At 47.1% G+C, this 144,179-nt stretch overlaps 1 protein-coding gene across 1 annotated transcript; it reads left to right on the top strand.

Moving 5' to 3' along the window:
• Nucleotides 1-76,152: 76,152 nt before the first annotated feature.
• Nucleotides 76,153-143,428, top strand: LOC119401269 (nose resistant to fluoxetine protein 6-like). The gene is made up of 13 exons (XM_037667963.2): nt 76,153-76,969; nt 113,556-113,767; nt 115,296-115,498; nt 128,926-129,023; nt 132,417-132,599; nt 133,891-133,984; nt 134,192-134,290; nt 134,984-135,149; nt 137,423-137,502; nt 138,967-139,089; nt 140,718-140,838; nt 141,655-141,984; nt 142,793-143,428. The coding sequence occupies exons 1-13, from the start codon at nt 76,438-76,440 to the stop codon at nt 143,060-143,062; spliced, it is 2,511 nt and encodes an 836-aa protein (XP_037523891.1). The 5' UTR covers nt 76,153-76,437; the 3' UTR covers nt 143,063-143,428.
• Nucleotides 143,429-144,179: the final 751 nt, after the last annotated feature.

Below are 144,179 nucleotides of genomic sequence, written 5' to 3'. Positions count from 1 at the left end.
GCGCTGGTACGACCTAACGCGAGCCTTTTATCTAAACGAGGAGGGGGAGCGGAGAGGGGGAGAGGGGATTGGAGAGAGGAGAGGGAGTGGAGAGGAGGTGTATGGAGAGGGTTTGCGCATGCGCAGTAAGGGTGTCACGCCGCACATCGGATTGAACTCCGCCATAAGCTGTTTCGCATCTAATAAATGAGGGGGCGAAATACGCAAAGATTATCGTTCGTGCGGGCTCTTCGGCATTGGCCGGATGCCTTGCACTAGCAATATCTCCATGACAGGATTGGCTCAAATATTGCCTTGCAAACATTTTTATCGCAGGTTTTTTTTTTTTTTTTTCAATACAGATTCAGATGCGTCCCAACAAAAGCGGAACCTCTCTTTCGTATTATGCGTGCTACCCAAATCTCACGGGCTCCGTTTCCCCGGTATTTGCAAATGGCGCAGGCCCTATCAAAACGTGGTTAACACCCGTACGTGCAACCACTGTCGTCCAAATTGGTTCTTGTTTTTCCTTTTCGCCATTTAGGACGTTCACACAGCCTGTCATTTAGAAAGCAGTTTGCTCTACATACGTTTTTCTACAAATTAAAGATATCTCACAGATACGACATTTGTCTTGCAGATTCCAAAGAAGTTTCTGTGTTTCTTCTTTCTCGTTTTTTTGGGGGAAGCTGGTCTCTCTTCATCATCCATATTCACACATCTGCATAAGGCTGCCAGTTTGCTGAGCTCTAAGAACACAACTTTAATGCCGACACGACCTGCTGATTTCTTTACGTTGAACAACGCAGTCATCTCGTGAGTTGTCCGCACTGTTGGATCAGTACGTCGAGCTTCATCCAATTAGCCCACATTAGCCCTCTCGAACGATTGGATATTTGCGACTCTTTGACTAAATCACACGTGAACTCAGTGGCTGGATTTACTGAATGACAGATTACAAAAAGGTTTGTGTTACTCAATGCTAAGCGCAGAAAGACTAGCCTAGTTTAGCGAGACTTAAACCACAAATGGGAAGTGGTCATCGAGTGCCTCGAGTCATGCTTCCCGCACTGCCGAGCGTGTAACCATAGTTGTCCACGGAAAGCTACCCAGATCGTCCCGTGGCGTGCACCGTCGCATCCTTGCGCAGCTAGTCAGATCACGTTAGCTCGCGTGCTGCTGTCGACTCCCTCGGTGGCCTAGAATATGCAGACGAGTGTGTATATTATTTCGTGACAAGAGCTACTTTTAGATGTACGATTACGCTGTTTTATGCATGGTAAAAACAAATAAGAGAGATGAACCAGAATTAGCTCTAATTTGGACTTCAGCTACTAAGAGACACAAATGATAAATGAGCCCTCCATAAGCGAATAAAGAACTAAACATACGCAAACAGAAAATACTAACATCTTTTAATCAGGTCGTTAGAAAACCATTGCAGCGGACAGGAAATACAACTTCACGCAGAGCTCTTAACTCGCATCATTCTATTAGAGCATGTGTGTGTGTGTGTGTGTGTGTGTGTGTGTGTGTGTGTGTGTGTGTGTGTGTGTGTGTGTGTGTGTGTGTGTGTGTGTGTGTGTGTGTGTGTGTGTGTGTGTGTGTGTGTGTGTGTGTGTGTGTGTGTGTGTGTTGTGATCATTCGCGTCTATAGGTACCATGTTTACTCGAATGCGATATGGAAGAGCTTTGTTTGTTCTCGCTCCATTAGCAAGACACGCGGAAGTGACATTTTAGTGTGACCTAAAGAGGCGGGGAACGTTTTTCCGCCTCACACCTGAATTAATCTTGAGAGCACAGTTCATTTGTGATATATAGGTTTGATTATATCCTTTATAAACAAAAGAATAGCTGATCTGTTGGGAGGGCCGATGCTGTTTGATCCGGCTGCCTTGACCGCATCGTGGCTCTATTCTGGGGGTGGTGGGAAGCGATTTCAGCCTAGCGTTGCGGGCGTCTTCGTTGAGCGGAAAGTTGTTTTGACGGGTGTGTTACAGGGGTGAGTGTGGTGCAACCACATCAAGAGTTGAAAGTCCGTCGCGAATCGGTAAATATAAAACCACGCTCCAGTTGGTGGCTCAATGGTACATCAAAAAAAAAAGCCTAATAGATCTGCTGTTATGGCACAGGTGTGATGATTGATGACGGATGTAATAACTAGTGCGGCATCGATAAAACCCGGATTCCTTTTGAAGACGTTGTGAGAATGTTCCTGTTGGCGATGTTGACGATGTTGATGATGTTGACGACGTTGCGATAGAGGTTATATAGAATTTGAAGGTGCCCTGTGGAGGAGAGAAACGCCACTACATCCTACTTTATTTTAGCTGACCTTATTAGAAGAACTGCTTCTAATCCCAGCGTGGGGATAGGCAATCGTCAAGGTGGCAAAGCTCAGACACAACGCTGGAGTTCAACGCCAGTTAACAGTCTTTCCTTACGCGCGAAATGCGCATGAATAAAAACAGTCGGTCATTTGATTGCTGCCCACCAATGATAACATTTTTTTTAGCCAAGTTTTCGAGAAAAAATCACAGGATATCCACGGAGTGAATGATGATGAGTGGGCGAAGCTGCGCAGGTTCATCGGTAAACCGTGAATCTTCCGTGAATTCTGCCCAGTACATCATCACCGACGTCAGATCGGGCGCGTTTATACTAAAGGTTCGATGAGTTATGACGACTTGCAGCCCACTTTAATTTTACATGTACGCTGTGAATTTTCATTGTTTAGAAAACCATTGCTTTAGAAACATCTGGCGTCTTTCGTTAAGCAGCTGGCGTCTTTTCGTTTTGCTTTAGAAACATCTGGCGTTCTTTCGTTTTGCTTTTACAAAACATCTGGCGTCTTTCGTTGGTTTATTTCATCAATCAACGGCGTTTTGAACAAAATTTTTATTGTTTAATCACGCACAGGAGAAATCTCACCAGGCACTACCTTGGAGGTAAACAATGGCTGCTAATGGGAATGAGAGACAGAAGAAGTCGGCTTTTAGCTAACACTTACACTTCTACTTCTACTAACGTTTCCTACTGGAACATGCCAATGGCTGCTAATGGGGAATGAGAGACAGAATAATTCGGCTTTTAGTTAACGCGCACGCTGCGAATTTTTTATTGTTCAACAACGCACAGGAAAAATCTCCCACCGGCACCACCTTGGAGGTCAAAGCGTAAGACTTGTTACGGACTACGACTACTACTACGACTACGAGGGACGAACGGGTGCCGCCTTAAGGAGCTTCGCCCCTAAAAACCGAGAAAAGCTGTATAGACTGCTACACTTTCGTTTATGTAGTAGTAGCACTTGTGACAGGCCTTGCTGAGGGCAGACACTGGTGCAAGGCATATAAATCACAAACTGAAAAAAAGGAAATGCAAGAAGTGCATTGTAGAACATTTAGAACATTTCATAAATTTAGCAAAAAACTCAGAGATACCTTGTTTAGTCAAGCTGTATTCCCTTCATGGGGTGTTAGGTAGAGGAATGGACCATGAACGCATGGGCGAATACGACATAAGGCCGAGGACATGATTCCTGCTTGTTACTGCGCAGAGTCGACTGGTTGACGGTCTACCGCATAAGATGTTCAACGCAGATTCGTGCGTTTTGCTCATTATTTTTCTGAAGGTACAGCAGAAGTTACGCAACATAAAATAATCTCTCCTTTCTGCAATGAAACTCTCTGCGCGAAAACTTCTAAAACCACGAATCATAACTATAGGCTTCCATAATTTGATATATACCTCGTTCTTCTCGGTAAAGGCAGAACTCCATTTGATGCGGACCAAAACGCAATGTGTTGCACACTGAAAATGTATATGCGGAAATAGCCTTGTGCTCTCCGTTCTGGGCCAACACCAATTGTAGTGTGCGTGTTCTTACACAGCTTATTTTACGTAACAGAGTAAACTTGAAGAATACGCAATACAAGGATGACCTTTCTATGAAAACATTACGCCACTCCAAGTAAGAGTTAATAAGAATACCAACACCAGTGCTGTTGTAATGCTTGAGACGATAAACTTGAAAGTGAGGTAATGTCCCACCATACAAAAGTATTCGATACAAACCAGCGTGTTCGTATGAATGCACGTGCCGTTGTGCTCTCGGATATTCCTTAATTAGCACTTGTCAGCCCTACAGAACCACAACTTAAAGGCGACGTGGCGTATTCACTTATTTTTCCGCTCACGAAGCAGAGTGGCCTCCATTCGGAGCTTTCGGACTCGGCGCCAGCATTTGTACCCGAACTGCGAAGGGAAAGGAAACACCCTAATTGAGCGCTGTTATACATAGACCTCGTGAGACTGCAGGCGAAATGCAGCGAGAGAGCCTTGCAGGCGGCGGCGGCCCACCGCTCCGCGCGTGAATCCAGCACACCCCGCTCAACCCCCGGATGGCCGCTTCGCGTTCTGCGTGCACAAGACAAAGCACACGCTGCGAAGCCAGCTCGCCGCTGACGCTGTAGGACCAACAGGAAAACGATTAGGCCGGCCCTGGCGCACCAGCGAGTTCGATTTCGTTCGGGGCTGCCGCCGGGCGCGTGTGCGAGCGAGTCGAACACTCAGCTTCGGTCCTGGTGCAGTAGAGCAAGGCCGCGGCTGCGGTAGCCGCTTGGACGCTGGTCCGGCCGAGAACAGGACGCCCCGCGACTGGTTGAGCGCTCTCTACTCCGCTACCTGCCGGCCACTGTAAGGTGGTCCCGTCTCCGCGCGGTTATTTCGGGGACGCTGATTGATTCGCGCCGGCTGCCGGCGCGAAACATTCCCGCTTCGCTTGTTCCGTCGCTGTACACATTTCTGTATGAAGCTTAGTGCGAGTGAGCAGCTCTCCAGTTGTCCTTGTCCTCGGGCAAGGACCTGCTCTTGTTTCGTCGATAATACCAACTGAACAGAAACGACCAATTCGCGGAATTCGTGGGCGTCCCCCCGCACGGGGGTTGGAAATCGAATACTTGTGTTGCGAAAGTGTGGTTTAGTTTCTTATATTTTTATAGGTCAGACCGGGCCTTGCCATGCGATTAATGTTATCGGAGCACGCCTAATGATAGTCAACAACAAATGGTTTATTCTTTTCACCATCATTATTTGCCTTTCTGTCTTTATACGTTCTAAGCCAAGCTTAAGAGCGACATATTTGTGTAAAGAGATTCCTCTCAAGATGGCTGAAGTCTGTGTAACATTCGCACCTTCGGTGGTATATTACGTCTGTGCGTTAGTCTGTGTGTTACGAAGCACCTTCGGTGGTGCGTCGTAACTTTCGTCTGATCCGATATGGCTCCCAGACTGCAGCTTCTCGTCTAGAAGCCACGCTTGTGTTTCGTTGACACGTCTGTTTTGAAGTCATCGTTGTATGAGACACAGTTCTTGAATGCTCTAATTACATGGGGGGTGTTGTTGCGTTTTACGTCCCAAAACCACGATATGATTATGAGAGAAGCCGTAGTGGAGAGCTCCGAAAATTTCGACCACCTTAACGAGCATCTAAATCTAGGCACACGGGTCTCTAGCATTTTGCCTTCATTGAAATGCGGCCGCCGCGGCCGGGACACGATCCCACGACCTTCGGATCAGCATACAAGCACCATAACTACTACACCACCGCGATGGGTCTGCTCTAAGTACAAAGAAAAAAGAACTATAGTGAGAAAACTAGCAAGCTTGGACAAGCGTCACGTTTACTAAACGAAAGTTACTTGGACTGTTGCCTGCAAATTAACTTCAGCAGAAGACAAACACCTTCGTAAAATACTTCTTGGTGGACTCAGAATTAGACGAGAGTTTCGGATAAGAAGCCGTGAGCGGTTATGAAGTGACATGTGATGTGACAATTGGAACTGTGGACGCAAATTAAATCGAAGTGTTAAATAACAGTGAACTCTCGTCATTGAAAGTTCTAATGCCCTGTTGTTTTCTTTATTAGTCTGCTTTTCCTACTTGTTTAGTTCGTTATTTTTATTATTTTACTTCTTCCCGCTCAACATAGAGGAATGAAGTAGCCGAGGTTCTCTTTGCCTCAACTTCTCGTACAGCAACCCATTTGTAACAGAACAAAGCAGGGGCGTGTTTCCGTGGCTGGCAGTAACTGCGGAAGAGCTTTACGAACCTGCTAACGTCTTCTGTACCAGCGAGGCGTGAACGCCACACTGGCCCAGAAGACGTTAGCCGTAACAGGATCGAATTATGTCTCATGAGACAAAATTAGACCCTGTTCTCTCGAACTTCGCTCTAGATCCGCTCCTGTGCTGTAAATGGAGTGAAGTACACAACGGAGGTATATTTGGTGCACCAGCGGGTGACCACGTAGGTGAGTCATTGCCCAAGATGGTGAATACTATTTCAGCTATAGTTTATTAAGTTAGCTAATTTAATATGGTTTAAATGTTGTAGTGCACTTTATTCGTGATAACGAAGAGAACGGTGGTTTAATATAAATCTTCAACTCTTTACACCGCGTTCTTTGTTTCATAGAAGTGTTGAAACAATGCCCCTTTTTTGCAAGACACCTTTTTTGTGTGTTTCAGTAACACGAAAAATCTTCCATGTAATGTCTACGCTATTACACCAAAGCATAAGAAATACTTTGAGGCGCACTTAATGGTCATTTTATTGTCTCACTCCCTAAAAGGTTGAGAACATGACCTAGTGACACACACACACACACACACACACACACACACACACACACACACACACACACACACACACACACACACACACACACACACACACACACACACACACACACACACACACACACACACACACACACACACGCACACACGCGCACACACACACAAAATTCGTACCGTCAAATATTTCTGAGCTTAGTTTATTCCATTCTTCGGTAGTTTTGACCAGAAACCAATGTTTTTAAACATCAACTCTAGGCACATATAGTATATGCATCTTCGGTGCACATCACATGGCAGTATATATATATATATATATATATATATATATATATATATATATATATAACTCGAAAAGTACTTGCGTAATTATGAACATGTCAGTGAGGCATACCTAGGCATGTTAAAACGGCATCTAACTGCGCTATTTTGAACAACGTACTAATTACTTGCTCATATTTCCAGCTGATAAAGAAAGCCCGCGAAATATGAATAATAAGACGTGATTACGTTCCCATCCGCAAAGGAAACTAGCGCCCTCAAATAAGCTTACTGCAAACAGCCGCTTTGCCTGTTGTCCGTGGCCAGAGACAGCGTTCCGCATTTTGGCAAAGGTACAGGGCGGGTGCCAACATAATGCGTCGCGATTTCACAGGAATTCCTTCCGTTCGAGAGTACGCCACTATCGTTATCCATATCTCACGGCCGACTGTTCTCATTGACAACGCGGCAGGAGAGCTGTTCTGATTACGCCTTGACTCTGTAAAACCAAGCGGTGCGTTTCTTCGGCCGGGGAATGGCAGATAGGGCGATCCATATTTTCTTTTCTCTTTCTGAATTTTTTCCTTGATAATGGCTACCTCATAGCGAGCTTGTTTGAGGGCACTGGTTTCCGATGCGCGCAGCGACCTAGTCACGCGTCACTTTTCATATTTCTCGGGCTTTCTTGATCCACCGGAAAAAATAAGCGCGCAATTAGCACGTTGTTGAAAATAGCGCAGTTAGATGCCATATGAACATGCCTAGATACGCCTCATTGGCATTTTGACAATTAGGTGAGTACTTCTCCAGTTACAAATATAATTATGACTAATTAATTAAAGCTCATTAACGAAAAAAATAGCAGTGGCTACCCCAGTGTACTAGGAACAATGTGCAGTAGGCAGGGGCGTAGCCAAGGAGGGGGGGTGGGGGGTTCAAACCCCTTTCTTCCCGAAAATTTTCCATTTTGCTCGCGTATATATACACGCAGATGCACTATGTTTAGAACGTTTTCAGGAATCTTCGGCGTCATTTCAATTTATGTATATCAGCATACTTATGCGGCTTGCAAAATAGTGAAAGTTAAGAGACAGCAATTGGTGCCCCCCCCCCCCCCTCCCCACCCTCTAACTCATTACAGGATGGGGGAGGAGGGAGGGGCGTGTTTCCGTAGGCCCCAGCTGCGCACACCCATGATTCAACGTAAAAAAATAAATAGAAAAGAGAGGCTATGCTTCGTTATTTCATGAGCTTAGAAACACAAATATCTTCCCCCGCACCGTTAACGTTGTGACTGAGACTAGAATGCTGCGCACACGGCTTCCCTTTTAATGCGTGCCCCGCCATGGTGTACTAGCGGTTATGGCGCTAGACTGCTGAGGCGAAGGTCGCGGGATGGAATCCCGGCCGCGGCGGCTGCATTTTCGATGGAGGCGAAAATGTTTGAGGCCCGTGTACTTAGGTTTAGGTGCACGTTAAGGAACCCTAGGTGGTCGAAATTTCCGAAACCCTCTACTAAGGCGTCCCTCATAACCATATCGTGGTTTTGGGACGTAAAACACCAGATATTATTATTATTATTATTTTAGTGCGTATATACCTTGTACGTCAGCGTGATGCAGTACTACCTATATGCACAAAGGTACCGGAGCGCGTCATAAGTTTCCAGTTTGCCTACGGCTGCGTTCGCAAGCTGTTAATTGATGTTGCCTTTCCAATTGAGCCCAACTCAATGAGTTGGCGCACCACCATTTCTCTTCGCCTTGAAGGTTGCGGGCGGTCAATGCGATAGAGTGTTTCGGCTACCTTGATCCTCACAACGCGCGGGTCAAGCACGTGTTCTGTAGAACAGGTGCTGGTTGCGTGCAATTAAAAGGAATTCTTGGGTTGTTGTTGTCTCCCTGACGATGGCTATGTAATACATTATTTGCTGCACATGGTCGTTCTTACGAAATTGCATTCGTTTGCATAGATTACTAGTAGTGCAGGACATCATTACCATGTCGACCAATATGTATAACAGAAATATTAGTTTCAACGTCATGTTGCGTGGTTGGTCTATGAGTCGTCGAGCGTGAAGCAGCCTGCGTTACTAGGAATTAACGCCTACGCGCTGCTTGTTATATTTCATGCTGTGCGGGGATTTTATACTTAAGAAACTTGCGACGTTCTACACACCATCATTAAGCCCTCAAATATGGCACTGATCTGCAAAAACGACAACATTATAGTAAAACACAAGAAGGGAGACGTAAAAGAGTTTAAGAAGTATAAACCCATCAGCTTAGTTTCAGTATTATATAAGATATTCAACAAGGTATAATTTTGAACAGAAAGAGAGAAACCCTTGACTTTCCCCAACTGAGAGAGCAAGCTGGCTTTAGGCAGGGGCAGTCTACAATGAACCACCACCATGATCAATCAGCTAGTCGACATATCGGCAGAGTACAACACTCCTTCTTATCGCTTTCATAGACAAGAAAAGTGCATTAGATTCTGTAGAGATAACAGGAGTCTTGGAAACATTGCGTCACCAAGGAATGCTTGAAACACATGTAAATATGCTTCAAGTAATGCTTCGTGACGCAAATGTCTCAGCAAACATTTACAGCCTCTCCAGCTACCTTGCTTCTCCACAAGAACAGCCAAAGAATTGCCACCGAGAAAGGGGTCAGAAAAGAAGATACGAACCCTCCAACACTGTCCACTACATACCTAGAAGAATTATTCAAATGACTTGACCTGGAAAAAACTGTTTGCAGATGACATATAGCGCTCTTCAGCAATGATGGCGACAAATTGCAAATCATTATCGAAGGCCATAAACCGGGGTAGTATTAAAGTATGGCTGAAAATTAATATACAAAAGACAAAGATAATTCTCAGTAGCCTGGCAAAAAAAAAAAACAAAAACAAATGCTCACCATTAGTAACGAGTCCATATGATCCGTGCAAGAACATGAATATATAGGTCAATTACGAACAGGGGAGCCAACTAATGAAAAGGAAATTCTCCGATGAAATAGGACGGGCCGGAGCGCTTACGGCAAGTATTCCCTAATCGTGGCAATTTACGGCTGTCGCTAAAGTGAGAAGTGTACAATCATTTCATATTGCTATAACACCTGGTGCTGAATTTGGTGGATAAAAAATTTGGCGAAGCTTGCAATAAGCCGCGCAAGGCTTGAAACAGTGAAACTGGACGATTCTGAAGACTAATCTGGTTGCTTCTAGGTTCTTTCTAGGCCTTAGCTAGGTGCTGCAGGTTCTAGGTTACTTCTAAGTTGTTGCTAGCTGGGTGATGCTAGGTTGTTTCTACGTTGATTTTCAGCGCAGAGAGGTTCGACTTAAACCACAGACAGTCACAGGCACGACGCGGTTGTCCAAACTCCAGAGACAGAAACTCGCGCTGAAGCCAAGCATTCGCACTCGCATAGATCTAGGGGCACGTCGTCGTTGACGTAGGCCTTCCATCGCTTCGGGGTCTTCTCGCAGCCACCGTTGCCTTTCCCGTTCCTATAGTATATATTATCTCGTTGTACGTACTCGGGGTCTTCGGCTCGCAGCGTCGCTTCGCAGCCATTTGTTGGGCTAACTGCTGCCTTCTTCATTTTTAGTGGACCAGTGGTGAGTAGTGGGATTTGCCAAATTTCTGTGGCACATACCCATTTATCATGATGATAGTTTTCTGGATCGACTCACAAGGAATGACTTGCTAAACAGCTTCGATGTTAAAACTCGGGAAAATGTTAATCACCACACAGCGTGTGATAAAACGAAAAATGACAGGCGTAACATTAGGAGATTGCAAGACAGTAGGATGTGTCGGAAAAAAAACTGGGGTATCCGGTATTCCAGTTGGCATCAAGCGAAAAATAAATGGACCTGGGCTGGCCACGTAATGCGTAGAGCAAAAACTGGTAATCACTTAGAGAAATGGAATGGATGCCAAGGGATGGGAAACGCAACCGAGGATGGTAGAAAGTTAGATTGGGTAATGAAGTCAATAAATTTTCATGCATAGAATGCAGGATGGTAGAAAGTTAGATTGGTTAATGAAGTCAATAAATTTTCATGCATAGAATTCAATCAACTCGTAGAAGATAAAGTAAGTTGGGGATCACTGGGACATGGAATGGGATGATGATGATGAAGAAGAAGGCACGTATCATTTCTATGTTGTTAATAATGATGGCAGCACCAGCAAATTAAGTTTCAGTATTTTAAACAGAAATGTGTATTTTCCGTAATTATACACCTCAGAATCTCAGCATAACGTTAGATGACAAACATTATATGGTCTATTGACTTTGGATATATGAACAAGGCTCTTATTCAAAAAGTGTTTGAAATCTTTCAAAAATAAAAACGGGCTCAGTATGGCGGATGACAACGGCAGATTCACAGCAGAGATGTGTCTCTATGAATCACGTGAATAATTCTTTACCTGGGAAAGCGAAAATTATTGAGTTCTTTTTTTCTTCAATTCTAAGCTGTATGCCATTAATGCAAAACAGACACGCATTAGCGGAGAGTTCAGTGAACAACCCCAATGCACTCCTTCGTCTCACAAAGCGATTACACTCATGCTGAATGTTGTCTCACTTATGTTGTCTCAGTTAAGACTGCATGTGAAGACGGTGAATGCGCGGTTCAGTTGTTACAGCAGGCATCTATCTAGATGTTTGGAAAGAGCCTCGTTTCCCGATGGGCACAAATCGAATGATCATTACAATTTATTATTATTTTTTTCACTTTACTTTGGTTAATGTATATATTCGCAGCTTGCGTAAATGCTCGGAGGAGTTCAGAGATATGGCAGAGGATGTCAACACTTGCGTGGATGTTTTTGTGCTTACTGAAATTAATGTTTCAGATTCATTTTTGCGTAAGTCACGGCAAAATTTTGTGTCACGGTGCCACGGCAAAATTTTTAACTGGCGGTAAAATTGCGCTTTTTGTAAATGATAAGTAAACTGTATCTGATGTTGACGTCAGTTTCACCCGTGCTGACGTCATTTCATTAAAGTTTAGTTTCTTACGGTTTGTCTTAATTTGTTAGTAATCTACCGCCCCCCTAACAACAGTGTCAGTCGCTTTATTCTGGAACTAGAAGCTGTTTGAAAGCGTTTTAGTAGTGAAGAAACGTCTTGCGTCACGGGTGACTTGAACATTGATGTCCTATGCCGAGGAAAGATCCAAGTGCCTGATTATCTTTCATCTCTGTCAGGTTCCGGCCCGGAAAACACAATTACAGCATTTACACGAGAATAAGTCGTAAGCGGTCAAACAAAGCGCTTTTGTTTGGATCATACAGCCGTACGATCGCCACATCGCGCTCTGAGTTCCTGTGTCACAGCGCAGCGACTAGCAGACCATTACTTTACTTCCTGCCGCTTTTCTTCAAAACCACTGCCTTCTGCATCTCGCTGTTCGAAAGTGGACAGTTCCAGTAAAGAAATCCGTGTGTCTATTATCGATCAACGCAAATTGGACTCATTAATGAAAGAGTTCGATCGGTCTTATGGGTGATTCCACGAGAGATCGAACATGCCTGTCCGGTCGCAATTTTTGTTTTGCCGGAGCTTTTTATATGTTATGTGGGCACATTCGAAGTGCACGGAACCGAAACTTTTATTTCCAAGAAACGCCACCAGCGCACCAAAAATATATTTGAAGGTGGCGGCGCGGGCCTCCTGTTTTTGCTCACTGCAATGTTTTCGGATTTCACGGCCGAATTTAGCGCGAACTATAAATGATGTGTCGAAAATTTTTTTTGCTGGTTTTAATACACATTACTGTGAATTACATCCATGCTTTTCTTATGCCGTCCTCAAAAAGAAGAAACTGTGAAAAAATGCCAAACACGGCCGAAATCAAAAAAGGGTCCTAAGTTTGAGGCGCCTTGGCGCCTTTGCTATTTCAAACAGAAACTTGAAAAGAATGTCAAATATAGAAAAGAACCTTTACAACATTTATACGGAAGATCATTTTCCTACAGGCAGCGCAAAAAAAAAGAAAAAAATAGTTAAAGAAGGAAGTTTTTCAAAAAAGTACATTTTCAAAAAATAATATAAAAAAAAACTCCGGTCTCAATTTTGACGACAATTTTTTATCGAAGAGCGCTTATGTCAGTGAACACACGGTTTTAATATCATATGTCCTCATTTGCTTTGTTTACGAGATATAACTGGCCAAAATGACCCTTGCTGTGTGTGCTCACTTCAGTGCGACTGATGGTTGTTATCAGCTTGCATTGTGCGTAAATCTCAGTTTTAATTATTCTGCTGCAGCAAAACCTCGCTCTGGTGGCTATTCGTCAAGAAAAATGTGTTTTCAGATTTTATTTAGTTCTAGCGTGTGCGAAAGTGGGCTGCTGCCGCCCTCTAAATGGCCGTGTAAACGGTTTGCAGCCTACAACCTCGCCTACAATCATCAGAGGAAAGATGGGCGCGCCTGTTCAAGATATCAATCCCTTCTTCTTCCTGAAGAAATTCCTGGTCTACCTCATCGCGGTTAGATGTAGACAGCTTTTCCTTGAGGAGCGTAAAGCCATGCAAACAGACTTCGCAGGTGTCGCGAAGATCCTCAGCCTATGACAGTAGCTTCTGGAGGTAGGCAACAACAAAAAGAGCAAAGAAAAAAAATTTGCGCAATGAAAATGTTTTCCTCAGCAATCTTCTTTTTGTGAACGCATAAAAAATCGGCACAGAATAATCGGACGTAGCCATGGGCCGCGCGCACCGCGTGTAGTGAACAGCTAGACCTATAAGCAAGTCGCAACGTTTATACTGAACGGCGCCGCACAAATTAACTCACATCTGCGCAGCTGTCATGAATGCCTTTCCGGAACTGCTCACGGTTTAACATTTTATGACTAAGGGCGTCTAAGCGCTTTGGGCTCTAATAATTAATTTGTAGGCCACACTCATTGTCAAAACTAAGGGTAATGCCCGTCTGGCGCCACCAATGACCTCTGCTGTCCTCGACGTAGGAAAGCACTTTAGTAAAGGGGCAACAAAATATCATCAATTGGGCAGCTTCGGCCACTCATGGCTTAATCATGCCGCACCGCACGTTTTCTGGCTGTTGAAACGCTGAGGTAAAGGTCGAGATGATACAGGAAGACGTTATCTGCGACGCCGAAAACATGTGATAGCGGTAAGTGAAACGAACGGCTCGGTAATGATTGAGCTAACTTTTTACAAATGTTGTTTAGGCACAGTGTGCGTCGAATGGGGAAGATGGTTAGAGCGTACAATGTATGTAATGGAAGGGAAGCAAGCAGGCAGTGAGAAAACAGCTGCATAATAGCGCGCCTGCTGATTGTAGCATTTAGTTACAGATTAAGTTGGCCTTCGCTGCATACAGATGCTTTATTCTGTGTGCAAGGAGAGTTTTGACAAAGTGACCTAAACCATGTATTCGCGGTGTCTCGTGTGCTTCTGATTAGCGAATACTGGCAGGGTAAGTTGAGGTTGTAAGCTGCAAACTGCGTACGCGTTAGGCCCTTAGAGAGCGGCAGCAGCCCACCCCCGCGCACGCTAGACACAAAATCTGAGAACACATTTTTCTTGACGAAAAGCCACCAGAGCAAAGTCTTGCTGCAGCAGAATAAATAAAACTGAGATTTACGCACAATGCAAGCTAATAACAACCATCAGTCGCACTGAAGTGAGCACACAGAGCAAGGGTAATTTTGGCCCGTTAAATCTCGTGAACAAAGCAAATGAGGACACACATATTACCACGGTGTTTTCACTGACATAAGCGCTCTTCGATAAAAAAATGTCGTCAAAATTGAGGACTGAGTTTTTTTGTGTTTTTTTGAAAATGTACTTTTTTGAAAGAAAAAAACTCGCTTCTTTAACCATTTTCTTCTTATTTTGCGCTGCCTGTAGGAAAACGACCTTCCGCATAAATGTTGCAAAGGCTCCTTGAAATACTTGACACTGTTTTGAAGTTTTCGTGCGAAATGGGAAAGGCGCCAAGGCGCATCAAACTTAGCAAGCTTTGTTGATTTGGACCGGGTTTGCCATTTTTTTTTCACATTTTTGTTCCTTTTGAGGACAGCATAAAAAAGCACGGATGTAATTCACAGTAATGCGTACTAAAACCAACAAAAAATTTTTTGACACATCATTTATAGTTCGCGTTAATTTCGGCCGTGAAATCCGAAAACATTGCAGTGAATAAAAACAGGAGGCCCGCGCTGCCACCTTCAAATATTTTTTTGGCGCGCTGGGAGCGTTTTTTGGAAATAAAAGTTTCGGTTCCGTGCACTTCGAGTGTGCCCACATAACATATAAAAAGCTCCGGCAAAACAAAAATTGCGACCGGACAGGCATGTTCGATCTCTCGTGGAATCACCCACCTTCGAGGTAAAGACAGTAGCGATGCTAAACTTACAGGCGCGTTTACCGGTGACCCTGCGCGTACAGCTGATATTTTCAATCACCATTTCGCGCGTGTGTCTGGAGGGCTATCTCCGGATTTAAATAAATCAACACCAGCTTCCGCCTTCCTTCCAACTTCAACAACAGACAAGCCCGCTAGAATACTCGCCGGTTTCAAAAGGCAGAAACGAGCAGGTATTGACGGCATCTCTGGGTCTTTGCTGCTGTGTAATCTGGATACATTGTCAGAGATTGCGCTTTTCATGCTTAACGGATTTTTAGGGACAGCTTCACTGCCATCAGACTTAAAAACAGCCATTGTAAACCACTATATAAAGGTGGACCAAGAGATAGCGTTGACAGTTATCGACCTATTTCAGGTTTAGCTATCTTGTCACAAATAATTCAGAAATTCTTGTTAGAATGCATGACTTCATTTATAGATCGATTTTCACTTATTTCAAGTCGCCAGTTTGGTTTTGTCGCAGGTCGAGGCACTACTGATCTTCTCGAAGAATTTGCTGATGAACTGCATTATGCTTTAGAACATAACATGTTCGCCTGTGCTTCATTTCTTGATATCTACAAGCATTCCACACCGTAAACCACTCTATACTACTTGGAAAAATATGCCTGCTTGGATTTAGGGGTCCGTTCCACGAGTTTCTTAAGAATTATCTTTGTGATCGTTCCCAGGTTGTTCGGTTAGACAATATGTTACCTTTCAGCAATAGGCTTCCTATGAAAGCTGGTCTGCCACAGGGGTCCATTTTGAACCCTTTTCTATTTAAGTTATTTATAAATAATTTTGCTGCTGCTGTTCCTAAATGCCTTGTATTCCAGTATGACGACGACACTGTTCTGTTAATAGAGTCTTTTATCAAGTTACGGAAACACGGTACGCAAACACGGTAAGGCAGTACGGTAATGCTCCTCCTTTCCCGCTTGTTGTGCTTAACCCGCTCCTAGTTCCAGTGACAGTGCGCCCCCCGAACGACAGGTTCCTCGTTAAAAATGCGTACGCTGACAGGCAACAATGAGGCGTGACAACCCTACAGTAATTTTTGAAAAAGCTTTTGTGGTGTTGGGGGTGCCTTCACCGGCAAAAGCACAACTAACGGGAAAGGAGGAGCGCTACCGTACGGCCTTACCGTGTTTGCGTACCGTATTTCCGTAACTTGCTAAAAGACTCTAATAAAACACGTCTTTTACCCTAAAGCTTTGTCACTACCACGAGACAGTGTTTTTGATGCCGCGACATGGTTTACTAACAATTGCTTGTTCATTAACCAGAAAAAGACAGAACTAATTTGGTTCAAAAATCCGTTGAAATCATTGGTGACAAATGCACCCCTACTTCTTCATGCTCGTGATTGCGCCTGCTGTAAGTGTACTCCCGTTGAATATTGCCAATCACGCTCCTTTGTTTCTATGTTTCATGTTACCGGCCCATTGCACGTGTTGCTGCTGCCTTGCTCAAACCGCGCCAGAATGTCTGGGAACATTTGAGATTATTTTAGCATCATCTTTCAGGCTTGAGCGCGCAAACGCGAACAGCCGAGTTTATTCTCGAACTAGCGTGGCCACCAGCGATAATGCTCGAATATTCGATGCCGCATGTATACATGCCGCCGCGCCTTGCCGCGGTTCAGTTAATCGACGGCCGACGCTCTGTTCGCCGCTATCAGTGTACAGTGTGTGTTGCTGTAGTTTGACATTCCGTTTCCCGGCCACAAGTTGGGCCAAATAAAGCTTCATCTTGGACACGCTGACTGCTGCCTTCGTCGACGTCACGACCCCGTGACGTCTGGTGGAGGTGCTGGTTTCTTTATGTTTCGGACGCCGCCGAAAAGCCGTGATCCAAGCCCAAGCCAACAAGGCACCAAAGGCATCATGGACCAACGAGCCAGCCTCAGACAACAATGACTGCCACCAGAGTACGGACCTGTACCTGACAGGAGCAAAAACACCCCGGCCACGACCACCACAGCAGCGACGATGACAGCTCCCATGGCAACCACATCTATGCTGCTACAACAACCAAGGGAGCCACCAACTTTTCGAGGATCACCCTGTGAAGACCCGGAAAGTTGGCTTGAAGGATACGACCTGGTCGCCACTTTCAACAGGTGGGACTGAGATGAAACATTGCGCCACGTCTATTTTTCCCTTCAAGACTGAGCCAGGGCGTGGTTTGAGAATCGGGAGGCCACGCATGACGACCTGGGACCACTTTCGTGCCCCGTTACTGGAAACTTTCACGAATGTCGTTCGGAAGGAAAGGACCCGAACCCAGCTGGAAACACGCATACAGCTTCTGAACGAAAACATCGGTATGTACGCCGAAGAAATGATTCGCCTATTCTGCCATGCCGACCCAGCCATGCCCGAGGAAAGTAAGGTTCGCTTTTTGATGTGGGGAGTTAAGCAAGAACTGTGCGCAACCCACCGAAGACGGTCATGAAATTCGTCTCAGAGGCCACGACGATCGAAAAGGCACTTGAAATGCGTACCAGGCAGTACAACCGCCGCATTCCCACGACGACCTGCGGGGAGGTTCAATCGCTGCAATCCGACGACCTGCGCGAGACCATCAGAGCGATAGTTCGGGAGGAGCTGCGGAAATTGTTGCCATCCTCGCAGCCTCAAGTGGACCCCATTGCCGACATCATGCGCCAGGAAGTCCAACAATTTCTGGGAGCACTTGAATCAGTGCAGCCTGAGCCACAAGCGATGAACTACGCTGCTGCAGTCCTCAGTACCGCTCCCCCTCCGCGCCCACGTCAAGGCGCTGCCCCTCCGCACTACTGTCGCCAGACGCCACTGCCGCCACCGACGCCATACCGTCCGCCTGTTGGCCAGCGCTACGTGCCAAGGAAAACCGACGCTTGGCGTGCCCCTGACAACAGCCCACTCTGCTACCACTGCGGGGAAGCTGGCCATACCTACCGCCGCTGCCAGTACCGACAGATGGGGCTACGCGGTTTCGCCGCCAACGCGCCGTGTCCACAGTGGGGTGAACGACCACACGACATCGCCGACTACCTCGCAGGAGCGCAGTGGACACCCCGACAACCTACCCGATCGCCGTAGCCAGGCCACTACATGTCACCGCAGCGCCCCCAGCACACCGGCCCTACTCGGGGCCGTTCTGCAAGCCCATATCCGGAAACTAAGAGCAGCAACCGATGGAGGTGTGGTTGCTGTACGACGAAATACCGAAGATCCTCCGTCGCCGCCGACGACGCCGCGAAGAATCTCTAAGAACATGCCGCAAGCCAGACAGAGCCCTGACGACGAAACTTCGGTGCCTGAAGACCTGATGACGCGACGCAGAAGCAGTGGAACAAGCCGACGTAGCCGTGATCCGACGCCGCGACCTAACCGCAACGCAAGGCGACGAACTACCGACCTCGACGTTCTCGTCGACGGCCACAACGTCACCACTCTCGTCGATACTGGAGCCGACTATTCCGTCATCAGGGGGCCGTTCGGTGCGAAGCTGAAGAAAGTTAGAACTGCTTGGGAAGGCCCCGAAATCCGGACCGCTGGAGGCCATCTAATGACGCCGTCTGGAGTCTGCACAGCAAGAGTCACCATCAATAATCGCACTTATCCTACGAGCTTCGTAATCTTGCAACATCGCTCCAGGGATGCCATACTTGGCATGGACTTCTTAAAGCATCACGGCGCCGTCATCGACTTAAGAACCAAGTCGTTAACTCTACCGGCGGACAAAGCGACACCGCCGGATACGAACCCATGTCAACGTGACTGAGTGGTGCGTTCTTACCGCTGTTTGCGTCCCGGTAGCACGCTATAGCCTCATGCTCATGCGAGTCAGACATTACCAGGGACACACCACAGTTCCTGCGTCCAGGTTTGTTCTGTGCAGGAGAAACGACCATCATATTATGCTCAATGATTGCGCTCTAAAACTGCGCGCAAGCAAAGCTAGAACCAAATGCGCCCATCGGGTTAGTTCTGGGCCCGGCTGACGGTCATGAAGGTGACATTTTGCTGAGTAACTGGTTTGCGCCGTCGCGGACCACCGAGGTAGAGACACCGTCGGTGACCGCTTAACCCACATTTAATTGTGCCATTGCCTGAATTCGAACCCGCGTCCTCGATCTTAGAAGCGCAGGACCTTATATTAAGCTACCACGACGCGGTCTACGAATGTACGAGGACATTTCAGGCTCGTCACTCTTTATCTATCTCCCCTTCCGCTTTCTTTCGTGTTTCTTATCCACACCCCCTTCCCTCCATGCAGGTTTGCCTACCGGATCTACTTCCGGTTAACCTCTCCGGATTTCTTTGTATGCTTTCTCTCGTTTTCTCCAGTCGAACATAGAAGACTGCTGGAACCAAATAAGAACAAAGGTCTTGTTTTTAAAAGTCGCTTTTTGTCGTAGACTACCGTTTCGATTTGTCGGTTAACTTGTGACTACGAAACGAAGCACATGAACCAGAGGCTTCGGCAAACGCTGAACCACAGGCTTTAGGAATCCAAAATATTTGCGTACGCGTGAGTTTTGAAAGCCACTCTAGCAAAAAAAAAAACGGACAGTGAAAGGGCAGGACACCACTGGTGCCAACTGAAAATTGTTTTATTGGGTTGGCTCAGGCGAGGCTGGAAAACTTAAGTACAGGAAAAAATGCTTGAGTTCAGTTCTGAGTTGTCCGTCGTGTGAGGCTGGGAGTTGGCGCCAATAAATGAGCTGTGAGTTTGCGCCCACGGTGCCCTGTCCTCGCTCCTTTCAATATGTATTTCCGGTTTCAATATGTATTATCCAACTGGTCCAGGAAGGAGCTTTACTGCGTAACTTTTGGCTCGCATTCCTGTAGAATGCAAGGTTGGACCTGATCGAACTCTTGTTAACAGCACGTTATGTCTGGAAACGGTCAAAAGCAATAAAACCTCACAAGATTAAAACAACGGCTCAGCCGAAGAAAAGTGCGGCCTTACAATTCAGTGTAACTTGGATTATCTTGAAAGCAAACTCGAAACAATTGTTCAGGAACAAAAAGGGAGCCCCTCTGGGACGTGATTTCTAGGATTACAGTATTATTAATCACAAAGAACAGATGTGTACACTCAGATGACACGCGACAGGTGTTTAGGTAAGGAGCACTGAATAGGTTTACTGCGGGGATCGGCGTGGATATTGGGTATATCCTGCAAAAAGCCAACGGAAGTGGAAGACTAGAGAAAGGAGGTGTGGGGTGGCTGTGTCAACCCTGCTACTCCTGCCCCCCTCCCCCACCTCTCCTCACCTCTCCTCTCCTTTTTTCCGAAGCCCCTGCACGGAACTTAGCGGCAACATAACTTTGAAGAGGCCCATGTGTCGAGCGGAAGAATCATGATACCTCGCTGCGCTGGCGTAGGTGAGAAAAGGATGCGTTTCTCGGCCGCGGCACGTACATTTCATTTCATTGCGTGCTGAAAGAGAGAGAGAGAAAAAAAAAACACAGAACGCTGCTTTCTGTGTCGCGCTCACGCATCTGGGTCAAATTACACGAAAACGGGGCCACAGATTGTTTCTTGACAGCAGCCTCCCTCTGGTGGGAGACGCTGCAGATTTACACCATCGAGGACAAGGAAACAACTTACGGCGTTGCTCAAACCTTTCTATAGATGGCGGTGCGCCCGCTAAATTTATTCCACTCATTCCATTCATGTGATGTCATTTATCTCATGAGATGTCGTTCAATACCGCATGCTTGTCATGCGTGCATGTACATTCTGGTATATTTATATTACTCAAGCCGACTGTTGACCAAGCAGTGTTCGTTTTATGCGATTTAATATCCTACATGTCATGGCATATGTGTTTATTGTCATATCATTTGTGTTTTTCCACGCATACTACTATGTCCCAGCTAATGAAATGGCTGCGATTTCATCTTGTAATTTACGCTATTCATGTTCGCTATTCATATTATAATTCATAATTCGTTATTCATAATTACGCTATTCATATGAATGCATTTACATACATTCATACGTGAAATGCATGTCAAGCCATTTATGTCATGACGCTCATTGCTGCATGTTGGCCATACATGCACATTCCAGTATATACCATGTTAATGAAGCCACCACGATGGCTTCACAAGGTATGCATCGTGTCACTTGTGCCATTTATGTCATGAGCTGCAGATCATGCTTGAAATACATACACGTCATACAATCCACATTCTAGCAAGGTAAAGAAATGACAACTATGGCATCGCAATTACAACTTGTCACCTATGTCAGGGTGCAGACGAAATACATGTCATGTTGTGGCCTGTCATTCATATAAGTAATACACTAATGTCATGCAATGTAAATTTTGGCATATACCAAGTTAACGAAACGGCGATGACGAGAGTCTTGGACTCGCACATAGAACATACGACGCGCGGGGTGATGTCATTGATTTGGACTTTATATGGAACATGACGGCGTAGAGTGTCTATATAACTGTCGGCGTGGAGTGTCTAAAATAAGCGTGGAGTGTCCATATAACTGTCTCATAAAAACAAGAAGAGATCACAGGTTTACATCCCAAAATGCTTTGCAATTAAACGCGTATTCACGACTACTTTCTTTCTTTCGTTAAATCACTGCGTTCTTAGGAGAACATCAGTGTAAACGAACTTCATTCATTGCTCTGGTGAGAACAGCTCAGCAAATAAGAGAATTACTAAGCAGTAATCAGAATAAAAGTGACCTATCAGTTTTGAGCATGACTCTGCCGTAGTGACATTCAAAGTTGTCAATTGAGCGAATTGGTTAAGCAGCATGTCATGATTCCTGCGTAGGCGGCGGTTCAAAATCCCGTGACTGAGCGTTTGATTCTACGACGCAGACGGGAAGGTAGCAGCGTCCACACTACCGCACAAGCATTGTTCGTTGTCAAATTCTTCGGTAGCTCTTTTGCGCACAGTGAATGTTCGAGTTTTACAAGGCTGGTCCGGAGCACAAATTAAATGTATGACACCGGTTAGCCCGCTGCGAAGTGAGGGATTTCTCGTCCGTGTTAATACCGCTACATCAACTGCAGCGATCACCGTGCTGAGCCGAGCTACGAGGCTAATAGTTGACCAAACACATCATATTAAAATATAATAATAAAAATAAGCGAAAAGAACACAGGTGGCTACTCGAGTGGTACTTAGATGTATTGCACTTTACCAGACAGGGCCGTCTTGACCGCTTATGTTTGTTCTCCAATCTGGCCATATCTGATTGACATGTAACTGCGTGGAACACTGTGAATTCCGGATATGTTGCGGCACTTGCCGATTTAGGACCTGTAACGTAACGCAAACGATGTACCTTGAAGAGTCCACAACCGCAAACACTGCGCGTTTGGTGATGCACATGGCTTACTTATTCAGACAGGAGTTTCCTTTTTTTCTGTAGTTTACAGAACAACCAAAACGGCACGGTGGTTTCCCGTTGACCTTTCGCTGGCTGACATCGCAATAAAAGAGAAGAAAATTGGCAGGTCGACCTGAAAAATGCAAGAATTCTTCGACAACTCCACTCATCCAAGCACCAGACGGCACACTCCTCGCCGTCGCGCACGAGCCAGAAAGGAGTAAAGTGCTGGTTGCCAGACCGTAGCGTGCCTGGATAGCTGAGTGGTTACGACGCTCACCTCCGGGTCGTGGGTACGCTGGTTCGAATTTCGGGTCGCCAAAAAACTTTTTCGCCACGAATTTCTTTTTTTTATTTTCGTTCTTCTCTCTCTCTTTCTTTCTCAGTCTCTGTACCCGTCCTCTCGCCCATCAGGGTTATTACATTCCACGCCGAACAAATCGGCGCACGTGTTCAAGCCGAAGAGGACTAAGATGAAGAAGTGGACGAAGAGAGAGCAGAGAGCGCGTGCCGGTTCATGATGATGATAATTTTTTATCGACGACACACGGCAAACCTCGAACAGCCCTGCTGTAAAAAAAAAAAAGAATACCAACAGCATACTTCTCTAAACTTTGAATTGTGTCCGCGTAAATAAGAGTGATAAGAAAATTGGACCGCCTGATCTTCAAGGACACTTCAGGAACACACGTCAGGAACACACGCAGGTAGACATGTGGTTTGGTTTGGAAAAATACCGACAAAAATTAATCCAACTGGTAACAAATTATTACTTGCAGAGATTAGGCACTACAGTTTAAATTTCACTTTCCATATGAGCAGGCGACAAATATAGACCGAGGTCGTTGATGACGCCCTCAATTTGCTGTGAAAAAAAATATGTACATGATGGAGACATATTACGAACTAGACGGAGTTTCAGAACTTCAATACAGTAAGCTACATAAGTATGAAATATAGAGGAATAATATGAGCCTCCAGACAAAGCACATTATTGGCCACGAAGCTCAGGAGCCCGAAAAGAAACCGAAGGCTCGTCTTTCCAGTGGTGCTCGAGGGCGTAGTTTGTAAGCCCCGCCACACCCCTGAAAAAAAGTAACAGCCAAATTTCATGGGGCAAACACAATATCGGGAAACGGGCGTAGCCAGAAACTTTTTTCAGGGGCGGGGGGGGGGGGTTTAATCATAGTTTATGTATGTTCGTGCGTGCGTTTAGATGAGTGCGTGTATACGCAAGCAAAATTGGAAATATTCGGGGGGGGGGGTTGAACCCCCCCCCCCGGCTACGCCCCTGTCTGGAAACCATCGGTAAAGTAGTTCAACGTGTGTGTGTGTGTGTGTGTGTGTGTGTGTGTGTGTGTGTGTGTGTGTGTGTGTGTGTGTGTGTGTGTGTGTGTGTGTGTGTGTGTGTGTGTGCGTGTGTGCGTGCGTGCGTGCGTGCGTGTTTTAAACCGATTCCTCGAGTAGCTTAGTATACATATAACTAGTCAAACACCTAGAGATTTTCAATAAATCTCTTCTGTAGCGAGTTTCTTTAAAAAACAAAGGCTTATAATTTCTGAAATCGCGAAGGTGCCGCTTCTCGGAGGCGATCGGCGTATATTTGATCTTGCACCTTGGCGCACGCTCCACAGATGGCGGAAATAGTGCAGACATGGCGCGGGTGGGAGCTGGGCCAGCGAATGCTGGGTAATGGGTTAGCCATAGGCGTATCTACCGGGGGGGGGGGGGCAAGGGGGGCGCTAGCCCCCCACTGAGAAATGTTCAGGGGGCGGAGCCCCCCCACTTTCGACAGTGGTTATTGTCGGCTGCAGACTGGAAAACTAACAGGTCAGGCAAAGTTTTACTTGAACGCAGCGATAACGTAATGTTGTAATAAAATTTGTCCTACGACTCTGCTGTGACGACTGTCCTCCGTGTGTCGTGACCACGCACTGTAGGCTACCTGCGACGCTTGTGCGTCTTACGCTCGAGCATTGCAGAGGAGGCTGTCGCTTAGCAGGGGCTCCATAACATTACAGCAATCTGTCATGATTTTATTTTGTCCTGCCTGGCCTGAAATTTAAGTAATCCGCGACGCAAATATGGGCGAGAACCAGTAAACGTTTTATAGCCCCATCAAACGCTTTTCATTTTCAGGAAATTCAGTTTCTTTGAAAACGAATAGCATCGCCACTGCTCCATATTCAAGCTGCTGTGAGCTGACGAGTGTGCAGAAGCGTCTAGTATTTTAGTTGTGCCAAGTCAGGAGAGCTAAAATAGATTCCCACTTTAGTCTACAATTAGCCTGCTTCACTTGGCGTATCATATGGTAGCCTGCAGCGATCGTGGCGGCTTGTACGCGTAACAATACAGTGGACTCGATCACATTGAGAAGTCCAGCTTTCAAATTTGCTCCGTAACTTTATCTACCTCACCATGGAGATAGTCAACGTCCACGGTTTTCTGGACTAAGAAGGCTGCCTACCTGCCAAGGATTGTGTCTGTTCCTAATAATGTTTATTTCTCTCTCTACCTCTTTGTCAGCAACGATGAGTTCCCAGAGAGTTGTACACGCGCAAAAACAGCTCAGCATCGTCATACTACAACTGAAAGTATCTATCATACACCTATGAATTCATCTCGCCCGCTGCTATAAGCAGCCGCTGCCAATGTGAGTGGCGGGCAGCCTTCTTATTGTGCACGCTTCATTTTCACGCCGCGAGTTTTCGCAGACTTCTGACGTCGCGTAACAATTGGAGGCGATTTTATGGCACACTGAAAATTTTTCACGAATAGCGAAGAACCAATGACAAACAATACGCCGTATTGAAAATAATTCGTAGTCATTTATAATCTCATAACTATACATAACCAGCTCAATGTGGTTTGCTTAAACATTAATCGACTGAACTTGGTCTTCTTCTTAAGGAAGACTTGATATTAGAGTGCTCTAACAGTAAAGAAATTGGCACTCGGCTTATCCTGAAGACTTCTGCGAAGTACCTTGCTTTGTCAGCCACATGTTTTGTTTAATAAGTGAGAATTTAAGGTGCTAGAGTCATAGCAGGTTCTTCATACTCATCGTATCTACAACGCCAAACTAAGATTGGGAAGTTTGCTGATGAAATGCTCAGATGATCAGGTTAAATTTGGGTGTACTTTTTGAACTTCACGGTAATATTTCCAAAATGTTATTAAACACTGCTGTGTTGTCGCGGTATATAGGGCGGCCCAGCCTGCACATTCTGTTTGTGCAGATTCTTGCTTGATTTAAAACAAACAGTTTTGAAAAGCAAGTCATCTGATCAGCTCTATCAATATAAACGATCGCCTGAAATAAAACACACACACACACACACACACACACACACACACACACACACACACACACACACACACACACATATATATATATATATATATATATATATATATATATATATATATATATATATATATATATATATATATATATATATATATATATATATATACGGCGGACAGAGAACGAGCGACGCCAGCCCCCCACCCCCACCCCCCCACTTGCGAACGAGTTGGTACGCCACTGGGTTAGGCAGACGCCTACCTCAGGTGCACAGCTTTCTGCCGAAGTTTGGGTATGACACTTTGTGGGCTAAGCAGATTACGTTATTGTCGCCCAACCTTGAATATTTCGCTATGGAACATACTGAACGCACACCACTTCTTTTAATGTTGAGTACACTGCAAACAAAAAAATAAAACTTTGCAAAAGTATGCATGCTGCTGTAGCTCAATGAAGCAGTAGGCAGTGGAACGTTCCGTTTCCAGGTCAATGCAACACAAACTTGCGGCAAAGAGCACTATCGTTCCAGCTGCTTTTTTTAACAAACAGCCTTGTTGTGTACTCAAGCACATAACTAACTAGAACGCCCATGCATTTGATCGTTGGTCACGAACGCAAGAAGTGGAATGTATCGAAGGGTCCGTTTAATGTTAGCCACAACCATATGCAGCCAGCAGATAATGAAGTCCAGGAAAGTTTAAGGGATGTTATAGTTTTTAAAGTATAGTGATAATCACTACACTTCATTTAAAAACTGCAAATACCACCCCCATGCTTTCCTAGGCTTCATTTTCTGTTGGCTTTTTAAGTGTGGAGACAGATACCTTGAAAATGGCGCCTCCTTTGAAAATTGCCTCAAAGTGGACGTGCCTTGAGAACACCCACCGGCCTCAAGTTGAAAATTGCAATAAGTATTGTAAAATCAATAAATATAAGGTTAATGAGTAACCCTTTGTTAATTAGCTGTTTGGGTATTAAGATTTCTTAGGTCCCTCGCTTAGCCCTTTGAGACGCTATGTGCACAATTGTGTACGCCACTTGCTTTTGCTATTGCTATTTGTATCGACTAGAGGCTAAGAAAGAGAAGCTGCATTGAGCTTCGAATGAATTGAACTTGCTGCATAATACATTTGTCTTCGTTTAACTTCATTTTTCAGTCTACTGTTGCACATGACCACTTTGCTGAAGGCACTACCATATTCGACGAGTCGTTCGACGGGCCGCTTCCCGCGACCCAGGCCAAAAGTATAATTGTCAGTTACTCAACATGGACATAACCGACAACGAATTTTCACTATATTTCTAGCCCGAGATTTCATTCCATCTACGCAAAAACAGAGAATGAATGGCTTCAGAATAAATATATATTTAATTACAAAGTAATCAGAAATGGTTGCTATAACACACATAAATGAGCATATTACGACATTATTTCTGTTGCAGTATAATATCGAGTGCCTTGAAATAACATTGTATCAATTTGACGCATTTACAGACAGTTCATACGTGGCGCCTGAAAGGGCTAGATCAATCAAGCTTATATAATTGTAAAATCTCTCACAGGCTACGTTTAAAAATTTTATATTGTCTAAAAAAACGCAAGTTCTATCTGTCTTAATAAGCAGCTGCTGTATATTGGGTTGCCAATAGGGCTGCCAAATAAATTTTGTAAAGAATTACCTAGAATCACACGCAACTGTATCAAAAATATAAACCCCGTATAAGGTTTTTTTATAAAGTACCTCGCTCTAAACCAATATTGCACGTGCGCTGCTAGTCTGCTATTTATTACCCGATCTAATTCTATCTTAAAGTGTACTTGATACAATGCAGCCGGCATTAATGATGAATGACGCAACCCTAAATAAAATCCTTTCAAGCTTTACTATCAACAGTCTACATGTATAACAAGCTGTATATCTCAGAAAGAAAATCGGACATTCTCAGTTTGGATGAAAACAACCTTGGCATATTTATATAAAGTGTGTGAAGATTCGACCATGGCTCACTTTCGACAAATGATTGGTAATGCCAGCGTCACGCCTACTTCGTTTGTGCCGAGTAATGTAGATTCTATTTCCACAACTTCGTTTTGCGATAAATCAAAGTGGACGGGAACAGAGAAAGACGAAACGTGCACACGCGTTAGTTATGGATTACCGGCACCAACCAGCCCAAACCCATACCCTGCCAAATTATATTTCCACTTGTAGCTTACCTATGCATTATCATGAAGGAAAGAAGATGACTTTTAAGGGCTTGTTTTTCTTTGTTAGAGACAATGTTAATGAGAACTAACATACAATAATGCCAAGGAAAGTATAGGGGATGTTATTTGTAGTAGTTTGGATAAAAATGGGAAGAAAGTAAAGTGGACGAAAAGATAACTTGCCGCTGGCCGGGACCGAACCTGCATGATCATGTCGCACAGACATGTGCAGCAAGGGTGGTGTGAAGAATGATAAAAAGAGAAGCGTGATAAATCAAAGACAGGAACAGCGCATGCAATGAGCATGCAACAGGGCATTCTTGCAATAAATTTCAAAATTGGAAGCGCACTCACGTAGCAAAATGTCTAATCAGGAGGCCACTTTGATAGATAGATATCACTGCCAATTGTTACCCTGTAATTGCAGCTACGATTGTAGCATTCCACATCAGAGTCATGGGGATAGAAACCACCCGCACGAAATTTCCACTGCGTACTGCATTTTTGCACTTCTACTACCGTCTGTCATTTCAAACTTATCGAAGCAAAACTGACAGGGTCCCTTATGAATACGCCTCAGACGACTCGAAGGCGAAAGCCATCCCGAGGCCATTTTATCAACATCATCGTCATCATTGGAGCTTGCGAGTTCACGTGAGCAGCTGCACACTTTGTTGATGCCGTGGCTGGCGATGGTGATGCCGAAATATAACGCAGCCCTTTGTAAAGGGTTGACTGCTTCAAACCAGCCACTCGCTATGCATTTCCCATGGTGTGGCGCCTGGTGTGACTACACTTCTGTCACACTATCACATCTGTTAAGGTCGCCACCATCTGTCACCACCTTCAAAAACGTACTTTTTGGAAAAAAATTATTTTTGTTTTGAATTTAACATTTTCAATCCCCCTGTCTATTCAAGAATATTTAGCAAAACAAATTATGTATTTATCTTGAGCCGTTCGAAAGTTAATAATATCTGGGGTTTAACGTCCCAAAACCACCCTATGATTATGAGAGACGCCGTAGTGGAGGGTTCCGGAAATTTCGACCACCTGGGGTTCTTTAACGTGCACCTAAATCTAAGTACACGGGCCTCAAACATTTTCGCCTCCATCGAAAATGCAGCCGCCGCGGCCGGGATTCGATCCCGCGAGCCGTTCGAAAGTTATGACCATTTTTCCAACCCCTCCCAGACGCATCCGAAACCGAAACTGAAGGTTTCCGATTCCACAACGCCTGACATCTCGTCATAAATGTCTCTTTGTATTACGTAATGCTAAGTTGTCCAAGTACGTTCTAATGCTTGTGGGACATGATGTTTTCTCATTTATTTAACGATTTCCACTACACGGCTGCGGTACTCTGTTGTTTAAGTTGTGCGCCTTTGCTCTCGGCTGTCGGTGCTTTTTCGTACGCCATTTCGAGCTCTTGGACTTAGCTCTGGCCTTTCAACAAGAAAGTTATAGTACTTCATGAAATGTGGCGAGGTATAGGATGAAATAGAAGCGTCAACAGAAGTTGGGGAATCAATGTACCAAGCGTGGACCCGCTGTGGAGCACGTGGATGAGAGTCAGCTAGAGACGCAAAATGAGTAAGAAAAAAATGTGCTTCAGCTGGCTCAAAAGGAGATTGTGCCGCTTCCAAAGAGGCCCCAAGCTATGAGCCTGGTGAATTTTAGACATCTTGAATGTTTCTTTATTACATGGACATTCGGTTCAAACCTTTAATTAAAGCCATTTTTCTCAAAACATAATTTTTTGCATTCTACAGTTACACGAACTGTGATAACTTCATTCTGTTAAATATTTTCGCATCAAATCTTGTGTGCTATTTGCTAATAGGTAGAACTGTGAATTCAAGCAGAATGATTGAAAACGAGACGTAACTTTTTGTACTATGGCCAGCTGTGCGCAAAACAAACCTGCCATATATCAACTTTATCAGTCTTTTTATGATAACGCGCCTTAGCTTAGAGATGTGGTGATCGCGGAGGTTAGATGCACAGGATATTGTCTTCAGTACGTACCTGCCAAGTCGCGATAGAATCCCACCAACCATTTTGTAGCTATGACTGTCGACAAAGCACGCATATTCTGGCCAATTTTGATTTTTGTAAATTTTATTCTTTACATTTTCAGCAATTTAATCATTTTAAAGTTCAAAACTACCTAAGCCCTACAAACCAAAACCATAATTATAATTTTTAGGCTAGAACTGTAAAATTTTTTCTCAAAGATGGTGACCTACCTTGAAGTGACTCCCTGTCCGACATGAAGACTGTATAGGGTATTTTCTCCAAAATGGTTTCAAGCACTGGCGTGGCTCTGTGGAAGAATGCTTGACTCCTACGCAGAATAACTGTGTTCGATTCTGGTTCGAACCCTGATTTTATTTCATTTTTATTACGGTCACGTGAGTTTCTGTGCCGCACGCCGCGATTTTCGAGGCCAGGGTCTGATGAGGCACTTTAGGCTCCCGCTTTATTAATTTCAGATCGTCAAGAGCATCTGCCTGGTTTTCGAACAGCTTGCTATGCTACCGGCGCAAAGATGCCCATCTAGATGCCGTTTCATAGGCTAAATATGGACCTAGATAGCAACAGAGTTTTCTGAAAGTAGTCATATATACTGCAGATAAATTGATTAAAGCACGAAATTGATCCCCTGCTATCAAAATCTTATGTTATAAGAATTGTTCTAGGAAACAGCACAGTATCTAAGGAGACGCTGCATGGAGGAAGTCGAATTTGTATTGAAACTTTGGGCTCTAAAGTGATGACCCCAAAATATCACGTGTGGATTAAAAAAAAAAACAGAAATTGGGCTTGCCGTCGACTCCATATTTACGGTAGGGAGCGAGTATTTGAAGGTATATCTGCCGGCTGCATACACTTCCAAAACCAGTGGGTATTGTAGGGTACCGTAATAACAGCAAATCCTTCGGCGCACGCGCTTGACCAGTCCGGCGGTTTTCACTGCCATACAGTATACCGGTTAGTCCAAAGCACCGTTAATTGCGCATCAACAAATCGGTTTTTCCTCCTCAACGTTTTGCACTTCTCTGCGTTAGACACGGGCCACGCTTCGTCCTCTCTGCTGCCATTTGTTTCGGGAAGCAAGCGGCCCCGCTTATTCAACCCTTGCTAAATAGAGTCGGCTGCCGAAAGTGCATGTGGTCGACGTTTACTGTGGGAGCACGCATAAGTGGCGCGCTACCATTATCACTACCCCCGCGGTATCCGTGGCGTGTCGTTTATTTCTCCATCTCCGCGTCCGAAGCCGTGTTGCACCTGGCGCACATTTTTGAACTAGTTCCATTAAAAGGAGATCTAATCAGTTATTTGCTGCACTCTCGATGAACTTGGGTTTCGTACCTTATAACTGGGTCGATATCTATCCATAAAGAAACGACACAGAAATTCCGTCCCATTTCTTATTTAATGTGCAGCTGAAGAATATGACAGTTTTTGCACTTTACCCTCTCGGAATGCGGCCATTGTGATTTTATAGCTGGCAGCACACCCCCACGGACTATGAAGGTGCCACCGTGCCACTTTGGCACGGCACAAGATTGGTAACGAATAAATTAAATTATGATAGTTAACGTCCGTACGTTGCCGGGTGGTGGCACCTCTTGACGCGATAAAATCTGAGTGGCATTCTCTCGTAGAGAGCAACGTCAAAACGCAACATGAGACTCTTTTTTCATAAGTAAACCTGCCTCGGTAGCTCAGTGCCTATGACTCTGCGCAGCTGAAACTCGAAGTAGAAGCGGCCCCGTCCGCCGCATTTCCAAGTAGCCCAAATGCAAAGACACTCACGTAGTACTTACATTTAGGAGCGCCAAGGAACACCAGGTTGTCAAGATTAATCCGGTGACCATGTGTCTCACATTCAGATCATGGTTTTGGGGCGTAACATCTCATGATTTATTTCGTTCTCCAAGGGGCGCTGTTTGACAAGACGATATTTCGTAGTCTCAATTCAGCTATGGCTGATGAAAGTGTGAAAGCATTCCAATTTGTTGAAAATGAGTGGGTTTAAAATCCGGCGCGTTGTTCGCCTTGTTTCTCGATGGAACAGCTGCTATTAGAATGCATTACATATGTTGATTGGTTTGCTCGTAGCACTTTCTTGCGCGCAACGTAATGAAAAAAAAAAATGAATTCGAAGCAAAATAGCAATAAGCCCTCGTCGAGTCGAGAAGGCGTAGAACAAAATTACGATATGAGCTTTCGGACGTGGATTCATTTTCGCCGATGATGATGCGAGCACGCGAATATATGTAAAATCAATATAAGTCTTCCAGTTTTGCACCAAACTTACATTATTAATATTCTCGGGACTTAGCCGTTGGTCCTGATATCTGTTCTGGAAAAAAAAAAAAACTCGCAGGGCCCTTTATACATTCGCCTAAGACGACTCGAAAGCGAAAGCCATCCGGTGTGGCTAAGCTGCAGGAGTGGCCTTAGAGCCCGTTGTAAGCTTTCTTACGGTGCCTACTGCCAGTACAGTTGCAAAGTACTCACTACGCCATAATTCATCCTCATTTGTTATCATCAACGGAAATAAACATATTGTTGGAAGTTGGCACTTCATGTTGTGGAATCTACCTTTTGTGCACGTGCTCGTTTCTGCCTGCGCCACAGCAAAGTACAAGTTGCCATACCCAAAGCACACTAAGCCACAAAAAAAAGGAGAAAGAAAACAAAGCAATGATACCTGTTCTCGAAAGGGGGCGGATTATCTGGATATTTTTATTTTTATTGGATGAATGGCTATAGTTAAAGGGACACTAAAGAGAAACAATGAATTGGTTTAGATTAATAAAGTGTGCTCGGATAACTGTTGTGTAGTTTATTTCACCACCATAGGTTTATTATCAGAGGAGGAAACCAAGTTCAAAGTTTCATTTTTAAATTTTGCGCCGAACTTTGTAATTCGTGATGTAAAAGACTTCAAAGAGCATTTAACGTATTTTAGCGCCACTGGCTCGACGAAATTTCCACAAACTCGTTATGTCAAGTCTCTGGCCCCCTCAGAGGACAATGTACTTCGATTTAACCGATTAGGAATTACGTAGGCCCAAGCAGGCGCCGTCAAAAATATGTGACGTCACGGCAAATGGTGCGGGAATTCCAAGGTGGCGTCGCCACCTGTATTTTCTTTTTGCGCGTTTTCTCGCTTATTAAGCGTCTTCGCGCAGAAAGCGTGGTGTTTTTGGTATCGTGGAAGACTACTTTACTAATGCGAGAAAAATCGTTTTGCTCTTTAGTGTCCCTTTAATATGATACTACAACATCACAGTGGTCATATTGCGACAGCGATTGATATTTTTCAGCAGTGTGCTACTCCAACCTGCAGTGCTTGAAACTGTTAATGGTTGCATGTTTTTCTGCATAACACTTGAATATGTACGTTAATTTACGTGAAAGCGCCCTTGCTTGAATGCAGGACTGGCCTGCTGAAAAAACTCACGTGCATGTGCAGTCGCGACGGTAAAAGATTAGCACAGGTGACCAGTGGCCGGAGAGGTAATATTGCGACACGTGGCGCTGTTGTTCCCGAGCACGCCGATAGCGAGAGTGCCAAGCAAATTTCATTTTCCAAAGCAGGGTTGACCGGAAATCACTCGAGCAACAGCTTTTTCGGGGCAACTGCGATAAAGATACGGTTGCTCGCAACTCCAGCGAAAAAAAAAAAGGAAAGGAAATCATGCGCATAGCCAAGTCTGCCGATGTTCCTTATCGGCAGACTTACACAAACATTTATTTAAAATGTGGGCTTCGGACGGGCCAACAACAAGATTGGCTGCCTTCTGCCGGCCACCCCTGCTTTGAAAAATGGAATGCATGCTTGGCACTCTCGTGATCCGTGCGCTCAGGAACAACAGCGCCGCGTGTCGCAATTTTGACGCTCCGGCCACCGGTCACTTGTCCTTATCTGTTTCCGTTGCGACTGTACTTGCATGCGCATATGTGTATTTTAACGGCGGAGATGTTTACGCTCGGAGAAACCGCGTTAGTCGCGAACAGAAATAATCATCATCATGAACCGACACGCGCTCTCTTCGTCCTCTTCTTCGTCTTCTGCTTCGCTCCCAGAACACGTAGGCCGATCTGTCCGGCGTGTGATGTAATAACTCTGATGGGCGAGAGAACGAGTACAGAGAGAGAGAGAGAAAGAAAGAGAGGGAAATTCTCACCGCTCACCTTCGGATCCGCCTACCCAGAATCCAAAGGTGAGCGTCGTAACCACTCGGCTATCCAGGCACGCTAGCAGAGCGTAGCATAGCCTTGTGTAGTATAGTATAGTATAGTATAGTATAGTATAGTATAGTATAGCAAGGGGTGGGAAAGGAAAGTTAGGGTGACGATGAGGGAAAGGAGGAGAGGAGAGAGTAAAGCATATCATAGCCTTCTATTGTGCGTATAGCAAGGGGGTGGGAAAGGGAAGTGAGAGTGAGGAGGAGGGAAACGAGGATGGAAACGCCGCCACTAGCTCCGCTGTTCCCTCCGTCTTCGCACCACTAGTGCGTAGCTGCCACAATTTTATTTTTATATTATATCCCGGAAAAAGATGACTTTTTCTAATCTGGTACCTCTCTATCACTGCGTTTTTCTAAAGTATTGAGCTTTCGCAAGTGATTCGAATGGATTAGCGAACTTGCACTTCATGACGTCTACTTCTTGCATGTAGTATAGCGTCAGAGCAGAGTTCTCACTCGCATACGCAATTGAAAGTGCTCTTAAACTTTCTGCTCGACTGCTGACCCGAAGATCGCGGGATCGAATCCCGGCCGCGGCTGCTGCATTTTCAATGGAGGCGGCAAAAATGCTTGAGGCCCGTGTAATTAGGTTTAGGTGTAGGTTAAAGAACCCCAGGTGGTCGAAATTTCCAGAGCCCTCCATTACGGCGTCCCTCATAATCATATCGTCGTTTTAGGACGTTAAACCCCAACAATTATTATTACTATTCTTAAACTTTCCTTTCGGCATTGAACAACAAACAGCGTCTAGAGGTTGTAGGCGAAAGTTTGTGTACGCGTTCCTGCGTGCGCATACAAACACACCAGGGGCGTAGCCAGAAATTTTTTTCGGGGGGCGTTCAACCATACCTTATGTATGTTCGTGCGTGCGTTTGTATGTGTGCGGGTATATATACGCAAGCAAAATTGAAAAATTTCGGGGGGGGGGGGGGGGTTTGAACCCCCCCTCCACCCCCACGCCCCCCTTGGCTACGCCCCTCAAAACACACCCGTCAATGAAAACTCGCACAAAGAATGCGACAAGCTGCTGGCCGGGCAGGATTTAACCGTCGCTTTTCGTTCATCACTCATCGCACACTGGATCCATCCGGAAGAAGGGAAGAAAACAAAAAGTAAGAACGAAGGAACGTAGTCGCTAAGGGAGGAGGGGATAACAAGTGTATTGAGGCTGCCTCTATTCGGGTATTTAATTATTTTGTTCTTGTTGTTTTCTCGAGGCACGCAGAAAGTAATTCCCGGAAGCGGCGACACACTGTGCCGCTACCGCTGCCACGGCCACGGTTGCTTTTGTGGGAGGCTGCGCTCGTTGGCCGCCGCCGTGATCCAATTCAGCGCCGCGCTGCAGCCGCGCCAAGTGGCCCCGGCAATGGTCCCATTCTTCGCGAGACGCACCGACCGGAAGTCACGAACGCTACGCTCTCGCAGCACCCGCTTCCTTGCGATCATCTGTCTCGGAATCGCAGCGCGAGAATATAGCGTGGCGGTCACTTTTCGTCGTTTCGTTTGCCGCCCTTTTCGTAATGCAGGCAACTCCGAACACCGTGAAGGCTGTAGGTCAACACAAAAGTTGTTTACCGTATGCGACAGAAGCTGAGGAATAGATCTGCGCGGTAAGGAACGTACATGACGCTACTGGTCTGTGATAGCGCCGTCGTAATAGATTGAGATCGACTATGTAGGATATAGGTACAAATGCCAGCCATGACGTGACAGGCGACGCGCGAGTGATCGCCAGCTTTGTGACGCCCTGACAAGTGCAGCTACACTCTTCTTCGCGAGGGTCCACACCGTGACCGAGTGGTGCGTTTCGTCGACCACTAAGATAAATTAAGTGAGATGCCAGGATAGATCGATCCGCGCTTGTGTCATCTTACGCTCTCTCTTGCGTGTTCGTCGCTTTCGTTTTGCTGACATACCATTGCTCCAAAAGATGCCGTACGAGTGGCACAGTGGAATGTGAATGTGTCATCCTGTTTTCGGCCTATAGCCGCATTGTTGGATCCACAAGCCGTGCAATTATTCCGTTCCAATTCATGTTCAAAGCGTTTGTATGGAGAGTTGAAGCTATCTGTGTATTTCGCAAACGTGTGTGTGTGTGTGTGTGTGTGTGTGTGTGTGTGTGTGTGTGTGTGTGTGTGTGTGTGTGTGTGTGTGTGTGTGTGTGTGTGTGTGTGTGTGTGTGTGTGCGTGCGTGCGTGCGTGCGTGCGTGCGTGCGTGCGTGCGTGCGTGCGTGTGATTTATCGAAAATAATGGCGGTTGAATATTTCAAATCATTTGTGGATTTCTTAGATGCAGGTTTTGTTGGTCCTTAGCAATAACCATAAAGTTTAGGGGCTGTTTAAACATTAGAAGCAGTGACTTGACTACAGCGATGTTTTGTTCAAATGGTAAACGCGTTCAAGCGTCGCCTTAAATATGCTATCAATTATTATTATTATTATTATTATTATTATTATTATTATTATTATTATTATTATTATTATTATTATTATTATTATTATTATTATTATTTGATATGTATACACAGACATGCAAAAGAACACAGAGGAAATAGGGAAGCAGCAGGTTGACAAGTCCTACTTTAGAGGGGCAAAACGCCCGCCTATTCTTTTGGAAGTAGGAAATAAATAGAGGAAAGGAAAGTGGGAAGAAAGAAAGAGGAACGAAACAAAAAAAATATAAACAAATGATGGAGAGACAGACAGAAATAAATAGGAACATGGAAAAATGTGTATAAAGTGGAGGCCTAATCCGTTTTTTTTTTTTTCATGAACGTTAGCAGGGCTTGATGGGCCTGTTCACATCGAGCAGCACACCTTCTTGGAGCTAGGCAATCTTCGAAGGTTGCACACTTGAGTCCAATCAGTCTGTAATCCATTATTGCAATGTCCACTGCGTAACGAATGCGGGACATCTAAGACAAGATGTTCAAGTGTCTTACAGGAGCAACAAGGTGTTCACGGCGGACTGTCCACACGCCGTTGACGTCGTAAGCGTTCGCGCACCAACACAGAGTCAACCCTTAGCTGACGTAAGAGTGCTCTAGCACGACAAGGCAAGCCACGACCACGAACACTGGGAGGGAACGATCCGCATGCGATGCGCTGGTCCGTGTGCAACTTTAAGAAGTATCGGCGGATAATCGGACGAGCGTTGTCAGGCATACGCAGTATTTCTGGGCAGTCGCACTCGTTGCGAGCACACGATGAAGCGAAGCGACCAGCCTCTTCGTTTCCAGCAATACCTACGTGGGAAGGTATCCACTGGGCAATGGAGGACACCTCACAAGAGATAATTTTGCCGGCAGGTTCTATGGTACTGCATAGAATGGGGCTATCAGCATCTTTTCTAAACAGTCTGCTAAGGGCAACACGGGAGTCTGTAAGGGTGACGACCTTCGATGCTCTCAATTCTTCCGGCACGTACTTCAATGCAACAACAATCGCTGTCAGTTCCGCAGTCTCTGATGAGCATGAATGAGCTATATGAAACACCATTCTGATGTCTGTTGAAGGGCAAAATAAAAGTCACCCAATTCATGACTGATCCTACAGAGTGGGTGGCGCCATTCAACTGCGCAGTGACCGATTACTGACCAATGAACAAACATAAAAAATGAAGAGGACACTGCTTGACGCGCAAGACATTTATATTAAATTTCACCCCGGATAATTGTCCCGTGCATTTGAACAGTATGAAAAGCGGCCTGGCGGAAACAGACTGCAAAATAATGCAGAATGTTTGTGAAAAGTTATAAGTGACTCGGGAAAGATCATGAAACACCGAGGGCAACACTCAAACATTTAAGCAAGTAGACCGCACCAAGCCATTCCGCAACTGGTTCTGCAGATCAGGCGCAATCGCTTTAGAGGTTCACCCAGCTGTGATGGCTATTATTGTGTACGCATATAAGCAATCAACCGACACACTTGCGCATCAACACAAACTGCCCCTACGGTCTCACGACCGCATAACGTTTACTTTAGATACCGCGCGCCCACATCCTCAAAGCACGAAGCTATTGTAGGCTGTCGGCTGCGGCTTTCTTCATCCTTACGAGTGAAACTTTCCAGTCCGCGAAAGTACAATGGTGTAGGGGTCATCACTGCCTTAAATAGACTCACGGCAATTTCGGCTGACGCCATGCGTACACGGTGAAACCCGTCGTGTCCGTCCTCTTTACCTGTGTAGTCCCCAGGCGTTGCTTTCGTTCCTTTCGTTTCGAATTCGGCAGTTTTCCGTACTTTTCTTTATATTCGAGATCTTTTGTATATTGCACGAACCAAGTTAGTAAACAACTTTGTCTACCAGGAAAGCTTTCCGCGTTCTAAACACACGCAGTGCAGTGGCGGATAACGGGCCACTGCAGTGTATTCTCTCTTTCTCGTTCCCATAATTCTAATCTTTACCTTCCCTGCAGTTCGCACCCAAAGTGTTTACCGCTAAGATATTCACAACATATACTTCCAAAATAACTCCTTTAGCCTACTAACCTCACACGTTATTGTAATTGTCTGCTAAAGTTGACGCTCGTCCATCTTCCTCCCGAAGTCATGCTCCTACGTTCGCGCTGATTACGATGTGGATCACTCGCAACTTGTCCACCGCCCATCCTTTCTTTCTGTTCAGTCTTCGAAACTAGTTCATGAGGAGTTCCTTTACACGAAAGCAGCCTACATATACCGTGTCCGACGTCCAGCGGAAGATATTACGCGGCCGCAAATGAAACGCACGCGTCCGAGGTATGCATCCGCGCGATATCTTAATCTGGAACAGGCGACGTCCATCCAGCGGCTGACCATATCCCCTACACCACGCGTCGCGGGCCCTCGCTTTCCTCGTCAGCGTTGGCGGGTCGGGTCGTTCTCGCTTGCACTCGCGACGCCGCGTTCCCGGCGGTCACGAGCTTGTGCGGTCGGGCTGCCTCCGCTGCCGCGTACACACACGGCGTCCCGGTTCGAAGGGATCCACGGTTACAGTCTACCACGGTCGGCGAGTCACGAACGCACGAGCGCCGTCACGGCAAAGGCGGCTCCCGCGGCTGGCTTACCGCGTGCGCGACACGCGCGACGCCGCGGTCGTGCTGCGACCGAGAGAAGCGCACGAACGGTCGGGAGCGCGCCCTACGACTGTCATCGCTCGAGGTCGCTCACGACCGCCTTCGTGGCCCTTTGCCTACGTCGTACATTCTACTTGCGCGTGCTCTCTTCCCATTCGACGCGCGGACAAAAAAAAAAAAAAGCATTCTGCGTGTCGCTGTGCTACAGACACAGGTGACATTTAACGTGTGACGACTCCGTTCTGTTCGAACGTACAGAGTAGTTCTCGATGTCTCAGCCATACTCGCATCATGAGGGTTACGACGAGGCTGGACAGTTCTGAATGATAAACATTTCTTTAGAGACAAAATGCAGCACATACTCCATCTATGTGGTTTTCGGTTATCCGCTTCAATCGAATGCGAAGTTGCACAACCTAACCGCTGCTCAAATGATCTGCTATTTTCAAGCACCTATAAAGGCTAGTGTCCACTTGATTGAAGCCGAAGACTGAACTCTTCTGTCTGATAATTTATATGGTGCATAAGCCATAGCAACTCTGTTCGAAGCAATTTGCTATGTCATTCGCTCACTGTATGGAATACTTGTTTGTGCTGTAAACTGTACGCGTATGTCTGAAAAGTTCAGATTTGCTGTGGATTCAAAGTTATCTTCATTCATTTTATTTTTGTTTATTTCCCGTTATATCTGCGAAGGAAACACGAAAACAGACCCGTTTAAACGGTCGCGTCCGCGATTAACCGCAGCTGTACCGAAGTGATTCCCCGCATGTGTACCGCGGCGCGTACAGCCTATAGCTACCCTTTTATGAGCGCCTCATTCCGTCAGCCCTATAGGAAAGGGCCGGTTTCGCGTACCTGGCTGTTCTCCGATCCGCGGCAGATTTTCTGACGTGATTTTAATCCTCGGTTGCTCCGCTCCATGGCTTATAGGCGGAAGTCATGTATGACTGGCTGCCAGGCAAAGAGCGCTTTCGCGCGCTGGGTGATGAGCGGCCGCGCGCTTCGTAAGCTATTTCTTGCCTGATGGGCCTTCAGGAAACGCAACTCCTCGATCCGTTCCGTTTAGTTGTTTCCTGATGCCTTACACAATCGCCAGGCGTCACACGCCGCTTCCTCGTCTGTCTCCGTTTTCGCTATACGGGCGCGACAAAAATAAAATAAAAAAAAAAGGAATCAAGAAAGACCGGACGGACGGACATTGCCTGAGCGCCGCCTCTGCTCCCGGCAAAAACGACGGCCCACCGCTTTGCATGCGTATTAGCGCAGGCGGGTCACCAGTGTAGGGTGCCGCAGGCCCTATACTGCAATTATCGGACAAGAAGCCACGTTGTTAGCTCTGCAATCGCGTACACACGGAGCGCGAACCAACGCAGCGGACACCGCCGAAAAAGAACTCAACGAAGGCGGCGGTATATGTTGACGGATGGGCGTCAGAGACGAGACGCCTCGCTGTTGGGAACACGAGACGGCTCACTGACGGTGGCGTCGCTTCCTTGATACCATTGCTACAAGCCGCTCGAGGTCAGTGTTCGCAAGCCAGTTTCTTCGCGCACACGTACTACAGGTAGTTTCACGTACGCGCACAAACCTTACGTGTCCAAACATACCCGGAATACACGTCTCGTCTCCACCGTTCGAGAAGCTGCACTTTAAGTTTCACACCCTGATTAGCCACACACCTGGACGGTGCTTTCCATTCTCGCGCAGATAAAATAAACCTACAGCGTCGTAACATTCACGTCATGTGGTGTCCGTTTCACAAAGATCTTCATGGCTACCGTCTGTCCTATATTGGCCAGCCTGTTTCGCTGCTGATGCGCCCAGAGTTGGATGAAAGTGCCTCTTACGAACAATTCTAGCGTAAGACATTTTATAAATACGGCCCCTGCTCATCAGTCGCTGGCGCGGAGCGCGATATGCCATTACATGGTTCGCTACCTCGAGGGGGGACTTCATGAAGTACATGCGCCCTTATGTGGACCTGTGGAAACATCATAGTGCAGTCTCAAGCTCAGACGCAGGGCGCGGCGTGAGGAACTGTCTCATACTCTGCTCTTAAGTTAAAATGTGCAGCCGACATATTCAACGCAACTTCCCGGTTCGCGCATGCACACTTGCTGTGTATGCCATACACAGTTTAAGATAATTTTAATAATATTCTATTCCGCGATGTAACGCCCGCGGCGTACGCGAGGTATGCGCTGCACGTCGCGTATACGCCGCGTGCCATGTGGAGAGCGGTTTTTCTTCGTACTAAGCTGTGCCGCGAGCGTCTTCTACCGTTTTATGTCCTTGAGCACCGCCTTTTCACCGTCTTCTATGTGCTTCAAAGAGCTGTTCCGTTCTCGCAGTTCAGGCTTCTCCTTTTTCTCGTTTTGTCCCGTCCCCATAAGGAATGCTTCGCTTGCTGTATATATATATACCTCTCCGTCATCACTCAGTCGAGCCCAGAACGCAATGTTGAAAATGAGTACGACGATGAGTCACAGGCGACCGCTGCCATATAATCGACCACGTTTATGCGAACGTGTATGTACATATAGTATGTGTTTAAGTGGGACAAATTAAGCAGGCCGCTTGCTATAAATGCATTGGCCAACACAATTATGATGGACGGGGATTGGGTGCCGCAAAAACATGCTAGTGTTTAGCAAGATTCAGTTAGCATATCATTCACCTTCTACCTAAAGGGCCCCTCACCAGCCTCTGAAAATACAAAAAACGAGAGCAATATTCTCTCTTGGCGTTTCTTGTCTTTCTGGCACACTTCGTGACGCAGAACAGTGATTCCCGTGACGTCTATATAGTACATACTCTGGATTGGTCCATATACGCGAAATATCAGTTGTGAATTGTCTCCTGCACTGCTTTTCCATGCAGCCGCCCATCCGTTCTTCCTTGCCTTGCATGACTATCGTACGCGATGAACTGATTTCACTTCATTTCCCGTGTTTGCGACTGCGCAAGCGGAGATAACAGCGTGCAGCCGCGCAGGGTCAACGCTTAGCGCTGACATGGTACACGTGGGGTCAACGTGTACCATGTCAACGCAGGGTCAACGCTTAGCGCTGACATGGTACACGTGCTTTTAAGAAATAAGTGAAAAGGGGGAGATATGGCCTGTAGGAAGGGTAGCGAAGGCGAGGAGGAAACCACTCCCTCGTCTTTGAAAGAGGGAGGGTGAGGGCCCGAGAGACCCGCCCGATCAGAAAAAAAAGTTAAACGGAAATTAGAAACTGCATATATTGGGCCGGAGCACATGGGCACCAGCTGTGTGCCACTGCGAAAGAAGACGCTGACGTCCGTCTGGTTCGTGCTCGGTCGGTTTTCTACCTACCCGGTTCTTGGCCAATCCCCCAGGCTCTAGTTTACTCTACTCTATCTTTACCTGAGCCAGCTCGCTTAACCTTCGCTTTGTCAAGTGCGACACCAAGTATTTTTATCAGAACACGCTTGTTCCGTTTGGTGAAGTTGCTCGGTCGTCCCCTTCGACGTCCTGGAGCTCCGCAGGCGTACGTTACCATCTACACGCGGGAAGTCCCGGTCTGACGTGACAGAGTGTCCGCGCTTCCTGCGCGTCAGGCGCGGTCAGTTTGGATATCGCCATTAACATTCGGTGATCAACATCTCGAATTACGTGTAGCTTCTTGTGATTTCTGAAAACAATGGGTATGTCATAAATTGTCACTGACTACTACTTTCCCATATAATCAACTGCCCCCAAGCGGATCATTTAAAAAGTTAATTAACGAACTTTTGTTAACTATTCACTTCAGTGCCATTTTAGCTGTGGCAAAATATTTCCGCCTCTGCGTATAGTTCGTGCAAAAAAACGACAGGAGCCCGACTGTCAGGTTTTTAATAAGAAATATGTATTGTATGAACAAAAAAAAACACCATGTGTGTCCCTCTATACATCTGAAAAACATGATTATGGCTGAATATTCTCTAACGAAAAAAGACCGGTTAAAATGCACTGGTTATGGTGCCAGACTGCTGACCCGCAGGTCGCGGGGTCAAATACCGGCCGCGGCGGCCGCATTTTCGATGGAGTCGGAAATGCCTGAGGCCCGTGTGCTTAGGTTTAGGTGCACGTTAAAAAACTCCAGATGGTCGAAATTTCCGGCGTCTCACATAATTATATCGTGCTTTCGGGACTCATACAATTATATTAAATTATCTCCTCCGTATTCATAACATTCAAAACAACAACCTAGCACGTTAAACACCGCTACAATTTGATGACGACGAGTATAGACCCATTTACTTAAAAATAAAAGAATAATAATATATTAATATCTGGGGTTTAACGTCCCAAAACCACGACATGATTATGAGAGACGCCGTAGTGGAGGGCTTCAGAAATTTCGACCACCTGGGGTTTTTTAACGTGCACCTAAATCTAAGTACACGGGCCTCAAGCATTTCCGCCTCCATCGAAAATGCGGCCGCTGCGACCAGGATTGGATGCCGCGACCTTCGGCTCAGCAGTCGAGCACCATAACCACTAGACCAGCGTGGCGGGCACGGGGGAGATGCGGACGATGCATTAGTGCGTGGTACTTGTGCGTACAAACTATATAGACCATTTTGCGTAAGACGTATGGACGCCGCCACCTTGGGCTGTTAGACGAATGTTTTCTTATTTTTCTATATCGTGACGTGAATTAATATGGTCATGAAACGTCGCACACACCAACACGACCGTTTTTATGCGTACGCGTTTACTGTAGTACTGTTCGTATAGGTGTTTAAAAAACGGCAAGGTTAACAGCTCAATACAACGGCACTGAAACCCATCCGCAAAATGGTCTATAGAAAAGCTTTAATTGCTTTTGTATGTTCTTCGGAACACTGTTGAGTTGTTAAGACGTTACCCAATTGTTTGAATAACGTCTACGTACATTTTACAGCATGCATGGATTCGTACCTCCGTCTGCAACAATGGAAAATGACGCACTTCGGGTCAAAGCAACTTCACAGAGTTTAAGGCACTCAACAGAGGCTTTGCGACCTACTTTCTTCACCTTACAGCCTTTACCTTTGGTTGTAAACATCCCGGACGCAGCGGCCGCATTTTTGGTGGAGGCGAAAGTGCTTGAGGCCCGTGTGCTTCGATTAAGGGGCACGTTAAAAAAGCCATGTTGTCGAAATTTCCGGAGCCCTCCACTACGGCGTCCCTCATAATCATATCATGGTTTTGGGACATCAAACCCATTATTATTATTATTATTATTATTATTATTATTATTATTATTATTATTATTATTATTATTATTATTATTATTATTATTATTATTATTATTTGTTTTTAAACATTTTTTGAGGCGTTATACCAAGTTATATATTAGTGGAAAGGGACTTACTAAATATCACCTGCGGCACACATCGCAATTCTGAGCCATCAGCTGAACTACTTGAAGAGGCGCATATTACTTGCATGATAAATTGCGCAACCATGTCATCAAATTAATATGTGTTGTACATACGTGTTAATTGACACGTATAGCTTGTCCACGTTCTCGTGGGGGTTAATAAATGTGTTATATATTTGCATAGATAGCACTTGAAGACGACGGCACGCTTATGGTGCTTATGGTAAGTACGACCAGCAGCACCACGTTACCCTCCTCTGTGCCTTCACCGTGAGCCTTTCCAGAATTAATAGCATTAATAGCCGAGCGCTTCAGGGGTATAGCTCGCTATCGCTGCGTATTGCTCTGCAGCAGTAATCCTCTCTTTTTCATGGTTAACATCACGGCAACTATTACCGAGCACGTGCTAAACGGAAAGACTAAAAGAAGTAAAAAAAAAGCGGGGCGTCGCTTTTCTCTACGGCTATGTAGGGACATAATGCATATTCGGCGGCCGCACTGCTCGTGCCGATTGCTCGCTATTTTTGCCGGGGATCCCACCGAGACCCGCATGAGCAGCCGAGCATTGCTTTTACCCCTCGAGGCTGCGCACTGCTAATAGCACGTGCACTTTTTAATTGCCCGCTTCCCTCGACGGGCGCCATTGAACGTCCTCATTCCGCGTTCAAGGTGGGCCGAACGAGCGCGTTATAACACCGCCGGCTCCCCGCGTAAGCCCCGTGGGAAGCAAAAGGAAGCAGCGGCGGCGACTCCAGGAAAAAGAAAGCCAGCGGAATGAAAAACGCGCTCTAAATTGGGGGGCGTGGACTTGCCGGCGATATCGGCGGCCGCTCGTGCGCGGCTTCGAGCACATGACTTCTCCGCGTGATCGTGTATATTCACGGCGTACGCGCCAGGCACGTAACTCGACTCGACGCCAGAAAAACGGGCTGGCCCGACAATATTCGCGAGAGTTCTTTCCGAAGGCGGGACGAATTATCGCGTCTCACGCTTGATTGCTGCCGCAGGGCCGAGCTACGCGTCCCGAATCTTTTTTGCATACGGCTGCGCTCGTTGAATCGCCGTCGTTGTTTGGAACGCATGCTTTCACGAGTAAATGGCTGGTTTGACTGGGAGTTGAATGACCGGCAGCCCATTGCTATAGCACATTCGGTGTTGCCGTGATCGACTGCGAGATTCCTCTTACTACCTCATTCTCACGGAATGACTTTGGCCGAAGGATGCGTTCGAGGCGTTGTTGGCCATTTCGTGGTGGCTCATTACGAAACGATACGCCATATGTACAGCGCCTCTCCAAAGTGTTTCCCCATCTGAGTACACTTCACCAGTCTGTGCATGTGGCGCTCGTTTCTGCGGGCATCCTGCTGCTTTATTTGAATTCCGCATTCGGGCCCAGACTCGCCCGCGAGACGCTTTTGGAAATCATTCGAGCTCTTAAACACTCTCTGCATGGGCACCGTTAGCCGACTACGAATGCTGCAGGCGAAAAAATGAATTGTCTGTTGCTCCCTTGTACTCAGCGTTTCCTTGTATGCTAGAACACGTTGTAGTCAACGATTGTCTCCGCGTGCGCGCGAATATTGATATAAAGTTAATGCTAGGCTCTATATATATATATATATATACATACACAGTCATGTGATGTGCACCGAAGATGCATATGCTATATGTGCCTAGAGTTGATGTTTACAAACATTGGTTTCTGGTCAAAACTACCGAAGAATGGAATAAACTAAGCTCGCAAATATTTGACGGCACGAATTCGCTCGCGAGTTTTCAAGGAAGGCTACAGAGTCATCAGGGGTGCTATGCGGGATGGCCCGAGCTTCTCGTGAACACGAGTTTTATCCGAGCTCGCTCTACTGCGGTTAAGACAGGAAGACAGTGCGGAGCGCGCGAAATCAGCGTTGTGAAAAACGGTTACAAAAACGCGCATGTCATCACAAACGCATGTGCGGCGTTTGCGGCGGTTTTCAAAGGACCAGCGCGTGCGAACTCATCAGTGCCGCCACTCAGCCAACATTTCAACAGTGCAGCAACACCAGTGTGATTGTCGCACTATCTCTATGCAAAATGAACATCGCGCCTCCCATAGGCGTGTTCGTGGGCTGTTATCCTCCTTCGGGCAAGTTCTTTCGTTCCGCCTGGAGCATGGGAATTTCCACTAGAAGGCATCAAGGACGCACACGCAGCACTCTCGTACAGCTTGTTTCACTTCCATCGAATATTACGTCGATTGTTATGTTACGTCAAATATTATGAAGTTACGTCGCAGCTCATAGCTGAATCGTGCCCCTCGCAGACGTTGCGGCGTGAGCAAACGTGGTGGGCGGGCCCGAGACTTGTCGTGGGTGCCTGTCAGTCAAACTACTTGGCACACGAGCTCGGCTTCAAACTCGTTGATTCTGAGAAGGCCCCAGTTCAACTCGTCACTGTCATAGTGCCAGTGTGACTGTCAAGCGTTTCATGCGGTGGACGCTAATTAGCAGCTTCTTCCAGCTTTTTACGTGGCTGAACGTCAACTCAGTCTGCTCGGTCTACTCAGTCTGCTTCGGAGTGAGGACCGCGTCAGCTCGGTGTCAATCTTGATGGTATTAATCAACTTGCTCCTAATTAGCAATATATAATTAACATGACATTGAATATACTTGTCTGAATTAGAATGGTTTTAATTATCAAGACCTTAATTAGATCAGGCTTGATTGCCAGGGTCTTAATTAGTATGGATGTAGTATGTGGCCTCGGCAATTAGGTGCTGCCGCGCGTTGGTGAAAGGCCTTCAGCCGGAGCTAATCTCGGAGGTTACGGTACTAATTATTCTAAAGAATATTTAGTGCAGGCATTAAACGCTTGAATATCAATTTAAATAGCCCGTACCTCTAAAAAATATCATTACTAAAATTCCTGACGGTTTTCTTGCAAGTGTGCATTTCTGCACCTAGTGGAACGACAAACAAGTCAAAGAAGATGGTTTGAAGACGCCACCCACCTTTTTCGACCACCCTTGACGGGACGCCGCGTTCCGTCGTAACCAATGGAACCCGGCGCGCACTGAGGGCTGGATCTGACCAATTCGTTCTATTAGTTCGTTCAAAGGGGGGTGTCGCCAGAGCTCGGAGAGTTTCGCCAAACTCGGGCCATCCTGCATAGCACCGCGGGTGTATACTTTCGATATTGTAGCGTTAGCTACACAAGCCTAGCCGAGCCAGTTTCACGTGGCTCCTCAGAGCCGTGCTGCGCATGCGTGAGGATCAGTGATGTCACACAGCTGGCGCATCGGAGCCGGCAACTCCCGCGCACTCCGCCGCTGCCGCGCGCGACTCGCTGCCGCCGGTCTGTGCTTTCCAGAGGAGTGACGTCGTAGCCGAGGTAGACGTACTGGCGCCGGCGCTCGCGCAGCTATTCGCCTTCGCTGTGCAGTCGCCGTCTGACACTGCGCTGGAGCCGCTTGATAGCGCCTCTGACTGGCGTTTGCCAGTGCAGTTTCGCCACGGAGAAGGAGAGCGCAAATGCTGTTCAACGGCGCAGAAGAGCGGAGAAGCTTAACTCATATCGGATCCCGAAGTAGTTGCCCGGCAAAATAAATGTACATGTGCCACATAATATGTATACCATGTGCGTGTCATTGGAGCAGCAGTAAGCATGATAATCAAGCTAATCCTAGACAATCAGGACAGCTAAGAACAATCAGCTGAACCTTTGCTAACGCTACGTTATCCTGGCATAGCCGAGCTAAGCCACTGCAACATTTCTTTTTGTATTTTCATGTATATTTGCACTACATGGTTTCTATGCTGCCGTTTTGTGTGTTGTGATATGCTGTTTATGCATTTCTGTTCTCAGTTTGCAATGTGCTGCTTTATTATACTGTTTTTATATTTGCTTTCAGTGTTGTAAATTTTCTCAGCCTGTATAACAGCCCAAAAGGGCTCACAGTATTGCAAATAAATAAAATAAATAATTAAGATACCTTCGGCATATACATAAAATCTCATAGCGTAATTTCCGCGTTACGTAGGGCATTTTTATTTTGTAACTAGCAGCGTTATGAGTGAAAATGTATTAGCGTAAGCACGGTGCAAAAAATACTTCAGGTGAGCGAACGCCAGGACTACCCGTTGCGCGACTAGGTTCTGCTTCGCAAGCAGCCCGAGAGATGGCGCTACCTACTTCGACCCGGTAGCTTCCTTGACGACCACACGCATCGAGGCACTCTACGATCCGTTCAAGCGGACCTAACGTCACCGTGTGCACAGTGGTCGGAACCTGCGCCTACTCTTGCAGCTCTTCCAGTTAACCAGTGTGCATACAGCGAATATGACGAATGCAATGGTGTCTGAAGGTACAAGAAATAGCACCCTCTTATCACGTTCAGTCAACTGATACGGTCGCTGAGGCGAAGCACATTCATTTGTGAGACGTTCGCTACCGCGGCGATTACATTTCGAAAGGAGCAGAATGCAGGAATATCTCGCTTCTTTTCGTTTCTCGCGCACCTAAGAATCCCAAGTATTTTTAGTAATCTCTGCAGACCACGTCTCGAGGAGAGAATGGGGAGCGAAATGTATTTCGCACACACGATCTGTCCTTCGCAGCACGCGTTCTTTTCGTGTTATCGCACGCCTCCATGCCTGAAGCCATTCTTCGTTAGCTGGCGGTGTGAAAAGCGCGTACTTCCCTTTTGCAAGATTTGTAGCCACTGTTACAAAAGGGCCCAAAGCACTTTCCCTTTCTTCCGCAGCGCAAGAACACTTAGCCACTATGACGTTTACAAAACTGAGCTCAAAAAGCAACGGCAGCAACAAGAAAAAGTGCTCGCAATGCACGGCTAACATAGCCCGTGGACTGTGAAGGCCAAACCCCATATGCGCAAAAAGGCACTGCACAGCGACGAGTGACAAAATCGGCCGTTCGCACGATGTGTCGCGTAGTCGATATCGCGCGATAACTCGTTTTTTCAGACTTGGAAACCGTCGCCCACGTGCCGGAGGTGTTTTGCGGAATTTGCCACCAGCCCTCCACGGTCCTCAGTCCGGCGCGCCACCTCTCGGCACGCCGAAAACGAGAATTTAATCCGCCTCGCCCCAAAAAGCGTTTGCTCACCTAAATTATTTTTTGCACCGTGAGCGTAAGTGACAAAGTTTGCTATAATATGTTTAGCCAAATTAATGATGCTAGCACGGTACCTTTTTTCTGCTGAATTCTAGCGTGTATTGGTACTTGCTGAATTCGTGCTTCCTCGCTCGTGCTCTTCGTGGCGCAATTCGACGGTACAACTGCGCGGAAGTGTCACGATTATAAAGCAATATTGTCACAAGGTAGCAGTGGGCCAGTGGCTCAAGGTGGTAGTGGGACCCACTCTGAAAGGGGGACAACGACGAAGTGCTGAAAGGACAGGAAGAAGTAGAAGAAGAAGCGCAGCGATTCCGCAAGCAAGCGTCCTTCGCTGCCTCGATCCCTCGATCTGGGGGTTGTGGCCAAAGTTTCTGTGGTTGCTGCTTAATTTTTATCTTGCTCAGTGCTCCTTTAGTGCTCTTGCCGATCAGTGAGTGCTTTTTGCGCTTGTAAGAACAGACATGCCGTTTTCCTCACCTGGACCAGGGGCTTTCCTCTGGTCCGCTTCTCTTCCGCCGCAGGAGATACCAGTGGCCCTGTTCTTGCGAAATGGCATCTCTTCTGTTCCTGTGGCCCTTGTCCCAACCCATGATGGTAACATAAGGATGAAGAATCCCAAAGTAATACAAGCGGAGCTGCGAGCCGCCACAGCACACTTTCAGACCATTTCGGAGGTCCGCCAGTTCGGCAGGGGAGGTATCCTCTGCTTTTCGTCTGACCAGCTTTGTGTTCAGGACCTACTGAAGTGTTCTATGTTCGCTTCCAATCCGGTGAGCGCATTCATCCCACCTCACTTAGCATGTGTGAAAGGACTTGTGCGTGGTGTTGACGTCAACATGACTCCGTCGGAGGTATTAGAGATGTTTGCAGAGGCTGGTGCAATTTCAGTGTTTAGGTGTGGGCGAGTTATTGATAAGGCTAAAGTCCCTACCGAGTCGGTGATTGTAACTTTTGCTGGGTCGAATCGACCAACGGAAATTAAGGCGTGGCCTCTTATCTACCGCGTTGAAGCGCTTTCGCCTCGACCCCTGCAGTGTGTAAAATGCTGGCGCTATGGCCACACGATGAAAGGGTGCAGATCTGCTCTCAGATGCCGTATGTGTGGTGAGCCTCACAGTGCAAGTGATTGCCAAAGCAAAGAAGAAAAATGTTGTCTCTGTGATGAAGCGCACAGTGCGGACAATCCCAACTGCTCTGCAAAGGCAAGAGAAATCCGCATTCTCGAAATTGTAGATCGTAGACGCTGCTCCCGAAAAGAGGCCTTAGCTGAAATTCAGAACAGGAGTCAGGGATATGCCGGTGTAGCAGCCCGTAATACATCAATGGAAGCGGCTTTTTCCCAATCCATAGCGGACGTGGTTGAAAGAGCAATAGAAAAGGCTATGGAGCGCCTTGCTGCACACATTTGTGAGTCTCTGTCACAAATTTTAGCCAACCAGATGGCTCGCACATTTGGAACGCCGGGAGATGATGGGATAACTTCACAAACCGCAGAGCTTCCACGATCCCTGAATGACACAGCACCTACAATCACGCCGTCGTATGCTGACCATGCAGGACCCTCTCTAGATGGCAACCAGTGCCAAAATAATGATATTAATGATGAAACCCAGGAGCCTGACGACATGGACTTGGACCCTAAATCGCTAAAACGATCTAGATCCCCTCTATCGAAGAAAACAGGCTCACCGAAACATTCAAAAAACAAAAAATACCTGAAGGACAAGGAAAGCCTTTCTAAGGTAGATTTCTTAAAAGAATCCATTTTAGACAAGGCGGTCTCGGAATCAATTCTTTCGACAAAATAGGGTCTCTCAAAATTCTCCACTGGAACTGTCGCTCAATTCACTCGTCAATAACAGATCTAATATATTTGTCTTCTAAATTCACACCAGATATAATTGCATTGCAGGAGACCTGGCTCTCCGTACATAATGTTTTTCATTTAAACAGTTACCGATCTTTTAGACTAGACCGTCCATCGAGAGGTGGAGGCTTAGCATTTTTTATCTCAAACAGAATTAGTATAAAGGCGAAAATCTCCTACAAGTATATGTCTCCTGAATGTGAAATGTTCGCAATAGACATTACATTACCAGGATGCCAACCTTTCTCGCTAGTTAATGCGTACTTTCCTGAGGGTGTCCAAGACACAAGACGGTTAGATATTGCAATCAGTTCGTGGTGCAAGGAAAAAATTTTAGTCGGGGATTTTAATTCCCATCATACGTGCTGGGGTTTTAAAACTGATCAGTGTGGCAAACGATTGTGGGAGTGGTCAACAGACAATAATCTTTCGTGCCTAAACGCGAGAACTCCCACGTTTATTCGCAATCGGTGCCGATCGGCCTTAGATCTAAGTTTCGTAAGTACGGCTATTTCAAGCTCGTCCTGGACAGCGCTGGACTGTGCCACAAACAGTGATCATTTTCCAATAACTTTCGAGATTTCTTGTCCAATAACCCCACCTTGTTCTCAAGTTCGAGTCTTTGTGAATTATAATAAGTTTAAAAATAACCTGAAATCAGCGTTATCATCTCACTCTCAAGAGAGTAACGATTTCAAAGCGATGAAATTAAACGCGGTTATTAAACGAGCCTACAAACGAGCTGAATTTACTGTCGAATCTGCCAATAGAGCACCGAATAGTCCTTGGTGGAATGCAGAATGCACACGAGATCACCGTCGACGCAAGGCAGCTTGGAAGCAGCTCATTCATAATCAATCCCCTAAAATTGGTCTGATTATAAATTCATAGCAGCTAGTTTTAAACGCACCGTTGCCCAAGCAAAAGAGGACTACGATCGCAGACACTACGAGTTCCTCTCTAACCCTAAAAATAAAAAAGCACTGTTTAGATACATGAGAACAAGGAAAATACTATCGTCTCCAGTTAATTCGGATTACGAACTCCTATCGACAACGGAAATGACTACTGCTCTTGAGTTAATTGCTACAGGACTGGAGAATAGATTCACATCGACTATACCAAATAATTGGCAAAATTGTACAATCACGACAGATTTTGATAAAGTTACCATGTCCGAACTATCCCACGTGATTAAGCAGTTACCCTTTTCAGCTCCAGGCCCCGATGGAGTTACAGTGCAAATGATCCAAATTTTATTCAAGTTATCTCCTAGTGAAATTCTTAATGTTATTAATTATTCTTTAAATTATGCCTGGATCCCTTATGATTGGAAATTAGCGAAGATAATTCCGATACCTAAGAAACAGGGATCAGGTTTAAACATAGAAAATATTAGACCAATATCATTGACTTCAAACATGGTCAAACTCATAGAGAGGGTCCTGCATGGGAGAATAACTATTTGGATGGAAAATAAGTCAATAATAAAACCTCAGCAAATTGGCTTTAGATCCGATTGTTCAATCTGGTGTGCACATGCAGACTTAGAGAGCCGTATACAACTTGCTCGAAAACGAAGACAATATGCAGCACTAGTGACACTCGACATTGCTAAAGCATACGACTGCGTTGAGCATTCCATTTTACTTAACAGACTACAGGTCTTAAATTTTCCACAATATATGACGGCGTGGGTAGGAGAATTTTTAAAATCACGGGAATTTTATTGTGTCAAGGATGGGTGCTCTTCATCTAAATACAAACAGAGTCGCGGAGTTCCCCAAGGAGCGGTTCTGTCTCCACTTTTATTTAATATACTAATGAGTTCAATTCCAACATGTCAGAATATCTTTGTCTATGTGTATGCAGACGATATAGCATTTTTTGCAGCCGACAGTGATATTTATGTACTACAGCAAAAATTGCAAATCTACATGAACATGTTGGAAATATGGCTTCGGTCGATATCAATGGCATTAAATGTAAACAAGAGTGCTCTCCTGGTGTTTCCTATAGCAGGTTCGATTTCACTCTCTATTGCATATAAACAGGAACCTATACCGCAAGTAGACTCTCTAAAATATTTGGGTGTTTTATACAATGAAAAACTTAACTGGAGTCCACATATCGAGTACATTGCAGCTAAGGCGCAACGGGCTTTGGGCTTATTGCGCAGAATGAGCAATCGCAAATTTGGTGTACGTAGGGACACAATGATAATGGTATATAAGATGTATATGCGTCCAATATTAGAATTTGGATGTGTGTTGTTCTCGGGTGGACCAGCTTACAAAATTAAGCCGTTGATTATCTTGGAGCGGGAAGCTCTGCGCTTGTGTATGGGGCTCCCTAGGTTTGCAGCAGTTACTGTCATGTATCAGGAAGCGCGTCTGCCTTCATTGCTCTGTCGATTCCGTGTTTTAACAGTACAGACATTTCTAAAATTTTATAGCTTGCCGGTAAGAAGAGCGGAATATGTTTTTATCAGTGACCCAGATTCCTTCTTTCTCGCTCATTGGCCACGATATCACACACCACAGATAATCTACGTACAAAAGAAACTGGAAATTATAAATGTCAACATCAGAGAGATAATTGTAACCAATAGCTCAAATCAGGTTCTTATGATAGATTACGAAGAGATTTTTCCTCCAAAATCTAAATTTCAATCCCAAAAATTCTTAGAGAACAGGTTAGAGGATTTTCTGATACATGCACAAACACGAAACGTAATAGCCACTGATGCTTCCGTGAACGAAGAACGGGCAGGCGTAGGAATTGTCTCCCAGTCGCTGGGCTGGTCATTCGCTGTGAGGTTACCCGATTTTACTCCGGTTTTCGAAGCTGAACTCATGGCCGTCATCATGGCACTGCGAAAACTCCCGTCAGACGAGATCAGGGCGATAATAATAACTGATTCGCTCTCCGTATGCACAGCACTTACAGCTTCACATAACTCTCGTGCCCTCAAGACATTTCGATCTTTAGTTCCGTCTCAGCTGAAGCACCTAAAACTAGTGTGGGTCCCAGGTCACTGTGGCTTAAAATTAAATGAAATGGCTGATGCTTTAGCGCGCGCATCGCTAGATCTCCCAATAATCCAGGTTCTTCCAGTGGTAGAATATTTCACCGCAATCAGATACAGAAAATTGGCAATTCACACTGATAGGATGGAAACAATAACAACGTGGACGGAATACAAACATCTCAACTTCCCATGGAAGTCTCATTGGAGCCAATCTAGACAATCTGAAGTTACGATCACCAGATTTCGATGCCGTGTCCCCCCATTAAATCTATACTTACACAGAGCTGGTCTGACGATATCGCCCCTATGTCAATTCTGCGGAGAATTAGAAAATATTGCACATTTCTTTTTGTCATGCCGCAGATATTCAATTATTAGATCTCGACTGCTCATTACTCCGCTGTTAAAAATAGGCTTAAACTTAACTGAAGAAATTATACTAAGCTTCGGAGCCTCAGGGTTGGGATACTGCCATAGGGATGCCTTCAATGCCGTGTGTAATTTCATGCAAACCACTAAACGTGTACCATTTTAATCTTCCTTCAAAAACGCTCTTTATTAAAATGCGGTTCAATATATCTAATCTCACCAAATTGTTCTGATCAGGGTAATACGGCTGTCTGAAATACGAGCGCAATAGCATAATTTTTGAAGTATTAATTTGATGTCTTATTTATTATTACCATTTCTACTCTTAATTTTTTTTTAACCATTTTACATTCTTCGAATAACATTTTAAGCTTCAACTACATATTCTTGGCCCATCCCCCAGAGTGGGTACGTGCCATAGAAAAGAAGGCAAAACAAACAAACAAACAGGCTCCGGTCCGCCATTGTCTCAGCGTCTATTTCTGCTTGTATATATTTGTAAATATACGTTTTCTTGTAACATTATTGGTGGAGGTGCGGGGTACACCTACGTGCCTGCGTTTCCTCTCGGAAAACCAACACGGAACTTCGGAGCGGTCGTCGCCTCCCTTTCCCTGCAATGACTGACCGAGGTTCGCCGGCGCAGCAGCAGCAGCAGCAGCAGCAGCAGCAGCCCCATGTGGTTCTCCTGCCTCCTCGAGACCCAGGAACCTTTTCGGGCACTGACAAAGACAAGGTGAATGTGGAGGACTGGGTCGCATTGTACGAGCGCGTCAGCGAGTATTACAGGTGGGACCCCACGTTGATGCTCGCCAACGTGGTCTTCTACCTCAGGGATACCGCACTCGTTTGGTACGAGACGCACGAGTCGGAATTAACCACCTGGGACACCTGCAAGTCGAAGCTCATCGAGTTGTTCAGCAGGCCATTTGGTCGCCAGCAGGCCGCAAGAAAAGATCTCGAGTCCCGCGTTCAGACGTCGACAGAGTCTTACGTCTGCTACATACAGGACGTACTGGGTCTTTGTCGAAAAGCTGACGGGAACATGACGGAGGCTGACAAGATTGCCCATATCTTGAAGGGGATTGCCGACGACGCGTTCAATCTACTGATTGTGAAGGATTGCACCACCGTCGACGCCGTTGTCAAGGAATGTCAGCGTTTTGAGCAGGCCAAGAGTCGTCGCATCAGCCGCCATTTCGTACGACTACCTAATACTGCAGCCACATCGACCTGCCAAGACCCCCCCACGTTCACGCAGGCTACGTCGTCAGAAAATGTCACCCGCATCGTCCGTCGTGAACTGGAAGCAATGGTTCCTGCTGACGTTCCACAGGCTAACGCGTCCACCGTATCGCTCATACAAGCAGTCGTACGCCAAGAGATTGCGAATCTCGGCATAGCACCTGTTTGCTCTATTCGCACTCCCGAGAGCACTCCTGCCGTCGTCAACCAGAACCCAGTGTACCCTTCGCGCTACCGAAACCCTGCTGAATGGAGGACAACTGATGATCGGCCAATCTGCTTCCACTGCTCTCGCGTAGGACACATTGCGCGCCACTGTCGCAATCGGTGGTCGTCGACTTCCTGGAACACCGGGACATGGCGCCGATTTGAAGGCAACTCGCGCAGGCTTTCTCCTCGTTCCGATCTCCAGGCTACTGATGTCCACGTTCCAAGCAGAAGGTTCAGCCGATCCCCGTCACCCCAAGGCCGTCGATCTCTATCGCCGCTTGTTCGTCGATCAACGTCCCCTACACGGCCTGGCCCCTCGACCTCGGGAAACTAGTCCATGCAGCTCCCGGAGGTGACGCTGCGACAACGACCCGGACTTCAAATCCTCTGTTGACGATTCCTACACGCCGAAACATTTTAGAAATCTTGGTGGATAACGTTACCGTTACAGCCCTAATAGACACTGGTGCACAGATTTCAGTGATGAGTGCTGCTCTCCGGGAAAAACTGCGCAAAGTGCTCACGCCTCCTGTTCAGTGTGCACCTCTCGCCTGTGTATTGCTGGCCGTCAGACCATCGTATTGTTCACCGTGCTTGCGCAGTGCCCACATGACGTGATCCTCGGTCTCGACTTTCTTTCGACGCACTCCGCTCTTATCGACTGCTCGACGGGCCTTCTTCAGCTGGAACTCCCTCTAGACGCCTACGTTGACCATGACGCTCCCAGTCGCCTATGTGCCATGGAGTTTGTGCATCTTCCGCCTCAAGCCGCGACGTACGTCCAGCTTATCCTTGATCCACCTGTGCGCGATGGTGAATATGTTGTTTCACCGATTACCGACGTCGTCTTGAAGTATTCTGTTGCCGTACCGCACACTGTGCTCACAGTATGCCGCAACCAGACTTGTTTACCTCTCTTGAACTTCGGTCTAACCACCCATGTGCTGCCTGCAGGTATTACGCTCGGCGTCGTGTCGTCACTGCAAGATTGCCATATCTCTCAGTTATCAGCAGGTGTTCCTAGTCACCATGCCAACTCGCTCACTGCACTCGACCTTGCACGCACTGACATTGAGAAAATGATAGCGCCCGATCTTCCGCCCACTGAAGCACAAGACCTGCGTGGTCTCTTGACATCCTATGCCGATATCTTCGATCTTGACAACCGCCCTTTAGGCCAGACATCGGTTGTGACCCACCACATTAACACCGGCGATGCCAACCCAATTCACCGGCGCCCTTACCGTGTGTCCGCTGCCGAACGCGCTGTCATCCAGAAAGAAGTCGAAAAGATGCTCGCCAAAGGTGTCGTCGAACAATCAGCTAGTCCGTGGGCATCTCCTGTCGTGCTTGTAAAGAAGAAGGACAATACATGGCGATTTTGCGTTGACTACAGGCACCTCAACAAGGTCACTAAGAAGGACGTTTACCCCTTGCCACGCATCGATGACGCACTCGACTGCCTTCATGGCGCCAAGTTCTTCTCATCCATTGACCTTCGATCTGGTTATTGGCAGATCGCTGTTGATCCGCAAGACCGAGAAAAAAACCGCATTTGTAACCCCAGATGGCCTGTACCAATTTAAGGTCATGCCGTTTGGGCTTTGCAATGCTCCCGCCACCTTTGAGCGGATGATGGATTCCCTTCTACGCGGCTTCAAGTGGTCAACATGCTTGTGCTACCTGGACGATGTCATCGTTTTTTCACCAACATTCGCAAGCCATCTTGAGCGGCTCTCCACTGTTCTCGAGGTATTCCGCAAAGCTGGTCTACAGTTGAACTCCTCCAAATGCCGTTTTGGCCGTCGTGAAATAACTGTACTGGGTCACCTCGTTAACGCAGCTGGCGTCCAGCCTGATCCCGACAAAATTCGCGCAGTGACACAATTTCCCGTACCTTGTTCGGCTAAAGATGTCCGCAGCTTTCTCGGGTTGTGTTCCTATTTCCGCCGCTTCATCCGGAATTTTGCCGATATTGCGCGTCCTCTCACAGAACTACTCAAGAAAGACGTCAACTTTACTTGGGGTTCGCCTCAAGCTGCTGCGTTTTCGGCGCTCGTTACAGCCCTCACAACTTCTCCAGTATTAGCCCACTTTGATCCCACCGCGCCGACGGAGGTTCGCACCGACGCGAGTGGCCATGGGATTGGTGCTGTTCTCGCTCAGCGTCAACACGGACGAGACTGCGTCATCGCCTACGCCAGCCGACTGTTGTCCACTGCGGAGAAGAACTATTCAATCACCGAAAGAGAGTGCCTTGCTCTAGTTTGGGCAGTTGCTAAGTTTCGCCCATACCTGTACGGCCGCAGCTTTACTGTTGTAACTGACCATCACGCCCTGTGCTGGCTCTCTTCGCTCAAAGATCCCACGGGCCGCCTCGGTCGTTGGTCTCTCCGCCTTCAAGAATACACCTTCTCGGTGGTTTACAAATCCGGCCAACTCCATCAGGACGCCGATTGTCTGTCACGGTACCCAGTGGATCCACCCAACACCGCAGAGGGACCCGCTGAGTCTGGGGTATTCTCAATATCAGACTTCCTCGATATAGGTTGTGAGCAACGCCGCGACTCGGTTTTACGTCCCATCATTGACAGTCTGAGTTCCGGAACTCCAAGCAGTTCTCTACACTTGCACTGCCTTCACGACGGTGTTCTATACCGCCACAATATGCGCCCCCACGGCCCTGAACGCCTTCTCGTCGTGCCTTCCCATTTGCGGGCAGATGTTCTTCGCCAGCTCCATGATGAACCTACCGCCGGTCACCTTGGAATTACACGAACTTACGATCGCGTCCGGCGCCGTTTCTTCTGGCCAGGCCTTTATCGCTCCGTGCAAAAGTACGTCAGCAGCTGCGACCTCTGTCAACGTCGAAAACGACCAACAATGCTTCCAGCCGGACACCTCCAGCCTATTGACATCCCCGCCGAACCATTCTACCGCGTCGGGCTCGACCTCCTCGGACCATTCCCCACTTCTGCATCCGGGAACAAGTGGGTCGCCGTAGCGACTGACTACGCCACACTTTACGCCATTACCCGCGCTCTTCCCACCAGCTGCGCAACTGATGTCGCCGACTTTCTACTGCATGACATCATCTTGCATCACGGTGCTCCTCGCCAGCTTCTCACCGACCAAGGCCGATACTTCTTGTCCCGCGTCATCCAGGACATTGTTCGTTCCTGTTCTACGAACCACAAATTCACAACGGCATACCACCCGCAAACTAATGGGCTTACGGAGCGCCTGAACCGCACTCTCACCGACATGTTGTCGATGTACGCTTCTGCCGACCACCGCGACTGGGACGCAACGTTACCCTACGTCACATTCGCTTACAACTCCTCCAGGCATGACACCACAGGTTATTCCCCGTTTTATCTTCTGTATGGACGTGAGCCATCCCTCCCTCTTGACACGCTGCTTCCCACTGGCTCGAACTCGCCTGTCACATACGTTCTCGATGCCATTGCCCGAGCCGACACAGCACGACAGATTGCCCGAGAGCGCCTCACAGCATCTCAGGCCTCTCAAAAAGACCTGTATGATCGCCGACACCGAGATGTCTCTTATGAACCCGGTTCACTTGTCCTATTGTGGACCCCATGTCGTCGCATCGGTCTCTCAGAAAAGCTGTTATTTCGCTATGACGGACCATACAAAGTCCTGCGGAAGGTCACTGACCTCACATATGAAATACAGCGAGTCGCCGATTCAGTGCAGTCAACGCCAACGCCATCCACTGTTGTGCACGTCGCAAGACTGAAACCATATGTGCCGTCCACCTCACTACTTCCGTGACCAGCGCCGGGGTAGTGTCACAAGGTAGCAGTGGGCCAGTGGCTCAAGGTGGTAGTGGGACCCACTCTGAAAGGGGGACAACGACGAAGTGCTGAAAGGACAGGCTCCGGTCCGCCATTGTCTCAGCGTCTATTTCTGCTTGTATATATTTGTAAATATACGTTTTCTTGTAACAATATTAATGAGTTGGTGGCTAACGAGAGAGGTCGTACGCATGTAAAGAGGATGTGTGTGCATTACTTGTCACAACGTAGCATTGCGCCTCTTACCTCACTCTAAAATTTTGGTATTGGTACGTGGCAGTTCTTGAAATTTGCTCTCCGTCGGAATGAATTCGCCGCGGCTGCATGGGAGTCGCATTCGCTTGTCCTCGTGCTGGTGCAGCACCAGTATTCCTCACTCAACGAGCCATCATGACGGGCTTGTGGCAAAGATGCAGTTATAACGAAAAAAAGAATCTGGAAAAAGAGAAGGCAGAGATGTTAACTATAGACAAGCATCCGATTGGATATACCCTATAAGCTGGGATTACGATGAAGAAAAACAGAAATAAGAGAAAAAGCTGTGAATTGCTGGATGTGCGCGAAGGGCTCCATGCAGTTAAGTACGTTTGCAGAAGTTTGCTATTTTCATACAGCCAAGTGTTTCAAATGCACCCCGGTAAAGTCTGGACGACATTCTGATATAGTATCTGTAAAGGCTTAATGGGCCACAATCTATTAATCTCAATGCATTGGGCATTGTCCTTGTATGTCGAAGTGAGCTAGGACAGTAGCATGATACATGTGGCCTGTGCTCGCATCGCCAAGCGTAGACATCCATGTACAGGGACAGTTTATAGTCATTCCAATTAGAACTGAGTGAGCTTCCCTAGTGTAAGCAACTGCCGACTGAAGGAAAGTATACACGATACGGAGTGCGAGCGAAACACGCGAATTCCGTCGGTGTTTACTCGCCGTGCCATTCTCACACTCACGTACCACTCACACACATATAACACGCTCTCGCCTAAGTGAAGCCTCATTCTCACGTACCCGTCTCGTTCCCCGTAAAAAGAACTAAAAAATATTGTGCTACGGTTGCTCTTCATGGAAACGTGCCTAATGAGAGCAAGTCAGTAGTTTTGTTTGTTGGTACGGCGTAAATCACCATGCAGAGCGCTCACCACGCACAGCCACGCAAGTAGGTACCGTCATGTAAATAAATAAATAAATAAATAAATAAATAAATAAATAAATAAATAAATAATCCAAATAGCCCAAAAATTGCGAATGTTTATGTGAAGGTGTTCAATGTCAGCTTCGTTCGCTCAAAAAAATGGGTAACTATAGAAGCGTATACCCGCAGTTTCCGATAGAAAGAAGCAAACTGCATTTTGAAAACAAGGTTCATAGCCAGTGCTAGCGTGTTGCAGGGACAACTTTGTAATATCTACGACTTGTAGAAGTTAAGCAACAGCTGCATTACAAAGCTGCCGTCGGAGAGCTTGTCTCGCTACTTTAATGAATACATCCGCACCTGCACTAAATAGGCACTCGACGGACGCATTAAATGGTACTCTTAAGCCTGGCGGGCCGGCAGGAGTCCGCCTCTGTGAAAGTGGCGAGGCGATGTTCTGTTTAAAACTCCCGGTATAACTGGAAAAAAAAGTAACGAGTAACGTGACACATCGCGTCACCGAAAAATGTTAACGTAAGTACGTTACGCGTGACAGTTCCGAAATGGTAACGAGTACGTTACTAAGTTACCGAAAAAATTAACGCATTACCGGTAACGCCGTTACTTGTAACGCGTTACCGCCAACACTGCTGCTAACGAACGACGCATACTTCCGCTGATGGTTTACTCCTGCTCGTTGCAGTCTGCATGCGGTAGAAATCGGCAGCACACTTCCTGCGAGAGACTTAGGTTTCACCGATTCAGCTTCTGCAACAAGCGGTGAAGCTGTACAATTTCTCGTATTCCCGAGTAGACCGTTCGCGAGTATATTTTGGAAGCCACAGAGCGGATCAGTGGAGAGACATTTATATGCCGCGCTCGTCCGAGTTGATATTGTTGCCTTTCTAAAATAGGGAAAACCTGCTACATATCTGCTTTCCCGGAGACTCGTGGTCTACTTTCGACGGAAGAGATAAATAATGATCAAGGAGCCAAGCGCAGTCTAGTCTCTATAGCGTGGCGTCGATGAAGGCACGCGCTTTCGCCGTCGAGAGACGCAACAGCCGCACTCTTTCTCGGCGCTTACAGCTCGCACGTGCGCCTCGTGGAAAGGAAGCCGATGGGTATCGCGAAGCGAGTGCAAAACCCGTATCTTATCGACACAAACAACGAGGCGGCGTACAAAAGCAGGAACACGGATGAAGGTTGGTTACTATAAGATACACGGGCAAAGCGGAATCTATTGCCCGCCTAAGCGGAGGCTTGTGCCTTTTCTTAGAGCGGTAGGGAGATTTGGAAGCGCTGTTTTATAGCGCATAACCTTTAGCTGCCTCGAGTGCTGGCAAATAGTCACTTGCCCCCCCCCCCCTCCCCCGTGTTTAAGGTGCTTTTATTTACTATCGAACGGAGTGCTTAGGAAGAAACGGTGACGGCAGCAGAACAGGATCCTACTTTTTTACTTCTTCTGCGCGCCTGCTTCTGCGGCGGCTTTCTTGGACTGCCTGTCAAGTCTGTTTTATTGGCGCGTTCAGACGGGGACGCGTAAGGTAACTGCGAACGAACGTAGCGCAGTGAAACGCTAAGAACAGGACTGCAGTAAATACGGCGCGTGTAACCAGGAAGGATATGAAGATTATATCAGGAAAAGTACCGTTATTTCAATCCAGGCTGGTTCCGTAGTCGTCGAAACCGTCGGTGGCAGTTTCCCGGGGCGTTTTCCGGACCTATCTTTTTCTGGGCCGATAAGAATCATGCGGCCTCTTGCCTCTTTAACGGGCTCTGCCGGGGTGATAAACCTGATGGAAGGAAGTTTGAATTCCAACTGAGCTTGCTCTTCCAGCTTAGGAAGCCGAACAGAGAGAGCGAATGTGTGTGTGTGCACATAGCCCCGTGGGGAAGATCGAACTACGCGCCGTGCGTCAGGACTTGTATCTGGGTCAGTCTGCAGCCGGAACTAGGTGCTGGCCTCGAGGTCCACGGCTCTCTTATCCTAACAACTCATGGCCACCGTACGTCTGGGTCACTTCGCGATAAACGACTGGGTACCTCGCTTAAGCATGCAGAATATGGCGACGCGTAGAAGTTCAAGTGCAAATTATGGCATACATATGCGCACACTGACACGCCTTTTCTGCGAGGATCTCCTGACCCAGAGACACAAGCTTTATATTTTATTCTGGCTCCCTTTCTTTCGGGTTAAGCTTTCTCCACGTTATGTGCTACGCAACCGTCGTAGAACACTGCTCCCAGTTTTACTAAGATTATTGATTGTGCCTTGATGGTCGGCAAACATTAAAAAATAAAATAAAACGAGAACCGTGGAGATATGGTACCGCGTATGATGATGAATAAATGTATGAGGCGTTTCTTTGGGTAATAGGAATTTCCCAAAATTGCCCGTGACAGATAAAATACTTGTAGGCCTTGAGCTTGATTACTCCACAAGGCGGAAATTTCTTGCTTGAAAAATGGAAATTCATAATCGACCAATTAACTAAAGCTCACCAATTGGAATTAAATGGGGGCGGTGCGGATTTTTATATATAAGCTATCTAACTTGCGGTAAAAATGCTCTGTTGTTCCAGTTATTTTCGTAAAAAAAAAACGGTGCGCGGAAGCACTAAAGTTACTACTACGCCCACGTATTTTTGCGCACTTTGGGAATTATATCAAAATTGGTGCCTACCTGAACATTCGTTCGAACTGGAAACGCCGTGCGAACTCCCCGGCTACATCTCGTTAATTGCAATATGGGACGATGGGACGCAAAATAACTAGAAATTTCTTAGCATATCCTAAAGTAAGCTCTTCTGAAGTAAATTCTAGGTAACTAGTTCACAGTGTGTGCATTTTCGTCCACCGCTTTTACTAATCGAGCTCAACGACTACGATTCCGCTATCTTTCATGGGCGACTTTTCAAAACCCTGTATTCTCTAAAAAAAAACAAAAACAAACAGCAGGTATATAAATCCTGTGAAAGGGCAACGCCAGAAGCAAGCGCCGGTGTGTCCAGCGCTCCTACGCCTTATGTCTTCGCGGGAAAACGAAAACAGAGGAAGAAGATATGGCAAACTGCATAGCTGTGTCCGGCCCCTACGGGGCATGACTTCCGGACGCATTGGCACACGACGTGAAGGTCAGGACGGACCACGAAGTTCTGTTGAGACTTGATGCAACTGCGCTGTACCAAGTCTCAATAATTTTCCATTCGCTGCCTCCAGGAAACCAAATCACCATTCCTGCACATCGTTCCTCTCGCCACTCGCACCAAAATGCTGTATATCTACCACGTGCACATACGACCACCTACCAACGTTCATTTTTCCTGCATACTGCCGGAGAATGGAATGCCCTTCCATCCGATATCGCCCTCATCACCGACATTGCTCAATTCAAAGCTGCCATTGAAGACCATCTTTCAAGACATGAAACCTAACCTGACCCGCCAGTTTTTCGTTCGCCCACCCCTCATGTAATGTCCCATGTGGGACCTTTGAGGTATTATGAATAAATGAATAAATGAATAAATTAACCAACGCAGGCTGCACTTGGTGGGTGGTGCAAGCAGCTTCGTCGGCACTCTCGTTGCCCGTGTATGCTGCCGATATGACTTGGCAGCTGCTAACACTTGATTTTAGGCCATTTTCAACAACACCATGATATGATTTCGCGAACGCCAGTTATCTGTGAAGGCCGTGACGTAGTGTAGACTCCAGAATATGGAGAGCCACCTTGGAATCCCAAAACATGGTCCGCCGGTAAAACGATGGATGTAACCAACAGTATCTCTGAGACTTTGACTACACTTGTCCTCAGAAATGAATTAAAGCGGCTTCACCGAGATATGCGAGTCAATCTATTATAGTTCCTTGACCCTTCACTACTGGAACACCGGCGCCATCGCTCGCCGGCCCTCACGGCAGCGAATGTACTTTTGTGCTTCTTTAGGACGACGGGCTTGTGCCAGGGGCGTATGCAGAAGGTTTTTTTAAGGGAGGGGAGGGGTGCACCTCTTTGACCTGAAGTGGGGGCGGGGCTGGCAGATGTGGTCGAGTGTAATTTTGTGCTCTTTATGCCATGGAAAAAATTTTTTCGGGGGGGGGGGGGGTTGCACGGGCCCGGTGTGCCACCCCCTGCCTACGCCACCGGCTTGTGCGAACGCCTCTGACTAATTCAATCCCACACGCGTTAGCGCATTCAGTGCTCATTTCCTTCTTCCCTTCTCTCTTCTCTTTTTTTATCTTTCTATTCTCCTTTCCCATTATCTCAGCGTAGGGCAGCTACCTGGACAATTTTCTGATTAACCTCCCTGCCTTCTGTCTTAGACTAGCATCTATGTCGATGCAACGCAACTTTATTTCGTCACTTGTGGCTTGGCGACAATTTGACAAACGCACGCTATGTTCCTATATAGACATGAACAGAGTCGTCTTTAGTGATGGCCACCAATGCGACTTTATTGCATATGCCAATCGGTACTTCCTTCATTCTGACGATGAAAGACCGTCTTTGTGTGCTGCTCTAAGCCGACGGAAGGCAGAGTGCTCGTAGGAGAAATGTTAGACCATGGACTCTACCGTCATCCACGTAGGCTGGAAAACAAGGAGCTACATGGTTAGCCTCCTCGCCATGTTTTCCGATTTCCGTTGTATCTTTTATATATCTCGGGAAACATAGCGCCGACGCACTCGGCGAAAGACGAAACCAACAACGGAAGCACCTTGCGATGACGGCGAGTCTGACACAAGATTCGCCTAAAGCTATCCACTGCACCATCGCCCGTAATATACATATCTATTTCCACCATCATCAAGGGCCACACTAGTCTGCTTCCTGGAAATCGGTAGTGACTGTGCAATTTATCCGCTGCCCCCTGCCAAGTGCACTTAGCGGAGCATGCTTCCGGCTGTGACGAGGCGTGCATCTGGGGATCACGTCATATTCAGAACTTTTTAACAACTAGAAGACTTTTCGAGACTCGGGCGCAGCCCACCCGGCCACCATAGCTTTCTGCACCAGAAGACGCCTATCTGTGTGTAACTCATCGTATATTCGGTGAAAGGCATTTGTGGAGGGATGGCGATTGTGGAAGTGCTATGTTGGGGCCCGGTTTAATTACACCCAGCGACGTGGTAGCGGAACGGAAGAGCAGGACAAGGCGTAGGACGTGTTTGCTGCGGCACGTCGGGACCGTCGCGGCAATGAATCTTATATCGTATGCACTAATACCTGCACATCCATAAGTCTATCTGCCGTCGTAGATTTAAGTCGTTATATGGCGTTACGCTTGCGAGCTTCAGGCGTTTCAGTGGTGGACGAATGCAAAAGCTTTCGTGAACTTATCGACGTTTGTCGGCAAAGCGTGCCGTGCACTTCATCAACTTTCTATTCTTTAAAGGCGAACTTCGTGTTCAGGCGCCGAGTTCTCGTCTATTCATTACCTTATGGCCGGAGAAAGACTTCTCGAGATCGGCAAAAACAGCAATGGCTATACGGCGAGAGCGTAAATGATCCGAAGACACCTGGAGCAAAATCTCTTGCGACGGCGACGCTGGCCTTTTGCCCTTGAAACAGGTCACAATGTAGGTCATCCCACCCCTTCACCACATTTCTAAAAGAGGTCCAAGCTTTAGTCCTTCAAGCAAGTGCTATCAGAAAGTGTCTCGTAGACGCAAATTCAAACCGCTACGCACCCCCACTCGTTTCTTTCTCGATCATTTTGCTGCAGAGGTCCATGATCTAAAATTCTTTATAACGGCGACGTCATCTGTTAAAGTAAATTATGATCAGTAGGTGTCATGTTTTCCCCATGTAACTGTCACTTCCTATACTATATCCGGCTTCATTGTCGGCTTTGTTCGTGTTTTTGCAGTTTACAAAAGCGTATTCTTTCGGATCTCCTTATTGTTATCGCTTACAAATGTAACGACTCTTTAGTGAGGAACTTGAAGTTTAACAGAGCCATTTCTTTCTGTCCTCGGCAGCCGTAACTGCTACTCGCCTCCTCACGCGTGGCAACAACTTCCGTCTTTCTCAGACGAGTGCGCCACACGCGGCTCTCTCACTTTTTCCCGAACAGTCTCACTTGTTGTCTGCTGTATTGCTCTCCCCACGCTCTGCGCTGCTGTAAAGCAAATATGAACGAGCTTTGCATGCGAACGTGCGATCGGTGACCTCCCGCGGCCGTATATATGTGTCACGCAATTTCAATGGCAGGGTTCCTCCTTAGCCGGTTTGAGACCCAGCATAGGCCGCGATTTATTGTGCGCCACAAAGCGATGGAGGAAAGAAAAACCTCGTCGACGGCCACAAAGGCACACCCAGCTGAGAAGAGCAGGCGTAGCGCGGCTTTAAGCGGACAGCGCGCGGAGAAGCCCCGAATGCTCGAAGAATGAGTAAAACGAATTGCCGTATAACAGGCCGAAAGGCGTAGCGCTATAGCGACCCCTGGCCGACCCTCGGCGCGCCGAGGGTGGCCGACGGTGCTGACCCGACACGAGCGGGCGCGTGGCAGCCCCTCCTCGCCGCACCGTTTCTTGTTTTGGCTTGCATGAATCAGGCTACGGAATGAACAATCTCAACCTTCCCCCCACCCAACGTCGGCATCGCCAATTGTAGCGCGCGCGCGCGTACAACGTACATGCATGCGTGCCCTGCGAGCGTATATACCTATACACGCGCGCCGGAGTAGGAAATGAGCGCACGAGCTCGCGTTGCCGTTTCCTGCTTTTTCTCGAGCGGCCGTCAGCGCTGGAGCGATTGTTTTTTTGCTTGGATGCGTGAATAACGATCCCGCTCCGGGAAGCTATCCTTGAACGAGGTCCGTATTGAAGAGACGACCGACACCGGCGGAAAGAGAGCGCCTCGGTGGCGCCCGTTTTTAATTTAAGCTTTCGGAACGAGATTTAGGAGAGGGGGTAAAAGAGTCGCACCAGGGGGTCGGTAGTGTCGGTGTGGCTGGCGCGGATGAGTTACTAAACGCGTTCCGTGCATATGCGGACAAAGAATGGCCGGTTTGTCGGCGAACAACGCGGTCAGGCCCAGCTTTGGACGTGATCGTTTGTCGTGATGCAACGTGGGTAAGGTGTGGAACACAGTAATGAAGTTACGCTTCTGAAAAACTTTTTTTTTTCTTATCCGCAACACTTCTAAAATAAAAAGTGCTACTTTGACGGGAATTATTGAAGAAAGAAAGAGCGTGCATTCCTTTGAAACTGCTACACGACGGCCAGCTTTCGATAAGCATTTAGTTTCTGCAGAAACTTCCAAGGGTAAGAAGTTTATTGAAGTTACGAAAGGTCATATCAGCCGCTCCACCTTCCGTCCAAACTGCGGATGTGTCTTCAAGTGACTTCGCGTTCTCTAGTCACCTTTTGCAAAATAATTTACGTGCTGGGGCTACAAGACATTACTTTCTTTACAGCTCAACGTGCTGATCCTCCCAAGAATTTAACCCAACGTTAGGCGTTATTCTAAGGCGAGAACCTTAAATACCTGACGAGATCCGGCATGTGCCCTCGAAGAAAAAAAAAAGAAAAAGAGTATGTGTGACTCCTTTTGGGGAGTCTTGACTTGCCACGTATTTGACTCTCTTTGAAGAGGCACGTTAACTCAAAGGAGAGTTGGCGTGCCTCTTTAAAAAGAGTCATATAGGTGGCAAGTCAAGACTCCCCGAAAGGAGTCAAAAGTTTTTTTTTCTTAGAGTGTGTTGCAAGAAAGCACATGAATCACAAAAAACCACCCGCACGCCACGTCGCTCCAGGCTCGCGAACTGCGCGTTCACTTCGTCCTTGCGGCGTTCGCGTTATATATAAAAAAAAGGGCATTCACCTGACTCTTACTTAGTATTTGCGAAAGCGTGAAACGGCGGCGAAAAATAACATAAAGAGACGATCCCCTGGCGCAGCAGTGGTGATGCAGAACTATCGATGGTACTATCGATACTATCGACAGCTGAGTCACTATCGAACTATCTATGGTAAAAAATACTATCGATAGCGCTATCGATAGTAAAAAATTCGATGGTACTATCGATAGTATAAAATCAACAGCACGAACTCATTGCATAATAAACTTGGTTCCCCGCGCGCGTGGCACATAGCGGAGCCGGAGGGGCAGGCTGAAGGGCAAGAAAGTGGACATGATTGTGTTCTTCACCAGAGTGTTTTGCCGACACATGATCATAAAGTCAAACTTTTCAGCTGTAGCGGAAAGGAAGGAGTTATATGTAGTGGAACTGCGCGGCTTCAGATTTATATTCCACTTTATGATTTCAAAAAAAAATCATGAACTAAGTTTGTTAATTGTAAGGTGTAACTGGTTGCTTTTGGATATGAATTTATTGATGGACATATTCCGCCATTTACACTGCGGTAATAATTTATTCCTCTTGCTAAAAATTGCTCGTAAATCAAGCGAAGCTGATAGTAGGCTATCGCAAATATTTTGGCAATATGGCCGGTCCGCAACACCATCATTATTCACACCACTACGTGACAGTATTGTCACGTGGTTGTGACGGTGAAGAATGCTGCAGCAAGAGTGGGAAATACGGAGTTTTTTATTTGGGAAAACTTGTGCCCAGAAAATCAAAGCTCAAAATACAAGCGATACACGCTGCCCACTGATAGCTCCGAGAACAGTCGTCGGCCGTCGAGTGATCTGATCATCGGTGGAACGCGTCGTCTTTTATACATCAGTCAAAGCGCTCGCGGTCGCTTGGAGAGCATGAAAGAAAGCGGCGTTCGCATGACTCGGCTTACTGATGTAGGTAAGCGAAAGCCATGAAAAAAGCGAGTGAAAGCATGACTGTCCATATATATGATGATGATGAAAGCAAATTAAGTGAACACCGAGTTAATTAGTGAAAGTGAAAGTTAATTAGTGAGTTAATTAGTCGATCTACAGTACATTGTAATATAGCCACACCGCATGGCTTTCGTCTTCGAATCGCCTTAGACGAATGCGTAAGCAACCCTGTCAGTTTTTTTTAAATGCGGAGCATTTCTTAGTCGCACCTGCGGCGTCGGCGGCACCGTCCACACCCCCACTGCGCATACTCGGCTCGTCTCGTGCCGGCAGCAAGCCTCTCCTCTCCCTCCCTCCCTCCTCTTCCTCGAACGCGGCGGTGTGTATATAAGCGGTGGAGCGCGCGTTCGGAATTCAGTCAAGGGCGTCTTTACTTGGCTTTCGCTTGACTTGACGCTTTGCTTGACTCGAGTAGATGCGATGGAAGCAACAGTACCTTCAATTAGCGTCCCACCACTCGTTGAAGGCAACGTTACCCCACGCTCACCGTCGTCGGCATCAACAACAGCAAGCAACGCAGAAGACAAGGCTGCGAAGAGACAAGCATACGACGCTGAACGCAAGCGTTTGAAGCGAGCTGCGGACCCGAAACTTCGTGCACGCTGGTGCCGTTCAAGTCGTACTTGGTGTGCGCATCGTGTAACAATTAAGCATTCCCAAACCATACCCAATTACGCAACATTCACGGGATACCCCCACCACTCTGCGACGCATTTACTCGATTTCCCCCCGTGGGAAGATGCGGGCGATTTTTTTTTTTTAGCGCTGCCCTGCACTCTGCTTTTGCACAACCCAAAAAGCAACATATCAGACGTCAGTCGTGGAAAAAGATTAAAGGTTATGAAACAAGAAAGTGTTCTAGCTATTCGCGTGTAACAATTTCATGCGGGAGAAGAAGCTTCTTCCTGCGTTTTATGCCGAACTTAAACCAATCAGCAATAAAAAAAGAAAAAAAAGAAAAGAATTAAGAATGTTTCGCACTAGTGGTGCCAAGCCTGAATGAGGAGCGCAGTTTGCAATCTTCTTTGTTTCTCATTATTTTTCTTTCTTTCTTCGTCTCTATCTTTCTCTTTCGCTCTTTCTATCTCTTTTTTTCTCTATGTTCCCTTTATTTATTTCTCTCACTATATATATATATATATATATATATATATATATATATATATATATATATATATATATATATATATATATATATTGCTCGCTTCCTCTTTCTTTCACTCTTTCTATTTCTTTCTATCGCTGTCTTTCTCTTTTTCTTTCTCGCTCTCTCGCCCATCAGAGTTTTTGCATCCCACGCCGGACAAATCGGCGCACGTGTTCTGGGAGCGAAGGGGAATGTGAAGAAGAGGACGAAGATAGAGCGTGCAGGTTCATGAGGATGATCCTTTTCGTACGCGGCCGACGGACTTTCTCCGAGCTTAAACAGCTCCCCTCTTAAAGAAAAAAAATTTTTGCGGTATGTTGCGCCCTCTGTAACACTTGAATGAGATAGGCTGCTGCACACTTGGTCACGCGTTAAGTCATACAATCCGCAACCAGACTTCTTGCAAGACATAACTAGCCGCAGTGTGAGAAACACGCATTAAACCCCACTGACGTTCTCAGTAGATTGTGTAGTGACGACCCCCTCTCCTCTCCCCCGCCCCCCTCCCCCACCGTGACGCTTTGTGCGCCTCACTTGGTGTCGCACTACTTCCGAGGCCTGCCTACCTTTGACCAAGCGACGATGTAAACTGATTACGACACATGACGTCACCATATGAGGTAACGTGACGACGTCATACCGACATAAAGTTCGAAGATATGTGACGTCGTGATGACGTCACACGATTTTTGTACGTCATTCGTCTGCCATGTTTCGTTCAAGGGGCCACGCAACGAGACACTCAAGGCTTCCGCCTTAAAGACAGCATGGTCAGCCGAGTTACGTCTCAAATATTGACGAGGAGGGAATATATTGGAGGGCTTCACTAAGCATTGGGCTTCTGAACCACCACCAAAATCTTTCTCCGCTTGTTTAAGACAAATAGTCAATGCTTTCAGCGAGTGGCCCCCCCCCCCCCTCCTCGAGAAAAATTTCTGGCTACGGGCCTGAGCACCACTTATGTCAGGCAATTAAAATAGATAGTTGCACGTGAAGAAAGCGACGAACCAAGATTAACTACGTATGTCCTGCAGCTGCTATACAGGTTAGTTTTTCTTTTTATAACGTTGTCTATTTATAATTTTATCCAAAAACATCAAGCCACTATTGATCGCGTTATCTGAGATTTTTCAGTAAATTACTTTAATTACTGAGTGCATGAGACATATTTTTATTGGAATGTTGTGTGGCCTATCATTTTGTGAGGATACTGAATTTTCGAAATATTTATGTCGCGATGATGCGTGGATATATCCACCGCCATAGAATGTGAAAACCACTAGTTTCATTTCGTCACTCGATGTATGGCAAGCCTCGGCGAAGGCGTAACACGGTATGTCGCGCGGTAACGTTGGTGTGCTCAGTCGTAACATGACGAATATGTGGGCTAGTTGGTACTGCGTTCTTCTACAAAACTTAGAGCGTAAATTCGAACACAGGACGAACAAAGAAGCACACCCACACGACACAGAGGGATCGGGGTCCGTTCTTCGTCTAACGCCTTTCACTTTGCGCTCTGAGTCTTCTTTGAAGAAGTGCTGCATCTTGTCACATGACGAGACACATGAAGATCACCTCTAATAATAATAATATCTGGGGTTTAACGTCCCAAAACCACGATATGATTATGAGAGACGCCGTAGTGGAGGGCTCCGGAAATTTCGGCCACCTGGGGTTCTTTAACGTGCACCTAAATCTAAGTACACGGGCCTCAAACATTTTCGCCTCCATCGAAAATGCAGCCGCCGCGGCCGGGATTCGATCCCGCGACCTTCGGGTCAGCAGTCGAGCGCCATAACCACTAGACCACCGTGGCGGGGCATGAAGATCACCTCACTCGGCGTCCCTTGAATTCGTGTGGTGGCGAAACACTTTTCGCTACCATTCCTAATATACCGGACTGACGCATCAGGTGTTAGGCTAAGACTTGCAGCAAACAATAGTGCGAATGTAATATAATAATAATAATAATAATAATAATAATAATAATAATAATAATAATAATAATAATAATAATAATAATATCTGGGGTTTAACGTCCCCAAACCACGATATAATTATGAGAGACGCCATAGTGGAGGGCTCCGGAAATTTCGCCACCTGGGGTCCTTTAACTTGCACCTAAATCTAAGTACACGGGCCTCAAACATTTTCGCCTCCGTCGAAAATGCAGCCGCCGCGGCCGGGATTCGATCCCGCGACCTTCGAGTCCCAGTCGAGCGCCATAACCACTATATACCAACGTGGCGGGGCGTACTGACACTGCTCCTACAAGAACAGAAGTGTCCTGCCTAGAGAGAACAGAACAGAGAGCTGTTGGTTAAGTGGGCCGGAAGAAAACTCCGGGTTGCTACTCTACACAAACTCCTTGTCTTCGCACGCGTAATGCGTAAGTAGGGTTGTTCTACATGAACGCCCATATTAACATTCACACCCCTAATGCGAAAGTTAATTTTTCGTCCACTTAACTTTCATTAATGATTAATTTTTCTTTAATGTAATAATATTAACTGCAGCAAAAGGGAGAGTCGGGCTAATTGGTTTGCGTTCATATTGAAACAGCGCAAAAGACGTAGGACACAGAAAGACTTGAAAACACAAGCGCTGATAATAATATAATAATATTACACTTCAATTTAAAAACTAAAGAACATGCGGAAAGTTTGCACTAAGTTGCGCGAAGCTTGGCACAGCGAAACTGGTTGATCCTCAGCTCGTCGTGCTGCAGCCCGGGTATCCCATGCTTGGCCGAAGAAGCGGCAGCCAAGAGACGGCGACGGGCGGATCCGGAATATGCGCAAAGCTTGCCAGTCTGAATGTGTTGAAATCGCTGTCCCTAGCTGAGCCACGGTGTAAGAAACTGTGGCGGTTCCTATGGCGACGGTTCGGCGGCAGCTTGGCTATTTTTAGCACAGGTGGCGTATGGGTTTTTTGTTAACGGACGTCTTACTGCCCGCTTTAAAGTGCCCCTCACCAACCCGAGTTCAAAGACGAGGGAGTGGTTTCTTTCTCGTCTTCGCTACCCTTCTGACAGGCGATATCTCCTCCTCGCCACTTATTTCTTAAACGCACGTGTACAATGGCAGCCCAAAGCGTGGAGCCTATCAGGATTTCGCTCTTGTCGGCTACACGCTGTTACCTTCGAATGCGCAGTCGAAAATACACAAAACGAAGTGAAATCAGTTGATCGCGCACGATAGTCACGCGAGACCAGGAAGAACGGGTGGGCGGCTGCATGACAAAGCAGTGCAGGAGACAATTCACAACTGATGTCTCGCGTATATGAACCAATCTAGAGTATGTACCGTAATGACGTCACGTGAATCCCGGTTTCTGCGTCACGAAGTACGCAAGAAAGACGAGAAACGACAGCAGAGAGTAACGCGCTCGTTCTTTTTTTTTTTTTGTATTTTCAGAGGCTGGTGAGGGGCCCTTTAACTATCGTTGTTAATAACACCCACTATGCTTTCCTTCGTTTACCGTGGTGGCGTCTAACAGAAAACGGGCCCTTCTATCCATTCTCCTTCCTTTGTTCTGCATACAATAGGCTGTACTGTTTATGGTTATTTTTGTTGTTGCTGTTGTTGTTGTTCTTGTGTAAATTTAGAAGCGCAAAAGAAAGAAAACATAATCCGCAACTGCGTTACCGCCATTTTTATATGTGGCGCATCGTTAACGTCACCAAAATTTATCGCTAAGCGCGCACGAATGATCGGGGATCGTTCACGACATGGGCCAGCCGCACGCAAAGAAATGAAGCGACTCATGGCTGTGTAGTGAAACACAAATAAATATAGTACCCAGAGCATCAGATGCAGTACTTTTCTCTGAGATATGCGAACATCAAGAAATTCACTGATTTGTCCTTCATGTCGACTGTCGAGAAAGGGCCCGGTGAGTATCTCTGAGGGTATTACATGACTGGCTCCATGCTCTGTTCCACTAGCCGCTCTGGCCGGACCACGGTGACAGTTAGCGCGCCTCCTGATGTTCTCGAAAATCCTAGTTGCGCAACATAGGCGTAGCCAGAGGGGAGGAGGGATGTTGAATGCCTCCCTCCCCCCCCCCCCCCACCCCTAAACACCGAAATGTTTGCAGCTGTGTCTTGTCTTAATGCCATCGCATATAAATAGGTTATACTGCAGAATTGACTCTTCTTGCAGTTCAATGATTAGATTAGAACTCCCTCCGGGCGTGAAAGGCTTTGCTCAGCGCAAGCTTTGCTCCTTAAATGCGAACGAGCCAATGAACCAAGATTATTGTTTACGCGCATCCGACAACTACCTCTCAGCTAACAATAACCTGCGTATTGTGCAAACCTGAATTGTCACTGCGCTACACGGCACGCCGCTGATCGCGATCGAGTCCTATCAGGATCAAATTTCTAAACAGTGACTGGATCCCTTCCGCAGCTTGCGGAAAGGATCCAATCGCGATCGTGAAGTTTCATGTGGACCATGTCCGATCGTGATCAAAAGTTACCGTGTGACACCGGTATTACACGCGGAGCCTTCGATTACCGATCCGCCTCACAAAGGCAAAGCGCTCGCTTGGTTTCAATCAGCACTTCTCCGAACAGCTATCACTTAGTTCATTCGCGGTGCTGAATTTCCTGAGACCTAAATATGCATACAGGCGGACAGCAGGCGAGAAACACAAAACAGGACAAGGATGAGAAGGAAACAATAACACAGTCTGGTCGTGCATCAGGTGTCCCCCTTTATCTCTTTCTTCTTCTAAGGGAAGAAGTGATGGGTAAGGGCTAGGCGGTGAGGGTGGTGTTGAGGGTGTGAGGTCGTCTGAAGGCGGAGCACTCTCCATGCATCCCCCCAAATACGTCTACGGTCTTTCCTTCCACACTTTCACCCTGCGGAGCCGAAGTTTCGGCGGGGGTGAGGAGCAAGAGCGGCGGTGCACTCCTTTCTTGCCGGTCAAAAGCCCCTTTCTCGTGGCGGCCAGCTTGCAGTGCGTCCTCGGATATTTCGGCGCTCCAGGAGTCACTCGAGAGGCACAGGGCAATACAGTAGTGTGTTACACTCGTGCGATGGCTCGGCCCCGGTACTTGGTAGTGGTGGTCGTGTTGGCCGCCGCGTGCGCTTTCTTGGCCGCGGCCGACGAGGAGCAGCACGCTGACGGCGTCGGCAGCACGGAAGCACCTTCGGCGTCGGCCGAGACGTCCACCGTGGAAGACATCGAGCCCTTAGTGGCCGAGGCCGTGTCACAGGCCTTCAAGATGGGCCTGCCCGTGTTCACTCAGTTCGGTTCCGACCCGAACGTGTCCAGCGAGTGCTCGGCCGCGCTCGTCAAGACTATGCTGGGGCTGCGCCGCATGGAGCCCTGGGCCATACGCAGTGAGTATATGCGCACCTGGAAATCTCGTGCTCTGTACACTTCGTTTGTCTGCCATGGTCACGGAACGGCTTGACGATGCGGCTGCTAACGGAGAAAGAAAAGTTTGTGTTTGAGAAACTGATGTTTTTGTGACATATAGCTTGTTGATAGAAAATAAATTTAAAAAAAACGATGACAGGCCCCTTGGTTGGTATTAACATGATATTTCGATGGCTTCGTTGAGTTTGTTCGGTCAGTTTCATTACCCCTTTACAGAAAACGTTAATCGCGTGCATTCGGTGCTCTTTGCTACAAGTTTCGCTGCCGAAAAGCGTTCTATTTTTTTAGAAGGGCACTCATCCACATTGCTACGTCGTCAAGATGCAGGTAGTGGTTAGGGTGACCATGTGCGCAGACTTTTGCTTTACCAAAGGTTTAAACAAAAGTCTGTGCGCTTGGCAGTGTCCTGCTTTTCCTTTGAATAATTTTTCGTGCCTCTTTCCTTTAATGATCGTTCTTTCATGAGAGTTTTTTAATTATTTTGTTTGCTGATGGGACCTTTCTACGTCATCTTTCACCTAGAGGATAATAACTTTCATCTCTTCATCTGTAGTTTCTTGCATATGAAAAATGTTCTGGTAACGCTACTCCGGTATATTGATTCCCTGTGTGATTTTGTACGCACCTTTTGCTTCAAGCAAATTTATTTATTACGGTCGATTCTAAATGTTTCATTATTCCTTGTTGATTAATGTACTGAGTACGGCGCTTTCAGAAATGAAGTTGCAAAGACTTTGCATCGTTACCGGACGACTCCTAATATTGGGAAAAATATCTCACAACGCATCAGTTTACGCCGTCATAACTTTGCAGATGTGCCGTGGCTCACTGGAGAGTACACGAAGAGGAAATTAAACGATGGTTTCTCCTAGTATGCTTTGCACGTGGCGCAATCATACGACGTTCGTCCTGTCATCTCATCAACTGCCACTCGCCAATATGCCTGGTTTATGCACTTAGCGTCTCGCATACTACAAAGCAACCAGGGAAATTTTCTTTTCATCCGCGTCATGCACAAGTACGCTCCCGTTTGCCAAGGGTCCTCCGCAGGAGAAATAATGACAATACGGGAGCGGTGAACTGGTACAGGAGAGCGTGATATCCTGCTGGCACCCGTGGCACTAACGAAGAGCGATCGGCTTCGCTTGCTCCTTTTTTTAGCCATTGTTTCCTTTCTTTCGCCTTCGCTATAGAAAGCGACTCCCTCCAGCCACTATTGACTTTCGCGTGGTAGTCCGTTCTGGGCACGACTGGGTTGAGCGCTCGGCAGTCGGTGATGAATGGTACGGGAAAACGAGGTACACCTTTGGCGCAAAAAAAAAAAACAATAACAAAGGTTGAAGCGTTGCAGCTAGCTCAAGTGAGCATTCCGTCAGCCGGCTCAAGGTGCGGTGGCTCTTAATTGCTTCACCACCTTACTGGGCCGCTTCTATATATGCTTTGGGAGTCGAGATAAACATCATGAGAAACGCTGCTTAATGCTAGAAATAGGGAGCATCCCCCCACCCCCATTTTCAATCAAGTGAAGGCAGGAATATTAATTGGAGTCCCCATTCATCGCTCTGCACTCAGCCGATAACTCATTAGTTGCGTACATGCTGAATGCGTGCAACTTGTCCGTAGAGAACTGTAGTTGGTAACTAATCTCGCCAATGTTTCGTTTTTCTTTTTCTTTTTTTTTTCCTGGTGTGCTTCATAACTCAAGGGCAATGGGGAGGTACCGCTTCTCCATGTTGTTTTCTTCTCGTCACTCTCTTTGCTTCTGTGTTTCTTTACACTCTTTCGCCGCATTATTTGTAGACTTTCAGGGAACGAATTTCTCTCAACATTTCCGAACCTTAAACGTAAGCCCCCTAATGCTGCCCGCGCGTGATTAAATGTCTATAGTGTGGCAGTACTACCTTACTTTTTCCAGCTTCCCGGATATGTTACATGTCTCGTCGCATTTAGGCATCACTTTCCTATCTTTCTTTTCACTTTTTTTTTGTTGTCGTGAAAATAAAAACTGTACAAGAGGCCACCTTACCGCCCGGGGTGCACAGCACACTGCAACGAAAAGCTTCGCAGTTAGTTGTACCTGTGCACGAAAATAAATAATGAAAATAGGCGTTTTGCTCAAATAGTCGAGGTTTTCAGCAAGTGCCCCCCCCCCCCCCCCCCAGGAAAAAATTGCTGGCTACGTGCCAGCTTTCCCGCGCAGACCAATCTGCCGCCGTTTGCACGGAGAGCGTCATGAACGCGACACGACTCCTGCGCTTCTTTTTTGCCAAGGCCGTGAAAGCGAAACATGCGGTTACCACGACCAGTATACGCGCAATTCGCGGCACGCGTTCGTAGGGCTTTCGAGTGGTATTTTCCTGGTAAAATAAGACGCACATACCACTGGAAATTGCCGAGATCTCAGATTGCGGCTCACGCGAAGCACGCGAAACGAGAGTCTTTTGCCTTGAAAACTGATTTCCTCCTCCGTTTCGCTGCACTCGCTAACGCGTGCCGGCGCACCGCGAGGAAGTCTCGGGCGCAACCAGCCGTGCAGTGTAGTGTAGTTAAACGCTTACGAATATATTACGCGACGAGAGTGGGTACTCAATACTAACAGATTCTCATCCCGAGGCACGGTACTTCGAATGTAAGTGGCGGGCCCGTTATGCTCCAAAGTGATCTCTTACGCAATGCCATCCGTAAGCGAGCAGGTTCAGTTTAGAATTTTCCCTATACTGCTGTGTGGGTAACATAAGCCATCGTCGAAGAACAATAATTATATAATAACAATAATAATTGTTGGGGTTTAACGTCCCAAAATCACGATATGATTATGAGAGGTGCCGTAGTGGAGGGCTCCGGAAATTTCGACGACCTGAGGTTCTTTAACGTGCACCTAAATCTAAGCTCACGGGCCTCAAGCATTTTCGCCTCCATCGAAAATGCGGCCGCCGTGGCTGGGATTCAAGAAATTATGTCATATATCGTTAGAAATTCCATCATTTTAGCGTAGTTAGAGCTGTCTGAGTTTCCAATAGAGTTCATTTTCAAAGGAATGCGCAAGAATGTTATGAGGTCACTGCCCTGCTCATTACGGAAAATAGCTGACCTATACGCTGCTCCATCAGGTGTATTCAGCTTGCAGTTGGGATATGTATATAGTATTACCTATATTCTTCATCACTGTGCACAACGAACACAGTGCAGCTCTCTATTCCCAACTGCTCGCCTGAGAAGTCCCGTTCTGATTTCACGTGATGCACAGTGCTTGCTTGTCTATCAGCTTATATTGGTATAGTTACTTCCCGTTTCCCCTAGTGCAGGGCAGAAAACGTCAAGTTCCAATTCCAGTTAACATCCCTGCCTTTGCCTCATTTGCATCTCTCTCTCGCTCTCCTCCATTCCAGGAGCGCGATGTTTTTTTTATTTTGTTAGTGTTCTCTTAACTCGTGGTTCACGTTCTCTGAAATGGATAAATCGCCTGACCTGACACAATAAGGTGGCTTTATTTGCGACCAGTAACGCCATCGGAAAAGCCGAAGGTTCAGTCTGAAGCACTCCTTATATCTGTGGCGCATATTTCTTTTCTGCTCTATAATAGTCACTGCGTTACCTATTGCTGTCCGTTTTGTTCCTTCGGAGAGAGCGCACGAAACAAAAGTCCGCAGTAAATGGTGGACACAGTGCATAGGCAGCATCATGCCAGCTCACTTTCTACGAGTTGTACGCTTCTCTGGCTCCCTTCTATGACCACTATCGCGAATGCTGTTGCTCACGCTTCTCCGGTTTACTAATTTTATAAATGTGGGCGCTCAATCTCTGAGCAGTGTTGTTCAAGCAGGGTCGTTGGCGCGCATATAGTCGCCGCACGCTTTTGCACGATATGGAGCCACACGCGCGCGCGGCACACGCCGGCATGTATACAACGAGCGGTGCTATAGGTAGGAAGTGAAGGGCCTCAGAGGCCCCGAGAGAAGGGCTAAAACGGCCGTACTCCGGCGGAGAGAGCGCTCCGCTTCACGATTAAGACAATCGTTACGTAAGGCAACCCAGTTCTGGGCGTTTTGGAGCGTTCCGGGAAAGGCATTTCCATCCGCAATGACTTCCTCCTTCGTGCAGTCGAAGTCAACAAACGGCGGATCGAAATGTGGGCCACCCCCGGTGGCGGCAGCCGCTACTCCGGGGCGACCCCAGTGCCAACGGCCATTCAACGCCGCGCGGCGCTCGTCCCCACACCGGCGGATATGGCGATGCGCACGTCTTTATCGAGGGTCGCAGCATCAGAAGGCGAGTCGGGAAGGTTGATGGCAGCGCACTATAAAGATTACGGCGCCGATGATAGCTCGTTCGAGATCACGCGTTCGGTGCGCCGCGAATAACCCCTGGTCGTCCACATGAACGCTGTGCCCATACTTCTTGACATACGATGGTGTTTGATGGTCGAAGGCTCCCAGCGCCGCGCCGCTTGTGCCGTCGAAAGGTCTGCTAGTCTTAGTCGGGCTAACGACCCTTTCGATTTATTTGTGCGTGTGCATGTATCTCCTCGAACAAATGACCGATGAGACACGTGCACGCGCGAATACCGCGTCTGGCGCAATACGCAGACGTTTCCTTCCGGAATTGAGTTTCTGTGCTCCGTGTTAACGCAGACATCAACAGACTAAAGCTTTAGCGCATAGAACGCGGCCATATGACCAAAAAAAAAAAAAAAAGATGCTAGATTTATGTTTAGGCTGCAGCTTCTCGGATATAGGCAGACGTTTTCCAGTTGTGCGGCATATGCTGAACGCATAAATCAAATTTTCGTGTGTTTAAATATGAATGGTTGCCGTCGACACCCGCTAGCATATAGTGTTCTTCCCAAGAGATTTGCGAATAGCAAGAAAATGTGCCCCGCCTACTTGCAAGGCCAACCTCTGCCAGTCAAACATTTCCGACAAAATAGTTGCCATTCTCGGCAGCCAAGTAACCTCGATGAAGCGCGTTGCCATGCTTTCAAAAGATCATCTTTTTGATATGCCAACGTGTGGTCAATATGTTAAAAATTGATGCAGGAAAAGAGGCACTCGCTCATGTATTGTTTGATTAGGAACTTTTCTCTGAGCTGCCGGGCGACGAGGAAACAAAGATACATTGCAGGGATTGACGCACCCCCTCCCCCCTCCGTTTCACGTAGCCCAGGAAATGGAATGCCGGAGAGTTGAACGGCTTCACTTGAGACGTTCGAGTTCTGCTCTCTCATACGGACACCACTGGCGTGCCTAAATGGCACCTACGTACACGCTCGTTCTATTTTTCGCTCCATTCTCTCTTCGCCGTGTAATGCGCGCAGCGTCTAAATCGGCCATCGCGATCTCGACATACGTATTCTCGGGCAGCTCGGTTACGCAATTCCGGAAATCGTGTGAAAGGTGCGCGCGCGGCATTCCCTGCAGTGGAGTCGCTCGGAAGTGAAAGCGCGAGAAAGGCCGAGGAGGGCATTCTTTACGACTGCTCCTTGAATTGCGTAAGCGGCAGCGAACGCAAGCCTCGTTTTGCAAAAGGTCAGTGCTTTAACGACGGCATCTTTGGAACAAAGCGGAAGAGGCGGCGCGCAGTCTCTTCCGGCCTTCGTGCATGTCCGATGGCTCTGGGAAAAGGGTGGGGACGAGCACGCGTCGCTCGCCAAATACCATCGAGGGCCCGGGTTCCAATCCACGCCACGGCTGCCCCTTCGTGCTAGATCAAAGCTGTAGTTACGCTTTCGTATGCACTAGACTAGTGACCCTTACCTCAAGTTATGCGAATAATTAATTATCGTGTCCTGCTATGTCCAACGTTGAGTAGCATTATGTCAAGCTCAGAAAGCGACGCACGAATTAATGCAGTTGGTGAGATCGACCCATCTTCAGTAAACAAACTGTACGGTGTTACGTAAACCAACTGTACGATGTTTAACCAACTGTACGATGTTTAACCAACTGTACGATGTACGATCTATGATGTTGGGATGGGCGACTCAAGTTGTGGTCACACTTCCACCATTTTTTTTTCACATTTAACAAAGAATGAAAGAAGGCTCCACGCAGTCGTGGTATCGAACATAAGGGAGAGCGAGAGAGAAAGATTGCATAGAAAGACAGAGATAGCTATGGTCGGATACCCTGCACGGGTGGAAGGAGTGGGGAAAAAGACAGCGGAAAGGCAGCCGCCCCCTGAAAGACTGTATTCAAGAAAGGAAACTTTTGTGAATGCGTCCAGTAATACCCGTGTCATCGAAACCGCTCAACCATTGCCCTTGCTCAATATTTGTCTGAGCATAATATGGACTAGGTTTTAAGAATGCAGTGTTCTGCGAAAATATCCATACGGTATACCCATTACTAGGTCGTTCCTGTTCATCGGTCGTGTTGATCAACACCGTTTAACAGGAGTCCCGGCGTTTGTGTATACAGATCTGAGGACTTTCATTTTCGTCGCAATAACGCACACTTCGTGCGGTTCTGGTATCCAACATTGCGCTGCTCCACGTAGAGGACATCTGAGCGTGCACAAGCACGACCTCGCAGACACTCTTGACGTCTTCTTCATGAGGGTTTCCGCTGGGCTTCTTGCCTTTTGTTTTGGCCTTCTTAGACCGTCTCCTCGCGGATGTTTTTCTTTCGCTTTTTTTTTTTTTCTCAGAGGGGGCCCCAAATCCGTCCCTCGCCAACACCCAAGGCGCCCGAGTGGAGCGTTGTCCGCGGCGCGCTGACTGCGCCGCGCGCGCTTGGGCGAAGCCGCCTCCGTGCCGGCCGGCACGACTACGTGCACCCCGAGCGCCGCATACGCGCCGGGGCTCGAAGAGGAAGCGGTGAACGTGCGCGCAGCCGTACGCCAGCGCGCCGCTGCTCTCTCTTTTCCGCGCCGTTTCATGTCGCTTGGCCCAATGCTCCACTTGCGCCGGTAACAGTTGTAGCGCTTACGAGAAAACAAAAGAACGACGCGCAAAGCGCGCGGGCAGCAGACACGACGATGGCGGCGAAGCTCACCCTCCGATGGACGCAGCATGCAGACAGTGGGCGCCAAGCACGCAGTCAGACGGCCGGACCCTGCCGCACCCTCGCCTCCCGTCGCGAAGCGGCCGCGCATCGTTCGTGGTGTGTCACACCGGGATTCAAATGCGGATCACGAACTGCGACACATCCGTATGACATCCGTTTCAGGCGTCGAGGAAAAAAAAATATACATATATGGCGTTCGACGCGCATTCGTGCAAAGGCGGTAGCAACGGCCCCTTTCGTGTGCTTATATGCAGTCGGTCGGGTGGTACAGAATAAACTGCGTAGCGGGTCTGAGCGATCGCCTTTAAGATCGCGCTGCCTTCCATGGCTACTATCTTTGGAACTTTCTTAAGGACGAGAATATTTTTACAATGAACCTTCCTGGCCCCCAGCAGTACGCTCAGATAATTGCCTGCTTTCTTTTTTTAATACTCAGCATTTCTTGAAACACTTCCCTATCGAATCTCAATAGAAACGCTACACGCTACACGCATCCTCGAGCACCTTAAAAAGGTCTACAACGCGTTGCTCGCGCTCTAACAACCGGCGCTGTTTCCTTTCAAGACGTGCGTCAATTTGGTATATGCGTTGAGTTCGTATATTTTCCGGCGGTGGTTTAAATTACCTGGTCGCAAAAAAAAAGAAAAAAAAGATACGCAACCAATACAATGGCGTCGTGCTACGTATACAGGGTGTCCCAGCTAACTTGGACCAACATTAAAAAACAAAACGAAAAACAGGAGCTCTAAACAAATTCGTACCAACTGCACAGCCGTGTGTACCTACAATTTGTTTTTAAAATCGCTAACGATTGATCAATTGTTTTTATTGGTCAACTTTTGAATTATTCATTGATTCTCTAACATGTCAATTGTAAAGTTGTAGGCCGCCTCGAATAACCTCGCAATCAAGCATTTGTTTCGCGCTGAAGTTTGCCTGGTTCTTTTTTCCGAGAAGAAAAACAAAAGCCCGCAAAATACGCCGTATATGAATTAGATGCACGCTCGCGCGCCTCTACTCAAGCGATTCCAAGCAAACTTTGATGGAAACACGGGTGCATTTGTTTATCGGCGCATGGTACAGGGCTTCACGCTTTTCCATGATCGCGGTATGAAAACGTGCCGCTGAAGCATTGATAAGCGTGGGCTGTCAAGCGTGCTGGGGGGGGGGGGGGGGGGGGGGGGGGGGGAGGGCGTACTTGCGAATGTCAGTTTGCGCACTCCTCTAATTTTTTTTAGATAGGAGCCTCTAGAAACTTGACGATATACTGAGTACTACATGAGACAACATTGTTGCGCCAGCTTACGAAGACGCTTCATCATACCGCGGCACCGCCAGTTAGGTCGGGAAGCTTATTCAACCAACCTAGGCGACGAGGCCTTGTATGGTGCGGCAATCAGTGAACGTAGCGGTGTATCCATACGCACGACTACCGCTAGTACGCACTTGGTAGGCTTTTTTCTAGAACTCTCGGATTTTTATAAAGCTCTCAGTACAAGTTAGCTGGGACCAGAGATGAAAAAATTGCTCCTGAAAAGTAATTAAAATACATTACTAATTTTTAGCAGAGTGGGACGCTGGGCGAGTTGGTGCATAGCTTAATAAAATATTTGTGGAACAACTGAGACAAGCAAGAAAACAAAACCTATCCTGTCTTCTCTTGTTTTCTTGCTTGTCTCAGTTGCGCCACAAATATTTTATTAAACGTTACTGATTATTTTCTCAAATTTTAGTGTAATTAAATTACTCTACAAATTACAGCTAGCCGAAAATAATGGCATTACGTTACTATATACTTTTGAAAGATAATGAAACTACCTTGAAATTTCTTTAACAAAGTTCCTCATTCACGCAGAACTCATACAAACTTTACTGACAGCACATGTGCATTGAAATCTCAAGATATTTGTTAACTTCCCACGCTTGAGATTTGGGACTCAGATTAACTTGCCTTTGTTATTAAGGGGGAAGCCTTAGATGCCTCATTAAACGCTAAAATTTACCGTCGGCGTCCCGCGGCGGCAACACGAGTGATGCAAAAAATCAACATCACGTGTTGACGCCACAGATCCCAAAAAAATGTGACGTCATCATGGTGTCACATGATAATGTCATTACACGACATCGTCACTTGGTCAAAGGTGGGCCGATCACGGAGACGGGGCAAAACCAGGTGAGGTGCAGAAGCAATGCCTCCGATCCTTGAGGCAGTGCAAAACCACGTTAGGTGCATAAAGCTTTCGCAGGGGTGCTTTTGGGAGGGGGGGGGGGTCATTACATCGACTGAGAAGGAAAATAAGAAGATTGCTTTCGCCTTCGAGTCGTCTTAGGCGTATGCATAAGGGACCCTGTGAGTTTTTTTTTTTTTTTTCGTTCCTGTTTTTGCTCAATTCTTTATACCATAATTCCGGGGAAGGATACACGCTATATTTTAGTGGAAAGTAATTGGGAAAGTAGTGAGTAAATTTCGGGAAATTACTCGCTTGAACTAATTTCATTACATTAGGGATTCACCAACCCACAAAAGGCAGAAGAGAAGACGGAAGCTTGAAGAGATGAAAAATCCCTGAACACGGGGTGTCAACGTTTCAACAAGTGGTCTTATCTTCAGCTGCTGCCTCGAAGAGGATAAGATCACTTGTCGAAACGTTGACTCCGTCGACACCCCGTGTTCAGGGATTTTTCGTCAACCCACAAAAGTTATTCGTCCCATTACTCATCAAAGCAAAACGTAATGTAATTACTGCAACCTCATTACTGCCATGTCTGGCTGAGGCGCCCTGCATAACTCGTAGACCACTCTTATAATGACCAAAGATACACCACGCCAGCGGCCACTGCCATCGACTTTGGGATGTGGGGCCACACGCTATTGTGTATCGTTTGAGGGCACTATGGGTGTTATATGCTGACTGTCAGCTACTTACTGAACTTTAATGAACAGTGATGTTTCAGAATATACTGGCGGCCGTCTTCAAGGTATATGTTTCGCAAACGTTGTTCTTGAACCACCGAATGGTAGGCTGGCCCTTTAATTTCATTGTTAAAGCACTCGTTAATCATCGTTAAACAAATCATGTAAGACAGATGTGCGGAGACAGGCATACTTGGATATACTACTGCTATTTCTAGTGCCAATTAAGCCAACGTGTTTTTTTTTTTTTCGTCGCTACCACTTTGTGTGCGCTAAATATACTGCACTCATGGCTGTGTGTCTTTAAACACCCTCATTCACACGTCCTGAAAGAGAAGTCACCTTGCGCAGACTGGCTAATTTGTAACGGAGCTGCAACGGCTTGTATTCTCTGTAACTGTTTGTTGTCTATTTTTTTTTCTGCGGCAGGTGCAGAGGTCGGCTTAATTGAGAATACACGCACCATCGCGCACAGAACCGTGGGAGGATGGGGACTCCCTCGACCGCGAACACGTACGCGGACGCTCCAAACAAACTGCTTTCGTCGGCGCGCGGTCAACACTCGCCGGCGCCACCGGGGACCGCTTCCATTGACAGAAGGTGGAAACGCCTGAGCGGCCGAAATTCTCCTCCGCTCTCTCGTCGCCGCTGCCCGCGAATGAGAACAAGTCGACGGCGTGCTCCGATCGAGCTCAAGCGTCCCTAATACCGCGCTTCCTGAAAAACAGCTTCCGGTCAGTGGCGAAAGGTACTAAACAGTCGCGGAACTCACTCGTCCGCTCGCCCCGATCTCGCAGGAGACGCACCCGCGACGTGCGCGAGCTTTCGAGAGGCAAGTGATATACTCGAGGAGCCGACACCCGCCTCCACTGTTGAAGCTGAAGGGTGCCACGAAGGGCGCACAAGCAGCGAGCGTCCGTTATTTGAGAAGCTGTTCGCGATGGCACGGAAGTGTTACGGGCTCGTCGTCCCGATCATGCGTGGCGGCAACGTTGACGTTGCGCTTTCTCTCCAGCCGCTGGTCGTTTTTTTTTTTTTCGTTTCTTTTTTCGTGCCTTTCGTTTTACGTCAGAACGAAACACCGTGTATTGTGGGCTTGCTTCCTGCTGTCTGGCCCAAATCACCCGCGAGCCACGCGGCACCGTTCCGGACGGCACGCGAGTGAGTCGACTGAGCGTATTGCTGTTACGTGTCCAATTGGTTTTGCGGAAGCGGGAAAGCGGCGTCAATGGAATAAGTGGCCTTCTTGGAATAAGTGGCCGAGTCTTGTAGGCTGTATTTCAACGTGTTGTTTTGTAGGCGCAATCAAGTACAAAGTCACAATCTTGTATATACGCATACGCACTTCAAGCGCGCGTGCGTAAACAAGGTAGTTCGCAACGTTCCCACCTGCGCTTGCTGAAAAGCGTTTCCTAGTACTGTAAACCGCGCTCATAAGAAATTTGAGTTCAAAACAGTCATCATACTTCGAACTAGCAGGACAAGGTGACGGCTCCCATTTCAGACGCGATTCACTGCTTGCAATAGACATTTGAGTCTCCAGCTCAGCACACGGTCACAAGTGCAATGTCAGCCAGTAGGTTATGTGTATAACATGCGTGGCTGCAACGACCGTGGCTGCAATAACCGTGCGGTGAGGCTTTGTGTCGATAAGATCTGACAACATGATGAACGTACCACATACTGATCCTCTCTTTTGAGCTGTATGGTGTTCTTCTGATTCTCTTTTATTTCAAAATAGTTTTGGGAGCTAGTTTGTATTCCATTTCCTCGACATCATGCACGGGTCAGTCTAGTAGCAAATATGCGCACAACTACATCCACCCCGCTCGCCTCAGCTACAGGGGAGTGTACAGATTGTACAGATGAAAGAAATGAAAATTGACCATTCGCTTGCTGAACGATCCTGATCGGCCCTTTTATAGAAGATAAATCTGCGACGCCGCACCACCGCGGTTCCACGATGTATTCGGTGCGCCTACAGAGCGGCTACTTGTGCTCTCGCGCAAGTCTGCCCAAGGCACCCGTATACTACGGCGCTCGTCAGTACGGGTCATTCTCGTTCCCATATTATTCTATGGGTGCCCAGCGGCGTCTCGCGCCTCGACTCATTACGCGGAAATGTACTATACAAGCGCTCTCGAAATAGCGCTCGCCTTTTCGCGAGGGCCTGAACGGTGCCGGGAATGCTTCGACCCCGCCCTGACAGCAGTTAGAGGCTAGTAAACAGAGAGGAGAGGGGGGTGGGGGGAAGCGCCTCAAACGCACCTGGGGCGTGAACATGTCGCTACCCAACAGATTCTCGCACTAGAAGCAAAAGAAAACAGCAAAAATACGGTTCCAGCGTTTCTTCTCGAAGCCATGGGCACACAGAATACGCACGCATTCCTGTAGTGGACGCGCGAGCAAGCTAAATCCGTCCGCATGGAACAACCAGGCTCCGCTAACAAGCCGCCGCCGCCGACCCTTGTGAAGTACCATGAGAATAACAGCTCGTTCGGCGAGGAGAGATCAAGCGCCGCGCCTCCCCTTGCGGCTTACGGACGTTCGTGGACTTATCTGATGAGCGGCCGAAATCAGCAAGTGCTGGAAGCGTTCTCCGTGCAGGAAGCGCACGTAAGGACGTATACGTAGATTGCGCCGTCCCTATAAACAGAGACCACGTGCTTTCAAAGTTGCACGTTTTGACTGTATATGCTGTCTGTTCAATTCAGTTCTGTGGGAACTTCACGATCGGGGAAGTGTCCGACACCCGTATCTTGATCTCCTAAACGGAAGGTGCAGCAGCGTAAGGCAGTTTTATCGTTTCGCACAATGCATACCTTGCTGCTGTAAAAATTCTTCCTTCACGCTGAGTTATTGTTAGCCCGTCTTCGCTGTAACCGCCAGTAAAAAAGAAAGAAAACTTCTTTACCATATAGCTTTACAACCTCTTAAGTGCACTGCTGCACTACTGACCGGGCCCGCGGCAACGAGGAGGAGCGTGCAAAGGATTTTGCTGGTCTCCCTGCGAGACACTGGGCTGTTCAACACGTGGTGACAGACACCTAAAATTCAGGAGATGCTCAGGCGGAACAATAGCCGGCCATTCAGGCCAGGCTAACCCCGCCTGCTGCAACATCACCACCACCTCCTATTGACCGGACCCTAAAGTGTTGAACAACCCCTACAAATGCGCGCCCAACTCTAACGCACGTTTCAAGCTATAGTATTTCAAACATGCGCTGTTACAAAATATTTTGCGTGTTGCACATGTGCCCGTACAAGGGGACATTGCCTAAGCGTTGGCTCCAGCGATATTCCTTGTTCGACGACGACTTCTCGTCTCTTCAAGCCTCCTTCATCCTCTGAACTTGTCTCGAGTTTGGACATGCACGAAGTAATAAATAAAGTTGAATAAACGAGCCTGTGGTCACAATAAACGCATGCGCGAAGGATCGAGGAAATATTTAGAATGCAGCTTGAGTGACACTGCAGAGCGGCCCGGCGCCGTCATCTAGCTCATATTTTTAATATCACTTATATTAATAATTTGTCAATAAATTTTCTGCGCTATTTCTCGCGATACGCGTTTCTTCTCAGAGCGATGAGTCACCCGTGACGTCGCTGCCTATTTCACTGCCAAACTCAAAAGCAAGTGAGATACATGATGCTGTAACACACAGAGCGCATTGAAGTATTAAGTGGTTGCTCCACAAACGGTGCAGCTTGAACCAACACGCTAAACGGTAGATAGAAAAACACCGCTGAGAAATATGCGCTAGCACATATATGTACAACGGTAATAGGTCTAGCCACCTTTGCTCGGTAATTTTCTTGTGTAGTTTCAGTCACACTTTGCCCTATGAACATTCCATATTAGCCATGGACTACTAAGTGCCTCAGGATCTTGAGCAGGCGAGTGTCAAAGCACCCTAGCTGGTGTGCTAGCTACATGGAACTCGCTGCGAAGCGGGCCACTGCAATCCGCTGCACTCCACGCAGCTCTCATCAAGACTCGACGAGACAGCGGGGATTTTCAGGTCTCTGCAGCGTGAAGAACATTTGAAGAACAAACCACGACACTTGTGAATACAAGCCAAACCAGGAGACGACGTCACCAAAGACATGGACCAGGCAAGTTTCACGGCCGTCTCGTATAAACATAGACGTTGAAATTCCGGCCATCTTCCGACCAATGCTACTTGAACGTACACTGCAGAAAACGAACACGAACATTCTAGCACCATAGACTGTATCAACGGCATGTGCAAACGTCCTCACTCACCGCCTAAATAAGAGAAGAAGCCTTACAGCAATAGTGTCGTCGCTCGACACCTCTTATCACCTGCTAACTGCTATGTAATGCATTATAGGAAGGATGGCCGCGCAAGCTGGCGCCTCATTTTCATACTCGGGGATTGACGGCTGCGTTCAAAGAGTCACTGGTCAGTATTCTGACAAATATCTACAAGAATGTCCATCCAGCCAAGAAGTCCCATCAGCTCGCACGCATTTCTTACATCACAGACATCGTCGAGGATCAGTGATTCTGGAATCCGCCGAGAATTCGCCCCCGTCCCTCCCCCCCACCCCCCAACATACACACAGTTTTTTTAGAGAACACAGATTTTTTCATACAAATGCTACGACTGTAAGGCCCCTGTAGTCTTCGCAAACGAACTCTATACACGGAGGTGGAAAAAATTTGCCGCACCTAAACTTACATTCAAATGAGTGATTAACAAAAACACGTTAACTTTCTAATTATTAAGTTGAGGGCCGTTGTTTATATGAAACAATTGAAGGACGTGAGAATTTATGGCATGCGCTTTTTTTAATTGCAAAAAACGCACTCAATTTCGGACAATAATCATCGAAATTCAAGGCCCCGATCAAGGAGATGCCGAAACTGAGCGCACCGTGCGTGCAGGAAATGCAGCGGCTGTGGCACGTCAGACCGGAAGCTCACGTGATGAACTTTGAAAAAAGGCGCGTCGCAGCAGAATCTGGTCAAGAGAAACGGCAAGCCGTCTCAAATGCCCAATAGGACCGCTTATTCTTTACGCTTGGTGCTTTTTTTATATATATAGCCGCCAATACGCTTTCTACATACCGACTAAGGGAGTTGCTTCAGTTTCTCTCAACAGCGCGGAGAACAACGGCAATGAATAGCGAATAAACACGTAATCGCGCAAATCTTTTTGCGCACGCACCGTGAAGGAGGAGGCAGCACACGCGCGCGGGTTCCTGGAGTGAGCAACGCACGATGGTGTTAACCCAGTTATGCGGCGTGTTTATTTCGGGGCAAGTCTCGTCACGCCTTCGCATATCAACTCCTTCGCTACCCGCCAAAAGCGCGGAAGAAGTGATAGACACTAAAAAAAAAAAAAGGAAAAAGACAGAAAAATAAAAACGCGCGAACAAGGGGAGGGCGCTGGCTGATCTGTATACAAGGATGACGGACCACCGGAAGCCGACACCAGGAAGGAAGTCGCGGACACGCTTGCGACCGGTAAGAGAAGTTACCTTCAAGAATCCGGCGGCCGTGCCGCGCTTGAGAAACTCTTCACGAATAATATATTTTTGGCCAATGTGAAAAAAAGAAAAACATTAACACTTTTTTTTTCTACTTGAATACGCAATAAGACTTAATGTTCCAAGCCCCCAAATGGATCAAAACACGAAAAATGGCTCAATGACACTTACAAATTCCTGCACCAGCCGTGTGTGACAGCATCAGTTAAAGCTGAGACCATCTACTGTCTAGAGCTGGCTGATCCTTCCTCATTCACAAACGTTTGCATTGGGAACCGAGTTGCGCTGCAGCCAGGAGGCAGTCCGAATGTGCAACTAAAACAGGCCACAAAAATGGCCCAACATTTTAAGCGGTAGCAGAGGTGCGCCTATATAGCTGTTTGCCTGATACGCAGACGATGTGTCCTAGCTAACTCTGGCAGCTCGAGGGCGTGTTCGATTCCCCACCGCGGCGGACGCATTAAGATGGGGGCGAAATGCAAAGAACGTCCGTGTGCTTAGGTTTTGGTGCAAGTTAAAGAACCCCAAGTGGTCTAAATTAATCCGTAATCCCCCACTACGGCGTGCCTCATAATCATATCGGGGTTTCGGCCCGTAAAACCCAAGCAATTATTTATTATTATTGGCTAACTCGGACATTGCTTTTTTTTTTTAATGGCGGGGTACGGGGGTAGTGCAGTGGTTATTCTGGCTGCAGGTGTAGTCGTTGTTCATCAGGTGCAGTCTTTTATTCCTGCTGCAGCAGTCACAATGAAATTCAAGTTGACGCATTTAACGACTTATAGGCGGCAGAACTTGCTGCTCTGTGACTTGCTCTATACAATACATTTTACAACAGCGACCACGCAAATAGCTCATATTTTGTGACTCAAAGGCAGGTCTTCAGTGTCTGCAGTTTGCCTTAAGTGACAGTACTCGCGAACAATTGGTACAGGAGATAAGAAGTTATCGCATCAAGCTCGCGTGAAAGGACACGACATATTTCAGTGGCTACCAGGACATGCCGCTATTACTGGTAATGTCTTCCGACCACGAAAAAAACCCGGATAATTTCAATCCCGCCATCAAGAACAGACACAGCAAGACAACTTCACGTTATGCCTCGGTCAATCACACGCACTTATTGGGCGTCCCCTAGTTTTCGAAAGCGTAGCCTACACGAACACGGTGCTTCTTTGAAGTTGCAACTGCCATCGCGAATTTTCCGCTAGAATTGCCACGTTATTATGCCACCTCTGAATAGGGGTTTCCGTTCACGAAGACTTGGTCGTTCCGCATAGGAATTTCTGACACACCTGCGGCTCTTGCGAGACCGAAGAAACAACTGAACGCGTCCGGTGTGTTTGTGCCCGTTATGTTATCTAGCGTCACCCTCTCTGGACTGCATGAATGGGGCTGGACACAAGACCGCTTTCTAAAGCCAATATGCTTGCGCCATGGCCGTGTGCGTCGACAGCAATGAAAGCAACGTAGGCGTTGCCAGTCACCAGGTCTATGCGACCGCTTGTATACATTTGTTGTGCTCCTCTGTGTATAACTGTGAGCGTGATTAGTAATCTCCTTCTCTCTCTCTCATTCACTCTTTTCACACCCTCACCCATTCCTCAAGTAAGGGTTGAGGGTCAATCTCCCTGCCTCTACTTGCTTCCCTCTCTTATTCAGACTTCTCAGCAAAATCGGAGTCCTCTCACAACTTATGGTGAAATTGCCACAATTGCCTTCTGAATACTTATACCCAGCCAAGGTCAGCGAGTTGCAGCATAGAAAAACTGTCATTTCCTTTTTTAAAATTATTTCAGTTCTGTTGAAGAGGAAATAGGGGTTCTAATGAATTGCAAGGTATAGGTATTGTGGGTTGCCTGGTGTTTTAAACTCGGACGAAGGTGACGGTATAGCAAATCTGGCTATAAGAACTATGCAGATAAAAGCAGCACGGCATAACTAAGTTACGCTGAATAAAAAAAATATACATCTTACGCATTTTATATGCAAGCGATGATAGCAGCCCACTATGCGTTGGGGGTTTCACAATAACTCGGCATTCCATGCATTGCGCTTGGCTTACCCCGCATCACATTCTGTTTCGCACATTGCGCTTCTCACACTCGCCGTGAAACATTCGCTTTTTGAGGCAGCTTTCTACGAGAACACCTGCAACGGGGAGCCAGCTTTCACATCATACGTGTCAGCCAAGTTAGCGGTGACGAGCTTCTCAGAAGATAAAAAAAGTGCTTACTTACCCAATTCGAGGAGAATTTTGCTCAATACGGACGAGATGACGGTTTCGGCCTTGGCGCCACACGGCGCCTCAAGCGAAACTGCATGAATGCGAAACGAGGCCACTACTACCGTATCAATGGCAATTGGAAATGCAAATAGGTATTTGTTGACACACTGCGATTCATTTTCGCTGAAAAATGTGGAACGATAAATGAAACCCATATGCAGTATAGTGGGCTGCAAACACGACTTTGCACGAAGGGATGGCCATGTTTCCGGTCATTCGTCATGAAGGACTTCACTCGAGGATAAAAACTGCAGACATCCGTCAACGATGGATCGCTGACATGCTAAGAAAGGATTTGAGCGATTAGGCAAAAAGTAAGCAATCAGATAGTCATCGCACTGAGGAACGCGAGCCAGAAACGAGACATGCCGCTGCTTCAGAGTAAGTGGCGAATAAAGAACGGCGAGCACAGTACACTGACCGACCGCTATTGCATTGAGAAGCTTGGATGACTTCGAAAGCATTGCTTGTCCCACTTCTAGTAAAAACATCGGACGGCGTCGAAAGCACTTCTAGTAAAAACATCGTACAGCGTGTAGACGCTGCTCCCACCGCTTACACAAACTACAATGAGCTCTGAAAGCATTTGCATGTCCTCTGGAGCTGTGCCCAATGTTTTGTGTCATCCAGACAGTCACTGTCAACGATGTCCGCGAAAACACTATAGGCTTGTCGAGCCGCAATAGCCTCGTGGACATTCATTGTAAACACGGAGGCATCGGCGGGAGCTGAGGCAGCCAGTAATACCACCAACGGGATCACCGTGAAAGGAGGCAATAATATTTGTAACATTTATGGTGTGACCCGATAATCTCTTGAACAGGCCGTTTTTAAGCCGAACAGTAAGAACTGACCATGAAGGAAAACGTGCACTTACTACACATCTACAAAAACGAAAAAACTGTTGGTGAGCTTTACTTGCCAGACATAAGCGCAGATCCTTTCCGCATGGATATGCATGGCTGTTGTGTACTGGCAAGAATGTCCTGTATGTATGCCCATTATTTAAATGGTACCTATAACGGCTCGCATGCAGGCATCCTTTGTTCTATATTAGGTGGCGCAGACGGCGACTCGAGCATTGCGACTAGCTTTGCTATCTCCATAATGTGCGACGAGCGCAGGAGTCATTAGGTGTTCCAGCTTTATTTCCCAAAGAGGGCCGTTAAGAAGGCCACGAATGCATTCGCGCGTCCTCCGCGTTACTTTTCGCGTCGTTAAACGTGATGCAGAATTTAGACGCTCATGTGTTTCTTAAACAGCGAATCTGGGTTCTCAAGTGTTGTTCCCGCTTACCAGTCAACCGAAGCTAAAAACAAAAAAAGGGGGGGGGGTGCAAGGCTATCTCGACGACATTCTCACCACGTTTCCTTATGCGGAATCGTGCGCGTGGAACGCAACAGTTCAGTTTCGGTAGCACTTTCTCGTTTGTAGCGTTTGCGGCTTATCAAATCATTAAAGCCTATCGTAAAATAAAGTTGGGCGTGCATATACGGTCGTAAATGAAGGGAAATAGACAACACCAAACGCGGCAACAGCCAGCGTTTCGGCATAATTGTGTTGTACAGTCGTCAGCACGCTTAACACGAACGCTCCGCAGCGTGGCCTGAAACAGTTTGATTGACGCCAACTCCGCGTAGCTTTGGGTTCTGTTGCCGAGATGTTACCAATACATTCCGACATACTATCCAAGCATACCGAGGCATTATCTCGGCATCAGCGCCCAGCACTTCGCGGCTGGCATCAGTCAAACCAGTCCATGCAACGCTGCGGAGCGTTCGTGTTAAGTGTGCTGACAACTGTATACACTTCCCTTCACCATCATTCTTCTATGTTGAATCCCCGCCAAATAGGTAAACTTTTATGTCTTTCTAACATTCGAATTAAGATCTAATCGGCGGCAACGCAACACCACGATGCAAGCGCCGAGATTATACGAGGTGTGCAAAATGGGTCTATTGGGGCGTGCGCGGGTCGCGGAGATGCACGAATTTTTTACTGTATATATAGTGACGGTGAATAATAGGTCAGCACCAGGCGTTCTCCCATGGACTTGGGACGTATTCTCTGTGACAATGGGAAAACACCGCTGAATTAAAAAAGTTATTTAAGAAGTCGAAGCGGCCATCTAAGCTTCGGCATTTCATTCTGTGACTTGTAATATCACTTGAATTATTCTAGTCTAAAAAAAAAATTGGCCGCCATGCCGCCCTGCGAACGTGAATGTCCAGCGAAGCTGTATCAAACACCGCACATGCTTATAGGGGGTTATGTTTCAAAAAAAAAAAAATCTACAACGGAGATATCCGTGTTTTTTGAAAATGTTCTCTTGGTCCCTTCGAGCGTCTCGCTACACTTGAGCTACCTTTAGAACGAGTGATACAGGATGCTGAGAGCCGCGCAAGCCTCAGCTTAACAGTGCAGTCGCTGGGAAAGGAACAATGCCTGGCTATAGCGCCGTCATCGCGCGACGACAGCTATAACGCTGATAGCGGGTTTCATTGCTGTTCGGGGCGGATGCACTTCGGCCCGCATGCAGTGCGAAAAGTCTGTAGCGGCTATATTTAGGGGCCCAGGCGTGGCGAGTAACGGCAAAGTGCAGTGCCGTACAGTGTTCCGGTTCCCAGAATGAAGACGGAGTCACTGCCGGCTCGTGTGTACGAGGCATGCCGAGCTCATTGAGGACTAACCCTTGGGGGCGAGCTCACGCCGAAGCCGAAATGCCGGCGTCCATTTTCGTAATTGTCACGCTCATATTCTTCCTCTTTTTCTTTTTTCTCATCACACGGGTGGCTAGCCGGCAGCGTCTATTTTAAGAGCACAAACGGCTATATCGCGACTTGCGCGGAGATAGTATACAACGCGCGCCGGCCCCGTGCGAGCGCACTTAAACCCGTTCATTGCAGCTCCGTCACCGCTGGGCGCAGCCGCTTCCCGATGCGTGCTCGCTGGGTTGTAGTGCCCGCCAGCACCCCGCTTGTAGTAAGGGTACGCGCTCTTGTTTGTGCCGTCCGACCCCTCTCCGATCACGCTTTATGCCGCCAACATAGCACTATGCATTTACGTGTTTTTTTTTTTTCTTACATCCACGGAGCGGCGTGTGGTTCTGACGTGGTTCACCCCGATCCTATGTGTCCTCATATGCATACCATCGAAGAGCAATGCGTCACAGACGAAGGTAAATTGCCACACAACACCAGAATTTTTTTCTTTTCATTCGTCCGTTGTTTTACATCACGACCCCCACGGCCGCTCGCCACAGTCTTGTAATCAGTCGTGCCACAAAACAAAGTCACGCATTGTCCAATCTCTCTTCATCGTCTGCTTCCTCGAGACCAATTGTAATTCAGAAACACCTGTCCAGTCACGAGACCCCGATCAAGGTGAGCGGCTTTCACCAAATCAGGGAACCGTTCGTTCACACGCGAGCGTTTTCAGCGAATTCCAGTGACCTTCCACCTTCGACCCAAAGGCGACTATCGCCTTTAGTGGAGTGCAAAGTGGCGCAGGTGCCGTCTGCCTTAAGCACGGTGCGGAGGCGGCGGCCACTTTCGTGGGCACTTCATAAGCACGCAGTAAGAGCCCCGGAAACAAGAGAGACTTGGGAAGAACTAAGTATAGGTACGAGCGATACAGGCACGCGACCTGCGTGTATAGAAAGCCGCTCGTGGTCAACGGAGCGCAAAAGTGTGCGATCGACGTTGACCATCACAGACTGCAACCCACATTAAAGGTGCGCGCACTGCGATTCTTTATTTGGCAACTCATGGGGTTCTTCCCGTTGCAGTAAAGTTGTGTGACCACGGTGATATCGGTGCCAGCAAAACGAAACGCAGTCTTCAAATGAAATCTGTAGAACAGGGCCTTCTGCGATATAAAAGATGTAAAAAAGACATTTCACTACTACAGATGGACGAACCATGGGGCCGTATGACTTCTGCGAGAAGCAAACATAGTAATTTTACAAACTTCGTTCTGATTCAGAAAATGAAGCCTTTTTTTCTTAATAAAAAGGAATAAAATACGCATTTCTTTTTTTTTTTCTTTTTTACCTAGTTGTATTGTCTTTTCGATGTCATATTGTTGCTAACTAATATTAAAGGTCAAGGTTTTCTTGTTAATAAAAATCGGAAAGAACCCAACTACGTCGATTGTTAATAGAATGCGAGAGTATACATATAGGAAGACTAAAGAAGCAACGCACGAGCCTGATTTTGTTTGCTGTTTGAGCAAAGTTTACTCGTCCAATACCAATGTCGAGCCTCCTCTTGTAGTCGTGGCTGCTTCCGAGTATCGCGGCTATAGCGGTATCTGCAAACTGAAGTAGGATACTTGCACGTTTTCTGGTCGGCTCCCTTTATGAAGACCTCCTCAATGACCCCACCTGGTGTTCGAACGAGGTGCGTTGTGTTAATTGTAATATCAAAGAGGGTTTGAATTATGTATTGCGAGAACCACTGTTTCGCTGGGTTTGACATGCGTATCTGCTTCAACATGTACTGCTCCGAGTTAAGGACGCTTGGTGCTTGGTATCTTTCCTCTCCTTGTGCTCTTTCGCTTCTTCCCCTTCTTTTCCTTTTCGACGCTCGTGCACATAAGTCAAATTTATTGTTTATGGTTTCAATGCCTGCGCATGTAGCCCAATGAGTAAGCCACTCGGCTATTGAGCGCAGGCCCCCCGGTTCAATATGCGCCACCGCAAGATCGAGAAAGATTGTTTAAAGTGTGAGTTATTCGGTTACGGCGCCACATGGCAAATTTATGGGTGAGCGCCCCAATAAATTTTCTCGCAATAAAAAAAAATTAACCACAACGTGGACCACATGTGCCGGAAGTTCCTGAACGCATCGATGTATTTAAATGCAATGACACTCGCCCAAAAAGAAAAGTCAGTACAAGATAGAGCGCAGCATTGTACTTTCGATTACAATTGGGACTGATGATATCACGCAAATCTACATTTCGTGAATTGATCACATTTTACTTAATTTGATAAGTATACATTATCGAAGACCTCTTAAGAAAACAGGCAATCTTGTTTTACTTCGTGCATCGCAAATGTTATTTATCGTATACCATTGTCGTGTGGTGGCGTGTATATTGGACAAACGGGACGATGCATTAATGTCCGCTTAAAAGAACATGAAGCGTCTATCAGGTCAGGAGGAGGAGCAAATCTGCCTGCTCATTGCCGGGTGTGCGGCTGTTCTCCTGATCTGAAAGGCACGCAAATAATTGGTAAGGGGAACACGCAATATGAACGTGAAGTGATTGAAGCGTATCAAATCTGGAAACATGGTTCGAACAAATGCATTAGTACACCGTCGCTATCACTATCAAAGAGAGAGATTGATTATTTAGAAAAATGTGGTTACTGATGTCATTCTCGCTTTTTGTGAATCACACGTGTTTTATGCACGACGCATGCGCTTGGCTTTCCTGGGAACGTTATGTGTGATGGTTTTATTAAACCTGTTGCTAGTTCCAGCGAGAGTCTGTCGTCTTCTGTTCTTGTGTACGCGTCCGTAAGCTGGCTTTTTCGTTTGTTCAAGTATGTACCAACAGGCCCAGCAACAGATTCTCCTGCAGTCCTCGGAGTTTTATGCAGATGGTAGCTGATGAAAACGAATCTACATTCTACCATATACGTGTATGCGAATGTGTTTGTTTAACACGTCCGGTCAGTAAAATTTTTGTTCGCTCACGACGGTGCCTTTCCACGTTATAGTATAGAACGGAGACGCCTTGCTAAGGTGCCTGGGATGGGCGTTAACCTGAAAGAGCTGTTTCAATGCCGTAGGAGCACACCGAAGAGAGCAGGCTCGCGCGTGCTCCATACGGATTGCCGCAGAGCGGTTAGTGAAACCTGCAGAAGCTGCTGCACGCAAATATCGGCCTCAATACTTTGAAGATAAACGACGGGGTACTCAATACCCTCGTCGATAAGAATGAAAAAACGGAGATAGCTATTGGGAATGTGTCTGGTTAATTTCAAAGTATCAATAGAACTTGCATGGTCCGTTAAGAGGCTGATTAATACGAAAATGCAGTAAATGTGATCACTGTGCAGTGTTGTGTTCTTCGTATATTCACATATTTATAACCATCATCATCATTGTCATATATAATTCAAATAGAGGACTGCCCTTCCCAACGACGTAGCCGTAGGATTGCGAATGCGGAAAGTCTTTAAAAATATTTTAACATAATGAGGTCGCGTACTCTAACACAGAGTTTTTGTGATTATTTGCTATTTGAGGCAGGCAGTGAAGAATACATGCAGAAAAAGAAAAGACAAGCACTAGGCCACATTCTACACAACCTAGATGCTAGTGTGATTTTGGTAGCATGTGCTGCGACTCAGCCCTTGCACAAATGGTGATACCCCTCCCCCCTTTTCTATAAGAACAGAAAAGAAAAAAAAAACAGACTGGCATTGCTGAAACACACATGAAACAGAGGGGAGGGGCGGGTGTGCTGGCCGCGGGTGATGACATCCACGAAGATGAAGCGTAGAAGCGCAGCGCTCGGGTCATTTCCTTGCGAACTTGGGTGTATCGCCGCGCCTGTCTCGAAGAGGTCGTCTTTCTGGCTCACTAGCTTCCTACACCAGCGGCTGCTGCACCCTTAGACACTACCTCTCTGAAAGCGCGGTTCGCGCTACACTTTCCCTGCGGCCGTCTCAAAACTGCGGCGCAGGCCGCGAACCGTGAAGCCAAAGGCGGCAACAGCTGTGGTCCGCTGCGCCATTAGCGACATCGTTAACCCGCGAAGGCTCGTCTTTCCGGTCAGCTGGAGTCAAACGCAGAGCTTTTCGCACAGGTCTAGAGCGTGAGCTAAAACGAGAAGGCAAATGAAGTAAACAGTGACGCCGGTACGGCGCCGTTGGAAGCCCGTATGGAAGAAGTCCCTCGTGATTGTCTTTCCGCACCGCCGAGCGTCCGGGTGTTCTTTTTTTTTTTTTCGTCTTTCTCATTCCCACGGCGCAAAATAGCAACACGATAGTTCACCGGCACTGTAAACAGTGCCATCGCCAGTTGGTGGCCTGAAGGCAGCTCTCTCAGAGCACCTTTCGGGCAGAGCGCAATGCAGGTGCATTTCGTGGCGAACGACAAAATGCTGAGTTGTCGAATGGCTACGCTCAGATAATTTACTAAACTGTATAAAACCTACCAGGTGATTCTCGTCCTCGCTAGAAAAAAAAATTCGTCAACCAAAACACTTTATCTCCACGGTGACAAATGTGAGAGTCTTATATCTTCACGCCAACTAAAACAAGTTACAAGGCCCATGCCAACTTACTGCGCGCGAAGAGAGGAAGCGTCAGGACGGAGCCGGAGTTTCGCAAGGGGACTAGTCCTCGTCCGAGCAAAAAAATATAGTTTATTGGTAGATTACGTGAGGTAAGGTAAAGTGAAGTTGGGTTAGGTTAGGCGAACAGTCCACGGCTGTTTCGCTCATAAAGTCAACGATGTAACCGATCATACGATACACTATTTGCTGTGGCCAGTCAATATAGTATAGTCAACCGACTGTACCTTTAGTGCTCCATGAGTTACTCATATCGCCTTGCGAGCTGCTTTTTTCTGTTGGTCTCGCTGCCCTATGACAAAAAGTTAGTTTGTTTCATCAAGCCTGTGTGATGCCGTCCTTCTGCAAAGATTTCACGAAGGCACCGGGTGAAACGTTCTCCTTACCACGTTTAAATACAAAGCAGGCGCTCCTATTAACGCGATAGCGTTAAAGATCTCGTTTCGCAGAAATTCCGGTGTCGACGTCGTTGGTTGTGAGCGAAAAATCATCATCTTGTCCGTGACCGAAAAATCGAGAAAGATGCAAATAAAATAAACAGTAAAAACCTTCGGGTTCAAGTGAGAATCAAACCCAGGCCGTCTGCGTGGTAAGCAGGTGTTCTACCACAGAGCCACGCTATATTTTGAAACTACTTCGGAAAAAAACAAAAAACACTATATGAATGTCATGTATAGTGGAAGGAGTCTCCTTAACGCATGTAATATTGCGTGGCAGAAGCGTAGAATTGCGCCAGGCGTCAAAACATGTGAATTGCGCAACGAGTGGGTTTTTTAAAGGACCATCCATTACAAAGCGCTCAGACATATTTAATCATCATCAGCAGCAAAAACATCAACAAAGAGAACAGCTGCGTAGTATCGCGTGTTGCCTTGCGGACCCGTAGTGTGCCCTTCACTAATTCGCAAAAGGAACAATTATGGCGTAGTGGGCACGTAACAAGTGTACTTGCAGTAGGCATTCTAGGATACCTTGAAACGGCCAATGTTACGCGCACAGTCGTTCGTTTCCTTACGGCACGGTTGAGGCATGCACAGAGAACCGAAGCCAGGCTAGCAATTTAGAAGGCGATGTGCACGGAGCCCGATTATGCTATCGTGTTCTACTCTTGAAGGCGAAGCTCAAGCGACCTTCAAGTTTTTTCGCCTGAAAATATTGTACGGACACTTCTGTATGTTAACCTACTATATTACATGTACTCCAACCAATTTCACATTTATATAGATAGCCCTTCGACTATGTCAACCTGCACTGCTGCGGCGTCCATTTTGTGCACTTTCAAAAAATTCAAGATCATCGCTGTCACAGCAGTGAAAAAGGTACATGTCGCCCTTCGTAGCAAGTGCGTCAAGAGACACCAAATTTTTTCTCTATTGTCTGTGATTCAACGGCAGCTCTGCAACTTCTCGTATTGGCTCTGCGTTGTGGCACGGGCACGTGAACAATGGATGAGGGTATTTAAAGCAGGTAGCATAGGCCATGACAGTATTTCAGTGGCTACCGGGGCACTGAAGCATTATTGGCAATGAAAGTGCTGACAAAGCTGCCCGCGAAGCACATGAAGAAAATGGGAGCACAATGATTCCATCGTCGAGATCAGAGGCAGCACGGTACCGATGCCCATACCGTCACTCTAAGAAAACGGAACGCATCGGAATGCACAGCTATTACCTGGTTTTACTCGATGGAAAGAAACGTTTGTATGTTGCCTCAGGCTAAAAGATTCTTTTATAAAGCCGTGCTCATGTCTGGTTGGGGACATTTTAGATCTCGATTATCGTCTAGAAAGCACAAAGTTTGTTGATAACGGTGGGCCTCGTGCACGCCGAGTGAAAAACAGGAGCAACAAGATACTCCGGGTGTCTTGGAGAAAGAGGGTATCGGAGGTGGATGTTGGCGCTGATGTTGGGAACCGAAGAGCGAGCATTTCCATACGAAAGGACTTAGCTCCTGCGCATATCGTTTCCAATTGCGCGCTGGCTGACTGACTGTTGGTGCTGGCAGCTGCTTCCTTTTGCTCCACTGACAAGGGCACACGCTTCCGCTGCTGCAGAGCGGACGCGCATATATAAGACGCCGCCAGTGTACGTGTCGTTCTTCGCGAAACGCGTCTACGCGGTGGCTCGGGTGTCCGCGCTGTTGCTATAAAAAAACCCCATCGGAGCCCGAACCTTTCCCGCCTCCGGTCATCCATGCGTGCGGGACAACAAAGCAAACGCGACGGACGCCAGCTGCGGACGGAGAAAAAGGAAGTTGCCGAAGATATCGCACGGATGGCCAACGTGCGCTGCACGAGCCACGCTGTGCATGTGTGCGGGAAGGGCGCAGTGCCCTCAGAACGCTCCCGTCTTCCCTATAACACGTTACGCGAGTGCGACCTCCTTGTCCGAGGTTGTTCTTGTTTTCTTCTCGTTCGGTACATGCTCGCGTGGCCAGAATACGTCGGCATCGTTCATCGCGGCCAATGCGGTCGCATAGATATCGTATATACGCGTACGGCATGCACAGCGGGAGAGTGATGGCGAACGGATTTTCCTGATATTTAGAAACGGCCGCAAGAAACAAAACAAGGCAGGAAGAAAGCCAAAGAAATGCGCCAGGCCGTGAATGACAACGCGGAAAATAACAGGAAAAAAAACGAGCATACAGCGACGACGTCCCGCGGGGGATAACGCGGCTCGTTGGCTGTGGAGGACTGAGAAGCGTGACCGCGTCTTGTTTCTCCGGCTTTCGGCCATTCCTGTTGCGTTATTTCGAACCTTTTGCTCATAGAGGTCTCGCGCCGAAAAAGAACGAAAAAGCGCTCAAGTCTGATAAAGTTGACGCCGCTTAGTTGGGTGTGCGAGACGCCCACTGTTCGCTCCGATTGCATACACACGGGGTCCGCATGCCCGCACGTTGGCGCCTCGGAAATGTGCCTCCAAAGAAGGGCCGCAATCCTGTCTGCTTTGGGCACGTATACGTTGTTTGCGCGAATGCGTGCAGCCGTGCCGTATGCATAATAGGGACACGCAAGAAAAGAAGCTCAGCGCTCTCAGCAGGAAGGAAACGCTATCCGCGCTCAGCTGGGCCTCGAAATTGCACTTGCGAGACTCCTGAAGCGCGCGCCAAACTGACAGTTTTCTCCACACGATGAATATGGCTCGCACAAAGCGAATCATTCAGGCAGTGCAGTTTCCGAGTGCCAAAAGCGTCGCTTCTCGCCGGGTACACTCGTACAAGCACAGCGCCAACGCAAGGCTACACAAAAACAAGAAATAGCCGAGGACCGCTACGTTGACCCAGAAGAAGTTGGTTTTCGCTTACAAGGTAATAGAGACATACTTTCGCAAAATACACTTCAAAGCGAACAATAACTGGAAAATTTTAGAACTGCTAAGCAGAAACTGCTCTCTGCTACCACATGTGAAGAAAGAAATGACCAGACGGATGATATATGTATCTTGCCAACGTCCAATTAAACAAAGGCTCAGGGACGTTATTTGTCATTTTGACGCGCCTTTATTGTTATAACTTCCAAATTCAGACCGAAAGTATGATGACGCGTCAGTCATTTGAATCATTCGTGCCGTTCCTATGAGGCCATAAATTAACACAGTGTACGGTGTGCCAATTGAGGCTGATCAGGGCTCTACCTGGATATGTAGTTGGTACAGATCACATGAATGGCGCAGTCTGCGGGTATCTCAAGGAGGTGATTCTAAGTATTCGCTTTTTGTCTGTTAGATTTTCTAATGAGTATCTGTTCTCAGTGTCACGTAAAAAGCTGTACAAAGATGTTTGTGATGCAATTTTACCCGTCCCTCTGTACAGAGCCATGCACAGTAGAGGCCAAGGGCAGGACGTGCTAAAAAGGGTTAAAAGAATGCAAGTGGCGCCTTCCACGAAGTCCTTCTTCTTTAAGCTTCACACAGGCACATTACATGTCAAGGTATTCCTTGAGGAGCGTGGTTTTTTCTTACCTTGGGGCTCAGACTGCCTTATCTGTAATAAGCCAGAAACTATTGACCATGTTTTCTTACATTGCTGGGAGGGCGTGTACTTTTGGGATGTACTACAGAGGACAATCAAGAAGGAATTCCCGTTAGATCAATACGGTATCAGGTTTCTCCCAATAGATAATGAGAATGGATTGCCGTTAGACTTAATAATGTTAACCGGCCTCCACTGTCTATGGCGGGCTCGTATGGCAGGATTTCACCACGATCCAGATGCAAGGCCCGCAAGAATGTACTTTCGAGAGTGTATGTCGAAATTTGTTGAATTGCAGAAAACGCAGGAGATTGTACCTGAGTGGTTATCGAGAGTGGAACCCTTGACAGTGCTCAAGGAATTTTAAAATTGATGTCTGTCCAGTAGGACGGACAACGTTTGATGTTATTTATTCTATGTGTTTGTGATGTGGTTTATGTCTGGAAGCAGGCAATAAAGCAAAAAAAAAAAGGCGTGGCTGTGTGGTAGAACACCTGCTTGCCACGCAGACGGCCTGGGTTCGATTCTCACTCGGACCCAACATTTTTATTATTTATTTTATTTGCAGCTTTTTCGATTTTTCGGTCACGGACAAGATGATGATTTTTCGCTCACAACCAACGGCGCCGACACCGACGGCGGAATTTCTGCGATACGAGCTCTTTAACGCTATCGCGTTAAAACATTTGTGTTATCCCTTTCTCTACCCTTGTGGGTAGAGAAAGGGATACCCCTGTGTCTGCTCTGCCCTTGTGTCTGCGCGCCTTCTTTTCTTCTTTGAGGATCATGTGGTAACCACATTATAGCTTTCGTGTGTGTAACTGCACGGCTCCGACTGTGGCGGGTGAGCTAGGCCGCACTGCTGTAGTGCCCCTCGAGTCCTCGACATATACCAAGTCTCAGGTCATGTAACCTGTGCTAGAACAAGCTGCAGTAGTACGTGTTAATCATTAAAGTGAAATTACTTTGCTTATTTTATAAAAATCAGTATCTAGGCGGGACCCTGAATTTCGTTGTTGTTGCACAAGTGGTTCCTACAACTTCGTTGTTGCACATTCAACTTACACATTCAAGAAAAAATTTCGTTAACATAGAAAGAAAGAAAGAAAGAAAGAAAGAAAGAAAGAAAGAAAGAAAGAAAGAAAGAAGAAAGAAAGAAAGAAAGAAAGAAAGAAAGAAAGAAAGAAAGAAAGAAAGAAAGAAAGAAAGAAAGAAAGAAAGAAAGAAAGAAAGAAAGAAAGAAAGAAAGGAACGTTTCTGAAGTGTTCCGTTTTGTGGAGGGTTATTTCGAACGCGGCGTTGCTGTGTTTATAGGCGGAAGATGTCACGTTGTATCGCAGCGTAACGCGGCGAAGTTGCGTGTATATCTAGGGCCGTCGAAAGTACCCAGTATGCCGACAAAGACAAGATGGGAGTGGATAAAGGAATGTAAGAGGGCTGTGGTATGTTACGGCGCAGCAGTCGCCTTAACATAGTTCCACAACACCGCGATTCAATGGGACTAGTTTTATAAGCACGCTTCGTCGAGTTTCTGCATTAGGTTTTTGCACGACGACGCGACTACTCTCATTATTAACGGGGACGTTTTTCTGGGAATTCGTTATAGTAAGGCCTTGCACTCGACGGTGCTATATAGGTTATATATCTCGAACGAAGTATACGTCTAGCGAACTCGTGATGCACCCCTTCGAGGAAAGGATGCGTCAACATTATTTTTATGTAGTGATCCCCGCGGACCTAGTGCGAGGAATGCGTGTTTATATACGGCTCAGAATAGAACGATTCGAGGAAAGAAGAAATCTCGCCCGTCTAGCTGGGAGGGCGAAATTGCGCACAAGCTCGAGATATTCTCGCTGCGAACCGGCGCAAATAAAGAACACACTATGCCGTATACAATACACAACCTTTGTCGAAGGTGCACGTATCTTGCGGCATCTTGCCTCCACAACAACGCTGGACCACACGGAAAAAACGGGGGTGCTATCATGCACACGCCAGAAATGGAGAGCGAGAGACGAGCAGCGCTTTGGCCGTGTGCGGTGCGAAAACAGGCAACAACAAAGAAAGAAAAGAATATAACCAAGAAATAGGGAGAGGGAAGCGGTGTACGGCTCTTGGTCGAAAAGATCTTGTTTTGCGTTCTCGTTTCACGCGGTGAAGGAAACGCACGTATCACAATATCAACAGCGAAACGACTAAATAGAGAAACGTCTGGCCCTCCTTTTTTGTCCGGCCGTTCAAACGAATCTGCCCCTTTTTTTGCCGTCCGCTAATAAGGAAACACTTTCGAAACCTATATATACGTACTATACGCACCTACGGTTCATGCACGTTGAGGCTCTCCTTTTGTCGCATGTATTGACTGCGCTGTCCAAATTTCATGGAGAGCGGGAGTCGTGGGAGCGGGATATCTTTAGATTGAAAGGCTCTGAAATTCCCGGCGCCGCAGTGCAACACACGACACGCAACGGGATTTTTTTGGCATTTATTTATTTCCGGCGACCTACTCTGTACTTACACTGCTTTCCATTTAGCTTATCATCCTCAGTGACCCCATTACTGCCATCATTTCGAATGTGTGCATGCCACCTTGGCGTAAAGTTAGGGACCAGTGTGCTTTGATCACATTATATGTACCATTACACCCATTATTTATATTAATTTTTAGAATCTACCATACGGAAGTAAACGAAAAGCGACACCCAGTACCAATTACTTCCCTGCCTTCGTTGTTCCGGTTGAAGACTCGCAGAAGTTGAATATAAGAGAAAAACGTCTGCTGCCAAAATGACCAACGTATCTTGTTAAGGTTGGTAGAGGTTGACGTGTCGTGTCAACAAGAAAGCGCGAAAGCTGCCGGTACAAGCCAAGCTCGCATATGAGCGCAGACGTCCCCGCCTTTGGTTTCGCGCAGACTGGGCTGCATGCTAAGCACATAACATTGCGAGTGAGAAAATACAAAATATATATATATTGAATATTATACAGGAGGAATGCGGGATGGGGATCCACGCAGTGAACCAGGACACAGAGAACATTTTCGGCTCAAAGAGGGCGCTCGCATCTCAGCGACCTCTCAACCAGACACAAGGTCGAGGTATGGCGTCGACGCTTCTGATGGTTCGTCCTTCGAGACAATCAGGATTACAAAGAAAGCCCAGTACAGAACGCGATGTGCGGGCTCTCGTCTAGGAGCAAAAAAAAAAAGAAAGGAAGAAGAAGAAGAAGAAGGCGCAAGTACAAAGATGAGGTGCCAGGGGTGTTCGGAGAGGCAGAGCACCGTTGCCTGCGTCAGGTCATGACTACGTATGTGGCCTTTCCTTTGGCCACGGCTTCTTCGCGATCATCGCGCGGCCTACTTAAGCCTGTTTCACATGCGAGCGACCGAGCGGCGGGGCCCGCAGCGATCGAGCGGCAGCAGGACGCTCGGACGCGGCTTCGTTTCACATGCACCGCTCTTGCGCGGCGCGCGCCTCTGCGATGCGCAGTGATGGTTGTGGGAAGCGCCCGTTATCCGCGGGTTTCCTTTCTCCGGGCTCGCTTGTTTTGGTGCGCTTGGGTTGCAAGTTTCACGAGCCTTCTACTTCGGTGATCAAATTTCACGCGCCTAAACCTTGAATGATGAAAATGTGCAGTGTATCAGAGTGCAATTAAACAACTTCAGTAGTCACGTTTATTTCTGTTCCAGCTTTCTTTTTTTACCACGCAAGTCATGTTGCACGCCCATACACTTGGCCATGGAAAAGCGAAAGAAAGAATTTGTTTTTGGGGTTTTAAGCTTTCACAGGGCTTTCGGTGGCTTTTGCTCTCGAATGCCGCAAGGCGCTGGTGCGCCGTATGGGCCGGCAACCGGATGCAAGCGGCCCAGTCGACGACATTGTGGGTTTGTGAAGGAGCTCGTCTCTTTTTTTTTTTTTGCCTATGGGCATTCTGCAGTAAAGTGGCGGCGGCATTTGTCGTCTTCGGGGTACGTGACCACTAAAAAAAAAAAAAGGAAAAGAAAACAGTAAACTGTTCGAACGTGCTGCACCAGAGTAGTAAAAAAAAAAACTGAAACGTCTACTGCGAACAAGTGCGGAGTGTCGTAGGTTCCCCCTGTGCGGACCTATGTTGGTGTCACGATTCGATAAAAATACAAAAGAACAAAATGACACGTGCAAACGATTTGTCTGCTTTGATGGAAGCGCAGTAAAGAACAACAAAAGGAAAAGAACGGCGTTTTCTACACTGCCAGCTCGTTGCAGCGAATGTCGTCTGCTAGCAAACCGAGTCGGAGCGAGTTCCTCCCGGCGCGCGCGGCTGCTCTCGACTCCATCCCTACGGTCACGTGCTCCCCGCGTCACTGCTCCCCCATTGGTTGACCTTGGGCAGCCGCTCTGCCGCTCGCGAATTTTTCCAACTCCGGCGATCTCCATCGCGCGTCCACTGGTCGCTCGAAAAAACCTGTTTTTGGGCTTCCGCGACGGCAGCCGCTCCGCTCTTGGAGCAAAATCGCTGCATGTGAAACAGGCTTTAGCGTGTATAGGGCACCGCGGGAGCTCTCCCAGCACGATGCTAAAGTGGGATCCTTGTCTTCGCTCAACTCTGTGTATGCGCAGAACTGGCTAAGAGTACAGCCAAACAAACTCCGTTACTTGTTTACGTCCCGCGGAAGAAGTCACGATCTAGGAACCGGATGAAAGAAAACAGCGTTCCGCCTGGTGTCACGAGCTGACGACGCTGCAGAGGGAGGAACTTGCGGCATACGTTTAAAAGCACAGAACCAGCGAGATACGGAGACGGGCGAAAGGCGGGGAGCTCAATCACTAAAAAGTCTCCGGTTTGCTACTCTGCACTTGGATTGGGAGAAAGGGGGTCGAGAAGTGTAGGAGGGTAAGACTAATAAATTAGTAACTGCTAATATAGGTGTTCACTAATATGGTAACTGCTAATATAGGCATGCGCCGAATCCGGTGGATCGCAAAAAGCGAAACAATGCATTTTGATGGCACATTGAGTCTCGTCCGGTTGAATGATTATCTCAAGCATTGCCCACTGGATTTAGCGGTATTCAATGGTAAAAAAAAAATTGGGGGCCGCTGAAGCTTCGCCTTTAAGAGTTGAACGCGATAGCGATATCCTGCCCCTGGTGCGCACTTCGAACAACACAAGTATTCAACAGAATGCGCGCACTAAGGTGTGTGCCTTATGTAATGGCTAGCATGATTTAAACCAGAATTTTTTTCGAAGTTGCGATGCACCCACTACGTGGCCTTAAGGGAATACGCGCAGTAATGTGTGCGCCTTTTTGTAACGGGTGGCTGTCTTTAAACCACCAAGTCGTTATAGGATATTGACATGGTGTGACGCCCGATGGCAACGTACGCTTGTACCACGCAATATTACTGCGATATTACATCTCGTACTGTGATACCTGTATGCAGGACGCGTATTTTTGGGAAACATTAAAGTTACCTTCAGTGCAGCTCAAAGCAGAGGCGTTGCTGTGCGGTAGAACACCTGCTTGCCACGCAGACAGCCTGGGTTCGATTCTCACTCGGACCCGACATTCTTATTATTTATTTTATTTGCAGCTTTTTCGATTTTTCGGTCACGGAGAAGATGATGATTTCTCGCTCCCAACCAACGGTGCCGACACCGACGCCGACGGCAGAATTTCTGCGATACGGGCTCTTTAACGCTATCGCGTTAAAAAATCTCGTCAGTTTTCACGGAAGCGCCTCGAATCAGCTTGTCTCTTAACTGTCACTTCCTCGAAGATAATGAAGTGGATGGTTACATTCAACAAAAGCAAAAGAATCACACATTCAAATGATACTGATCTGTCAAGGTTAAATCATTCGACTACGAAGCATTACTACGAGATAACTTGGGCTAACTTGGGCATATAGTTATGTCCTAGAATTATTGAAGACGTGCATGCGATATAATTGTGTTGTTGACCTGTACTTAAAGAAATATATTGATGTATATTAGAATCTTGCAATAACATCTAGGAGAAAGCTGTTTTAGAAATACCGAGGGTTTCCGCAAATAAACTGTCTAAAGCTTTATGAAAGAGAGAAAGATTAATGTTATGCAAAAGGCGAGGAGATTACCCTGAAGATAAATATCCGATCTCACACACACACACACACACACACACACACACACACACACACACACACACACACACACACACACACACACACACACACACACACACACACACACACACACACACACACACACACACACACACACACACAGACGCGCGCGCCCGGGAGTGTCATGTTCGTACAAAAAGGTAATTAGTGGGGTATAGATAAAGCATCGTTTCTTTTTCTTGTCATTTTACGGCGACACGCTATATTGCATTGGTGGAGGAAATATGAAATTGCATGATAATCACGGATCACTTGTTAATTCAACCGAAGTTCACTGATTGCCTTATTACCAAATTTTTAGACCCGCGTTATTAGATTTAGGTGCATGCGTTAAAGAACCCCAGGTGATCGAAATTTCCGGAGCCCTCCACTACGGCGTCTTTCATAATCATATCGTGGTTTTAGGAAGTTAAACCCCAAAAATTATTATTATTATTATTATTATTATTATTATTATTATTATTATTATTATTATTATTATTATTATTATTATTATTATTATTATTATTATTACCTAATTATTTGATTACTCATTACGAATTCGCGCAGTTACAGACGATCGTTACTCGGGGCATGTTCTGTTAGTAGTATACGGGAGTCGTGAGGCTAGCATCATTCTCCAGATTTACGTTGTCAAACTTGAGACGAGCTGCGTTAGCGTTCCTCTTGCTTTCTCTGAGAGCGTACGCATGTATCACGGGAAAAAACTGCGCGCAACGCCAACGAATTTAGTATCACAATTTTGGAACGAATCTCACAAAAGCAGTGGCAGTCGCAGAATTGCGACTTTAACTTCGCATACTCTGAACATTTAACGATTCCAGTGCAGCAGTTGCCGTCCGCGCGTTTAAACATTCTAAGACAAAGAAATTGAGTTAGTAATCAGTAACTAGTTCGTCAGTGTTCACCACATTATTAGCTCTGCGAGCTCGAATAACGCATCGCCAAGGGAGCATTCTTCTTTAGCTACGCTGTCCATTAAAATCACCAGACATATTCGATGAGACGAGCTGGTTTTAAGCAAATATATGTGCAAATACTTCATATGCTCAGTTGTGTGCGAATAAAAGCGTCGCCTATAACCAAATCACACAGCCTATGCGTTTGCTTCTCTCATCGCTCAGCCTATGAATTTCTAATTGAGTGTAGCTTCTGTCTCTTTACAGGTGTACTGGTCTTTCAGTTTATTTCTTTTGTATGAGATAAATATCCGTCTCACTCGGGTCACCTGGGATTCCTTACCTCAAACCGAAAACAGCGCAAGCCGATTTTTTTTTCGCCAGCGCGTAATAACGAGCGCCGTAGCCACGTGTAAGAATACCACCCCGCGATCCAGCGCCGATATACAGCGAGTCAACCGAACATTGTTTTATTCCTCGTGGATGCTTTACGCAGTGGCTGATTCGAACGGCAAGCCACCGCCCGGCATGCTGCAAGGGAGTGTGGCCGACCTCGGAAACTACGACGAGTGCTTGGACGTGGTGGTGCGTGACTTCTACGGCGACGTCGACTTCATGGGCCAGTACTGCAGCTTGTTTGTGAACCCCAAAGGCGTCCCCTTCTTGAGGAAGATGATCGCCAAGTTCCAGGAGCAGGGCGAGATGATGGTACGCCTATATGCCCCAACAGCATGTACTTTTTTATTTTGTTTCGAACGATGAAAAAACGCGTTGTCCCTCTTTTAACTAAGACAGAACACACAGGACACGTTTCTCCAAACGGACAACCCTCGCATAGGCTGAATGACGCTTTATATATTTATTAACTTTGGTTGGTACTAAGACAGGTAGTCGTGACGTATGCTGGTTAGCTACGGAGCTTGCGCAATTAACGAAAAAAAAATTTAAACACACATCTCAGGAACAGATTATGGGTTCCTAGGAGACGCATTACTATGCATTGGGCCTAAGAAGCCACACTCTCTGCCCTGCGTTGCTGTAGTAGGGTAAGGCGGGGCAAAATGAGACGCGGGGCAAAACGCGACAATTTGACTTTGCCGCCCTCTACAGCTAATACAAAAAGTATATTTTCTTTGTTTCTCTATTTCGGCGATAGCTGCGGGTAGTTTTCGACACTTTTTTGTGTAAAAGTTCATGATTGTTCACACCGTTCGCGCGTAAAAAATTGCGCAACTGATGCCAGTGTTTTCGTGACCCGCCGAAACGGGGCGAAATTCTGCTCGGCCAAATTTTTGCATTCATGCATGAGGCTACTCCGGCGTCCGTACAACAACGTAAGTATATGTGTTGTTACTTTATATACGACTAGGTACATGGTACCGAAAGTTTAGTTCATTTGGTGCCGTGGGCCAAAGGGCAAAATGTTTTTAATTCGGGCATGTGAGAGGGGCAAAACGCGACAAAAAGGCATTGAATTGCCTTAGAGAGTGTATTATTAAGTGAACCGTTTATTTAAGCTCATTATATATAACATTTTTTTTGCTAAGGATGGTGCGGAGGCTCAAGAGAATATCATCTAGAGCTTCCTGGGAGGAAAACGACATGAAAAAAGCACTGAATGCTTTTCAGGAGTTTCGGAGCAACACAGCGCCGGATTCTGTCTGGATTCAATGCGTGGAGTGCAAGGAATGCGCGCATGAACACTGCGTGGCGGCCCCGCAGGTTGGGGCAAAATGAGACATGTGGTGCATTTTTTGTTTCTTTTTAAAATAATACTTTTAACAGTCGCAACATGGCCATATTTATGTAACACATACCTTGTACCCAAAAGAAAGTTCCTGTGCTGACATTTTATGGCAACGAGTGAAATAAAAATAAATATTAATTATTTTCAAATTCTTGTCGCATTTTGCCCCACTCTACCCTATACTTTGCGTTATGCTTTCTTGGGCACATTACAAGGCATACGAAAATTAAATGAAAGTCGCATCAAGCTCTCTAATAGGGCTTCGTGCATGAACGTCAGCAGTTACTCTGCAAACTTCTTGTCTGTGCGTTATCCAAAGGTAGTAATTTTCAGACAGAGCCTCGTTGACACACAGAACAAGTGTCTATGGCGCTGCTACGTGCACTACTCTGAGTCTGCCGCCATGAAACCCAAGAATGGTGCAGTATGTAGTAGCCGCCCGTCGGGCCGTCAAATCAGTCCGTAAGCCGCGGCGCGCTACTCACGCAGGGTTCCAGCAACCCGATGAACTGGCTGAACCAGGACCTGTTCTTCGGCATTCAAATGGGCATATGCATTCCGTCAACGTGTTCGGGCGCCGAGCTGCGCCACATGGCGGCCACGCTGCTGCACCGGTACGGCTTCCATACTGTGGTACGCGGATGCCAGGTCAAGGAGAGCAAACCGCCCAAGCCCTACCAGCGTGGCCTGCTGTGAGCGAACTCTTTCTACCGCGCTATACCGTGTGAACTTACTGCACGCCATCACCATTTTAAGATCTGGATCTCTCTCACACACACACACACACACACACACACACACACACACACACACACACACACACACACACACACACACACACACACACACACACACACACACACACACACACACACACACACACACACACACACATATATATATATATACATATATATATATATATATATAAAGGACAGAAGATAACTTTTAAGGGCTCGTTTTTCTTTGTTAGACACAATATTAATGAGAACGAACAGACAATAATGCCAAGGTTCGGTCCCTGCCGGCGGCAAGTTATCTTTTCGTCCACTTTACTTTCTTCACATTTATATCCTTATTCCCAACCGGTCTCTAAGAACGGCTCTGACTAAAACGTCTTGCGAGCGTGCGTGCGTGCGTGCGTGCGTGTGTGTGTGTGTGTGTGTGTGTGTGTGTGTGTGTGTGTGTGTGTGTGTGTGTGTGTGTGTGTGTGTGTGCGCGTGTGTGTGTGTGTGTGTGTGTGTGTGTGCGCGTGTGTGCTTCGTTTTCATTTTATCTCTCTTTCTGTTCTCTTTCTTTACCCCTACTTCCCCACCCCTGTGCAGGGTAGCAAACCGGTCACTCGCGCCAGGTTAACCTCCCTGCGTTTCCTTTTCATCTGTTTCTCTCTCTGTGTGCATAATTAGTGACGTCATTGCTTTGAAAGCAGAGATGCTTCAGGCGAGATTTGTATTCAACAGTGCCTATGCAAGTAGCAGCAATTTGATGCGAAAAACTGTTAGCTGAGGAAATATAGCAATGAGTTGTTGCGTTTTCTCAGTTATTAGTGAAGTGACAACATTTATTTTGCTATAACTGCAATGCCCAAGGAACTGCATATGATGTTTTACCCAGGCATCCTCGTTTAGGAGAACTGAATTTTGGCATCACATCCAAGGCAACGCAACTTACCTAAGTCCACGAGCATACGGAGCGCAAGAACGCAGATTATCTTAATTAAAGCGCCGCACCATCGATCTGTCTCACGTTGGTACTGTAACGTCGATTTTGCGGCTTTAATGTACGTATTTAAATTTATCGACTCATAAAAAAACATCTAGAAATGAGACGTTCATTTACGCGGCTAATAGAGGCGACAGATAAGAGCACAGGTTTAGCCACGTACTATGTCTTGTCAGAACTGTGTTCCACTTTACTGGAGGACCCTGCAACTGCAGAAACATTATTCGAAGCTGCAGCCACCTTATCAATAGGTTCGCGCTATCTTTCTCTCCCTTTCTTTCATCCCGCATCATATATTTCACGGGTAATAGAGTGTCAAGCGTGCAGATACAAATTAAATTCGCCAATTATCGTTGAACTTCGTATGTCTCTTTCGCTCTCCCGATATGATAGGTGGTACAAGTTCCCAGCTGAGGAAGCATCGATCCGCCAGTGCTTACGTGAACTTCCTTCTGGCGAGCACAGATATCAGCGGCAACCTCCGTTGAGGCGTGAAAACAGAGCGTGAGAACAAAGCGTCCGGCGCGTCGTCGTCGGCTGCGAACGGCCGATTCGATCCATCGAGGATTTGCATGTATCTTGCCGAGCGGCCCGTACTGAGTCAAGCTACCCGTGCGGAAGGGCTGACGCACCCAGCCCGACTGCCGAGTGTCTGCAGTATCCTTAAAGTGCGACAGTGTGGCTGGGCCCGCTATTGCAAAGTTTATCCACTGTGTACGTTGTATTGAAGGCTTTCCCAACTGGCCCTTTTGATCGCGTTCGATGGTATAAGGTCGGTATGGGTTGAGAAAGTGCAGTCCTCGCGACCTACGGTTAGTAGGGTTTTTGTACTTTCATCCTGTTGCTTATACCCCTATTGGAGATTGACAACCAAACTGGTGCGTAAATCAATATAGTAAGTAAGTTATAATAGTAAGACTGTATCGTGAGTGAATTCTACGATTATATCTAAATAGTTCCATGGCATTTTGATTATTCCTTCAACATTCTGGCATCTTCTAAGGTAGATTAGATAAGCATACCAAGGAGTTGTCTTCACAAACATATCTTTGTTTGGGAATAAAGATTACGTCGCAGAAAATACATTACAAAACTTGGATATATAAAATGCACCACATAGAATGCAACGAAGACGGCAGCTAAACTATTACGAGGGTGGTCTGAAAAGTTCTCGGCCTGACGTAAAAAAAAGCATTTTGGACCTTCAAAATTATTTTTATTTTTCAACATAGTCTCCTCTTAACTCTACACACTTGGTCCATCGATATTCCAGAGCCAGGATTCCGTCCTTAAAATGACTTTGTGGAAGTCCTGAAAAGTACTCATCCACAGCAGCAATCGCTTCTTCATTTGATGAAAAACGTTGCCCACCAGGAAAGATTTTGAGTTTTGGGAACAGGTGGTTGTCCGACGGGGACAAGTCAGGAGAATAGGGTGGGTGCTCCAACAATTCGTACTTCAAATCGTGAAATTTAGCCATTGCAAGATGTCCTTTGTGCACCGGTGCATTGTCCTGATGAAAGGTGATTTTCTTCTTCTGCAAACCTGGTCTTTCCTCACGAATTTTCTGATTCAATTGAGTCAAAAGGTCAGAATAATACTCCCCAGTTATGGTTTTAGCCTTTTCAAGATAATCCACAAGCAGAATGCCTTTAGCGTCCGAAAAAACAGAGGCCATCACCTTTCCTGCGGAGGGAACTGACTTGGCTTTCTTTGGTGCAGAGGACCCGGCTTCAGTTCACTGTGTAGTGGAGCAGATGCACGAACGAGTATGCGCCTGTGAAAGAGGACGAAAAGACGACCCGCGCTCTGATTGCACGAGAGCCTGTACCGCCTCCGTCAGCGTTGCATTGCGTTGCCGTACGGTCCTTTTTTCGTTGCGACCTCGTTGCAACTTCGTTACTCCAATAAACCTCATCACATTTGGTGGAGGTTGCTGAGATCCCCAAACAGACCTGGAGCTCCGCTCTCGCAAGTTGGCCGAAAGACCACCGGACAACATGACTGACGCAGTCACTGCCCAGCCAGCACCACCGGCTGCCCCGTCCCCTTGCCCCGGCTCTACCCGTCAACGAGACCCGCCCATCTTCAGCGGAAGTGGTGAGCACGACGTCGAAGACTGGCTCTCCTTATACGAACGCGTAAGTGCCAGCAACAAGTGGGACGACGCCTCTAAGCTTGGCTACGTTATCTTTTACTTGGCTGACGTCGCTAAACTTTGGTTTACCAACCGCGAATCCGCCATCGCCAACTGGTCAGCCTTCAAGACCCTTGTAACTGAAGCATTTGGCCGACCAGAGGTCCGCAAGCTCCGCGCTGACCAGCGTCTACGCCACCGAGCGCAGCAGCCTGGAGAGACATTTCCCAGTTACATTGAGGATGTGCTAGACCTATGCAGGCGGGTTAACCCATCTATGCCGGAAGACGAGAAGATCAGGCACATCCTCAAGGGTATCGAAGATGGCGCATTCCAGATGTTGCTGGCGAAAAGCCCGACCACTGTGGAAGTGCTCGTCAGCCTGTGCCAGAGCTTTGACGAATTGCGTCGTCAGCGTTCCATCGCCCGGCAAAGTCTCCCATCACCAGATTCGATCTCGGCCGTCGCAGTCGCAAACGGCAACGTTTGCCAGGGCACACTTACCAACCAGATCAAGGACTTCATCAGAGAGGAAGTGGCCCGACAGCTCTCCCTGCTACCTCATAGCGACTCGTCCACCGCAACCCTGCCTCCGACACTGCAGCAGGCCATACGCACCGAAATTTGTGGCGCCCTCCCTGCAGTTCCGGCCCCTTACCCGCGCACTTCCATGCCGTCCCGCCTCTCGAGTTCCGACTACGCAACGCCTGCTCCATCTCAACCTCTCAGCTACGCAGCTGTGGTCGCGCGGCCCCCACCGCATCCAAGCTCCTTATCGGCACCACCCAATCCCGCCTCGCCTCCAGTTTACAGACCCCCACCACACTTCTTCCGTCCATCAGATGCGTGGCGCACTCATGACACCGCCCTATCTGCTTCGCGTGTGGTATCGCTGGCCATATTGCGCGCGTCTGCCGCCGCCGTCCCACACCTGCGTACGCCTCCTTCGGCACTCCTGCCTACGCGCCGCAACATGCCACCACATCTGCATCCGAGCAGAGGCACTCCGACTCGGATCGCCGCTCAGCAAGTGCTCGTTTCCCTTCTCCTCGTCGCCGGTCGCCATCGCCTATGCGTCGTCGCCCACCTTCTGATGAGGGAAACTAATCAGTGCAGTTCCGGAGGCAAGAACTGCAACTTGTGCGCAATTCTCAAGGCCTCCATTTTCGCCGCAAAACGTTATTGATGTCGAAGTTGAGGGAGTCGCCGCACTAGCACTTGTAGATACCGGGGCCGCCGTTTCTGTGATGAACGCGAACTTTTGTCGGAGGCTCAAGAAAGTGACAACATCTCTCTCTGGCATGGTGCTGTCCACGGCTAGCGCGCAACGCATTCATCCCTCAGCTGTGTGTACGGCGCGCGTCATCATCCAAGACATTATGTACATCGTCGAATTTTTGTCCTGCCATCTTGCTCTCATGACATCATCCTGGGTTGGGATTTCCTTTCACGTCATGACGCTATCATCGATTGTTCACGTGCGGAAGTGTCCCTTGTGTCAACATGTGAATTTTCATCTCCCGACCGTTCTCTCCTTCCCTGCAAACTCATCGTTGATGCCGACACCACCTTGCCACCGGAAGCTTCAGTCCCTATTACCCTTTCGTGTACTGCTCAACCTGACGCCACGGTCGTGTTTACGCCATCTCCATTGTTTACTGAACGCAAGGGCATCGTTCTCCCATTTGCCGTTCTCACAATTGCGTCTGGGTCAACCGTAATGCTGATTACAAACCACTGCAACTACCCCATTGCCTTACTCCGTGGTGAAAGTTTAGGATCCGTACAACCTGTCGACCACATCGATGATCTTGATCGTATAGTGGCTCTGGAAACCGGTGGATTATTGTCGGCGTCGATCATCTTACGCGCTACGCTGAGACTGCAGCTCTCCCGGCAGCGACCGCCCGCGAAGTTGCACTTTTCATTCTCCGCAGCTTCATTCTACGCCATGGTGCTCCGCGGGAACTACTCAGTGATAGGGGTCGCGTGTTCTTGTCAGAGGTCATCCAAGCCCTCCTCGCTGAATGCAACATCATTCACCGGAAATCCACCGCCTACCATCCACAGACAAATGGTCTCACCGAGCGGTTCAACCGCACACTCGGCGACATGTTGAGGATGTATATCTCCTCCGACCACACCAACTGGGACACTGTACTACCTTTTGTTACGTTCGCTTACAACACCGCGACGCAAGCGACTACCGGCTTTTCCCCGTTCTTTCTCTTGTACGGCCGCGAACCTTCCCACCTACTGGACACCATACTCCCGTACCGCCCTGATGCCTCTGAGTGCACTCCAGTTTCTGAAGTCGCCAGATACGCCGAAGACTGCCGTCAGTTGGCTCGTTCCCTTACAGCGGAAGCTCAAGGTCGACAAAGACGCATCATGACGACGTTCGTCACCCAGCTCCTACGTTTCCTGCTGGCTCCCTTGTTTGGCTTTGGGTACCCCCCCACGTCCCTGGCCTTTCCTCTAACTTCTGGCGCGGTACCATGGTCCGTACCGTGTCATTCATGCCACCTCGCCGGTGAACTACATCGTCGAGCCCCTCACACAGTCGCCAGATTTGCGCTGTCGAGGGCGCGAGACTGTACACATCGACCGTCTCAAGCCCTACTACGACCCCCTCATTCTACGTACTCCATGAGTCGCCAGGATGGCTACGCTTCACCCCGGGGGTATTGTAGTGGAGCAGATGCACGAACGAGTATGCGCCTGTGAAAGAGGACGAAAAGACGACCCGCGCTCTGATTGCACGAGAGCCTGTACCGCCTCCGTCAGCGTTGCATTGCGTTGCCGTACGGTCCTTTTTTCGTTGCGACCTCGTTGCAACTTCGTTACTCCAATAAACCTCATCACAACTGCTTTGGTTGTTGTTTCGATTCCGGTGTGTAATAGTGAATCCAAGTTTCATCCATTGTTATAAATCTGCGCAAAAAGTCCGCTGGATTTTTCTTATACAGCTCCAAAGCACGCTGTGACATCGTCATGCGGTTGCGTTTTTGCTCAGGAATAAGGATGCGCGGCACCCATCTTGCACAGAGCTTGTTCATGTGTAGTTCTTTGTGCAAAATGTGACATACACGTTCCACTGAGATGCCAACACCCTCGGCAATTTCGCGCAACTTCACTCTCCTGTCTTCCAAAACCATATCGTGCACACGGTCAATCAATTCAGGAGTTGTTGCACCTTTTGGGCGCCCTTCGCGCGGGTCATCTTCAATGCTCTCTCTCCCCTGCTTAAACTCAGCAGCCCATTTCTTGACTGTGGAGTATGAAGGTGAATCTTGCTTGTAAACTTCAACAAACCTTTGGTGAATTTCATTCGGAGATAAACCTTCTTTACAAAGAACTTTATCACCGCACGGTACTCAAGCTTCTCCATGCCTTCCGGTGCATCACACTGCACCCACTGTGATCGACTGTCAAAGCCAAACTGCTAATCGGCACTAGATGGCGTTTCATCTGAGACTTGCAGAGACTTGTATGAACGTGCACATGAGTGCTACAAGTTCTCGCTCGCGTGATTCTTATTGAGGCCGAGAACTTTTCAGACCACCCTCGTATATGGACAAGGAAGATAGCCATGCACGTTCAGATTACGTACTGTAGATTATGAGTCGTTTGTGCAGAGTCCTTATAAACAGCATGACATCAAAACATTTGAATCCATTAAAAAAAAGGCAACTCACTTCATTTATTACACACATCACAGATATTGTTCAACAATGTCTGGTTTCTCCTCCTTGAGGAGGAGGAGGAGGAAAAGAAAAACGGAACGACAGGGAGGTTAGCCAGTTCTTCAACTACGAGCTCTAGAGGATCACGGATGGCGGTGAGTTCTGCAGCAGTCGATGATGTTAAATGCGATGTCTTGAATTTTATTGTGACGGATTTCTCGGGTATGACCACTGCCCCTGCTGAGCTTGCAGAGGAAACTGAACCGCCCATGTAAATGTGAAGGCGCCCACTGTGTTTTTCATGCAGGAACCATAGCGTGGGGCCAAATATGACGACTCATTTTCTTTTGTATTCTGGGAATGGCTGTCAGGGCTTCCAGCGGATATAGACACCACAGTGAAGTTCGCGGGAATCAAGAAATAATGGCGCTGAACGCAGAGTGTGGCCTAGAAGTTGGAAGTGAGGCGAGGTGGTGTGATGGAATTCGGGCGGCCTGTCTTACGTGTGTTCTTAAAGCATCAACACGAATGTATGTTGTGACTGGGTGATTACGAGCGATCACGACAGTCGCTGCTGAGGACGGGCATCTCGGAAGCTCAAGGCATATTCTCAATGCTTGAGCTTGAATGGACTGGAGGACGCGTACGTTTGTTCTTCGGGTCCTGCCCAGCACAGGTAAGCTGTTGCGCACGAAGATGGGGAAAAGTACAGTATACAGTTGAAGCATCGCACGTACAGATGCACCCCACGATTTTCCCGCAAGAAACCTTAGGACGCGGGTGATCATGGCGAGTTTCTTTTTCATATAGGCGATGTGGGGGCTCCAGGACAAGTCACGATGTATTATTACTCCCAGCAAACGGTGGGTCTTCTCATAGCTGATAGTGCGCCCATTGATTTTAATGGCGCATGGGGTCATTACCTCGCGCGTAAGCGCAACCAGTGAGCATTTCTCCGACGACAGCTCCAGTTCCCGTCCTTGGAGGTAGTTTGACGTCAATGTAGCCGCTCGCTGAAGCCTGGCTCGTACGTGTAGACGCGGGACCCCTGACGCCCAGATGCAGATGTTGTCTGCGTATATTGACAGATGCACCGACCGCGGAAGGACGTCAACAAGACCGATGAGAGCAAGGTTAAAGAGTATGGGGCTCAGGACTCCACCTTGAGGTACGCCGCGACAAGTACAATGTTGCGTTGTTGTACCATCTTCTGTCTGAACAAACAAGTTTCTGTCCTTCAAATAGCTGTAAATCCATTGATAGACACGCCCACCCACTCTTCCAATGTTGCCCAAGGCGTCCAGGATGGCTTCATGCAATACATTGTCATATGCGCCTTTCACATGGAAGAACATTGCCGCAGATAATCTCTTTAGGCTTTTTTGTTGCTGTACAGATGTGACAAGGTCAATAACATTATCTATAGAAGACCGTCGACGCCGAAAGCCGGTCATGGCATCAGGGTATATCTCGTTATGTTCCAGGTACCACTCTAGGCGAGTCAGTATGACCTTCTCCATCACCTTTCCAAAACAGCTGACAAGATCAATGGGGCGATAGGAGGCCAAGTCCAGAGGAGATTTACCTGCATGGTTTGAGCAGGGGGACGAGGCGGCTGGACTTCCACGAAGAAGGAACCAATGTGTTACACCACGAGTCGTTGTATACAGCTAGGAGGGCGCGCCAAGCTGCTTGTTCAAGGTTACAAAGGGCCATGTAGGTGACACCATCAGGTCCAGGAGATGACGAACGCTTGCATGCTGCCAAAGCTGCCTGAAGCTCCTCTGCAGAGAGCAGGTTGTCCATCCGGGAATCTCTGGACATCGGCGTGTTTCCTAGGTTATCCAGGGTGAACCCTGACTCCTTACTGGTGACCCTGGCGCAGAAGTCTTCTGCTACATCAATTTCGCGTCGACTTTGGTGGAGCGCGAGGCATTTGAAAGGCCGATGCTGTTGTGGCAATGTTCGTAGACCGCGGATAATTCTCCATATTTGCGATAGAGGCTTGTGGAGATAAATCGATTCGCATAATGATTTCCATCGTAGCAACTGGAATGCGTTGATTCGACGCTGGGTCTTCTTTTGCAGACGCCTCGCCTCCCTCAAGTCATAGACGGACTTAGTGTGCCTATATCGTCGTTCGGCACGACGACGGATTGCTCGGAGCCGCTCCAATTCCACTTCGTATTCACAAAACTGTGATGAAAGTGTAAAATTATATGTAGCGTCTGATACCTTCCAAGCTTTCAAGAGAACCTTCTTGATTTTCCTTGCACCGCTTCCCTGTGGATGACCTGTATTTTGACCAGTCGATGCGCGAAGAGACGGTGATCTGCGACTTGCTAAGGCCCTTGACCTTTATATAGGTGGGGATGTGGCCACTTCCATGGGTTTCGTTGTCCGCGAACCACTGTACATTGGCACTTAGGCTACGTGACACAAAAGTTAGGTCGAGACAGCTGCTATATGTCAGACCCCGTAAAAACGTAGGACTGCCGTCGTTTAAACAGTATAGTTAATGGTCAGACGCAAAAGAGGGTACATGTCGTCCCCGACGATCTGTCTTCTGGCTTCCCCATAGTGGGTGATGAGCGTTGAAATTGCCTGTAATAATCCACGGTCTAGGTGTTGCTGATATAATAGCGCTTAACCTTGCAGTGTCAAAGCGACCTGAAGGTGAAATATATACACCTACTAGTATGAAAGTGAGGTTATTACTTAACAGTCAGGCACACGTATTGGTTGCTGTCATCAGGTGGTACTGGATGCTCAATATACGTGAGTTCGCACCTGATATAAACGATGACTTTACTGCTGTTGTTTCAGGTAGCAGAGTTGAAAGCTTCGTATTGAGATAATCGTATCGCATTTTGAAGGCGTGGCTCACAAATGGCGATAATCGGAAACTGATTCTTAAACACAAATGGCCGAATATCCGAAATGCGGGGTTTAAGGCCTCGGGCCTTACACTGGAAAACTGACGCCTCTTTCACTTCTTTACGGAAGGGCTTCAGAGGAGGAGCCATGGTGCTTCTCCAGACTTGACAGCACCGGATTTAGAGCATCCAATACTTGAAGTGCACTACGAGCAGCCAGAGTCTGAATATTATTTAGGAGTACTCGAATGGTATTCACGAGGGTTTTTACCATGGCTACTACTTCTTTATCTTGGCTGTCGCCCCCTACTCGTTCCCGAAGTAGCCTTCAGCGAACGATGCTGCGGCTCTGGTGGCAGATTTATCGACGGCAGCGCTGGCTACGCGTTAGGTGGGCCGATGATTCTTGCGTCGTTCTTAGGGTGCTTATTGCTGGCACTTATTGGCGCTTGTGGTTACCTGTGCTCCCCGCAAGATGCCGAATCGGTTCAATGATCGTCCTGCACTCCACCATTCATCCACCTCGTCCTCGAGAGTCGATGCATACATCACGTTCGCGAGAACATCCTCCACTAGACGTCATCACAACCTTTAATCTGAGCCAATGGCTAATTACATATTTGCTTAAGACTGTAATAACTACACCGCCGTAGCAGAGTACTTAGCTTTTATAGATAAAGCTGCTGAAATGCAATTCGTAACTACAAGCTTTCCTCTCAACAGCGCCTTGTGAACCGAGCATGTGCGCACTATACTCTCAGTCCGCCGCCTGCAGTTCCCGTTATCTTCGTGCGCACAGTAACCTATGATAGCTAACTTGTGTTCTCCAGGCGGCCTAATACTTGGCTTATATGAGCTGGCTGTGCGGTTACCTTCGCTAAGCGCGCCCGCTGACATGACAGACTGCTTCAAACCTTGCCCGCACTGTACTGCATGCGATTGTGTCTGTATCTTTGCGCATGTTTGCTCAACTGACATTCCCGAAAGTGAGCAACGGCTGAAAACTCCGCCAGCAGAAATGCGCTTTGTTTAGCACAGTTGGACAAGGCACACAACAGCAAACACGTGAAAACACCCACTCAAGCGGAAACGGCGAGAAAATTGCACCTTGTACACTTGCGGGAGTTACGCCCTCCTAATTGCATGTGTTTTTCCTTTTGTTCCGGTCCTGCTGCCGATGCACGGTTCACGGCTAACTGCCCTCAGGTCGACGGACCTTGTACGGTACATTGAACGCAATTTCTTTCTGGCTCCACTCCGGTTTCTTTCTGAAAGTACGAAAGCGGCGTCAAGATTTGGGTCATTAGCTCACCGCATAATTTGTGTAACACAGCTTTTTCGCAAAGTAATAACGACCGTAAACGTTGTGCACTATTACTGTTTGTACCGCTGACTTTTTTGTCTCAGTCATCGAGTTCCAAAACTTTGGTACATACTGGTTTGAATAGCTCGTAATAGCGCATGCGTCCGTGCTAAATTGAGCAGCTTCTAAGAAATAGAAGGATTCGGTGAGAGGTTCATTTTGGTTACCTCAGCTGCTTTACTTAAGCGTTTTATTAGCAGTTTAAGTTCCTGTTTGTCTATATGCTGGCAACTTTGTTTATGTGAATGGGCGAAGTCAAAACCCGATGAATGTGTCACAGTATTTGCCGCGTTGGGAAACTAGAGCTGGACTACATAACGAACATATAAGCACAATTACCTTAAGTGCACTCACGCTACCACGTTCGGTAAGGACAGCTTTTCTCCCTCTTTCTCTCTCTCTCAAAAGTCCGTTGTCTCATATGATTAGCGTCTGATTTTATTGAGTGCCATGAAAGAAAAGCGAGTGACTCTTCGGGACTAAATGCAACAAACGTAGATTTGCCTACCACGTCGTAGATTCCACCTGTACTGTCAACTGTCGCGATAGTTTCATACAACACCCCTAATATTTAACCGATTTACAGGCCAACGTTTGCTAGCCAATGATTAAGTTTCAGTACTAGCAGCTAATAGGAAAGACGGAGGGGATTAAAATCAAATACGCGCCACTCCAATCATACTGCGCGGAATAAATAGACGTAAGAGGCACGCGACTTCTCCCTCAGATGCTGAAGCAATGGGGACGCATTGTTTACATGCGCAGCCCACATAAACTATGCAGAGACGGGTCGAGCCGAAGCTCTGTGCCACAAAGGACATTGCTGAAAGAACACCAAAGCCACATATCAAGAACGGGCGGCCATCTGGAGACGTCGCAGCGTCGCATATTTGGTCGGTCGCACGCCCGTTTCGAGACAAAGGCCACTTTTACTTTCATTCGTGATCAAGTCGTCAAACACACAATGCTCTGAGTAAGCATGTCGGTGGGTGTGGAGCGCGGGCGCGCATTTGGCGGCGCGTACACGACGTGCCTCGATCGCCTTTCGTTCCTGTCATTTGGGGTCGCGTGTGTTTGGATTGTGGCCATCCCGCGTTCGTGAAAGCGTATCTCGATAACGTTCCACATACCGCCTTTGTAGAAAGTAGTGGGCCATTCGTCAACGAACGGTCTGAGAAACTTTGTCTTTTCAGGAAGGGTGAATATGAGAAACCAACGCACAAATAAAATGCACGCTAGGTGCATCTCTCTCTGCACCCCTTTGTCGAAGAGCGCAATGGCAATCTTACGAGGACATCTAGCTGCGCAGGCGCCATTTCAAACAGCACCACTGAAACATCTATGTTTGTGTGCCAGCATGGTGGTGCACGAAGTTTGCGATGCCACTGTAATGTTATCAGAACACCACATGCAGGTTCTCCCGTTATTCAAGCACAGAGGCCAATAACGTCCCGGCCGCGTCGTTATCACACTGAAACAGGTTAACCGCAGTAGTATTATGCTGTCTTGACGTCATCAAGGTTGCCATTTCGGAGTACCAGTACGTTAAGACGCTGCGTCTACGACGTCACGTGCAAGCTATCAATAGGGCGTCATATATATATATATATATATATATATATATATATATATATATATATATATAACCTGGCGTATACATCTGCTGTCATTTTGCCTGCAAGCAGTAAATGTACTCGAATGGCCCACAAAAGTCCGCGAAAATCAAGCTGTCCTTTACAGCCACAAGTTGACGAAATTTCAGTGTCCTTCACTCGGAGCATCGCTCAGGTCTGTAATTTTCAGTGCTGAGTGAAGTACTATAGCCCGTGGGTATCGTTTCTTGCTAGTCGGAGTCCTGGTCAGCTCGGCTGATCACTTGGATAGTGCTTCACGCAGTGCATACGTGTGCGTGCGCAAGTGCATGTGCACGTGAGTACGAGCCTGTGTGTATTGTTACACACACGAGCCCATAATAAGCAACGAAAGTTAATCAAAGTAAGTAACGATGAATTGCATAAACAGGTTTTCAAATGCCTTATTTTCAACTGCCGTATTATTTAGTTCAAATAAATTTAGGCGTTTCTTGTGCCAAAAGCATGATAGACTTATGAATAGCGCCATAGTGGGGGACTCGTGGTTAACTTTAACCAATATAATGTACGTGCACCCAATGCAGAGTGCACGAGCGTTTTTTTTTTTTTTTTTCAAGCTACTCCGACTTACCGTAATGCAAGCAATCGCCGCAGACGTGATCGAAGCCGCTAGACAGTACAACGTCAGCCCCTTTCTAAATGTGTGTAAAAACAGCGCTATTTCTCTTGTTTTCTTCTCACAGAATATTCCTCGGTGTTCTCTCTCTTATTCTACTACTCGGCACTGCTTACGACGTTGCTCGCTACTACCTGCCAGAGGAGAAAAAGAAGGTTCTTCCAGGTAAGTTTAGAGGAAATCTGTGCCCGCGTAGGATTTGTTTAAAAAATCTTAACGCTCCTTGCATACGTTCGCGAGGACATGAAACATTTTTCATAAATTCGTACAGCCGAAGCAATGCATTCTAGAACACAAAATACCGCTATAGCCAGCAACTATGCCCGCACAAGAGAGAATTCTGAGAGCTGCCAAGCTGAGAATTTGGGGATCGAGAACGGTAATTTGCGAGACTGAGTCAGATATACAACGAATATGGTGCCAGAAGTGAATTGAGTCGAACGAAATATTGACTTCTTTTTTAATAGTTCTCGAAAAATGAGCTGGCTGGCGTCACAATTAATATTAAAATACCTTCTGATCGTCATATATGTGTAAGGTTAGCAAGTTTCTGCCAGAACATCGCACGTTATGAAGCGTTCCTTGCGAAAAGCACGCAGGAGATGTTATAAGGAAATAAAAAGTTTAATCTCATTTTAGGTAAGAACTAGTCGGGGAATTAGTAGCCTGGCCGAAAATGTCTGGCTCCTTGAGCGGCGCAGCACGTTCCAGTACGCACGTAACTGTCTATGCCATGACTGGCGAGAAGAAATTGATCCCGATTCTGCTGTAATTTTACTCTCAATCGCGCACAAGTTGCTGAGTTGAGGTATTCGAATGTATTCGAATAGATATTCGCATTCCAGGATAGTGACCATTAGATTCGAATATCGAATCAATTAGGGCAATATTTGAGCACTGGTTCGCGGTCAGTTAAGTCCCATGAGCCAGCACTACAACCTTTAGATAAGGAGGACCAGGGGCGTATCCAGGGGGGGGGGGCACACCGGGTCCATCCCCCCCCCCCCCCCCCCGAATTTTTTTCCCCCATGGAATACAGAGCACAAAATGACACTCGACCCCACTTATCCGCCCGGACCCAATGTCGGATCAAGGAGGTGCCCCCCCACCCCCCCGAAAAATCCTGCGTACGCCACTGAGGAGGACCTCGCGCTTTCATTTAGGTATACTCAGAGTCCACACAGATCAAGGTTCGAGGGGAGGGTGGAGCAGCAATACGATGGTCGTTGAGTTTATATGTGGTCTATGTTGTAGAAAAAATTCTGTTAATACAATGGCTGTAGTCTTGTACGCATTATTCACATATAGCACGCAAGTTTATTACTACTTGCGAAGCGGCTGCTGAGGCTCGTCTGATGTGGGGCGGTATCGCTATTAATAACCGCAAGCGATGAAAGCCAGTTACATAGCTAGAAACGCGAGTAGCGTGACCAGCCAATTTGGCAACGCAAGCTCTAAAAAAAAAGTATCCAATCAGTTACCTATACGGTTAACTACTGAAATAATCTTTAATTTCGAGCGCGCAGTTCCCACACTATTTGTTTTATCTGTGGGGAACATTAGTTAAATTTGCTTGATTTTCACGCATCCATTATTAATAAATTTTCTAAGCCTAAGCCATAATCAAATACGTGTTCTCGAATAGAAGCATAGCGCCATAACCACTGAGTCACAACGGCGGGCGAAAATCGGAAAATGGTGGTAATTCAGATTGACCTTTACGAATGCTATATGACTCAGCTCTAAGAGGACATGTTAGTATATCATCGCTGGCATGCTTTAAAAAATCAAAACAGTTCAGCCCCAACGCGATGCACAGAAAGCGATAGCACGGTTCCACGTTACGCTCGAGCTCCTCGAACAGCGTTCCAATAATACGCGGAAGCGACATGGCGCGACGGGGCACGTGAGACAACTGCTGCTGAGCACGAGAAACAAAGCCTTGTTAAGGCATTCTACAACGCTCGCTCAATGAGTAACGCGTCAAGCGCTTCGATGCTGCATGATACTATACCGACAAAAAAAAAGTCAGTGTTTATCGGAGCCCAGTGAAATGATAACATAGATTTAACTCGATGCTTGATATCACTGCGCACTTCCCTCTCCTTTTGCGGCGCATTTGTCTGCTGTATGCTTACCATACCGTGATGTATCTGTTTGTCTGAGCGGAACGGATAATATACGTTAACGTGCGGGAAAAAGTACATCGGCCAGACAGGTCAATGTATGAATGACATGTTGCGGGAGCGCGCCAACAATGTGCGAAACGGCGATGCGGGCCATCTTAGCCTCCACTACAGAAACTGCGGGCGCAAGCCCCAGTACTCGCAATACTACGTCGTAGCAAGGAACGTCAAGCAAATGACACGATAAATAATAGAAGCGGCGAATATCGCTAAATTGTGGGACATGTGGGTAAGTGCACCATCGATTGATTTAACGAAAAAAGAAATAAATAATCTTAATCACAAGCCGTGTACAACTCGACGAAAAGGGCAGCGCAAATCATCTTTTAATCTTATATTTTTTAGCCGGCCTTTATTTTGCACTGTTATCGTATCTGATGTAAAATGTGAGAAACACTGCTGCGCAGACTTTTCATCAACCCGATATATATGAGTTTGACGCTTTGAAACTAAATTTGCTGGAAGTAGCGCCTGTCTTCGTCGGTTTTCACTCGGTCCTCGTCTTGTGTGTGCGCTAGATGCTGAAGAAAGAGAAGTTTAAGAGAGACTGTAGTGCTTCTAGAAGCTTCAAAAGGGTTTTAAACTGCGCGATGAAGACAGGACGAAAACGGGAACACATACACACACACAAGCGCAGATGTGTGTGTGTGTGTGTGCGTGTGCGTGCGTGCGTGCGTGTGTGTGTGTGTGTGTGCGTGCGTGCGTGCGTGCATGCGCGTGTGTGTGTGTGTGTGTGTGTGTGTGTGTGTGTGTGTGTGTGTGTGTGTGTGTGTGTGTGTGTGTGTGTGTGTGTGTGTGTGTGTGTGTGTGTGTGTGTGTGTGTGTGTGTGTGTGTGTTCCTGTTTTCGTCCTGTCTACATCTCGCAGTTTAAAACCTTTTTGAAACCATGAACCGACTAGCCTAACAACATGCCTTGCTTCTATAGAAGCAACGGTCATGCCAGAAGCGGAACGCAGAACGCTGCTGGTGGCACTGCTGCCGAGTCGACGGAGCAAAGCGTGAGGGTGCAAACAAAAGCATTGCGCGTCTCAGGAGATCTACAGATACGCGCAGCCACGAATGCGCCCTCAATACCAGGACGGCACCGACAAGAACGCGCCTCGGGTATTCGTATTCTTGCTACAGCATTAGAATCGAAGTAAGGGTGTTGCTGTCATGCTGAGCGCCTCGCTTCATTCAGGCCTCCTAGAGTGTCGTCGGTATATGAGCTCGAGATAACAGCCACGATGCCTTTGGTGCTCGCACAGTGCCCTCCCTGAGCTACGGGTTCATGACATCATGACAGTTGTAAATTAGTAAACAAAAAAACATTGTTTTCTCTGTCCTTTTTATCTATATCTCTGACTACATTCCGTTGTTGCGTTCTTGCAGAGCCGCTGACCAAGGTCCTGACGGCTTTCTCAGTTGTGGCGAATACTAACATGCTGCTCACGACAGAAGCGGCCAACGAATCGGACAGCATGAAGCTGCGCTTCATTCACGGCATGCGGTTTTGGAGCTCATCGTGGGTCATTTTGGGACACACCTACTTCCTTGTCAGTGTGACCTCGCTGGGTGAGCCTGCCTTGCAGTGAAGTACCTGGATTATTACCGTACAGTAACTCTGTATACAGACAAGGAAATCTGCGCTTTGAAGCGTACCGGGAACGAGTATCGGGAGAAGAAAAGGGTGGCGAGCGATCCTACAGTGCAACAAAAAATTACATGCACAAGTGCACGCATAGGTGCATGGCATTCTCAAAAGAGATGAAAGTGCTCCAAAAAATATTTTTAACCTATGAAAAGGCCGTCAACTAAAAATTTGTAAGCGTTTAGCCTCTTCACGCGCGAATTATGATGCCTGCAAATGCGTCAAATTCGCATAGCATATTTCCAAGGCACTCAATATTACATTCCAAGAAAGAAAATGAAGGAATGTGTTGTTTTGTGTGAATTTCAGTAATTAATGTTAATTAGCGTGTAATTACATATCTAATAATTCTGCAGTCAGTCAGCTTCATCTATTGCATAAAAAGAATCAAATATTAGGACCAAAATGCTTGTGCAGTTTGTTTTTTGGTTGTATTCGTTTCGAGCAGAGGAAAATAATACTCTTGACGTCGGTCCTGGTACGCGGCACGTCGAACGATCGTCGAACATGGTAGTGTCTCCAGCAAAGCGATCCTTTGCAGCAATACGCAGCACAAAGAAGTTAAATGACCACTAGTTGTCCACTTGGGAAGCCTGCACAAATGTGCACACTGCGTTTCAAGCCATTTGAATAAACAAGCGGTGCGTGACTCGCGTCCGTAGTTGATGTATACAATTGTACACACCGTCGCTGAAGGGGTTAGAAAAGGCAAAATGAGAACACCTCAGGAGACGACCCACCGCGTTGCATTGGCGACGTCATTGGTGCTCGGTACTGCCCTTAAAAGTTCTGTCAGAGGTATTGTGTCGACTGGCATTGTGGTCCCAGCGAAAGACAACGAATTAGGTTGTGCAGGTTGACAGCGGATGGGCTCCTGAAGTGAGAGAAGCTCGTAGCAAAATTGGTTTTGAAGAAAGGCTTAAGAATATAAAATAAATGTGCGGCTAGCGTGTACAAATGTACCTGCACCTTAAGAGCATGGACAAAAAATGCAGGAAGATGTCGAGAAACTTGCAAACCAAGTGCAGGGTAAAATGTGAAGGCATGATGTCTCCTTAATGTCAATATTAATGGGCATTATATAGATCTCGGTTGTGTTGAAAGCAACAATTATGCAACCTTGACAGCAGGCCAGACAGTGTATCTGGGACAAAGATTCGCAAGGCCGACATTTTTATTTGACTTGTAATTGGCATTTGGTTTTGTTTCTTGCAGCTGACTCACTCAACATAATCAAGTACCACAGCCAGGCCGCGTTCCTCATGATCGCAAACGCCTACCCCTGCATACAGACATTCCTTTTTATAAGGTGATGGAAATTCTCTATCAACGCTTGCACCCAGCGGTGGGCACGGAACACGCGATATGAGGTGCACTGCCTTGAACGCTCCTTCGCGCCGCCTGCTCAATGCGCACCGCTGGCAAGTGTGCTTAGTCATTGTGATGCCCCTCTACCCCGTTTGGTATAAACCCTCTTTCTCACTTTTTTTTCTCTTTCTTTATTTCTGCCTCACAGCGGATTTCTTGTAGCATACAACGTGATAAAGTACCTCAAGGATTACAAAGGGACCCTGGCCGTTCCTATCGTTTTGTTGCTGCTCCGACGATACATCAGGTATGGACATCGGCCGTCTTCCATGAGGCCTCCTGTAGACCATTCCAAAATTTATATAAGCGAAGACCTTCAATTGGAGAAAGGTGGCTCAAACGGGTAACGATGACACAGTGAAAGCATATTTGAAACGTGTATTTTTTTATAAAACAACAAGCAACTGCATCTTTTTTTTTTTTTTTACATACTTTCACCGGAACTGTCAGACACGTAATGATCAATGCGCATATTCGGATCACTGAAGCCGAGCAGCATTCCGCTCGATCACTGCTCGGGAGCAAGGCTGCCTGAGAGAACTCAGAGCCAACAACTCTGTTTCTCTCTCTCTCTCTCTTTCTATTCGTAGCAGCGTGAGTGCTAGCCAGTCTTGTTACAGGACATAATAAGGAAGGCGGTCAGCCTTCAGGAAACGGCTTTTATGTGCTTTTTTTTCAGATAATTCGGGTCCGCATTGCGCGATTCGGACCCGCATTCGGGTGTCCGCGTTGTGCAACAGCTATAAACTAACGGTATTCACTTCTAGAGATTTTGGTTGTTTCCAACTCTACAGCGAGGGTATTGTTTTCAGCGCCTATACCGTAGGTACGCGTACTGAATTCTATTAAACAGTTCTGTTTTTTTCATTCATTTCATGTATGTACATACATTCACTCCGCCACCTTCACTCTGAACCTGTTGGTCTTCACTCGTCAACAGGATCACAGCACCGGTGATGTTCCTGGTGGGAGTGTGGCTTCTGTTGCCTCTGTTCCTCACGGGCCCGCTATTCTCCGAGTACAAGGACATCCTGTTCGGTCAATGCGAAAAGAACTGGTGGCGCGTGCTACTCCACATCAACAACTGGGTTCCTTTCTTCGATATGGTGTGTGTGCCGCAAGACACCCTCGTTTGCAGCGCGATTCCATGAAAAAGGCCAGTTCTCCTTCACGCAAACCAAAATGACAAAGTACGAGGGCATACCTGCTCGCATAACTGAAAAATTTGGCCCGACGATCTGTTTCAAACTGCCATGCGGTGAAGTTTCGCACCCAAAACGAGTTTTCATATCCGCAGTACGCCCTGCGCATCGAATGATGATAATAATAATAATAATAATAATAATAATAATAATAATAATAATAATAATAATAATAATAATAATAATAATAATAATAATAATAATAACAAGTTCACACATCGTGTTCTGCTCGATTCTGATACAGTTTTGCTTTGTTTTGTTCTTTTTTTTTATCGCCATCGCAAATTCGTTCCTGATCACATTCCCTTGTAATCATTAACTCCATGTGCTAAGGTAAAACAGTCATCTGTTCTTTCGAGCAATTTTTTTCACCTCACTATTTTTATAACGAGATAAAAGCCGCCTACTCGTGGCTCAGAACTGCGGTGCACGAAAGTCAAGTGCAGGTCGCCTACTTATGTATATTCCTGGAGTAAAAGCGTTTCAAGGTGTGCACACGCTAAACAAGACGCAAAATCTGTTCCGACTAACAGGCTGCGTCTGCGTCAAGGTGACCGAGTTAAAGAGGGCAAAGATGCGAATCGCTATCTCAGTACAGTTCTACGGATGCAACGCAGTGTCCCTAAAGCTAGCAAGAAACAATCTGCAAATATCCTTTAAAGGGCCCGTAACCACCCCGCGTTCAAATACGAGGGAGTGGTTTCTTACTCGCCTTCGCTACCCTTACTACAGGCCATACCTACCCCTCGCCACTTATTTCTTAAAAGCACGTGTACCATGTCAGCCCTAAGCGTTGAGCCTATCAGGATTTCGCGCTTGTCGGCTACACGCTATTACCTTCGAATGCGCAGTCGAAAATACACAATATGAAGTGAAATCAGTTGATCGCGCACGATAGTCATGCGAGACAAGAAAGAGCGGGTGGGCGGCTTCACGGCAAAGCAGTGTAGGAGACAATTCACAACTGATATTTCGCGCATATGGACCAATCGAGAGTATGTGCCGTAATAACGTCACGTAAATCACCGTTCTCGCGCCACGAAGTAATAATAATAATAATATCTGGGGTTTAACGTCCCAAAACCACGATATGATTATGAGGGACGCCGTAGTGGAGGGCTCCGAAAATTTCGACCACCTGGGGTTCTTTAACGTGCACCTAAATCTAAGTACACGGGCCTCAAACATTTTCGCCTACATCGAAAATGCAGCCGCCGCGGCCGGGATTCGATCCCGCGACCTTCGGGTCCGCAGTCGTTGCGTGACGAAGTGCGCCAGAAAGACGAGAAACGCCAGGAGAGAATAACGCGCTCGTTTTTTTTTTTGTTTTTTTTTTTTTGCATTGTCAAAGGCTGGTGAGGGGCCCTTTAAGCAGCCTTACTTATTTGTAGTTTGGCTCTATATGCGCAGATAGCAATGAACTCACTGCTGGCGGCCTACTGACCACGCTCGTCAAGCTGCATGTTTGCAGTTTTCTTGAAAAAAAAAAAAAGCCTTCAACTCGTCAAGTGTTGGAAGTAAACTTCAAACATAAAATAGGAGTCTATACCCGGGAATATCTATTACACATTTATGCAAATCTGTCTAAAAAGTGGTCGCCATCGTATATTAGCATATGGCGCCTTGGACTATGTAGCGATCGCTTTTAGGCGACTTTCAATGTGTCCTGCTAGAGGTGGGTGTTTTTAATGACGGCGATGCCGCTTGAACAAGTCACCAAGCGAAAAGGCTTTTCCAGTGGAAAATATACTACGTCCAACTACCAATTTTGGAAGCAGAGGTACTCAGGCTCATCCAGGTCCAAAGCTCTCAACGGCAACTGGATAATCTTATCACTCTAGAGAAGTGACAAACGCAAATTCTCTTTTAATAAGCACGAATATCCGCCACAATCTGCATGAAAATCAATAGCTAGAGAATAGTGCTTGCCGAAGCTAGTTGGCTGCACATTGTGAGGAGGGTTGCCAGCCAAACGAACTTCCTTTCCAGCGTTGCGTGTGTTTGCTTCTTTGTCGCGTCCCGTGAATTTGCTGGCTTTTCTTCAAGTTCTTTTATTCACGTGTCCTTGTCAGTGCGTTTTCTGGAAACCCTCCCCACGATGAATTTCTGATCTTTATATACTGACCTCCACACGTGACGATTTTAACACACGTTCTTTTTTTTTTTTTTTGCCTCAGTGTCTGGGTCACCTGTGGTACATCAGCGTCGATTGGCAAATCTACGCTTCCCTTTGGGTAATTCCCATGTTAATGATCAGGTATGACATTTCAATTTCCCCGCTTAGTTTTTGTTTCCACTGTCGTCTGTTTTTTTATTTATATGCCCTTGCGAACTTCTAGACTTGTTAGCTCCATTTCTACCCGTGAAAATATTTCTGAACTTACAAAAGCATTGTTTCGAATTATAAGCAAATAAAATTCCCTTTGGCTGTGTGAAAGATCTGCTAAATTCAACACATGTTCGGATGAGCCTGCGATCAGCCGTTTCCGTGCTGATTTTTGCTACGGCGAAATACTGTTATCAACACTCTCCCCACTTGCTTAGCGCAAGGCCATGCCGGACTGCTTTAGTCAGCTTTTTATGAAATATCATTGTCCTAGAGAGTCAGTAAACGTCAATGATAAGCGCACATATTGGATGTTATAAGAGTTCATATCTTCATTCGAAAAGTATTCCTAATCATGTTTCAATACCGTACGGTGATATGAAATTTTAGATAGACCTGAAGGGAAGAGTAGCACAGAAGTAAGGAATACGAGGCGTACGGCACAATTTAGTAACCAAATTTTATGCTTGTTTGCAGGGTGGACATCCCGCTTGATGAAGATTTTTTTTTTTTTATTCTGCGTTTCAGAAACAAGCTGTTATTGTGGAACTTCAAGGTTCGACCAGAAATACCTCCAGTTAACACTGTGGTTTAGGTGCATAGAAGCTTGTGACATAGTTACCACAGTTTCCCTCTTCCGATAATCCCTTCCAATGACTAAGAGTTCTTCTGTATGGTAACACATAAATGTTATTGGTGTCAGCTTCTGCTTGGAATGAATGCAGAGTCTTTCGTTGGGAGTGAGGCGCATGAGCTCACTGTTGAACCATTGGCCATAATACTGTCACGTGGTCGTGACGTCGACGAAGGCAGCAGTCAGTGTGTCCGAGATGAAACTCTTTATTTGGCCGAAATTGTGGCCGGGAAACTGAAAGTCAAACTACAGCAATACACTGATACACAGCGTACACTGATAGCGGCGAACAGAGCCTCGGCCGTCGAAAAACTGATGATCGCTGGGGCGAGCCGTCTTTTATACATCATGCATCGAACTTTCTAGCGTTATCACTGGCGGTCGTGCAAGCTCTGGAATAATCTTGACTATTCGCGTCATGTGCGCAATCTTAACAAAATGATCTACTACAATCGCGAAGTTTCTCGAACACTGCGGCGCGGTCAGCGTCGAGCGTTGCTAACCGTCCTTGCGGGTCAAACCCGAATACATCAAAACGAATCAAGAAGCGAGCGTGGCAATTCACACACTGTGCTTCATTGTCGCTCGCTTTCAGATTATGTGGTAGTTACGAGATAAAAATCAAGCGTATTAGCTGCTACATCTCGTTTGGTCGTGGCTGTAAATTCTAGCTCGTGTGTCTACGGTCGCGCTGTTACGGAACGAAACAGCAACGATCTGCAAATTGACTGGCCCTGCCCTTCTCTCTTGCGTCATTTCAGGTACAAAAAGGTTGGCTTCGGTGTGCTCGCCCTTGTCGTGCTCGTCACTTCTGCAGTAGTCGCGATACAAACTCGTCTCTACGACTACGGACCTACCGCTATCTACATCGACACTAACATCAAGTGAGTCTCGCGTCAATCTTTCGATATACACGCTCAATGTCCCACATAGCTACAACTTTCGGGCAAGCTGTAGTTTCACGCTCATTTGTGGCCTTTATACTCTATTAACCGATGAACTATGCAAGTACGGGTGATTGTTGAAAGCTCCCGAATAGCCAAAAAGTAGGATGTTGAAAAGTGCTGAACTATTGCAATTATGGCGTCCAGTGGCGCAGCCAAAAGGGGGGGGGGGGGAGGTCACCCCCCCCCCCCCGAAGTTTTTCAATTTTGCAAGGGTATAATACACGCGCACGCACTAGCAGCGTAAATAAATTTCGCTTTCAACCCCCTATTCCCCAACCCCAGTGCAGGGTAGCATACCGGATACAAACTTCTGGTTAACCTCCCTGCCTTCCTCTGCTCTTTCTCTCTCTCTCTCTCTAGCAGCGTAACCTTCCGGATGCTTCAATGGATTTGAGTAGCGCAGTCAAAATAGCCCTGCGGCTTGCACCGAACTGAAAGGCTCCGAAACACAACAGGCTTGATGTAGTGAATGTTAAACTCAGCTTACCAGTCGGCATTTCAAGAAACTTCTAACGTGGTTTTCCTACTTATCCTTGTCTTCTTTGCTTGCTAAATTTAACGGGCTATAAGAGCAGGCAAAACCGGTAGCCTGCCGGGGCCTATGTTTGAAAACAGTGACAAGGTCTGTACGTAGTACCTGATGAAGCAATAACTCTGTCAGTTTGACAACAAGCACTCCGTGCAAGCGTGGTACGAGTAATCGGCTGCCCTAGTGGCTTAAAAATAGAAAAACAAGACTGTAATCCAACTTCTTTGCAAGTATTCTTCGAAATAGGAAGGAAAGTACGTTAAAGCAACCAGGTGTTCTGAAGATGGGCATAAAGCCCGCATACTCCACAACCTAAACGAAGGTCTATAGGTCCCGACTTATCGAAGTTTCCAGCAGCTACATTTACAAGGGTAGCCCACTTTACTGCGTCTACAACGACAATGAACATTGCTCAACCCAGTGAAATTAATTACATCACTTAAAGAGACACTAAAGAGAAACAATGAATCGCTTTAGACAGAAAAATTGTACTCTGAGAACTCTAATGTCGTTAATTTCGCCATCATAGGTTTACTAATAGAGGAGAGAATCAAGTTCAAAGTTTCATTTTTAAATTTCGCGCCGAAATCTCCCCGCGTTACGTCACGGATTTCAATGTGTATTTATCGTATTTTTGCGCCATTGGCTCAACGAAATTACCCCAAACTTGGTATGTTAAGTCCATGGCCCCCTCAGAGAACAATCATCAATGTACTTCATTTTTACCAATTAGGAACTACGTAGTCCCTAGTAGGCGCCATCAAAACATGTGACGTCACGGCGAATGGTGCGGAAACTTCAAAGTTCAAGGGCTTTATATGAGCAGTCACTCAGTACTGATTTTAGCTATTGAGCAAATATTATGCAATATTCGGGTTGCGTAACTACATAGTACATGTAACCAACACGTACTATACAGTTACGCCAATTAAGCTTGCACTAAGAGTTTGCTTTGTTCCTTGTACCACGCTCAGCTTCACTCAGGAACAGGATGAATAAGGACGAGCGTCATTCACGTGTTTTCGATCCATCGCAGCAAGACGATAGATGCTGGTAACCAGGTGTACTTCAAGCCGTTCGCCCACGCCGGGGCCTTCTGCGTCGGCGTCGCCACGGGCTACGCTGTGCTCGCATTCGGAGCTATGAAAATCAATCTGGTAAGTTCATTTACCTATGAACTTTTGCTGAACCCAGCGTATGCGACTACAGCCTCAATAAATTTAGTCGAGTCATTTACCCTTACACTAAGTCTGATGCGACAGAGAGGAAAAAACCCTGAATCGATGCCTGAGGGCGACGGGCACATTTGTGCGCTGCAGGAAAACATCAAGCTTTCAGTGGAGCCTCAGAGCCTAGTTCGCACTTCCGCATTCGCTATTGGGAAGACATATCGAGGAATTCCTCCTATTTTCTTTTTCCGTCATGCAAGTGAACTTTCGCAGTCCCTGTGACTGGCCAACAACTCATCTGCCGTTGCAAGTTGTCTGCAGCGGCGCGCCCGTCTGGGACGTTATTGTTCTGCGCAAGGGTCATTCAGCTGTCACTATACCCTTCATTCAACGGCCATATAACGCCAGCACCCACGAAAACGACCCCTGAGTAGACAATACGCGGCGGATCGGGTAATTTGTGTTACTAATGACCTAAAGCGACCATTTTCTGTCATTCTTGCAGCCATTGTGTGCTAAAGCGGGTAACTAATACCGATGATGGTGCTTCCATGGCCGTGGTTCAGATTGTTTGGATGGCAGAGAACATGGTACGTTTTATAGATGTGTCCATTGCCGGGCCTCTTCGCGTTTTTACCATCAAAGACACGAATTCAGAGGATGAAAGTGCAAGTTTCGTTCTGTTATTTTATTCTCTGTCGTGCCGCTTGCTGTAGAAGCATTGCACAGAGTGAAGCGCCCATTTGACACAAGCCGTCAGCAGCCGCGCATTAACAAAATGGCGCATGCCTCTTCCTGTGACAGTTGATGCAGGCAGCCATGTGGGTGCTGTCGGGCGTGATAGCCGCCGTGGTGATCTTCGGTCCATTCCGATGGTACAAGGGCGCCGCCTACGACACGGCCGACGCGCTTCTGTACGCAGCCACACACCGCACTGCCTGGTCCCTGAGCCTGGCCTGGATGACGTTTGCCTGCGCGACTGGCCGCGGCGGCCTGGTGAACCGTTTCTTGAGCTGGGCGGCTTTCGTGCCACTCAGCAGGCTCTCGTTCTGCGCATTTCTTATGCAGACCGTGGTCATCCTCAGTAGGAGCCTGGTCACCAGAGAGCGCATTCACTACTCGCATACCTCAATGGTGCGTATATGCAAGCTGTGGGCCTTTGTTGTTACATGTATTATCAATGTAGTAACATTGGGAAAGCGCGTTGTTCACGAGCGGATACGTTGGCAAAGAAACAGCTACGGCATATGTGGGCCTTGTTCGTTGTACCTGTTTTTTGCCTATATCACGTTGGTAACGAGCTTTTGCAAGCTTACTATCAATTGTCAACTCACTTAAGTCTGCTGTTACATTTCACGTGCTAACCACAGCCCGTACATATAGCGCGCGAGTGCGTTGTTCCTATGAAGGATTGAGGTAGCGACGTTCGCAAGCAACAAAGAGCAGAAAAATGCTGTGCTGCATACTCGGGTTCACGCTTCAGTTTCCTCTTTGGGTTCTGTGAGCATTTTCGAGTCTATATAAGGCATCGATTACTGCAGCTAGCGCCATCCAGAGTGCATCGTGCTCATATGCTCTCAAGGATTGTGGCAGCGCTGTAGAGCTGTGCCACCCATATACTTATGACATGAACTCCCATTTGTGAAGTAGGAGCGAACTGTATTTGGCTCAACACTATTCAACGTGGATTGAAGTAAGACCTCGCAAAACCAATGGGACGACCTAGTGCCCGCGATAAGGACAAGCTCCCCGCAGCTTGCTTACTTTCACACGCATGAAGCGGACGTTGTTGTTTTTTTTTTTTTTTTTTTGTTTTTATTTATTTTTGGGGGGGGGGGGGGGGGGGGTTCTGATTACGTATATTTCGAGCACCATTCAAGTAATATTTGTCTATTCTGTGACATTGTCTCAAACGACTCTGTACGCTCCTCCCGTCGCGCAGTTCCAGGACTTCCTGTTCGCCTTCATGATGACGTACATGTGCGCCTTCCTACTGTTCCTGGCCATCGAGGCACCCGTCGGTAACTTGGAGAAGATGCTATTCATGGGCAGCACCAAGCAGATAGCTCGGTCCTCGCAGCGCTCCAAGACGTCGCATCAGCAGCCGCCATCCGGCAACGCTGCGCCCGTCGAGGTGGTCATGATGCCGCACAAGAGAGCCGACAACGGGACAGACACCGACAACTATGACTCTTCCAAGAGCCGCCTCTGACACCAGCAGGCCACTGCTGTCGCTTTTATGAGTGCCTGCGTACGAGACCCGCGTTCGGCGATGGACTGATGACAAAGATGGTCTATAGTTTGCTCTAAGATTCAGTGATAGCACTGCGAAACGAAAAAAAAAAGAAGCAACGGGTGCGCTTCCGTGTCAGCGCGGACGCCTACTCGCTTACACATATTTTCGTCCCCGCGCGCTAGGACATGGAACGTGGAGCGTTGCACCTGATAATTTATTATAACGCTCCACGGGCTTTGTGATCGATGACTCACTTTCAGTGCTACTTTCAAAGGACGCAGCATAACGCGGGGTGTCTCTCCTTGTGGGGCTGAGCAGTAGTGGGCGCCGCAGTATTGCTCATGCGCGTTTTGGCAATGCACTCTCCAGCCACACGACGTGAAACTAAAGCTGACGGGGAGTGCATTCGTGGTGAAGCTTCTTTCGTGGCATCTGCTTTTACTGACTTGGACACTCGGCACGCACTGAACGTGATATGACCGAATGTTATCAATCCAAAGCCCGGGCTCAGACTTCGTACATTGCGAAATATTGATGACACATGACTACAGTTTGCAGTAAGAAGCATTTTTATGTTGCAATATAGGTTTGCAAACCTCAGGTAATCAATAGACGCGTATTTGTTCTAGTGCGTGAAAGGTAACGAAGGACTTGATGTAGCCCCTAATAACAGCATGTAGTTGATTAACATTATTACCGTCGTTCACTGCATGGGGCTTGCGAATTTCATAATACTGCTGGAAATTCCTTTCTTGAGGTTTCGTCGGTACAATGACACAACATGTGTTCCGCGTTGCTCGTGTTCTACAAAAAAAAAATAGAACAGTAATTGTAGCCCCCCAATTCCAATATTTGGTGATAGGAAGTCTTCATCATATGTTCTCATAACGTAGGTGCAACGTTAAGAATTTTTGTAGATGTCGTAGTGCTAGAAGTTCTTGACATTGTGCTATTCCAAAGCGGCAGGGAAAGTACCTAGATCAGAAAAGAAGGAAGACGTTTTTTAAACTATAAGGTTTGGCGCTGGAATTGTTGCAGAAAGCACCATTTCCTGCATTCTTTCTTTGCTACAATATAAGCCAAATACTCTGTC

Source organism: Rhipicephalus sanguineus, chromosome 1, assembly GCF_013339695.2.
Source record: "Rhipicephalus sanguineus isolate Rsan-2018 chromosome 1, BIME_Rsan_1.4, whole genome shotgun sequence".
In the NCBI taxonomy this organism is placed as follows: domain Eukaryota; kingdom Metazoa; phylum Arthropoda; class Arachnida; order Ixodida; family Ixodidae; genus Rhipicephalus; species Rhipicephalus sanguineus.
Note: the sequence above shows the minus strand (reverse complement) of the source record. Positions and strands in the feature narration are given on the sequence as shown.

What these genes read in the sequence shown, in the direction of transcription:
- LOC119401269 (XM_037667963.2), top strand. Translation starts at nt 76,438, where the DNA reads ATGCATCCCCCCAAATACGTCTACGGTCTTTCCTTCCACACTTTCACC. An exon ending in TACATCGACACTAACATCAA is followed by an intron (nt 139,090 to 140,717) that starts GTGAGTCTCGCG and finishes GATCCATCGCAG; the next exon opens with CAAGACGATAGATGCTGGTA. An exon ending in ACTACTCGCATACCTCAATG is followed by an intron (nt 141,985 to 142,792) that starts GTGCGTATATGC and finishes CCCGTCGCGCAG; the next exon opens with TTCCAGGACTTCCTGTTCGC.